This window comes from Mesoplodon mirus, assembly GCF_964341445.2.
Source record: "Mesoplodon mirus genome assembly, chromosome: 14".
Lineage (NCBI taxonomy): Eukaryota > Metazoa > Chordata > Mammalia > Artiodactyla > Ziphiidae > Mesoplodon > Mesoplodon mirus.
The window spans coordinates 19,131,914-19,276,092 of NC_138990.1; the positions used below are offsets into that span (position 1 = coordinate 19,131,914).

Sequence of the window (144,179 nt, forward strand, 5' to 3'; positions counted from 1 at the left end):
GAGAAGCAGCTCAGGGCTCCGGAGCAGGAGAGAGGGCTGCAAGGAGGGAGGTGAGGTTGGAGGTGCCTGAATATCCAAATGCACAGTTTCCAAGTTGGGCCAGATCTGGAGGTGACCTGCTCAGGACCTGGGGCGTGAGGTGGAGTGAAGGTAGGGTGACCATTCCATCTCGATTGGCCCTGGATTTTCTGACTTTACCACTGAAAGTCCTGTGTCCCGGGGACCCTCAGTCCTGGGTCATTTGGGCCGCTTGGTCTCTCTCTGCCTTGTCTCTAAGATAAGACCATCTCTGAGAAGCCGGAGTGTTGGTGGGGGGGGGGGTCTATGGAAGCTGCAGTATTGATCACTCTTGTGGGCATGCGTCATCATCTGCCACAGTCTTAAGTGTGACCCCGTGGCATGTTTTCTTATTAGCAAAAGGAGCTTTTTTGTAGACCTGAATTGGAAGAATAACAACTATGCTAAAAATGGCAAATACTTCCAAGAGTGGGAACACCAAAGTGTGGTTAACTCAGTATTTTCCAGTCTGCAAATTAAGTGCATTGTACTCAGAGCCTTAAAAAATCATATCAACAAGTCACCCAGCTAGTTCTTTTCTGTCTATTGGAAATGTAACTGCTGATTTATTGTAATAGCATTTATTTTCGTAGAAATCTAATAATGTCAATTTGTCATATTACATGAAAGGACTGTGTAGAAATATTATAAATTTATTTAATCAAGCATGGAAATCATAGCAGGAGTGAAGAAATAGTCTTTGGTCAGATAGACATATCTAGTTTGGAAAACAGATTTTACACTCCACATGCATTACATAGCACAAACCACAGCTTCATTACAATTCAAATTTTATAACAATTGACTTGTTATAAGCAATCAAATAAGCATCAATAAATTATCCTAGAGAAGGTTTATTTTCAGAACAGCATTTGATGGTTAAATTAAGACTCTCTGGAAAAACTGTAGAAATACATTTCAATCAAAAACCACTCTTTTATAATGAGTTAATATATACAAGGCATATTGAAACAAGTCACATCAGAATTACACTCTCTGTGTCAACACTATGGATGTGTACAATCATCGTAAATAAAAATGTGGAGGTCAGGATATGGCTTATTCATAGATACAAAAGAAGAATTCTTTCCCAGAATATTTACAGGAGGATTACTGGAAATACTGTTCTTTGCTATGAACATCAGTGGAGAATCACTATGCACAGACTTGGATACCTATATACTCCTGTAGCTTAACATATTTATTCCAGAAACTGAAAGACAGCCTCCTCTTCTAAGTGTCCCACATAAAATCTATACAGGTTTGTTGAATTCCTGTTAATTTGTATTCAGTATTAAATTGAATACATTTTGAAAACTTTCAAAGAAACTTTTTCTCTCTTCCAAAAACGCATATATACCTGGGCCTCTCACTGCTGTGGCCTCTCCCATTGTGGAGCACAGGCTCCCGACACGCAGGCTCAGCGACCATGGCTCACGGGCCCAGCCGCTCCGCGGCATGTGGGATCTTCCCGGACTGGGGCACGAACCCGTGTCCCCTGAATCGGCAGGCGGACTCTCAACCACTGCGCCACCAGGGAAGCCCCCAAAACGCATATATTAATGGTTAAAGAAAACAAATGTCCATTCTGCTAGGTTTTGGTACGTAGCTCAGTTCTTCATTTCATTAGGGACCAACGAGAGGGCATAAATACCTTATTTAAGCTAAGCCTTAAATTTTGTTTGTATTAAACTTTTTACTCTGAGATAATTGTATAATAGATTCTGAGAGAATTGCTGATAATTGTAGATTCACATGCGGTTGTAGGAAGTAATACGGAGATTCTGTGTGCCTTTTACCCATTTCCCCCCAATGGTAACATCTTGCAAAATGATACAATATCATAACCAGGATTTTGACATTGATACAGACAAGCTAGGGAACATTTCCATCACAATAAAGGATCCCTTTTACAGACACACCCACCTCTCTCCTTCTCCACCCTCCTCCCTGGTGATCCTTAATCTGTTCTCCATTTCTAGAATTTTGCATTTCAAAATGTTATATAAATGGAATTATACAGGACATAACCTTTGGGGATGGGTTTTTTCACTCAGCATAATTCTCTGAAGACTCATCCAAGTTGTTGCTTGTATTGGAAATTATTTTTATTGCTGAGTAGTATTCCATGGCATGGATGTATCACAATTCGTTTCACCAGTCACCCGTTAAAGGACATCTACAACACTGTAAAGCAACTATACTCCAATAAAAATTAATTTAAAAAATAAAGGGCATCTGGTTGTTTACAGATTGGGAATATTATGAATAAAGCTGCTATGAACGTTTATGTGCAAGTTTTTGTGTGAACATAAGTTTTCATCTCCTTGGGATAGATGCCCCGGAGTGCAATTGCTGAGTCTTATGCCAGTTGCTTGTTTAGTTTTATAAGAAACTGTCAGTTGGTTCTCCAGAGTGGCTGTTCCATTTTACTTTCCCACCAGCTATAGGTTGATCCCATTGCTCTGCATTCTTGCCAATATTTGGTGTTGTTACTGTGTTTCAGCAATTTTGGTAGGTGCCTCGTGGCATCTATTGGGGTTTTAATTTGCAGTTCCCTAATGACTGATGACGTTGAGTATCTTTTCACGTGCTAATCTGCCATATCCTCTTCAGAGAAACATTTGTTCATGTTCTCCATTGTCTAATTGGATTTCTTTAAAAAACTGTTGAGCTGTAAGAGTTCTTCATCTATTCTAGATGGTAGTCCTTTGTTGGATATGCTGTTGGCAGGTATTTCCTCCCAGTATGTAGCCTGTCTTTTCATCCTCTTAACATGGTCTTTTGCAGAATAAAAGTTTAAAATTTTGATGAAGTCCAATTTATCAAACTTTCCTTTTACGGACTTTAGGTTTTTGGTGTCAAGTCTAAGAAGTCTTTGCTTAGTTTAGCCCTAGGTCCCAAAGATCTTCTATTTTTTAAAAAAAGTTTTATGGTTTTGCATTTTATGTTTAGCGTTATGATCTATTTTGAGTTAATTTTTATATAAGGTATGGGATTTAGCTTGAGGTTCTTTTTATTTGCCCATGGATAACTGATTGCTCAGCACATTTATTGAAAAGACTATCCTCCCTCCAGTGAATTACTTTTGTACTTAAAAAAAATCAATTGAGCATATTTGTATGGGTCTATTTCTAGATTCTCTGTTCTGTTCCATTGATCTTTTGTGTCTATGCCTCCACCAATACCACACTGTCTTGATTAATGTAGCTACATAATAAGTCTTTATAGTAGAGTGGTTTCTCCTACTTATTCTTCTTTTACAAGATAGTTTTAGATATTCCAAGGCCTGTGCCTTAGAACTTTTAGAATAAGCTTGAATATGTCTAAAAAACCTTGCTGGGATTTTGATAGAAACTGCATTAAACATACAGATGAATCTGGGGAGAACTGACATTTTTACTATTTTGTGTCCTCTAATCCATGAACATGGTATGTCTCCTCATTTATTTAGGTCTTTGATTTCTTTCATTGGCATCTTTTAATTTTCAGCATATAGATCCTATACACATTTTTGTTAAACTTACACCTAAGTGTTTTTTTTTTTTCCTTTTGGAGTGATTGTAAATGGTATTGTGTTTAAAATTTTGGTTTCCACTTTATTGTTAATATATAAAAATGTGATTAAATTTTGTGTGCTGATCTTGTATCCTAAGACCTTGCTGAAATCAGTTGTTTTACTTTTTTTTTGAATAGATTTTTTGGAATTTTCTATGTAGACAGTTACATCATCTGTAAATAGGGATACTTTTATTACTTTTCAATCATATGCATTTTATTTCTTTTTATTGCCTTATTGCCATGTCCAGAACTTCCAATACAGCCTTTAAAATTTTAATCAATGTAAATTTCTAGAGATTTGCTAAAACTTACTGGCCTGAATGGGGTCCATCATTCTCAAACAGATGCCTTTTCTTTTTTTTTTTTTTGCTTTGTTTTGTTTTGTTTGAATTTTTATTTTTTATACAGCAGGTTCGTATTAGTTATCTATTTTATAGATATCTATTTTAAATTAAATTCTTTTAAATTAGTTATCTATTTTATACATATTAGTGTATATATGTCAATCCCAATCTCCCAATTCATCACACACACACACCCACTACTTTCCTCCCTTGGTGTCCATACGTTTGTTCTGTACATCTGTGTCTCTATTTCTGCCCTGCAAACCGGTTCATCTGTATCATTTTTCTAGGTTCCACACATATGTGCTAATATATGACATTTGTTTTTCTCTTTCTGACTTGCTTCACTCTGTATGACAGTCTCTAGATCCATCCATGTCTCTACAAATGACCCAATTTCGTTTCTTTTTATGGCTGAGTAATATTCCATTGTATATATGTACCACATCTTCTTTATCCATTCGTCTGTCGATGGGCATTTAGGTTTCTTCCATGACCTGGCTACTGGAAATAGTGCTGCAATGAACATTGGGGTGCATGTGTCTTTTTGAATTATGGTTTTCTCTGGGTATATGCCCAGTAGTGGGATTGCTGGGTCATATGGTAATTCTATTTTTAGTTTTTTAAGGAACCTCCGTACTGTTCTCCATAGTGGCTGTATTAATTTACATTCCCACCAACAGTGCAAGAGGGTTCCCTTTCAAGCAGATGCCTTTTCAACACTCTTCTTATCATCCAATCTGTTCAGATTCCATTCCCTGTAATTTGGATAAATAACTGATAACCGTCATCAGTGGTTAAGCTGCAAAGCTCCTTGAGGCAGCTGAGTGAGCTTTAACGAGCTAAGTGAAACTTGATTGTAAAAGCAAAACTAGCGTTAAGAAAATTATCTTTCAGACGGGACTTGGACACAGAGACGTTCAGAGAATTACAATTTGAGGTTGACTTATGGAGTATGTGGTTTCTTCTTCCAGTTTTCCCCTCTTACCTCCAAATTGGGGTAGAAACAATTTTAAACTCTGAAAATATGAAATACCCTCAAAGTTACCTTATTCTTATATATTAGAAATTGCTATTGTTAAGGAACACTTTCGTGATTTAACTTTTGATAAATAAAGAATTCTGTGCATCTTACTATGCTTTTAGTAACAGGCACTTAAAAATATTTGGACAACTCAAACTCTCTTCGTGTCTTAATTTTTTAAACAAAAGTGTAACCATTAATAACACTATTATTTATTTTTTAAATGTATATTTCCTATATTTTGTGTGTTGTATTTTTATATTTATACAATACACCTAACTGACCAAAGAGGGTTTAGAGCCATATAAAAAGGCAGAAAACTGGGTAGTGCTAGATCCTTTATAAATTTCAATATAAGAGGTCTTGGAAGTATACACATAGGTCCTTGTAGGCCTTAGGTATGTACACAGGTACAATGCAGGTGCTCCTGCATATAATTTGTAGAAAGTTTAAAATCTGTAATAGGAATCAAATTTCAGAGACTTGTTTTCCTTTTTGGTAGAAAACAGTGGCCAATCTACAGGCAGGTTAGTGATTGCTTTACTGATTTTACTGAGTCAATGACTACCAGTAACTCTTTTGTCTTGTTCTTAGAATTGGAAATTGTCTAGGTACCACTCTCGCCTTTGTGGGCAGTGAGTGGTGGAATCAGACCCTGGGATGTTGACTTAGCCCCTCTGAGCCTCAGTGTTCTTGTAAGTGGCAATGATGATTCATCTCATTGGCTGTAAGGCTTCAGTGAGATGACCCCGTCAAGGGCCTGGCCCATGGCTGGGTAGGGAGCGTGCCTCCAGTTACTGACTTCTTTCCTTCCTTTCCAGCCTCTCCCTGTCCCCCTCCTCTCTCTATACCACAGACTGAGTACCACTCCCCATGCCTAAGAGAAGGGGACCCTCTATCCCAGCACTAGCAGAGGGGATCTGGGGAGCCTGTTGCCGAAGCTGCCCCTCCCTTAATGTACCACCATGACCTGATTACCTAGAATAGGGCTGTGCACCAAACTCAGGGGGTTCTCACATGGTTTGTCATGTTGCAGTGGAAAAAAAGCTTCATGAGTGACCAGTATATTCTAGCAAATGGGGCTCAATAATGCATTTGCCATTCTGTAGCAGGATGGTAACCCATAGACAAAGAGTCCTGCACCCTCACCCTAAACACAAGACGGCAGCTGTGTGATGCGTATTTAGTTCTTCTGCGGTTGCAATGAGCTTAGAACCAGGACACTGCTTTGGGTACAACAAGCAACAAACATACTCTCACGATACAAAGCGATCACATTGTACATACAGGCATAGGTTTCTTTTCTTTTCTTTTTTTTTAAAGAATGGAACAGCAACTGTCTCAACATGTCACTTTGATAACCAACAGTGTTCCCACATAGGTGAGTCTGGACTGAACACATGTAAACAGACTCTCTATGTGAAGTCCCTGTGTAATTTGGCCATTTGCAAATGGCCACTTCAATCTCCAGCTAGCACAGGGGTCCCTGGTGACCCACTCTTCACTCTGCTGTAAGACTGACAGGGCTGCAATGAACCCTTTCACAAAGAGATAGCAGTCAATTGCTGTCTGGCAGCATCGCTCAAAAGGTTTTCATTTTACGCAAACATCAAGGACTTTCTTCTCACTCCATCAGGCCTTTCTTGGAACTGCTTTGAAATATTCCTCCCTGGAAATGTCAGCTACTCCTCCATACCATTTCTGAAGCCAGATATGTTCTATCTTCATCTTCATAAAGAACCATTCATACTGACGAGGCCACTTCCTCATAACTGGGTGTCTGCAGAAATAAAGACGTCACATTAAAGCTGTTCTCATCAGAGGGTGGGCTCTCCAGAGCACAGTGCCAGATGTATCCTTGGTCAGGTCATAGGGCCCTCCAGACTCCAGGCTTTGTTTAGGCTGAGACCCGCTCAAACCAGCTAGAGGCAGAAGCCAGGGAGCCAGGGTCAAGGTCTGGGGCAGCCTTAGGAGGGCAGGAAACTGTTGTCACCACAGAGTGGCAGACAGCTCAAGTCTTGAGCCAGGCAACTTTGTTCGAACTCCAGTTCAGCTGCTGGGATGCCTCATGGGCCCTTTGCTCTCTTAAGCCTGCCCGGTCTCCTTCCCAGTCACATGGGGGGAGAGGGATGGTGCTCAGATCACACGGCTGCGTGGGCAGCAAATGACGAGACACATAAAGCACCTGCATAGAGGAAGTGCCCAGGGGACGGGGGCCAATGTTACCAGGAAGCATCACAAAAGGCTCTAAGCATCTCTATGTGAAATTGCTGAATTTTAAGTCCGGGAAACATCTGTTCACGGGAAGATTTCCATTCCTGTAGAGGCCTACAACCGTTGCATCAAGCTGAGAACCAGCCAGCGTGGACAGGGACCAGCTCTCACATTCTGCCCTCTGTTTCTGACTTGCCTTCTCCCTCAGGCGTAGGCCTAAAAACATGCATCATCCTTGAGGGCAGGGTCTGGCGCTCACTTTTTTAAAACTTCATAAAAATAGAAGTTTTATTTATATCTAAACATGTTATAAACAAAGTTCAAAGACCAAGTGTAAACTGGGAAAAACATCTGCAACAATGCCAGTGCAGTGATAGGGTTGATGGCTTTTTTAAAAAATATATATTTTTTGGAATCATTGCAAATTGACAGAGAGGTTGAAAGTACGGTATAAAGAACTATTTTTTTTTTCCTAAACCATTTGAAAGTAAGTTGCTGATCTGAGGCCCCAATGCTCCAAACACTCATGCAGCTGAGATGATAACATGATCGTTGTTATTTTAAGCCAACTAGTTTTGTATTTATAACCGGAACAAATTTTGGCCTCTGAAAGGGGAACGTAGGTACAGCAAATTCTAGTCTGTGAGGCCCTGGCTTGGGATCCAGGCAGTAGGATGCTGGAAGGACCTTAGGAGACTGACCATGAGCGTTTAAAGAAGGTAAAGATAAGGTGGTTGGATGTGCGTGGTAAAGGGACCCACATTATCCAGTAGCGGAAATTTTAGAAACACTGTTACCTGCGGTGACGTGGAAAATAGGAAATGAATTTAATGAACGCAAATGTCTCCTGAGGCTTTGGCTTCATCTCACTGCCCATCGTAACATGGAAGAGGAGAAATCAGAACTAAAGAGTGACCGCTGAGATGGAAAATAAAGCGCACAAGCACACAGACACACGCATCTACATTTATCTCTCCGTCTGTATATTGAAAACCACAAGTCCGTGTGGATGAGTCCAATCCCGATCCAATTCCAGACTGATCTAGTGTCCTCCTGTGCTAACTCTCTTCCATGGCGGTGAGAAACCAGGCTTCCTCTCTCCGTGTTTACTTATTACTACACTAAGTCCCCTACGTACGAATCTTCAAGTTGTGTACTTTCAAAGATGTGAACAATTGAATCCAGCAGGGAACCAGAACCTGTGCCATCAACGTCAGGTGTGAGTGAAATGGCAGCTTGCCCTCCGTCTCCTGTTGCTGACAACCCTTCAGCTGTGCCATGTCCCACCTCCTCCCCCTCCTCCAGGCAGTAACTCTTCTTGCCTGTTCACTCGGTGCCAGCCCCTGGATGCCCGCTGCTGTACTGGACTACTGGACTTTTCAAGGCACTGTACTGTCAGTTTAAAAATGTTTTATTTTTGTGTGTGTTTGTTTTTCATGTATTATTTGTGTGAAAAGTATTATAAACCTATTACAGTACAGTACTGTAGAGCCAATTGTATTAGTTGGGTACCTGGGCTGTGTTGGACTTAACAAACAAATTGGACTTAGGATCACACTCTCAGAGGGAACTCATTCGTATGTAGGGGACTTGCTGTATGTTTACTTATTTCATGATCCCCCTGTATGTACAATCATCCCACCTCCATAGGGATGCAGATGGCTTGTCTAATTTACCACCTGCTTTCATGTTACTCTCCCACTAACTTAGACAAGTACTAATCCGCCAGCTTTTGTTGCCCACACCCCATGTGGATACCCGCCCCTCCTCACTCCAGCTCTGACCTTCCACCTCAGGCCTCCCCTTGCACAGACCCTCTCCTCACCCACGGAGACAGACTCCAGCACCCCTGCAGGACCACCCTTCTCACTTTTTGCAAACGCTGATCTCCTCCCCCGCTTCCCGGGGCTCCTCTGTCACTCATTTTGACCCTAGCAGCATGCATGCCAATTTCCTGGGATGTCCTTTTAAAATTTTGATTGAGTGTAACCTCCAGAGCATCCAATTCGGGAAGCAGGTGGTGGGGGGCAGTTAGAAAGCTGCATCCTAAGTGGTTCGGCTATAAAAGGGGTGAGGGGCCCCCATGAAGGAACACTGCCGTCACTTCTGGCACCAAGCTCTGCTTAGAGTGGACATTGGAAATGTCTGCTGTATTGACTGGACTACAAAGCCCCCTTGATCTCCATTTCAAGGCAGGGCCATTGTGAAAGCCTGGAAGTATGCAGGGAACAGTACCTGCAACCCTCAGCATAGGGCGCTCTCCAAAGGCACGGACAGCCCACTGAAAGGTCACATGCGTGGCCTCGGCTGCCACCTCAGGCGACCAAGGCTTTCAGCGTCAGATGGCAATGTTGCCACCAAAGGACAGCTCAGACCATTAATGTCATCACGTCAGAGGCATCAAATGGCACAGCCCGACCTCTGCTTCTTACACTGTATGTTTCTGGGCAAACCAATCTTAAAGCAGATACCAACCTTGAAAACATGGCTTGCTTGGCAAATTCCACTTCTTCTGGAGATACTGCGACCATCTGGCCAGTGAGCGTTAACCGGGCACAGCGGGGATCTTCTGGGTCGACGATATTTTTTCTGCATTTGAAGGACATTTTTCAGATATTAAAATGATGATAGAATGACAGCTGGACATACTAAGGATTTTATTAAAAATAAAGGGAGTTCCCTGGAGAGCCAGTTGTTAGGACTCCGCGCTTTCACTGCCGAGGGCCCAGGTTTGATCCCTGGTCAGGGAACTGAGATCCCACAAGTTGCGCACCGTGACAAAAAAAAAAAAAAAAAAAAGAAAGAAAATAGTGATCATGTTGCTGGTTATATTGTTCAAGTTTTTACATTTTATGGAATTACTTGAAAATACTTTAGCATATATGATCCTGCAATCTCACTCCTGGGCATGTATCCAGACAAAACTCTAATTCATAAAGAGACATGAACCCCTATGTTCATAGCAGTACTATTCACAACAGCCAGGACATGGAAGCAACCTAAATGTCCATCGACAGATGAATGGATAAAGAAGATGTGGTACATATATAGAGTGGAATATTACTCAGCCATAAAAAAAGAATGAAATAATGCCGTTTGCAGCAACGTGGATGCAGCTAGAGATGATCATACTAAGTGAAGTAAGTCAGAAAGAGAAAGACAAATACCATGTGATATCCCTTATATGTGGAATCTAAAATATGACAGAAATGAACTTATCTACGAAATAGAAACAGACTCACAGGCATAGAGAACAGACTTGTGGTTGCCAAGGGGGAGGGCAGGTGGGGAAGGATGGATTGGGAGTTTGGGAGTAGCAGGTGGAAACTATTATATATGGGATGGATAAACAACAAGGTCCTACTGTAGAGCACAGGGGACTAAATTCAGTATCCTGTGGTAAACCATAATGGAAAAGTATATGAAAAAGAATGTATACCTATGTGTATTTGAATCACTTTACTGTACAGCAGAAATTAACACAATATTCTAAATCAACTATACTTCAGTAAACTAAAAAAAAAGTAAGATACTTTGGTACAGGCAGTGTGGCAGGTGTGTCTGTGTAGGCTGGATGTCAGTGTGCATCCTCGCGGGTGGCAGACAGCCCTGGAAGTACCCTAGTCGAGAGTGCACAGGCCAGGGCAAGGCTCTGCAACACCCCCATAGGGAGCCACTGTCCAGAGTCAGGTGGCTGCTCTGCGTGACTCTAGGGAGTGCCACCCCCTCGAGATACTATGAATAGCGCCCCTGGAGTAACGCAGTGCACCTGCCTGGATCCAGCAGTGGTCAAGGTAAAGGCTTTCAGGCATCACCGTCGTCAGACACAGAGGTCCCTTACTGAACATAAGGGATGTTAGAAATAACATTGTATGACAAGCGTTTCCATGGTGGCAGGATTCTTCTATAAACATGTGCTTTCCTTGTAAGAGTCACCTGGCCGTGAAAGTGTGGGAGGGCAACGGAGAGCTCCCACCCACCTCTCATCATGAGAGGCTGCCTATTTCTGGAAGAAGCATAAATGGGAGAATCTGAATCTTCATGTTTCAGATCGTGGCTTCATCTTAAGCCAGGAGAGAAACCTCCCCCAGGTGACAGCTGGTGCCTTACGCATTTCACAATCCCTCCATATGTGCTTGGGAAGGTGGTTCCAGGATGGGGCAACAAGATGTGTCTGTACATCGCCTCGTTTTGTGTGTGGCTGTACATCACCTCATTTTGTTTCATCTTCATGACGACCCCAGGAGGTAGGTGGGATGACTGACCTTGTTTTAGAGATGAGGAGAATGCGATTCAGGTAGGCTAAGTGACTTGTCCTGGGCCATGGAGCTTGCAGGGCCTGTCGGAGCCCAGGTCCTCTGGCCTCAAGCAGGAAGGCAGCCACCTAGCAGCCTAGCACTTGTATCTGGGTGTATCCCAGACTGACCATCTCCTGGATTCTATGAGTCCTCAATATTTATGGATTCTCTCTCTTATTATCTGATTGTGGACTCTTAGATATCATGTTTAATAACATTTTAATTTTTGGTGAATGCTTTCTCAAAAGCTCAGCTTAGGGGGAAGAAAAAAGTTCACCTTAGGGGTAAAAAAAAAAAAAGTATCACATGACAAAAAAAGAGTGTGTGCAGAGATATCTGTTACAGCATCATTTATGATGGCAAAAATGGGAAGTAACCAGGCTTCCCTGGTGGCGCAGCAGTTAAGAATCTGCCTGCCAATGCAGGGGACATGGGTTCGAGCCCTGGTCCAGGAAGATCTCACATGCTGCGGAGCAACTAAGCCTGTGCACCACAACTACTGAGCCTGTGCTCTACAGCCTGCAAGCCGCAACTACTGAGCCCATGTTCCACAATTACCGAAGCCCGTATGCCTAGAGCCCATTCTCCACAACAAGAGAAGCCATCGCAATGAGAAGCCCGCGCACCGCAATGAAGAGTAGCCCTTGCTCGCCACAACTAGGGAAAGCCCGCGTGCAGCAACGAAGACCCAATGCAGCCAAAAATAAATAAATAAAATAAATAAAAATTAATAAAAAAGAAAACGACAAAAAATGGGAAGTAGCCAAAATGCTCAGCAGTGGGAGAACATAAATAAATAGTTTTATCAACAGTATGAAATACAACCTTTAAAAAGAATAAGATAGAGCTATAGGTGGCCATGAGAAAGATATAAGTAAAAAGTTAGCTGAAGAACAATACATGCAGTAGGACCCCGTTAAAAAAAGTAATCCTAAAACTATATGTGTGTGTGTGTGTGTGTGTGTATATATATATATATATATATATATATATGCTTAGAAAATGTTCTTGGAAGGATATATTCTAAGATATAACTTTGGTTATTTCAAGAAGGGGATTTGAGGGGCTCGAGGTGTAGGGGGAGAAGCCCCTTTTTATTTTATATACTTCCATATTCTTTGAATATTACATATGTAATGCAGAAAAGTAATTTCCAGCAGGGGCTGGGGGGCAGATAGGGAGAGTTTGGTGAAAAGGTACAAACTTGCAGCTATAAGATGAAAAAGTCTGAGAATCTAATGCGTAACATGGTGACTCTTGTTAATAACACTGTATTGTATAGTTGAAATTTTCTAAGAGGAGAGAACTTAAATGTTCTCACACAAAAGGCAAACGGCGATTAACTAGATGGTGGGAATCTTTTCATCATGTACGCGTATATCAAATTATCGTGGTGTGTGCTTTAAATATCTTATCATTTTATTTGCCAATTATACCCCAATAAAGCTAAAAAAAGACAAAAAAGTAATGGTCACATAACACTATCTCCTGGTGGGCAGTCAAGGGGTAACTCAGCAGACTGGGGCTGTCCAAACCCTGCGCATTCCAAAGAAAGGCCTGTCTTCAGGAGGACTGGCCCTTGGCTGGCTCCTAGAAGATACCTCTGAGCCCTTGAAATTTCCTGCTTCACCAGAGTGTTTTTGTGCCTGAGACCCTGGGCCATGCTGGGTCAGCTTAACCTCTTGGGCCCTGAGTCTGAGTAGCTAAGATCAATCATGCAGATGCTATAATTGCCATGTGACTGGATTCCAGTAAAAACCCTGGATACCAAGGCTCAGGTGAGTTTCTCTGGTTGGCAATACCTTGCACCTGTTGTCACACATCATTTCTGGGAGCACTAAGTGTGTCCCTGTATGATTCCAGTGGGAAGGGTCTCCTTCCTAGAGCTTGGGCCTGGATTTTCCTGGACTGCGCCCCATGTGCATTTTGCCCTTGATGACCTTGATCTGTATCCTTTCACTGGAAAAGACCATGAGCTCTTGAGTCCTGTGAGTCCTTCCAGCGAATCACTGAGCCTGGGGGTGGTCTTGGGACTCCCACACAGTTGACCAAGCAGACTCTGCACATGCTCTTTTCACAGATGGTGTGTATCACAAAACGGCTGCTTCCAGGAGGCATGACTCATCAGAACTCATTCCCGTCCATTATAACATTAAAGAAAGGTACATTTGTTAAGCAAAACATATGTTTTGCTTATACTTAAGGGACTTGTTTTCACCTGCCTACAAGTTTTTCTTTATTGTACACTCTGCTGAGTCATAATAAGAGAAAGAGTGGACATGCCCACATATTCAGGTGAAATGCTCCACGTCAGAACACCGTGTACCATTTGAAAGTGTTACAGGTTGCTGAGGTTTTGACACTGCAAAAATGTAGTTGCTGAATTGTGAATTTTTCAAAGATGAAAGAATGACGGGAGGCACTCTACACAACTGTAAACACTGAATCAACACTGAATTTTGTAAAAAACCTGAGATGGATTGGAGAAAATAAGTAAAAATAGTAAATGGGAACTAAACATACAGATAACCAGATGAGACTGTCATCAGTTGTACCCAATTTATTTGTTTGCTATTAAAGCCAATTTTTTTTCACAAAATGGCTCCATCATGAAAGCAATGAAATTAGGATTCATAAGTAAGTCATAATAGAAGAACACATTACATTTAAGAAGGGGGCACTTTGCTTCTCCAGTGGTGGAGATTACAAAGACTAGAAAGAAGATTATGTATTTAAATAGGTAAACAGAAAGCTTTATCCTTTTTGAGAATAACAGCCCCTCAAAGATGTCCACATACTAACCTCTGGAACTTGTGACTGTGTTACCTTTCACGGCCAAGGGGAATTAAGGTTGCCAATCAGCTGGCCTGGATTACGCACCTGGGCTCAATGCGATCATAAAGGTCCTTAAAAGTGGAAGAGGGGGCTTCCCTGGTGGCGCAGTGGTTGAGTCCACCTGCTGATGCAGGGGACACGGGTTCGTGCCCTGGTCCAGGAAGATCCCACATGCGGCTGGGCCTGTGAGCCATGGCCGCTGAGCCTGTGCGTCTGGAGCCTGTGCTCCGCAACGGGAGAGGCCACAACAGTGAGAGGCCCGCGTACCACACACACAAAAAAAAGTGGAAGAGGGAGGCAAAAGAGAGTGTTGGGGTGATATGATGGGAAAAAGACTCTCCTGGCCATAGCTGGCTTTGAATATGGGAGGGGGCCAGAGCCCAGGAGTGCAGGCAGCCTCTAGAAGCTGGAAAAGGCAAGAGAATGGATTTTCCCCTAGAGCCTCCACAAAGGACACCTTGGTTTTAGCCCAGGAAGACCTGTTTGGACTTCTGCCCTCCGAAACTATGACGTAATACATTTGTGTTGTTTTGGGCCACGAAGCTGTGGTGGTTTGGTACAGCAGCATTAGAAAACTAATACACCGGGGCTTCCCTGGTGGCGCACTGGGTAAGAATCCACCTGCCAATGCAGAGGATGCGGGTTCGAGCCCTGGTCCAGGAAGATCCCACATGCCGCGGAGCGACTAGGCCCGTGTGCCACTGCGCGTCTGGAGCCTGTGCTCCGCAACAAGAGAAGCCACTGCAATGAGCAGCCTGTGCACCGCAACGAAGAGTAGCCCCTGCTCGCCACAACTAGAGAAAGCCTGCATGCAGCAACGAAGACACAACTCAGCCAAAAAATAAATAAATAAATAAGTTAAAAAAAAACCAAAACCAAAAACAAACAAACAAAAAAACTAATACACCATCAGAGGGAAGTTGGACTCCAATCCTATCCTGAGCCACGTTGAGTGCAACACACCTGAGGTTACCACACCTGCTGCTCCCAAATGGCCAGCCAGTGCACAGCAACCAGGTAGAAGGATGCTGTGTACCCCAGGACCCTGATCCACGGCTCTTGATTTATGAGAGCGTGCTTTGATGAACAGCTGCTGTAGAAGACATTCCCCAATATCCTGTAATAAGCTATAATGAAAAAAAATGAAAAAAAAGAATATAGATATATACATATATATGTATAACTGAATCACTTTGCTGTACACCTGGAACTAACATAATATTGTAAATCAACTATACGTAAAGTAAAAAAAACAAAAACAAAAACATCCCCCCTCCTCTTGGCAATGCACGTGGAATATTGTTTAGGCATCCACTTCCTCCTCACACGGCTTCAGGAAACCCTATTCCATCCCTAGATCCTGAGAGCTGGGATTGCCCAAGCCAACCAGCCAATTCCATCCTCTGGCCATAGTGACGGACTCAGGGATGGGCACAAGAGCAAGTTTGCTCATTAAAGCTCAAGGAGCTACTTGCTGGGGACTTCTGGAATGGCAACCCCTCCCTCTCCTTTGGAGTCTAACTGGAGAGATGCTCGCTGTTGCTGGACATAAACGGAGCACGTGTACCCGGAAGTGGCTGGCAGCCACAGGGGATCACAGGTGGGGGACGGGCAGGGGTGGGAGGGTGCGGCCCTTAAAATGCAGCAGACACTGGAGAAGGCAGCGAGGAGGGATGGGAAAATCTCATTTGGGCTGACCTTGCAGAGCTCCTAAGAAAAGCCTACCTCTGGACTTTTCAAATATGTCAACTAATCAGCTTCCTTAATTCTCCAAGCACATCTGAGCTTATTTTTCTATTTCTTGCAACTGAGAGGTTCCTCGCTATAGAAGGGCTTCAAGTTTCAGGACCTCTGTCTCTGTTCTTGGACTGGATCATATGGTTGAGGCATGTCCAGCTAACGTTGGATGCTATTAGTAACAATCCATGAGAAGCAAAGACGGCCTGTTTTGTTTTTTTTTTAATTTTTTTGCCGAGCCACAGGTGGGATCTTAGTTCCCTGACCAGGATCAAACCTGCGCCCACTGCATTGGAAGCCTGGAGTCTTAACCGCTGGACTGCTAGGGAAGTCCTGGCCTGTATTTTTTAAAAATTACTTACTTACTTACTTACTCAATTTATTTATTTATGGCTGCATTGGGTCTTCGTTGCTGCGCGTAGGCTTTCTCTAGTTGTGGCGAGCGGGGGCTACTCTTCGTTGCAGTGTGCGGGCTTCTCATAGCTGTGGCTTCTTTTGTTGTGGAGCACGGGCTCTAGGTGCGTGGGCTTCAGCAGTTGTGGCTCATGGGCTTAGTTGCTCTGCGGCATATGGGATCTTCCCAGACCAGGGCTCAAACCTGTGTCCCCTGCATTGGCAGGTGGATTCCTAACCACTGCACCACCAGGAAAGTCCCTGGCCTGTATTTTTAAAATATTTGCACATTTATATATTTCCTTGAGATAAGGCTGTATCTACCATGTATTAGGAAGCAGTTTTCCATGGTCTCTCATGTTTCTGAACGTCTTGTAAGCATAGGACTAGCTCCCTTGGCTCTGAACTATGTTTTCACAAAGATGTTTACAGAGCCAACAGCTTTGGAAGACAGAGCATCTCCCCATGGGGTGGCGGCCTGTCCAGAGGGGTGCAGAATGGGCTCCCTCTGGGGGCAGCAGGCTTGCCTCCACTGTACAGACTTTGGTTCTCTAGGCTCAGGGTTCCTCTCCTGTAATGCAAGCCACCGTGTGTGCAGATGACCCCTGGCCCTCTTCACATCCCCCTGGGGGAACTAGGGCTCGGGGGAAATCCCACTATAAACTGCTGATGCTCTGGCTGCTGCCATTGCTGGGGTAACAAAGTCCTTTGCCTCTGACCCAGGAGGCTTGTGTCTTCTGCCCCCATCCGTGAACCACGGCAGGCTGACTCGTTACTTAGAATGAACCAGGTGAGCTTGCTGGCAAATAGGGTAAAACCTTAGAGTCTTCACAGTCTTTGACCCATGTAAAAATATTCAGTTTCTCTGTTTTTGGTTGGAACTGAATCACTTTGGAAACAGCGAGGGAAAAATAATTATAACATGCTGATCAGAAGCTCTGATTTGCATATGTATATCTTTGAGTAATAAAGATGGTGAGGGACTTCCCTGGTGGCACAGTGGTTAAGAATCCGCCTGCCAATGCAGGGGACATGGGTTCGAGCCCTGGTCCAGGAAGACCCCACATGCCACGGAGCAACTAAGCCCGTGCGCCACAACTACTGAGCTTGCGCTCTAGAACCTGTGAGCTACAACCGCTGAGCCTGCGCTCTAGAACTCGCGAGCCACAACTACTGAGCCCGTGTGCCATAACTACTGAGCCTGCGTGCCTAGAGCCCATGCTCCACAACAAGTGAAGCCACTGCAATGAGAAGCCTGTGCACCGCAACAAAGAGTAGCCCTTGCTCGCCACAACTAGAGAAAGCCCGCACGCAGCAACGAAGACCCAACGCAGCCAAAAATAAATAAATACATAAATTTATTTAAAAATAAAAAAATAAAGATGGTGAAATAAATTATTTTAAAACGTTATCTGTTCTTTAGACAAAAGTGTTTCACATTACATGGATTATAGAGCAAGGTAACGAAAGAGCTCTTGCTGGTGCAAAGTCTGGAACCCTTGTGTGGCCTTGCTCTTCCTGGACTAGCCCAGGGCCTTCAGGGGCCCATCCCCAGCCTGGGGATGTGAGAAGCCCTGGCACAAAGGAAGTCCTGCCCCGTCTCCTTGAACCTCCTGAGTCTGTCTGTATTCTTCTTGTTTCCTGTTTAGCATGTGCACAGTCCCCCTAGTCTGAGACACCATCTGCTATTTCCTGGCCTCTGATTCTAGCTGAACTCCATTCCTTGACTTCTAATGGGGCAAGACAAAAATCACTCTTCAGGAAACAGCGACAGCAGCTGATTTTGTATTTGTGCATCTCCGTGTGATTGGGGTTGAGGTGGTGATGGTAACGGAGGGAAGCAAATTCATCTCAGGACGGGCTGCTCTTTGGTTTAGGAAAGCCTATTAGTGGGCATATCGAGGCAAGGCCAGGCCCCCCTCCTCAGGGCACCCAGGCCAGTGTTTGCAGGGAGAGAAAGGGAGCTGAGTGTGTGAGATGCCTCCCCGAGGTTACTGCGTTTTGAATTCTGGTACAGGCAGAAGACACAGAAGGTTTTGTCTTGCTGTATGTGTTTGGGGAGGTCGCTGAGACTCAGAGAAGAGAAGAAAGGCAGTGGGAGGAGGCCTGGACTTTGGAGGGGATACCCAGCCATGTGGCAGGGGTGTCCTCCATCCTTGTGATGAGGGGTGGCCAGTGATGGTGCAGGGATGCCCCGCGATGTGGCTGCTGTCCAGTGCTGTACCTGGAGTTGTCAGACGTAGGAGGTATCAATACAGATGCCCAGTTACCTTTGAATTTTAGATAAACAACACATTTTTTTTTTCAGTATAAGATGTCCCAGACAGTATTTGGGACATGCTTATACTAAAAGTGTATTTGTTTATCTGAAATTCACATTTGACTGGGAATCCTGTCTTTCACCCGACAACCCTAGGCACCCCTCCCACTATTCCCCCAGACCCTAGTGACAGTCTGTTATACCCAGTGTCCCTGCATGGCAAAGGAGAGAAGCCACCAGGTGTGGTGGTAAGACATCCAGATGTGGCTGAGGAGGGGGAAGGGAGAACGGCGGGGGTGGGGTGGGGCGGTGATGGTCCCCACCTGCGTCATCAGCACCTCTCTGGGTTCCTTGGAAATGTCCGGGCGGGCTTTCTGCCTTCCGCAGTTGGTGAGAATTTGGTTATTTTACCTGTGTGCTGCTGGAAGGGCTGCCCCTCGGGGCTGAGGGCCTTCGGCGGCACTGTTTCCATGTCTCTTTCAGGTTAGGGGATGTTCTTTTGGGCATGGCTCTCCTTCCCACTTGTCCTCAGAGCCTGCCACATGCACTCTGCCAGATGGGCAGCTAGTGACCCAAAAGGACTTCTGTCTCAAGGGCAGGACCAGAAAAGCCTGGTCTGCTCAGGTGGTCACCTGGAGAACCCAGAGGATGACTTACCAGCTTGAGGACCCTCTAGAAAGTGGCGGAAGCTGTCTAGGAACTGCCCTTTGCCTGCCCTGGTCCCTGGCTGTGTTCATTACATCGTGCTGCTGCTCTGTGTGGCCTCTGCTAGGGGGAATGCTTGCACACCCCAGCCTGGAACTTATTTTTAACCTTTTCATTTTAATTTTTCCTCCAACAGAATCATTTTTTTCGTTATCATTAATTTATTATTCATATATTGATGGCATGGTTTCCTTTACATTATTGCTAGAGTCATCTTTCTAAAATAAAAAATTGTCACCTTCTAATTTCATGTACTTTTAATACCCCTCTACTTATACAAGCACAACCAAAATCTGAAAATATGGTACAAAATGTTCCTAATGGTCAGGTATTTGTCTTTTTTCCTGGCCTTATCCTTTGCAGCCCTCTGGACATAAACAATTACTTTTACACCAAGATTCAAACCTCCCAGCCTTTCTCACACCATTCTATCTTCCTAGAATGATGAACCCTCCACATGCATGAACACGCATATGCATGTTCCCGTGTGTGTGCACGCACACACTCACCTATCACTGGTTGCCTAATAAACATATTAAAACTTAGCTCATTCCAAGTAATTTTGCTCCACCACTCATATAAACTTGTGCCCTATATATATTTCTATCATAACACATGGAATACTTGTAAAATATTCCACATTTTACAACAATGCCAATGACTCCCCAGGAACAGTGCAATATAATGACCCTTAGGACTTAATTTCACACACTTATTTATTTGTCTACCTCTGCCTGACGGGTGGAATGTAATGGTAGAACATGTGCTTCATTCACCTTTGTGGTCCCGAAAACTTAGCCCCATGGATAGCACATTTTTTGTCCTGAATAAATATTCATTGAATGGGGGCTTCCCTGGTGGCGCAGTGGTTGGGAGTCTGCCTGCTAATGCGGGGGACGCGGGTTCGAGCCCTGGTCTGGGAGGATCCCACATGCCGCAGAGCGACTAGGCCCGTGAGCCACAACTACTGAGCCTGCACATCTGGAGCCTGTGCTCTGCAACAAGAGAGGCCGCAATAGTGAGAGGCCCGCGCACCATGATGAAGAGTGGCCCCCACTTGCCACAACTAGAGAAAGCCCTCGCACAGAAAGGAAGACCCAACACAGCCATAAAAACAAACAAACAAACAAATAAATAAGCAAGCCAAGCATTAAAAAATATATATATATTCATTGAATGAATGGACAGCTGATGATTTCCTTCTTCCTGAAATTTTAGATCTTTGGTTATAACCTTCATATACCTCCTATGATGGGCCCTTGAACACCAAGGAAAAAACAACTATGACTCAGAAAAGCTTATGAGAACACCACCAATTCATTCTGACCATTCATCCACACCAGTCTTCATGTATGCCATACCTGATCTTGGGTAATATACTATAGCAGTACTTTTTTTGCATGAAAGTAAAAATAGTGTGAAAATATCTTTAAACCCTTAAGTCTGTCTTAAAAAAATACATTTTAAATTCACTTGAAATATTCATCCTCATTCTTTTGGCAAGTATTGCTATACCCCTCCTGAGTTCTGAAAGTGACTGTTTTGTGAAGGACCTGTTAAACTACTAAGTAAATAACACGGCTTTTGAAATTATCATAATTACACTTATTTACATAACAGACCATGATCTCTTCAAGAAATTGTTACCTTAATTACATAAAATCTCACATATAGGGTTTCTATTTTCTTTATTCATGAGCTAGTTTTAATCTTCATAGTCTATATTCAGTATAAAATAAATAATGATCTACTATCTCTCCATGGAATTCTGAAAGGAAGTAAATTATTATCATGAATAAAATAACACTTTGAATCATCCTAGAACAAAATGTGCTTTCAACTAGCTAATCTAAGGGATATTGATTTTATAACTTTTGTTGGCCTTCAATTCTATGTCATGGCCTTATTTTTCTCTGGGTAACCAAACTGATCTGGTTGTAACCGTACGAGATTAGGATTTTATTTGCAAGTGTATGAAGAGATGGGGCCACTTTCTTTCTTTTTTTTTTTTAATATTTATTTATTTAGGCTGTGCTGCGTCTTAGTTGCAGCACAAGGGATCTAGTTCCCTGACCAGGATCGAACCTGGGCCCCCTGCATTGGGAGCGTGGAGTCTTAGCCACTGGACCACCAGGGGGAAGTCCCTCCTCCAACAGAATCTAATATAGAATTTGATAGTTTAAGCCAGGGGACTAAGGGACCAAAAGATAAAAAGAGTCTGTTCTTTTACAGGGAGAGGACTTCACGCCCACAGGCAGAGACCCAAAAGGCAATACTGTGTCAAAGCATGGGCCCATCCATACCCAGGTTCCAGAATGCTGTTAAATAGAAAGAACAGTCAGCTCTAGCACCTTGTGGGTAAAAAAGTGGATTAGATGACCCAGGGGCTATAAAGGAAACAATGAGACAGTGGTTGAGGGCTTAAACGACTTCCAATTACATGAGAAGATTGCTTTCTTTGAGCAATCCTTTAAGATAAGTAATCCTCCTTTTGCTACAGTTTTTTTTATACTCACTTTTTTTTTTTTTTGCATTATGTGGGCTTCTCACTGCTGTGGCCTCTCCCGTTGCAGAGCACAGGCTCCGGACATGCAGGCCCAGCAGCCATGGCTCACGGGCCCAACCGCTCCGCGGCATGTGGGATCCTCCCAGACCGGGGCACGAACCCGCGTCCCCTGCATCGGCAGGCGGACTCTCAACCACTGCGCCACCAGGGAAGCCCCCTATACTCACATTTTTATGAGCTACAATTTTCTAAGAGCTTCACAAGGGATGCATTTTTCTAATAAATTGACATTCAACCTTCCCAAACACTTTATGTCTTGTTGGTTAGTACGATACATTTAAAGGCCTGTCTTATTTTGATGTATTTGTGTTCAGTGGTAAAGAAAAATGTTAGAGAAAAGCAGACAGTATGTTCTTTTTGGATTTAGGAAGTTAAGCCAATACACATAGACATACTGGGTGAATGACATTAAAATATTCAACTTTGTTTCGATTCTTTAAAATAGAGGAAAAAAATTTGTTTCATGCAGTCCCCCAGTGACAGGGATACAATGTCAATCACCATCCGATCCAGGTACAGTGGTTCTCAGCCAGGAAGTGTTTCTTCTCGTAAGGGAAACTGGGAAATCTGTGGAGCACCTTTGTCCCAGTGACTGGGCTGGGGGCTCTACTTGCATTTAGCGGGCAGGGACCGGGAATCTGAAGAAATGTCCCGTGATGCATGGGGCTTTCTTGCACAATGAACTGTGCCACCCAAAACACAGCGGAACCCACATGCAAGCAGCTCTGCCCGAAAGAGCTCTTTGCAGGAGGCCCTTTTATCTCGAAACTAACCTCAAACCAGGCGCCCCCACGCTCTACTCATCTCCAGCCCTAGCACACCTTTCAAACGTTTTGATCACACAACGCCTCGCCTAATCTGTTAGCTCTTTCCGTAGGTCAAAGCAGTGGAAATGAAGAAGTCATTAACAGAGGACCAGATCTCTTCGCCAGCTTCCCCTTCAGTAATCTCACAAACAAACTATGTGAACAAGTTAGCATCTAAAGAAAGAGCACAGGAAGTCGACAAGCCTGCACACAGTGGGGCGTGGCACCACTCTGATGCCCTATCTCAATGATTAACTGAGATTACTTCCCTTTTTTCCCTTTAAAAACTTTCATGGGGGCTTCCCTGGTGGTGCAGTGGTTGAGAATCTGCCTGCCAATGCAGGGGACACGGGTTCGAGCCCTGGTCTGGGAAGATCCCACATGCCGCGGAGCAGCTAGCCCCGTGAGCCACAATTACTGAGCCTGCGCGTCCGGAGCCTGTGCTCCTCAACAAGAGAGGCCGCGATAATGAGAGGCCCGCGCACCGTGATGAGGAGTGGCCCCCACTTGCCGCAACTAGAGGAAGCCCTCACACAGAAACGAAGACCCAACACAGCCATAAATAAATAAATAAATTAAAAAAAAATTGTTTAAAAAAAAAAAAAAAAAAACTTTCATGGCCGAGCAGTCTTCGGAGATGGTTTTTGGGGGACACGGAGTCCACCATCTCCCCAGATTGCTGGCATCCTGCTGAAAAGCAACTTTCCTTTCTACCAACATTTGTCTCTCTCTCGAGTATTGATTTCTGAGCGGCGAGCAGCCGGACCTGACTTGGGAACACACAGTGATGTGCTGCTTTGGTCTTAGTAAGTGAAGGACAGCTGGTGTAGAGCAGTTTCTCACTTCGGTGCTATTGCCACTTGAGGCTGGGCAGTTCATCGTGCTGGGGGCGTCCTGTGTGTTGTAGAATATTTAGGAGCGTCTCTGGGCTCCACCCACGGGATTGCAGTAGCACCCTCCTTCCCCAAGTTGTAACAACCAAAATCATCTCCAGACATTGCCATATGTCCCTGGGGAGGGGTCCCCCCACTTCTGTTTGAGACCCACTGGCACAGACACAGGTACATTTACAGACTAGTGGAGGGAGGGGAGAGAGGCTCAGAGGCTTCTGCATTTTGTCAAAGAAATGTGGGTGCCACCTGCAACCCAGAGAGACTGGAGGGGATGAGAAGATTTGGTCTGAAAAGCAGGGAGTAGGCGTGAATCTGAGGGTGGGAAAGGAGCCTTGGTGGGAGATGGAGGATCTTCCAGTGATGTTGGAATGCATGGGAAGATTTTGTTCATGAATTTAAAGTGGGAGAGTCAGCCTGGCCGTGTGATTTGTTCCTGTAACTCGGAGCCTCCTGGGTGCAGGAGGAGGAGCGATCAGGGTTGAACGGGGTTGGATGTAGCCAGGGGTGCTTCAGAGGGAGAGGGGCAGAGAACTTGCAGGTGGTCTTGGGGGTGGGTCATACAGACAGACCCTGGAGTCTGAGCTGGGCGAAGGGGGAGGGGAGCCGGGAGGCGCCGACCGTGGTGAGATGAGACGGTGACGGGGCAGAGGATGCTGGGCTCCATGTGGTCCAGGCACGCTGCAGAGGGGTGACTCAGGCGAGAAGGGCCTGGGGTAGGCTGCTCAGAATGGAGATTCAGAGGTGGGGCGTGTGCTACCGGAGCTGGGTGAGGCCGAGGAAGTGAAAACCTGGCTGGAGAAGCGAGGGTGTAGGATGGACCGTCTGCACGATGCTGAAGGTAAGAAGAGGGTGGCAGTGGAGAGGAAACCGTGAGGCCTCTGTGGCTTCCACCCACCTGTTCTGCTTCCACCTCCAGGGCGACATCAGAACAAAGAGAGCTGCCATTTTCTGGCCTGGCCTTTCAGACATGTGCAGAAAGCACTTAGCTATTTCTCAAGACTTGTTTCAGTCTGGCTGCTTTCAGACTTGCTAGCTTGTCAATATTCTTGTTAAACTTTAGTATCCAGGATGGACCTCATTGCTCGAGCAGGAGGTTCACAAAGTAGAGGAGTGGGTCACGTCCGCCGCTCCCTACTCCGTCCTGCCGGGGAAGCGCATATATGTTGTGTTGTGTTGTGTTGTGTTATGTTATGTTACTTCATCTAAATGGTTATATTAAATTTGATTTGATTCTAATTTTATTTTATGGCGTACCAGTATAATGCCTCACACTGTCCCAGTTAATTCCCCTCCCCAGTTTTCTCTTTCCTTCTTGGCACCATTTTCCTGGCTGTGGCTCTGGCTTCTCTTGACAATTTTTCTGTGTCTCTCAAACAGGATTCAGTGTCTCAAGCTCCCAGTTGGTTCAACCCAGGACCCTTCCACTGGCATCCTTTCACTGGCATCTCAGGTTCCCACCACTTTCCAGGGGCTGTAAATGGCCAAGGAACCAGAAATATCCTCCTCAGCACTCAGATTAAACCCCTTCCTATTTTTTTTTTTGCGGTACGCGGGCCTCTCACTGTTGTGGCCTCTCCTGTTGCGGAGCACAGGCTCTGGACGCGCAGGCCCAGCGGCCATGGCTCACGGGCCCAGCCGCTCTGCGGCATGTGGGATCTTCCCGGACCGGGGCACGAACCCGTGTCTCCTGCATCGGCAGGCGGACTCTCAACCACTGCGCCACCAGGGAAACCCCCCCTCCTATTAATCAACACCTTCAGGGCTCCAGCCAGTCACCCATCCGTCCACAGTTTCACATCTTTGTGAAATGAGGTGTAAGAGAAACAAATGTATTACACGTGAAAGAAAGAAGCCTACCCAGCACTACGATCACGTTCATATTATTGTACCTTGTCGATAGAACATCACTCAGGCTTCCTGCCAAGGGCCTCAGGGAAATCCACATGCAGTGAGGAGACAACCGTCTTCCTGACTTATCACCTAGTAATAAAACAATCGAAGAAATGGATGGCCTTTTCATCGTGCCAGCCTCCCCAACTACTATTGCCTGTTGGTGGTTGCTTCTTCTCATTTTGGGGCTCACAACCATTTAAAAAAATGGTCTGTTCTGGACTAACTACGAAAGTTATTTGGGGTTCATCTGCAGACCCTCCCAGCCTCTGTTTTTTGAGACTCTGAACAAATTGGTTCATGTTCATGCTGTGTTGATGCCTTTTCCACTCTTCGGTTCAATGCTCTTATCCATGGCTTCTCTGAGTTTCTTGGAATGAAGTTTGCGTCATTTGGAAGCCTCGGCCATATGTCTTTACAGGACAGAGTGCTACATTTCTGCACGCATCTTGGGCTAGGATTTTCTCTTATGCAGCATCAAATCTTAGGATTCAATAAACCCCAGGCAGTCATACACAAAGGGACAAGACAGGCAAAAGGGGGAACTAGGTCCACTTCCAGGCAGGAGAGGAGCAGGGATGCTAAGAACAGTTCACTCTGACAGGTCACGATTAAGCAGACTGCTCAACTTATAACCCTCTTCTCTGCAGTTTTCACCTTTCTCTACCATTTTGCCATGCTAAGAATATATTAAAATTAACATTCGTTGATGGACTATCACACGTGTTTGAGTCATTTTACTATCTACATTTGAAAAACATGTATATTATAAATAAGAACAATCACGGCTCCCCCAAAACACCAACGAGTGCCTTAGCATACATTAGAATAAATTACCATGTCTCTACCTACACTTGCAAATGCACTGAGACTGGTACATCCATCTGCAGTGGGTAGAATAAGGTCTCCCAACAAAGATGTCCACGTCCTAGTGCCCAGAACGTGTGACTGTTACCTTATATGGCAACATGGACTTTACAGATATGATTAAGTGAAGGAACTTGATATGGGAAGATTATCCTGGATTATCTGATGGGCCCAATGAAATCACAAGGGTCCTTAGACAGGGAGGTGGAAAATCAGAGCCGTAGGATCCAGGAAACGGGATCGACAGGTTAGATGATGCAAGGAAGGGGCCAGATGCCAAGAGATGTGGGTGGCCTCTAGGAGGTGAAAACGGCAAGGAAACAGATTCTCCTCTCAGAGCCTCCAGGGGGAACCATCCCTGCCAACACCTTGACTGTAGCTCCATAAGACTCATTTCAGATTTCTGATCTCCAGGACTGTAAGAGAATAAATCTGTGTGGTTTTGAACCACAAATTTGAGGCAGTTTATCACAGCAGCAACAGAAAACTATATACCATCCCTCAAGGCCTAACTCAAATATTCCGTATATTCACTCAGTAAACATTAGTAGAACACAGCCTCATTATGTTCAAGGCTCTGGGGCTGGTGGAAAGGCAAAAAGACACAGTCCTGGCCCTCACGGGGCTTACATTCTAGCAGGAGGGGCAGATGTTAGACAGCCTGTTCTACAATTCATGATTTATTCACTTGCTACTATATCATGGAAACTTGCCTGTGTTTCCTGACCCTCAAAACATAGGCAGGGGCTTCCCTGGTGGCGCAGTGGTTGAGAATCCGCCTGCCAATGCAGGACACACGGGTTCGAGACCTGGTCTGGGAAGATCCCACATGCCAGGGAGCAGCTGGCCCCGTGAGCCACAATTACTGAGCCTGCGTGTCTGGAGCCTGTGCTCCGCAACAAGAGAGGCCGTGACAGTGAGAGGCCCGCGCACCGCGATGAGGAGTGGCCCCCACTTGCCACAACTAGAGAAAGCCCTCGCACAGAAACTGAAGACCCAACACAGCCATAAATAAATAAATAAATAAATAAATAAATAAATAAATAAATAAAGAGCATGGTTCCCTTTAAAAAAAAAAAAAAAAAAAAAACATAGGCAGGCTTCCATGTTATAACATCAACCCAGAAACCTAGGAAATGAGTGGGAATTAGTTAGGTAAAGGCAGGGAAATCAGCGTAGATAGAAGGAAGAGCAAGGGCAAAGGTCCCCAGGCAGAAAAGAGCCGAAAGACCACTGGGGCCAGCACAAAGACAAAGGGGAAGGGTGATGCCACAGACACCGGCACTGCCAGGGGTGGACCGCAGAGGCCTCAGAAGCCATGTTAAGATGTTAAAATTTCATCCTAAGAGCAATGGGAAAACACTGAAGAATTTTAAGCAGGGTAATGGAATGATGAGATGTGCTTTTTGAAAAGATATCTCCAGTTTTAGGATGGAAAGTGGGTTGGAAAGGGGCCAACAGGCATCCAGGGACACTGGTCAGGAGTATTTAAAGAGTCCAGGTGAGCAATAGTAGAGTCTTGGGCCAGGGGGTGGGGAGAAGCAAGCTGGAGAGAAGTAGTCAACTGGCGGAGAGGTCTGGGAGGTAGACCAGTTGGACCGAGCTGACTGGTTGTGTAAGGAGAAGAAGCAAATGGTGGTACCCAAGGGTCTGCTCTGAACAGCCAAGTGGATGAGGAGCCCAGGACGAGGAGCCCTCTGGGGAAGGAGGAAGAGGCTGAGCTCGAGGGGTCCTTGAGATGTCCAAGTGGAGATGTCCAGGAAGCAGCTGGATTTGGGGTCTGGAAGTCAGATGAGAGGTCTCAGCTGGGATTATAAGCTTGGGAGTCCCTGGCATGTAAGTGTAGTGTTTGGGAGTGGATGGGGTACAGGAGGGAGAGCAGAGAGAGTGAAGATGCCAAGCCTCCTTCATGAGAGACTCTCCCCATCAACCATTTCTAGGCCAACGTCTCCTGGAGGATCTACCACGCTCAGCTTGTTCTAGAAGGATTTCCACGTGTGTCTTACAACCTTTTCCTCCTCTCAAAGGTTGGGGGGGGCTACTATTGCCTTTTATCTCTGTGCCTAACACTGCTTAGCACAGTTCACTACACAGTAGATGCTGAAATGGATGTTTTATTGCAACAGACTGCCAGCCTGCACCTGTATGAATTTAAAACAGATTTCATGTCTTGCTTCTATCTCAGTGCACCTCACACGATGGAAGTTATATTTGAACAACTTAAAACAGACAACGTTTCTGTATTTTTGCAGATTTTGCAGCTTCTGACTCAGTTCCCTCTGAGAGGTAGGTGGGGAGGCTCCCTGCTTTCAGGCGGCAGCTGCTGTGAGGGGCAGGGGGTACGGCGGAGCAGCAGGGCTGAGCAGCCCAGGTGTCTGGGATTGAATCTCAGCCCCCAATTAGAACTTGGACTGTGGGCCCTTGTACAAGTTCCTCATTCTCTCTGTGCCTCAGTTTCCTCATCTGTAAAAAGGGGCTAACAATAGTACCTCTCTCATGAGCATCTTGAAAGGGTCACATGGGTTATATGTCTCTGTTGCTTAGAACACTGCTTGGCACAGAAAAAGTGCCAGCTACACGATCGCTCTTATGCTTCTGAGGGATGCAGTGTAGATAGAGCACGGGCAATTTTCTCCTCCTCTGCCCATCTCTGTCACCCCAACTCCTGCACAGAGCAAACAGCTGTTCATGACAATAGCTACCACTTATTAGTACCGACCACACGCTGGAAACTTTACACTCACTGAAACATTTCATTCCCACAGCACACGAGAGTACTGTTATTCCCACTTTAGGGTTAAGGAAATTGAGGCCTAGATAAGTTAAGTGAGTTGTTCAGGCCAGTCAGGTATTTTTATTTATTTATTTATTTATTTATTCATTCATTCATTCATTTATTTGGGTGCGCTGGGTCTTAGTTGCGGCACGCGGGATCTTCGTTGCCGCCTGCAGGATCTTTAATTGCGGCATGTGGGATCTATAACAGTCCCCTGACCAGGGATCGAACCTGGGCCCCCTGCATTAGGAGCACAGGCTCTTAACGGCATGGCACCACCAGGGAAGTCCCCAGGTAGGTATTAATTGGTGGGTTTAGGAGTCAAATTGATGAAACTCAAATCAGAAGCTTTCTTCTAATATTGTAGTTATCAAACTTAAGTTATGTGTTAAGAATTCCTGAGTGGTTCCTTGAAGATGCAGATTCTAAGCCCCCTTCATCAGAGACAGCTGGATCCCAGGAGTCTGCATTTTACAAGCAAACCTGGTGTCTCTCCTGGTCTCAGGCTGCTCCCCAAGCATGGCTTAGTTACTCTGCAGCCTGCCAGGCAGTTCCAAATTCAAACCTGGTCCTGTTCCCAGGCCAGAGGGTTCCACAATCAAACCTCAGTCATGTTCCCAGTCTAGAGGGTTCCAGAATCAAACCTCAGTCATGTTCCCAGTCTAGAGGGTTCCAGAATCAAACCTCAGTCATGTTCCTAGGCCAGAGGGTTCCAGAATCAAACCTGGTCCTGTTCCCAGGCCAGAGGGTTCTAGAATCAAACCTCAGTCATGTTCCCAGGCCAGAGGGTTCCACAATCAAACCTCAGTCATGTTCCTAGGCCAGAGGGTTCCAGAATCAAACCTCAGTCATGTTCCTAGGCCAGAGGGTTCCAGAATCAAACCTGGTCCTGTTCCCAGGCCAGAGGGTTCCACAATCAAACCTCAGTCATGTTCCCAGGCCAGAGGGTTCTAGAATCAAACCTCCGTCATGTTCCCAGTCCAGAGGGTTCCACAATCAAACCTCGGTCATGTTCCCAGGCCAGAGGGTTCCACAATCAAACCTGGTCATGTTCCCAGGCCAGAGGGTTCCACAATCAAACCTCAGTTTGTTCCCAGGCCCTGAGCTAGCAGCCAGATTGGGACCATGGGGTCATGGAGTCACTGTGCGGATCCTTTGACCCCTCATCCCCACCACCTGATGATCTTCTAGGGTGCAGGCTGGGGGGCCCTGGCAGCTCCGCCCCGGCACTGCTGGCCTCTTGACCGGATGCTGCCCTGCAGTCACTTCTATGATCCAGCCAGCTCTCCCTCTGCCATCTGCCAGCTCAGCTGAGACCCTGCCCTGGGCCGGCAGGGCGCAGTGCTCAGCTCTGGCAACCTGAGAATCTTAATTCCACCGTGGTCCCCCTGGCCTCAGCCTGGATGATGCTGAAATAGGACAGCAGGGAATTCCCTGGTGGTTCACTGGTTAAGACTCTGCACTTCCACTGCAGGGGACATGGGTTTGATCCCTGATCCAGGAACTAAGATCCCGCATGCCGTGAGGCACAGCCCAAAAAAAAAAAAAAAAAAAGAAAGAAATAGGACAGCAGCTGCCCACAGAGTCATGCACAGACCACAGGAACCCTCAGAGTGCGCTCTGCTTTTTTCCTTATCCCGCATCACGGCGCATCCAGGGGCTGTCTCTCTAGTCTAACCTGTAACACACACATTACCTAGCATCCCCATCCCTGCACTGAAGGTTCAGTTGTTCTTTTCCAAAATCCTATTGTCTACCTTGCTGAGAGGTGTGCAGCAAACGATGAACTAGAAGAGGGGAAGCTGCCTGGTGCTGGACCACTTCATTCACTTGAAAGGAAAGAAGGGGTCGACAGGGAGAGCGGAAGCCGGGTGGCAGGGGGTGCTGGGCCAGGAGGAGCGCCAGCTGCAGAGACGGTGCGGTGGAGACAGGGGATGTTATGGAAACTGAATACCGTATTATCCATTTGTCTGTCTTCCAGCTTTCAGGCCCTCAGTTTCCTAACCTGGAAAATGAAAGGCAGGAGTGGATGGACAGGGCTCTGCCTGGCTTAAAGTACTTCTATGTACACTGGAGTCTTGTCCCATTTTACAGGGAAAGCTTTGCTGCTGCATGAGTCACATTTGCCTGCAGCTCAGTCAACCAGGAGAAAAAGGCAGAAAGGAAGTGAGTGAACCAGGATCAGCAAGGGGCGGGGTGCGTGTGCAAACACCCCCTGTCCTGGAAGACTAAGGGGGCCGAGTGGTCTTCTCGGAGGGAGGGGTCTGGGTCTGGGCCCAAGGGCTGAGACCCAGGCAGTCCTCACGAGTGAAAAGAAAGAAAGTCAGACAGAAAATGAAATGCATCCTGGGGAACAATTACTGGGACTAGAAAATTGGAACACAGGCTTAAGATGGGAATAGAGCAGTAAAGAATGGAAGGAACTTTCAGGAGGTTAGTATCTTACATTTGAAGGCCGAGTCAGGTTGAGTTGGTTGAGATGGAAAGGATGGAGAGGTAGATGGATAGACAGGAAGCAAAGATGCTGAGCTGGTGGACATCACAGTTTCAACGTGGAATTCTACTCCTCCCCTGTTGTGGAAGGGCATTGTTTTAACAAAGGGGGGCCCTTTATATATGTGGTCACATGTTAGATCTCACTCTCTGGATTCAAATGACGGATGACAAATAAGCAGGGAGGCGCCTGTGTCTCCTAAGTCTTACCTATGCATGCCTGGCATTAGTGAAGTGCTCAATGAATATCATTTGAAGGACAAATTCTCATTCTCAATGCCATATTTAGTACGTTCCTTTGTACAAAGGATGCCTAATTCAATTAATGTTTAATTGAATTCATTATCAGTATCTCCTACTTTGTCTTTACATTATTACAGTACCAGCTTTCCTTCTCAAATCCCTTCGTAAGCCGATTAAAATCTTTTTTTTCCTTGGTCAGACATTTTCTTAGTATTTCTACACACTAGATAATTCAGGTACACTTCTGTATTATCTCAGGAAAGTGACTTCAATTGTGTGTTTTTCTCATGGGGAAAGCCCAGCTTATAGAAGCAAAAGATACTTCAATTTTAAAAAATCGTTTTAAAAAAAAACAAAAAAAGCCCAAATTTAAAAGTTAGGGAAAGAAAAAAAAAAAAGGAAGAAGCAAATGGACATTGACAAAGAATACGTACAATTGGGATGTCATATTGAATCTTTAGTTTTTCTGTTTCTTCCAATGACAGAAGAAGAGAAAATTAGATTAAAATGCATTAGGAAAATACTTGCAGATTATATGTCTGATAAGGGTCATATCCAGAATGTATAAAGAACTCTTACAATCTAATATAAAAAGACAAAAACCCAATTTAAAAATAGGTAGAGGCTTCCCTGGTGGCGCAGTGGTTGAGAATCTGCCAGCTAATGCAGGGGACACGGGTTCGAGCCCTGGTCTGGGAAGATCCCACATGCCGCGGAGCAACTAGGCCCGTGAGCCACAACTACTGAGCCTGCGCGTCTGGAGCCTGTGCTCCTCAACAAGAGAGGCCGTGACAGTGAGAGGCCCGCGCACTGCGATGAAGAGTGGCCCCTGCTCGCCGCAACTAGAGAGAGCCCTCGCACAGAAACGAAGACCCAACACAGCCAAAAATAAATAAAATAAATAAATTTTAAAAAATAAAAATAAAAAAAATAAAAATAGGTAAAGGCTTTGAATAGACAATTCTCCAAAGATTTACAAATAGCCAATAAACACATAAGAAGATGCTCAGCACCATTAGTCATTAGGGAAATGCATATCAAAACCACAATGTGACACCACTTTGCACCCATTAGGATGGCTAAAATAAAAAAGGCAGACAATAACAAGTGTTGGCGAGAATGTGGATGAACTGGAGCCCTCATACATTGCTGGTGGGAATATAAAATGGTGCAGCCATTGAGGAAAACAGTTCTGCAAAAAGTTAAACATATAGTTACCATGTGATCCAGCAATTCCACACCTAGATATATACCAAAGAGAATGGAAAGCATATGTCCATACAAAACTTACACACAAATACTCACAGCAGCATTCTAATAGCCAAAATGTGGAAACAAATTTCCATCAACTGATGGCTGGATAAATAAAATGTGGCATATTCATACAATGGAATAGTATTTGTCTATAAAAAGGAATGAAGTACTGATACATGTTACAACATAATGAACCCAGAAAACATTGTGCTAAGTGAAAGAAAGTAGTCACAAAAGCCGCATGATACACACCAATGTCCATAGCAGCACTATTTACAATAGCCAAGACATGGAAGTAACGTGTGTCCATCAACAGATAAGTGGATAAAGAAGATGTGGTACATATATACAATGAACCATCACTCAGTCATAAAAAAAGGAATGAAATATTGCCATTTGCAGCAACATGGACGGATCTAGAGATTATCATACTAAGTGAAGTCAGACAGAGAAAGACAAATATTATATGACATCACTTACATGTGGAATCCAAAAAAATAATACAACTTATTTACAAAACAGAAACAGACTCACAGACGGAGAAAACAAACTTACGGTTACCAAAAAGGAAAGGGAAGGGGAGGGATAAATTAGGAGTATGGGATTAACAGATGCACACCACTACATATAAAACAGGTAAACAACAAGGATTTACTGTACAGCACAGGGAACTATATTCAGTATCTTATAATAACCTATAAGGGAAAAGAACCTGAAGATGTACACCTGCAACTAACACAATATTGTAAATCAATTATAATTAAGTTTAAAAAGCCACATATTATATAATTCCATTTATATGAAATGTCCAGAATAGGCAAATCCACAGAGACAGAAGATAACTTGGTGACTGCCAGAGGCTAGGGGCCTTGTAATAAAATGCTTACATCTATCTTAACAACTCTAAAAGCTTTCTGGTGGGTGTATATTTATGGGACTTACAACCTCATTGTCAATTCATGTCATTTCAGCTCACAGTGGAATCATGTCTAACAGGTAAGTAGAACATTTGTGAACTGCATGGCAAGAAGTAGCTGGAAGATGTAGGAAAATGGTAACATAAGGACAGAGAAACTGCAATCATCAGTGGCTTCATGAAATGGATCCCCTGGGAACCATGGGGACAAAAATTCATGGAGCTGAAACAAAATAAGGGAGAGAGAAGTGGTTGCAGGTTGCTAGGCGAGCTGGCCAGAGAAATGAGTAGAAGAAGGAAGAGAATACTCAAACATCTGCTCACTAAGCTTTCTCTGTGCGGGGTTCTCTGACTATTCCCAGACAGCTCTTTTATTTTATTTTAAATTTTATCTATTTATTTTTGGCTGCGTTGGGTCTTCGTTGCTGCACCTGGGCTTTCTCTAGTTGTGGCGAGCAGGGGCTACTCTTCGTTGCAGTGCACGGGCTTCTCATCATAGTGGCTTCTCTTGTTCCGGAGCGTGGGCTCTAGGTGCATGGGCTTCAGTAGTTGTGGCACGTGGGCTCAGTATTTGTGGCACGCAGGCTCCGTAGTTGTGGCTCGCAGGCTCTAGAGTGCAGGCTCAGTAGTTGTGGCACACGGGCTTAGTTGCTCCGGGGCATGTGGGATCTTCCCGGACCAGGGCTCGAACACGCACCACCAGAGAAGTCCCCAGACAGCTCTTTTAAAAGCTACTTGAGGGCTTTCCTGGTGGCATCGTGGTTAAGAATCCACCTGCCAATGCAGGGGACATGGGTTCGAGCCCTGGTCCGGGAAGATCCCACATGCCCCGGAGCAACTAAGCCCACATGCCACAACTACTGAAGCCCGAGTGTCTAGATCCCATGCTCCACAACAGGAGAAGCCACTGCAATGAGAAGCCTGCGCACCGCAACAAAGAGTAGCCCCCGCTCGCCGCAACTAGAGAAAACCCGCGTGCAGCAACGAAAACCCAACACAGTCAGAAATAAATAAATTAAATTAATAAATTTAAATAAATAAAAGTTACTTGAGTTAATGTTAACTTTCTGATTACAGGAATGTGTGGGCATAGGAGAAGAGGTGACATGAACCTGGACAAAGAGCAAATTATTTAGATTTATATGTTGCCTTCAAGGGGAATGAACAAAATTCAGAGAAGAGAAATTGAACTCAGTGTCTTTATCTGATTAGGGCTGGGCCCTGTACTTTGAAATGCTCATCATGTCCCAGGTGGGCGTGAGATACATCTTGGCTATTAGAAGGCAAGCTGCTGCAAGCACAGGCTTATTCTGTATGTTCATTTGACGGGGCTCATCTAAAAAATGATGGAAGGGTGCCCTCCACGCAGTTCTAGGCAGCAACTCACAGAGCCTGCGTTTGGAATTAGGCTGGGCTGAGGCTTTCAGCTATCATTCAACAATATCTTTTCTTCTGACAAAAACAGTTAAAAACATAGAGATGGCTAACGGGCATTTAGATTTCTGGAATTGCTTTTTATTTTCAGCACAGAAAAAAAGGATTAAACTCAGTGCATACAATTTGGTTGTTTGTGCTAAGTGTTCATCCGGTGCCCACGGCACATAACGGCACATAAAGGCAGGCCCACCCTCCCACCAACAGCCTCCTCTTATTTATCCTGTTTCACCAAAGCAGTTTCTTCTCCTGTCAACATGCCTATAAAATGCAGGGCCTGCTCATAGGCTAGGGCAGGAATCTATGCTCAAGCACATTGCCTGAAACTGTATGTGAGCAACACCTTTTGATGTGTGATTCTTCAGCGCTGAATTGCCTCTGTAATAGGCACCCCTTATGGGTCATCATTCTGAAAGGCTCCCATTCTTGGTCCTATACGCCCACAGGGCTTCAATCTAGTCATGGTCTGGCACCTCCCTTCAGAAACTAGATACCTTTTTTTTTTATTTTTGCGGTACGCGGGCCTCTCACTGTTGTGGCCTCTCCCGTTGCGGAGCACAGGCTCCGGACGCGCAGGCTCAGTGGCCATGGCTCACGGGCCCAGCCGCTCCGCGGCATGTGGGATCCTCCCGGACCGGGGCACAAACCCGTGTCCCCTGCGTCGGCAGGCAGACTCTCAACCACTGCGCCACCAGGGAAGCCCAGAAACTAGATACCTTTAAAAACTAGAATCTTAGCATCTCCTCTGATGCCAAATCACAGAGGCCTGGTCAGTTAGAGCTCTGACCACTGTTTGGGCAGGGATGCTTTCGGCCTGGGATAGGAAAGGGGCTGTGACCCATGGCAACGGCCACGACCACCTGTTGTTAAAAGCCTTTTGGGGCATAGGAAAAAAGCGTCTTCAGATCTTCCTTTCTTGATAATCAACTCTGTCTTTCTAGATACCTAGCATTTGTCCAAACTATCAAATGAAAACATTTTTTCATTTTAGGAAAAGCCTCTGGATTCCATTTATTTCTAGATCTTCAACACGAAAGATGAGCCTATGCCAGGAGAATGTGGTTCATTCTGGTCCTGAGGGCTTGCTTTGTTTTGGCGAAGAAGATGCAAAACCTAAACCCACGGCATTCAGGCCTGCGTGCTCGGTAAGGAAAGACGTTTCAATGGAAGAGAAATTTCTCAAGTGGGCTTTCTTTGTCAAGTCAGTTTTTAGTGAATCTCCATACAACTGGTCCCCCGGTCTGAGCATAAATTCACTGAGTCCCAGGAGCATCTGTACATGCTGATGTGCTGAAGGGAGAGGAAATGGGAAAGAAGAGGTTGCTGATTGCTGGTGAATCTCGCAAACTGGAATCTTCTTCTCAACTCGTCACCTTCACCTGAGCTAGGAAACAGATTCACATCCCTAATTCATATAATGAATTAAATGAAGAAATCACAGCACAAAGGGGTACACAGAATAAGTGAATAAAACAAACTGTAAACAAACAAGAGTTAGGCAACACATGTTTGTAGGTTCTGGTTTGGATGGATGTAATGAATGATGAGGTGGAAAAGCCACCTCCCTTCCTACCATGCTCAGACTGTAATCTTGACTTTGTTTTATAAATGATGTGAGTCGATAGTCCACAGAGCAAAGCCAGTGGCACCATTTGGCCAGGGAACCTGGAGGGCAGGTCAGCTCACGTCAAGACCACAGACTAAAAGGCTTGCCAGGCTTGGAGGTTTCCCTTGCTTCACCAGGCTGAAGAGATAATTTATAGCCCCACCCACTGCTGAGTGTAGCTCCTGGCCCTTATCAATCAGAAAGACTAATTGGGAACGCCTGAGAGGTTGTTTTTAACTGGTCTTCCAGTCCTGGCTTCACCAGAAAACTGTTAGATCTAATAAACAAATTCAGTAAAGCTGCAAATACAAAATTAACATCCGAAAATCAGTAGTGTTTCTATGCAATACCAATGAATTATCTTAAAAAGAAATAAAGAAAATAATCCCATTTATAATAGAATAAGAACAACAAAATGCTGACAATTAAATTTAACCAAGGAGGTGAAAGATTTCTTTACTGAAAACTACAAGACGCTGACGAAATAAATGGAAAGAGACACAAATAAAAGGAACAGTATCCTGTGTTCATGAATTAGAAGAATTTATATTGTTAAGATATCCATACTACCCAAAGCCTCTATAGGTTTGATGCAATCCCTGTAGAGATTCCAAGGGCAATTTTTACAAAAAACAGCCGGTTTCTGAATGCTAATGCAAACACCACCCACACAACCTCAGCAGGCAGAATAAAATCCCCACTGGTCAGGGTTCAGGATGCATATGCTTCTTCAAATTTGACACAGTGATCGTGAAAACTCAACTCTGACAGGATTGGCATGTGAGGAAAATTGATGAGGGCAGAACATCTAAGAAACAGAAGCATCCAGGATGGGCAGGGTAATGCTTCAAGGAGGTGCCAGAAATCAGCCAGAAGCATTGAAACATCTCTATAAGTAATGACAGAACCAATCTCATGCTGCCGTCAAGGTGAAATAGCTCAACTGGAAACAAGAAGCCAAGGCTGGTGCTGCAATTCAAAGTATGATCTTCCAAGGAGAAATACCGGATATGGACCAAAAGACACCATTGCCTGTATAACAGTGTTGCCAAAAAGTATCATTTATCAGCCAGACTTTAATGACAGTACATTTCTTTATCATTGGCAAAGACAACCAATCAGAAATCAGACAGAGACCTCTCCTAGGGAATTCAGGTTTTCATATGGCATTTTTTACTATTTTCATTCTGCTCCTAGACTTAGGATAAAAAGGAACCTGGCTATTACTGAAGTTGGTGAGAAAAATGAAATGATTGGGATAACAGACACCAAAAATCATAGTGAAGGGCTCCTGGCTATAAAATACATAAGAAAATGGCTGCGTATCAGAGATATAAGAAACAGTCACACGTTAATAAACACAGGAACTAGTTAAACTGAGTAGCAACAAATCCCGGAGTACTTAGCCTCTTGATAAAATGAAATTTCTCTGGAAAATTTGCCAAAAGCTTTAAGTTTGCCTCATACAAAACTGCTTTCCGGAAACAGAGATCTCAAAGGACAACTTCACCTGTCATTTTCTGAAATCAGATTTTTCCCTTTCTGGCCATGCATTAGTGCCGATGACAGCAGTAGAATCTAACCACAGCACATTCTCGTATCTGTGTAAATATGTCATGAGTCCATGTGTCATTATTATCTCTCCCAAGCATATCCATCGCATTTTAAATTATTCAATAGCAACAGATTTTGAACTAATGTAATTACAGTCTCAAAGTCAAGATGCAGGTGACATCAGGGTAAATTCTATAAAGATTCTCTGCAGGCCATTCAAAAGAAACGGATTTTCCTCAATTCATCATCCTTTTTTGAAGGAAGCAACCAAACAGAAGGAAGCGTTATTAATTATTAACCAGACAGTAATTTCTATCTTACACCATTTCATGTAATAGAAGAAACAAGGATTTGGGAACAAAACAGAGATCTGGGTACACATACAGCCTCTTCCATTATGCACAGACTGCCATTAACTTCTTTGGCGCTTGCTATCATTTATCCTAACACATAGTTTGCTTATTTATTTTGTTTTTTATTCTCCTCCAGTTAAAGGTAAGCTCCATAAGAACAAATATTTTTGAATGTTTATGTACCACTATATCTGTCTTGCATATAGTAGCTACTTACTATATATTTATTGAATCATTGAGAGAACCACTCCCCAGAGGATTTCCAGCTTGTCTCACCCCTTGTAGAGAGTAGTAGGAGCATTATGTGTGGAGGAGTAGAAATATGCACCCAGATGATAATGATTATACTGTCTCTGACCAACAGGATCAAACACAGTCCCTGAATTTATAGAGATTATATGATAAATACTTTTACAAATCAATGTAAACTTTCAAGTATGTATTAACACTTTATGTAGGCCTGTAAATTTTACATCTTCAAGAAAATACCTCATGACCTATGGATAATTTGAAAATAAACTAAATAACACCTCATGTTCACCAAATATTTTACCAATTAATCAAGAAGGTTTTTTTTTAAAAAATCTACTCTCTGGTTGAAGATATAGGCTTTAATATTTAAATTATAATTTATTTAATAAATTGTATGAAACTTTGCACACTGGTGCTCAGTAAATTAATATCACCTCAAATCAACTGACAATCTGAGAATCTTCTTCATCTCATTATATTATTCAACAAATGTTTATAGGGTCTCGCATATGTTCCCAGTATGAGTCTAAGAAATTAAAAAAATAGTCCTGAACAACAGAGGAAAAATTCCTGCTCCCATAAAATTTCTCCTCTCAAAAAGTTTATTTTTTGACTCTAGGGAGATGGAGTTAAAAAATATATAAACATAGGTATAAAAAGTAAATGTATAGTAGACTAGTAGATTACTAATTGCTGGAAGAAATAATTCAAGGCCAATTATATGAATAATAAAGTAAATATTCTGTTGGATTGGGTGGTTAAAAAAGGTCTCTCAGAGGAGGAGATATTCATAAAAACACCTGAGTGAAAAGAGAAAGGAATCATGAGAGAACCTGAGGAAAGAGCTTTCTGGTCAGAAAAAAAAAAAAAAAAAATGATGTGAATTCATCCGGGGGCTGGACCGCGGTTCTCAGCAGCCTTCACTGGAAACCCAGGAAACGCGTATCAGACCCACTCCACGTCCTAACTAACCTGAAGCAGTGTCAGAACTCACCTCGGAGCTCCTTCAAACTATGAAGCCTTGTCCCCCAAGTGGTTCTCCTCTTTGGGCTGGGGGAGGGGCAAGGCTGTCCAGATCATTATGGTTTGTCACCCTCACTCTGTCTCCATGGAATTGAAAGTCACTCCACTACTCTAAGTTGTGAGAGTTTGCTCTTTATAGCCTCCCTGTAGCAATCTAGACGCTGTTCTCACTTATTCTGTCTTTTCCACTCTCGGACTATCTTGACTCCAGCTAACCGTGAAGCCAGAAGGCCCGCAGATTTCCCCTTCCCTCTCCAGCACAAAGCGAGGTGCTGAATAGGTAAGACACTCCAGAAACTTTCCTTGGTTATCCTGTCCTTTTTCAGTACTGTAAGTCATTCTCTACTTATCATCCTGTCTGATTTATTTTCCAAGTTTTCTTCTCCAGGAAGAAGGACGGGGTAATAGCACCTAATTCCATAGGCCCTGAGATGGGAGTCAAGACGACTGTGCCCCCCAAAATGGACAAGTAGATCAACGGAACAGAATCGAGAGCCCAGAAATAAACCCACACACCTGTGGTCAATTAACCTTCAACAAAGAAAGCAAGAATAACAATGGAGGACAGTCTCTTCAACAAATGGTGTTGGGAAAGCTGGACAGCTACACATAAATCAATGGAGTTAGAACACCCGCACACACCATACACAAAAGTAAACTCAAAATGGTTTAAAGACCTAAATATAAGACATGACACCATAAGGGAGATAGATATTGGGAAGCAGCCGTATAGCACAGGGAGATCAGCTCGGTGCTTTGTGACCGCCTGGAGGGGTGGGATAGGGAGGGTGGGAGGGAGGGAGATGCAAGAGGGAAGGGATGTGGGAAGAGATGTATATGTATAACTGATTCACTTTGTTATAAAGCAGAAACTAATTAAAAAAAAAGACATGACACCATAAACTCCTAGAAGAGAACATAGGTAAAGCATTCTCAGACATAAATCATAGGAATATTTTCTTAGGTCAGTCTCCAAAGGCAAAAGAAATAAAAGCAAACATAAACAAATGGGATGTAATCAAACTTAAAAGCTTTTGTACAGCAAAGGAAACAATCAACAAAACAAAAAGACAACCTATGCACTGGGAGAAAATATTTGCAAATGATGCGACCGACAAGGGGTTAATATCCAAAATATACAAACAGCTCATACAACTCAATATCAAAAGAATAAACAACCCAATCAAAAACTGGGCAGAAGACCTGAATAAACATTTCTCCAAAGAAGCCATACAGATGGCCAACAGGTACATGAAAAGATGCTCAACACCACTAATTACTAGAGAAATGCAAATCAAAAGTACAATGAGGTATTGCCTCACTCTGGTCAGAATGGCCATCATCAAAACGTCTATAAGTAATAAATGCTGGAGAGGGTGTGGAGAAAAGGGAACCTTCCTACACTGTTGGTGGGAATGTAAATTGGTGTAGCCACTATGGAGAACAGTATGGATGTTCCTTAAAAAACTAAAAATAGAGCTACCATATGATCCAGCAATCCCACTCCGGGCATATATCCAGAAAAGATGAAAACTCTAATTCAAAAAGATACATGCACCCCAATGTTCATAGCAGCACTATTTACAATAGCCTAGATGTGGAAACAACCTAAATGTCCATCAACAGATGAATGGATAAAGATGATGTGGTACCTATATATACCACTGAATACTACTCAGCCATAAGAAAGGGTGAAATAATGCCATTTGCAATGATATGGATGGACTCTGAGGGCATTATGCTGAGATAAATCGGACAAAGACAAATACTGCATGATATCCCTTATATGTGGAATCTAAAAAAGCCAAACTCATAGAAACAGAGATTTAATTGTGGTTACCAGGGCCTGGGGGTTCAGGAACTGGGGAGATGTTGGTCAAAATGCACAAACTCGCAGTTAGAAGACGAGTAAGTCCTAGAGATCTAATGCACAGCACAGTGATTACATTCAACAGTACTGTGTTACAGGGACTTCCCTAGTGGTCCAGTGGTAAAGAATCCACCTTCCAATGCAGAGGACGTGGGTTGGATCCCTGATCAAGGAACTAAGATCCCACATGCTGCTGGGCAACTAAGCCCGAGTGCCACAGCTATTGAGCTCACGTGCCTCAACTAGAGAAGAGAAAATCTGCACACCACAACTAAAGAGAAGCCCGAGCACAGAAGCTAAGATCCCATGTGCCACAACTAAGACCCAACGCAGCCAAAAAAAATAAAATTTAAATAAAATTTTTAAAAAACAGCAAAAAAAAAACCCAACAAAAAAGCCCCCAATACTGTATTATAAACTTCAAAGTTGCTAAAAGACTAGATCTTAAATGTTCTCACCCCAAAAAAGAAATGATAATTATGTGACGTGACAGAGATGTTGGCTAAGACTTCAGGGATAACCATACTGCAATACATACATGTATCAAATTAACACCATGCACAATGTTATACATCAATTATATCTCAAGTTTTTAAAAAAGCATTTCTTAGCTGTATGCCAGACACATACATCAGTTTAGATTACAAGTTTTCAGGTTAAACCTCTCTACTTAATAAAACTAGGGTATAAATAAATCACATACTAAGTCAATCAGCAAAGGATTAGTCACTATTATTTATTCTGAGAGGGAGGCAGGTGTCCTCCAGGCAGGGCCTCCTAGGCCATATTCAGGATTTTGCTATTTTTCCTAATGAAAGAGTTTAAGCAGGGGAATCCCAGGGTCTTATATGGGTTTTGAAATATTACTTCAGATATTGGATTGAGGATGAAGTCAAGGTGAGAGAGAGTGAACTGGGGAGACCAGTTGGGGGCAACTGTAGTGTATGTTCTCAGAATAGATAACAGTTGAATATGTGAAACCACACACACACATCTATCTATCTATCTATCTATCTATCATCCCTCTCTCTCTCTCTGTCTTGTCCACCCATCTGCTTATTAAACACATACACATTATATACACAATTGTCCTGTACACCCAATGGAGCTCTAAAGTACAGAGGGCCAGCTCAGCCTGCCCTTGCAGTGGAATCAGACTTACATTCGCTCCTGTTTGTTGGACGGCTTCCTTCTCAAGCTATGTCCTGTCGGTGGAGGCCGAGCTCACCAGACTGCCCCAGTCCAGACTCTGCAGGAACCAGGGCTAACCCTGCTGGATGCAGAGGCAGGCCTGCAGCTGAGGTGCCCAGTGGACCCTGCAGGAAATGGCTGGGAAGGCACCTCTTTCCTCCTCTCAGAGCGTCAGTGGCCACGCTGCTTCCTCTCCGTCTGACCTTGGTTTATGGTTCAGGCTCTGAGGGCTCCTCAGACAAACATGGTCCCCCAGGCCTACAGGAGTCTCAGGATGCATCGTGTAGACAGGGCTGGTCCTGGCTTTGTCTTCCCGCTTAGGGAAAATCCACCTCCACCCCAATGCACAGACAGGCAGAGGGACATGAGCGCACAGAATGCACCAGATCTGATGGTAAAAATGCTGCTGCAAGTTTGCAGTTCACAAGAACACCTACTTCAGAGAATGGAGGTGATTCTCATGTTTTCCAAAGGTCAAAGGATCAGGTGTCCTTGATTTACTATCATCATCGTGAAAAGTGGGTGCTTTTCTGGATCTCCCTGCTCTGTGGGAATCTCTGCAGGCCGGGATCAGGCAGGAGGAGCAGCTTCCTGCAGCCTTGCAGGCGGCCCCTTGAACTTCATGCAGGTGCTTGTCAGGGAAGTTCTTAGCCACGGACGTTTCCACCTGATGCTTCTTGAGGCTCCCGTGGCCCGAGGAGCGTGGTTCAATTCAGGGCTCTGCTCTTTGCCCGCCTTTGACCTGTTAAGTCTCTGTGCTCAACATTACCAAGATTCTGGAGGCAAAACCTACAGGGTGATGCTGCACTTGGAATGTGAGCATCAGGCAGATGAATCACACCTGGGCTGAAGCAGGTCCTGGAAAGTAGTGGACCCTGCGGGGACAACAAGCCTCACTATCTGATAATCCCTGCTTCGAGGCGTGATGCTTACTAAGGCCACAGCTAATTTTGTAGATATTTATTTACATTATATTTTAAGACTTCAGAAGCTGCCACAGTGCGAGGGAGTTAGAGTTTCATATGAGGGCTTAGATAGAGGGGTACCAGTGGGTGGTGGCTCACCCCTCCTCCTCCAGGCCAGAGTTACAAGGGTCTGGGATACTGATGCCCTTGGCCCTGGGGGTTGGGGTGGGGCTGGGTGGTCCCCTCCGGCCGTGAGCTGCCTCATCCAGGTACCCTGGTGTGCTGCACGGAGATCTGCAACTCCAAGCGCGACCTGCTGTGAAGAGGGTCTGCACACATGGCCCCAAGCGTGCCCAGCCCCAGCCCCCGAGAGGGCCTCTCTAAGCTGGATTTCTCATGGCCCCAAGCTCCTGCTGATGGCTGCCTGGGACCTTCCAGGACACGATTCCCTCCACAACCTGAGTGCTGCGGTACATCCTCTGCTCTGTATTCTGTGCCCACCTCCAGGGACAGGTGTGCTCTGGGGTCGGCGATCAACATGCCCTGCACAATGGCTGCTTTTAGGCTACCTGAATGAGGAACACCTCAGATGTCTAGAAAGGTATCTGGGAATATACTTCTAGTAACAGCAAGCTTGACTGGCCAAGAACAAGGAGACTATTCCATGAAAAAAGGAGGCACTCCTTTTCCTGGCTTCCTGCCATCCCCGATAGGGCACTGGGTCAGCTGAACTGCCTCCACCTGGATGGATGGATCTCCCATCAGCTCCCAGGGGTAAGCGACAGGGTCCTATCCAGGCTGCATTTTATGGCGCATTGTTGCTTTGATTATTACCACTTCCCCTCCTCAAAGAACTGACATATTTGTTTGCTTAATATGTTTTTCATATGTTGCATAAAGAGTCATAGCATTTTGGAGCTGGGGGTATCTTATCCCAGTTCTTAAAGCATCACTACATTACAGGTGAAGGGACTTGCCCAAGGTCCCCCACTGCCTCTGCTACTCCTGCAGGGGTGCCCTCCCATGTGCGTCCCACCCCCCACCCTCCCCAAGCTCAGCGCAGAGACACAGTGGTGGCAGGATTGGACCTCAAGCTCCACATTTTGATTTCAGACAACGGTGTTGGATACAGTGTTCCATTTTTGCCCAACTGTCCTTTCTTTGAGAGAGTTTTTGAGAAAGTGACAAGGGACTCTGGGTCTTTATTGCACACACCTCACTGGGGCAGGTAGAAATGAATTTGAAAAACAATAAATAGATTCTATGCTGCATGTGCCTTGGAGACAAACCAATGGCTCTTCCTTCACTCCCCTCCCCTCCCCCACCTCCGCCTTTGCCGTAACAAAGAGAGCTACCATTTACCCACTCGGTGTTGTACAAGACGCTGCAAATCTTTCCAACTCTCCCCATCACCCTAGGAGGTAGAAACTGCTATTCCCATTTAACAGATGAGGAAACTGAGGCTCCCAAAGGTTCAATAACTTGCCCCAAATTGCACAGCTTGGTGAGTGATAGAATTCTATTGATCTGATTCCACAGCTATATATACTCTTTCCATGTGAAAATACATTTCTACAACATACATTGCCAATGTATCTGGAACACATTGGCTCTAGGCTTTTAATTGTTTGAAATGACTTGTATTCTAAACCAAGATCAGCTTCATATTTAAGTTTTGTATCTTCTGAAGATGCGTTTAGGAGCCTAAGATATAACTGTGAAAAACCATTTGGAAGCCACATAAGAAGTTAAGATCACTTTATCAGAATAAAGTTGTCATTTCAATAATTTTTTTCAAAGTAAAAAAGAACCTTCAAAACTACCTAGTCCACCACTTAGTTTCATAGATGAGGAAAGCATGTGGAGAACCCAGTGACTTAGCCACAGTCTCGGAGCTGGTGAGACCGAGAGCCAGGCCCAGAACCTGCCCCCTGGCCAAGTGGCAAAGACACTGCTTTGCATCTCAGGGCCCCGTTTAAGTCACAGCCTCCCTGCCATGTGCAGAGGACCTGGATGGGGGAGGCCGGGCCCTTGCCTACCTGCAGAACTCTCCTTCGGATTCCGGCAGCAGGAGGGAGGCCACGGGGTTCTTCATCAGATCAGCCACCAGGAGGTCCTTGGGTGTCACATAGAAGAAAGGAACCCCCGTGCTGTTGTTGAAGGGGCCGTCACTGACCGGCAGGCAGTTCCCAAACGGCAGTCCTGGGATCTAACAAACACCAAAAAAGGCCTTTTCAATGCAGGGTTGTGGATTGACTTGAGCTGGGAGCTTAGTCTGTGTCTCTGACCAGGAAATATAGCATTGGGGGTGCGAAGGCAGCATGGCATCACCGTGGTTTTGACAGGTCATGAATCAAAGCAAAGTGGTTACCAACCTGCCCACTTCACCCAGCGATGGCTCCAGAATTTCTATAGAGGAGCTTAGCAGTGGCATCTGTAGAGAAGGGATGGTTAGGGGATTATTCTTGAAGCGGCAGGTGCATAGCAAATACACTCTATTAAACTGAAAGTTATTTGGGGGAACGGCAATGAAAATCATGGGAGGGTGGAGAGTCACTAAAACCTTTCTCACAAGCTAGCCCTTGGGAGCCCCACTGCCTTCACCACCTCCCCCATATTTTTGGCAAGTTTGGGGATAGAATCTAAGTCTTAACCTAACATCTTACCTGGTCTTTGGACTCCAGGAACTTTCTGTTATTGTTTCCTTTAGGGTCACACCACTTTCTCACTTATTAGTCACATTTTAAAATTGTAATCAATAATATTTTAATAGTATAACTCAGCAACTTATGGGAATTTGGTTTCTTATCCTTCTAGCTTCAAGGAAGACACATTAACATGCTAAATCAATTTTTTGCTCACGATCACCCAGGAGAGCAGATGAAATTCTCAGACATGTACACAAATACTTCTTAGGTTTTTCCCAAGCCCTGCTGGGTCCAGCATCATGACCTTTACCCTTCACAGAGCGTTGCTCATTGTTACTTAGCTCAGAACTCAGGGCTGTCTTTGTCTTTGAAGTGTCGCATGACAACAGTGTGTAGAATTGTGATAAGGGGGTGGTTTTAATCTTTAAGAAAACCCAATGTTAAGAAATCCTACAAAATGCAAATATGTCATTCCCAGATCCTGTTTTTCAGCTGGTCACTCACAAAGACTCATGCTTTGCACACATGCCAGGCACGTGGTAAATGTTCTCTGCATTTATTGCATTTGGAGTATACACCAATACTGGAAAAGGGAACTACTAATAAAGCTAAGAAAAGGGATGTTGAAAGTCATAATACCTTGAATACACTGGCACTAGAGTTTTAATTGCTTGAAGTGATCTGTGTTTTAAACCAAGATCAGCTTCATATTTAAGCTTCATAGCTTCTGAAGGTATGCCTTAGGAGCATAAGATATAGCTGTGAAGAACTATTTGGAAGCTGTGAAAGACCTTAGGATCATTTCTCATCAAAATAAAGTTGTCATTTAGATTTTTTTTTTCAAAGCAAAAAAGGACCTTCAAAACTACCTAGTCCACCACTTAATTTCATAGAAGAGGAAAGCAAAGTGGAGAACCCATTGACTTGGCCACAGTCTCAGAGCTGGTGAGACCCAGAGCCAGGCCCAGAACCTTCCCCCTGGCCAATGACTTACACACTCCATAAAACAGTATTTTTTTTTTTCATGAAGTAAATAGGAGTTCAAATTACTGCCCTGTAATAAAACCCTTACATCCATCTTAACAGCCCTAAAAGCTTTCTGGAGGGTGTACACGTATGGATGTTACATCCTCATCATGTATCCACGGCATTTCCACTTCAGGTGGAATCATGTCTAACAGGTGAGTAAAACATCTGTGAAACAATGAAAGCTGCAGCTGACGACAGCGCTGTCACTCCAACATTTACACGCTTCGCTGCACACAATAAATCTCCTTTCCAGAACAGTTCTCTGGATTCCATTTTTTAAAATGCAAATTTCCACCAAAGCCCCGGTCCCCACTTGGGTTCGGGTAAGTGATGGGGCAGCTCTGGTCTATGGGCGGGCAGGGGCTGGACGCGCTACTCGGTGATGCCAAAGGCGCCTCTGGCTTCTTTTGTCCAGGTCTCTGGTCGGGCGCTGGTTATTTGCACACCTCTTTGGCCATTTCAAGACTGCGCTTCTCGACTGCGCTTCGGTCCCCGACCACCTGGCAGGAAGCCTGCTTGTCGTCCCCTCCCCCAGCACCCCCCCACCCCTCCTGCCTTTGCCAGGGTGCCAGGGTAACCGAAGCACAATCTGGCTGCATTAATTACACGCTGTTCACGCCGATCCAGCCCCCAGCGCACGTCTGCTAGACCTGGATCCGAGAGCGGGAGTGGCCCCAGGCTCTCCCTGTCCCCTGCACGCCGCTCCCCGCCGGGTGGCTTACCTTCTCGTGGGCGGACACGGTGGCCAGACAACCCCAGGCGCTGGCGTGGGCCAGGAAGCGGGCGGTGCCCGGGCGCAGCCTCGCGCTGCCCTCGCGCCGGTAGGAGAACATCCCGGGCGGCGCGGGGGGCGGCCTGGCGCGGGCGGTGCCCTCCGGGGGCGGCAGGTGAGCGTCCTCCTCGTGCGCCGAGGCCGGGAAGCTCCGCTGCCAGATGCTGCCCGAGTCTTCCAGCAGCGCGGGTAGCGCCTCCTCGGTGGAGGCGCTGTCTAGCTCCTCGTCCACCTCGTTGGTGACGGCCCAGGACACGGAGCTCACGATCACGTAGCCCGCGGCCGGGGACAGCAGGGCGCTGCAGCACAGTAGCCAGGACAGGCGGGGCCCGGGCTGCCGGCCGCGGCGCCCGGACATCTTGCGGGGCGCGCCCGGCCCCGGGGACCGCGGGCAGCGGCCCCCGACGGCGGACCGGGAGAGGGACCCGCTGCCCCCACCGCAGGCGCCCGGGGGCGGGGCCCCGGGGCCGCCCTCGCAGCCGTGCGCCGCGTGGGGAGGTGGGGCTCCGCACGCACGGCAGAGCCGGTGCGCAGTCCTCTCTGCGCGCCGGGCCCGGGGAGGCGCTTCTTTCCCGCTGGATGGCAAGGCTTCTGCAACCAGACAGGGGGGCGTTCAAATTTCGGCTCAGCGCACTCCTCCACTCACCAGCTGTGTGGCCCTGCCGAGTCACGTAAGCTCTCTGTGCCCGGTTCCTTCATTAGGAAACGCAGAAAACAGTACTTACATCATGGGAGTGAGGGATGGGAGGATGGAACGGGTTAATACTTGCAGAGGCTTAGAACAGTGCGTGGTGCGGAGTAAGCGTTATGTGCTGTGAAATAGACACAGGGTAGGGATGGTTATCATTTTATGGAAGAGGAAGGCAAGCGAACGATGAAGATTAGCGCCAAGTCCGTCTGAGGCCAAAGCCCATCCTCTTGCTCTGTAAGGACCGTGACCATCTTACACTTCGCTGTGACAAGAGGGCATTGCTTCCAGTTCATCTAAAAGCAGAATCAAATTGCTTACTACACATACACTAAAATAAAGTGGAGTCAGCAGTTCCCAGGGAGAACGTGGCCAGGCCGGCGTGGCAGAGGATTGTATGAATGCACCACCCTTAAACACATTCTCGTATTGATGGGAAGTTGGCTTGTTTCCAGTAATAAAGTTTTATGAACAGTCTTGTGTTCTGATGTGTTGGTATCTTTTATGTTCTGTCTCACTTCTCTGGGCGCCTCTGTTTTCTCCTGTTGTTGCTGTGGGAACCAACGAATGGTGGTACAGACGGCAGCAGGTTACCTCACCAACCTGCACGTCCCTTGCTTTCTGCCTCAGGGCCTCTGTGCCAACTGCCACGTGGGACACAGGTAGGGTTCCACTGAGCAATGTGAAAACCCACGAGTGCAGATCATTAACCCCCCCCCTTGCCACGACCTTGGGCGAATGGGTACAAAAGCCAGAGGATAAATACTCCCCACTCCCAAGTCACACGTGGATGATTCTGAAGGCCACTCTGCACAATTCCTCGGAGGGTCTCCAGCAGGATTGAGCCCCGGTTCTCACAATGGTAACCAACCCAGTGACGCACCCTTAGAATGGCTTTCCGTCCTCCGTGTGCCAGTCATTCTAGTCAGTCCCCCCACTTTGGTTCTGTAGGACTGCACCCCAGAATGACTAGCTAGGTGCAGATCCTCTTCTCAGACCCAGTTCTCGAGAGGATGCCAAGCTCAGGCACAGGTGCGCACACGCAAGCGCTCTCTCGAGTATGGACCTTGTAGTGGAGTTGTGGGTTCTGGGGCACGAGTCTGTTTCATTTTATTATATAACATCACACTGACTTCCTCAATGATGGGACCAATTTATTGCCACCATCAGTACGTGGAGGTTCCCGTTGCTCCACTTTCTCATCAACACAGATTATTGCGAGGTTGTCTGCCCCCCATCCCAGCAATCTGGTGGACGAGTAGTGATAATTCATTTTTATTTTAATGGCTCATGTGGTTGATCACCCTTTCATACAAGTAATTGGCCAGCTGGATACCCTCTTTTGTGAAACGCCTGTTAATGTCTTTGGTCCATTTGTATTGGGTTGTCTGTACTTTTTTGTATTGATTTATTAGAATTAATTTTATTTCCTGTGTTCCAGGCTTTGGGTGTTCAAATATGTCACAAATTGTCTTTGGCTTGTTTGAATGGTTAATTTCATGTGTTAACTTGACTGGGCTATGGGATGCCCAGATAGCTGGTAAAACCTTATTTCTGGGCGTGTCTGTGTTTCTGGGAGAGATTAGCATTTGAATCAGATTGAGTAAAGATCACCCTCACCAGTGCAGTGGGCGTCATCCGATCCAGTGAAGGCATGAATAGGACAGAAAGGCAGAGGAAGGACCAATTTGCCCTCTGCCTAAGCGGGGCATCCTAGTGCTGCTGCCCTTGGACATCGACACTCCTGGTTCTGGAGCCTTTGGACTCAGGCTGGGACTCACTGCATTGGTCCCCCTGGTTCTCAGGCCTTCGAGATGTCCGGTTTGAGAGCCCTCACCAGAAACTGGATCAGCTGGAACCTTGATCCTGGACTCCCCAGCCTCTAGAACTATGAGAAAATAAATTGCTGCTGTTTAAGCCACCAGATCTGTAGTTTACTGTTATGGCAGCCCAAGCAGATGAATACAATAAACATACTGAAATTAGCTTATCCATTAGCCTAATAAGGGTTATTAGTATTGTTTTCAGGTGTTATCTGTTAGGAATGAAATTGCTATAAATATCCTTCTACAAGTCTTTTTGTGAATGTATGTTTTCTTTCCTTTGGGTAAATACCTAGGAATAAAATCACTGGGTCATAGCGTAGGTATATGTTTAATTTTATGCAGAACTTTCTGTTATGGACTGAATGTTTGTGCCCCCCAAATTCATGTTGAACTTCTAACCCCGAATGTGACAGTATTTGGAGATGGGGCTTTTGGAAGGTAAGTAAGGTTAGATTAGGTCATGAGGGGATTAATGGCCTTATGAGAAAAGGGAGAGTCCCCGCGCCCCCCTCCCCACTGTGTTTCTGCTCCAAGGAAAGCCATGTCAGGACACAGCAAGAAGGCCGATGTCTGCAAGCAGGAGGACAGCTCTCACCAGGAACCCATCACCTGGCACCTTGATCTTGGAATTCTAGCCTCCAGAACCGTGGGGAATAAATGCCTGTTTTTTGTTTTTTGGGTTTTTTTTTTTTTGCGGTACGCGGGCCTCTCACTGTTGTGGCCTCTCCCGTTGCGGAGCACAGGCTCCGGACGCGCAGGCTCAGCAGCCATGGCTCACTTACCGAAGGCCCACATACCGCAAAAAAAAACAAAAAACCCCCCACAACTCTCAACTTTCAGGCTGTGCATTTTCTTCAGTCGACAGCACTAACTACAGAGCTGGCTCTCCTCCTGTGGCTGCACGTGAACTCTGCCCTGATCTTCATCTGTGGGGACAGCCTCTTGACGAATGGGGGTCACATATATGGCTGTGTACAGCCACAACCCTCCAAAGAGCCCCAGTGTTTGCAGAACGGTCTAGAACAGGGCTTGTCTGCTCTTCCTCTTGTCTGTTCTGTGTACCCGCTGCAAGGGCATCTGGCAGCCCTGGGGCAGGGATTCCTTGCCCTGATAGGTGTGTGAGTTTGTGGGCTGGAGGCTCTGTCTGTCTGTCTGTCCACGGCTGTCTGTCCAGTGCCCAGGAAGGTGCCTGGGACTTTGCAGGGACGCACGACATCTGCTGAAACGAGTGATCCCCTCCGTGGGGCTGGGGGGCTCAGTGGTGACTGTCCCTCCCCGCGACTCCTGTGCTGTGTCTGTACCACAGCTGTGACAGATGGGACCCCCTGGGCCCAGAAAGACCCTCTACCGGACCAGAAAGTTGGCAAAACAGACACTGCTTTACTCTTTCCACCATCTGCACGTAGTGGGGACTTTATCAACTCTTATTCCTGAAGGTTAAATCCGGGTGCCCCCAAAGAACCCATTTTTTGGTCCATCTCAGTTGGGAGATGGAGAAAAAGAGGACGCTTGCTGCTTTTCTCACGATGTCTGAAAGCGCACAATTCCAAAGCCAGGGAGGTTTCCTGCGCGTCCGACAACGATGGCAGGGGAGTGACAAAAGACATGTCCACATATGGAGATACAGGGAAGTCATTCTGGCTTATACATGAGTGAACTTGAATTTGATGCTAACTAAAATAGCCTGTGTGTGGCCTATCAAACCTACACTGTACCTCTGCTTTAATTATTAGGGAAAAGGACACACTGACCAGAAGTAAAGAATGTCCATGTTAAAAATAAAGATTAAATGCCTCCCTTCCTGGGACACCGATACTGGTTACTCCTTTGATGGTTAAGTCCCCCTTCCCAGGTGACAAGGCCATACTGACTCGCTGGGTACGTGCTGGCCTGTTCTTTTTTTAAAATAACCTTGAAGAAATGAAACCCTGACTTGTTTAATGTTCTTTGTTTTGACAAGATATAAAAGTGTGTTGCTCTCCGGAGCAGTTTCTCAGAGTCATCTGGGAAGCTGGCTTCCAGGCTAGTCCTCAGTTTGGCTCAGATAAAACCCTTTTCTATTCTTATTTTAGATTGTTTATTGATTATTTTCATTGACAGGTGAGGCGTGGTCCAGCTGTTTGATGAACTACCATATTGCCATAATAATCAGATTAATATGGTTTTGTGTGTGTGTGTGGTTCTCTGTGTGTTGTATTTTACATAAAAAGGTGAGAAAAAGACGAGTGGATTCCACATAGCAATGTGGAAAACGCTTAGGCCGTAATAACATCTGTAAAAGGTAGAATCCAAAATGCTGTGCGTTCTCCGACTTACCGAAGCTGTCTCTGTGCCAGAGGGTCACAGCTTTGCTCACGGCCGTGAGGAGGAAATTCCATCTCAGCTGGAAGCGGGCGGCCAATCTGATAAACTCCTCTTTGCTTCTGCTTGGCTGTGACATTTTAGAGAGAAACAAATGCTGGGGTTTTTGATAAAGATCAAGGCGAGCGTGTTGTCAAATGCGCCCACGGATGGTGCACAGACAGTCTCACGAGGCCAAAGCGGGGCAGGAAGAAGGAAAGCCGAGGTGAGAGGAGGCCCAGGCCTGGGCCCGGTCTTGCACCATCTCCTGTGGGGATGGTCCCAGGCAGAACTCTTTGAAGTGGGTGGGGAGCAGGCAGGAGGTGGGAGAGCAGCTTGCTTCTTTTTTTTAATCCCACACAGTTTTTTTAGAAAAAGGTCACTTGTGGGGAGCCACAGGGGAGGGGGGCCTGCGGGGCGGCCTTGCTGCAGCCCCCTTGGCAGCTGCCTCCGAGAGGGTCGGGGGCTAATCTACACTTGGCGAGTCTGATACCGTGAAGAAGGTGCCTGGAGTCCCCCAGTGGCAGAGGGAAGGGTGCCAACTTTGCAACACAGAAAGCAGGCCGCTGCGCCGGGTGAATTTTCTGAGGCCCGGAGGCCCACCTGTGTGTCCGGCGGAGCCGAGGTCATCGGATGGCCTGAGTGGCACTAAACCAGGTACCGGGGAGATACCTCCACGTACAGCCTAAGGAACTCCCCACGAGACTGACAGTAGCCTCGGGCCACACTTCAGGTGAGTTACAAACCGGCAGAGTCGTATGTAATTTCCAGCACAGGCTGGAGTGAACCCGAGTCTCTCCTGACTGTCCTGCATGAGGACCACCCAGACACTCAACCGCAAGTCTCCGAAGAAGAATGGCAGCGACTGGCCAGGAATAAGGAGATGCCCTTTCCTCTCGGTTTCTGTTCAGCCCCCGCTGAGAGCCCCCAAAGGCCCACCCTGGGCTCTGGGTGGGTGTGGACCTGTAACCAAGCGGGACCCCATGGGGCCCTCCCAGGACAGACCCCCCCCACAATATCCTCTGCTGTAGCTCTTCTCTGAAGGACCCAGATAATAGTATCTCGTGCATATTTCCTGAGAGTTTCAGATGCTAAACCCCCCCACCACCAAATGGAAGAAATTAACTACCTGATGATCATGAGACCTGCTGGGGCCTAAGGACTGATCACCATCAACCAATCAGAGAATTGTGCACGAGCTGATCACACACCCTGGGACCCGGCCCCTCCCCTCCCCTGGCCTTTCAAATTGCTTTGTTGAAACCCTTCCGGGAGTTCCGGGGTATTCTGAGCACAAGCCAACCGTCTCCTTCCTCATCTCCTTGCTGGGCCCTGCAACAAACCTTTCTCTGCTCCAAACTCCAGCCTTTCAGTTTGTGTGGCCTCACTGTGCATCGGGCACGTGAACTTGGGTTTGGGAACAGGCTCCCCTCGGCAGCGGCATCCTCCCCCAACGACTTGGGACCACCTGGAACGGGGCTCTCGGGGGGAGCCCTGCTGGTGTACAACACACACAAGGATGCTTCCTAAAACCATCCAGAGAAGGAGCTGTGGGCGATCTCCGCACAAACATTCACAAGTGAACAGACATTACCCAGCTTTCCTCCTCTTGCCGGCAGCGTGATACCTCGGGTTCCTACATTTAGAAAGGACTCCTGGGCCCAAACTGCACGAGAACCAGGGGAACGAAATGAAGCACGACAGAGCTGAGCATTCCTCTCCTCTGGCTCTGCCAGATGCTAACAACCTGAGGCCATTAGTCATCTTGGACAAGCCCGAGGCTTCACATTTTAACAGTCTGAGTATCTCATTGACAATAGTCTGTGGTTTTTTTTTTTTTTTTTTTTTTATCATCCAGGTTGTTTTACAAAAACAAGCCCTTCGAAGGCAGGCAGTTACAAAACCACCAGTTTTCGAAGACGCTTCCCTCGTGATGCTGCAGGGGTGAGGACAGTAACACTGTGTTACACGGTCTTGCGTGCAGGACCGGTACCAACGGTCTCAGTGGGCTCAGCGGGGTTGAAGTGGAGGCTGCGTGAGTGTCTGAAACGAGGACCAGAGGATGGAGAGCTTCATCCTGTCGAATGAATCGCTGTCTCTGCAGCTATGCACCCGTGCACGTTACCACTGGTACAAGTGAGCTTTGCCGAGGACCAAGGAGGGGGAATCAAAACCACACAGAATCTGGAAAGACTATATCCAAGGAGCAAAGAATGGAAACAGACACCTGCCAAGGCTTGGAACCAGCTTGAAGCTCCTTCCTGGGTTTTCCGGGGGAGATGGAGGGGGCCGGAAGACATGTGGCTGGAGGCTTAAGGAGAAAACCCGAGTCACGTTCTGGTCCCAGGCCCTCCAGGTCCTTGCTCTCTGCTGCAGAGATGTCCCCCTCTTCCCTAGACCGGTCCCCCGCTTTCCCTACGCCCACTCTGCTCCTGCCGTCCTGTCTCCCTTTCTCAGCTTATTCTAATCCTATCTGCCCTTCACCTCCCAGTGGAACCCAACTCCCTCGTCAAGGTCTTTACCTGCTACTTCGGCCTTCAGAGGATGATGCCTCGAGGGGCGGGAGGCCCCGTGTTTCGGGTCCACTGGGGCCAGGGTGCTGGGGCTTCCCCTGACAGCATCCTCCGCTCTTACAGGGTGACTGAAAGCAGCTTTGGGCGGAAGAGAGCACTTTGCAGGAGGTCCCTTCATCTTGTCACTAACCTCAAACCAGGCGCTCCCATGCTCTACTCATCCCTGGCCCTAGCACACCTTTCAAATCTTTTGATCACACGATACTTTGCCTAACTTGTTGGTTCTTTCCATAGATCAAAGAAATAGAAATGAAGAAGTCAGTAACAGATGACCGATCTCTTCCCCAGCTTCCCCTTCAGAAATCTCAAGAACAAACTGTGTGAACACAATAGCGTCTAAAGAAAGAGCACAGGAAGTCGACAAGCCTGCACACAGTGGGGCGTGGTGACCACTCTGACCCCCCATCTCAGTGGTTACCTGAGATGACTTCCCTTTTCCGCTTTAAAAACTTTCTTGGCTGAGGAGAATCTTCGGAGATAGTTATGGAGGACACCGAGTCCACCGTCTCCCCGGACTGCCAGTATTCCGCTCAAAGGCAGTTTCCCTTTCTGCCAACATTTGCCTCTCTTGAGTACTGATTTTTATTTTTTTATTTTATTTTATTTATTTTTTTGCAGTACGTGGGCCTCTCACTGTTGTGGCCTCTCCCGATGCGGAGCACAGGCTCCGGACGCACAGGCTCAGCGGCCATGGCTCATGGGCCCAGCCGCTCCGCGGCATGTGGGATCCTCCCGGACCGGCACACGAACCCGTGTCCCCTGCATCGGCAGGCGGACTCTCAACCACTGCGCCACCAGGGAAGCCCTTGAGTATTGATTTTTAAGCTGCAAGCAGCTGGACCTGATTTGGTAATATGGCTGCTGATGAGGGTGATGATGACAGTCAAGCCAATGGGCCTACTGAGAAGTAAGTCCAAGTGACATGTCCAGCAGAAGGACCAAATCCGCCCCAAACGTCCAAAACCAATTCATCTTGGCTTTTGTGAGCCCAAGCCTGACACCTTACTGGGACTGTCTGCAAAACCCTCAGATGAGCACCATTCTCCCCAAACAGACAAACCCATCCCCCTCCTAGACACTCCTGCTTGGTGCACACATACTCACCTGCACACTAACACTTACCTGCCCACACCCACTCACATGCCCTCCCACGCACAGACATGCTCACATATGCACACGTGCTCACTTGCAAGCAAACACACACACACAGAGTTGCATGATGTGCCAGCCTCTGAGACATCACTTCCCCAACCTGAACCCCCGTCCCAGCCTTGACACATTTCTGTCCAGAGTGCCAGAGAAAATCTTTTCCTTTGCACCAGGTCCTGGGCACTCAGTGCTATAATGTAGCTAGAATGACCCACACCCACTTCTTCTCTTTAAAAAAAAAAAAAAAAATCGTGGTTTTGTACCTGGAAGACAAACGTTTGGAGGTTTGAAGACAGACAATTCACGAATACACTGAGGTCTGTTGACGTCCCCAGCAAAGAAATTAAACTGCTCAAACCTATCAACAGACAAAACCAACCCAAGATTGTGAGCGGCAGAGCAGAATTTCCCGGTAGGTATTTGTATCCCCGGTGACCTAGGGGATAACATCCGCACTGCAGTTCAAAGGAATTCCCCGCGGCCTCGCCCTCATTTTGAACACACAGGCTGCCTCGGGCTGATCTGTCACCCCAGCTCGTCTGGTTCAGAGCTCTGTGGTCTTGCCTTCTAGCAATCCCCTCGGCTACTTGTTGAAATGGGAAGAAACCGTTTGAAATCGTAACTACACCTTGTAATCGCACAGAACCCGGCTCCAAGTGAGCGCACTGCAGGATACAGACGTGACCTCACCCACCCCTGCCACTTTTATAAAGGGGGTAGTTTGTTCAAGTCCTTTAACTGATGGTGGGCATCAAAGCCGCTGAGGGATGTTAGGTGAGTTGCCCAGGGCTACAGACCCTGTCAGTACAGGCCCGAGGGCTGCAGCCCAAGTGTGCGACACTGGGACTTGGGTCCCGCACCCGCGCAGGCAGCGCTGAGAGTGGGAGGACAGTGGAAGCGCATCTGTCTGAGTGCCCCCATGTGCCAAGGAGATTTAGATAACCCAGTGGGCTGCCGTGGCCCTGGTGCACATTTGGTCAGGCTCCGTCTGGAAGATCTTCCAGGCACATCTCAGGCATTCGTCTGCCAGGGGTCATGCTGTCTCCCTGCCGGCTCCGTGCCCGCTGGAAAGGACATGCAAGGATGCCAACAGGAGCCCAGGAGCCACTGGCAGGCTGGCGGGCACCTGGGGGAGAGGCCTCATGCCTCGTGGGTCTCCCTGGGCTTGGGCTGGGGGTGAGAGCAAGGTTTGGGCGGCCAGCTGGGATTGCTGGGGAAGCCAGTGGCCTGGGAGGGGGGCTTCCATGGCCCTGAAGCCTGCTGGGTTAGGTGTTCACCTTTCAGCTGCTGGTCTGGTTGGAGGGGAGTCTCCCAGGGGAGGATCTGGGATTTGGGACAGTCAGGCAGTAGGGACAGGGGAGATAATCAAGGGACAGGCAAGCAGTGGGGGGAGGGAGCTACTTAGCAACAAGTAAGGACCCATTTCATTATTTTAATAACTGGTACAATCCTACCAAGTCAGCCCCCCCTCAAGGTCAAAGGAAGAGGACGGGATACTTTGCGGTGCTTTTAATGCATCGCTGAATCCAAGTAGCCATCTGGTCGTGAAATGCTGAGGTGCCCCCGTGTGCCAGCCCCGTGTTGGGCGGGCCGTGAGGAAGCCCACAGCCCACACCTTGAGGGGGCTTCAGGCACTGGGGGGCAGCTTTATGCATGGCTGACCCCTCCCGGCAGCCCTCAGACCAAAGCCTGGCGACTGGGGGAGGAGGTGGTAACTGGTCTGCAGCGCCCCCTGAAGCAGCTCCCGGCTCCCCCCAAGTGGGGAGCCTCCTGCTGTGGTGACTGTGCCCTCGCAGTGATGTAACCACGCGTAAGCCAGCTCTTCGTGGAACTGTAACTGAGGCAGAACCCTACGGGGCCTTCCCAGGAAAGACCTCCACCCGTGTCTTCCGCCTGCCTTTTGTCTGTAGAAAATCTTTAGCCAAAGAAGAAATTTAATCAGAGGAGTGAGAAAATGCAGAAAGAAAGGAAAACAGTCAAGCAAGACAAAATAATAATACTTTAGCCATTAAACACAGTCAAGGACCTTTAGTTCCTACTCAAGGACTCTAGAGAATATTCTGAGCCCTGTCCCTTGAGCTGTTTTGCAGATACTGACACCCCCTCCAGGTGGGAGAAGTTAACTGTCTGCTGCCCACGAGCACGGAGACCCCAGACCGGCTGGAACCAGAAGGTTGATGAGGCCGACTCCCGATGACCTCACCACTAGCCAATCAGAAGAGTGTCCACGAGCTGACCACGCCCTGCTCCTTGAACGCTATAAGACTCCTCACGACCCCTTCCAGGGCGGGACACACAGTCTTGAGGGCATGAGCCTGCTGTGGCCCCCTTTGCCTGGCAAAGCAATAAAGCTATTTCTTTCTACTTCAGCCACAACTCTGAGATTTAATCTGGCACCAGTGTACAGAGGCCAGATTTGGGCATCAGAATGGAGATTTTCTTCCTTAAGATTAACTACAATTGTCAGACAGTGTTGGGACCCAGAGTACGCGGCTCCAAAATGTGCCTCAGTGGCATACTGGTTAATTTGATTGAAAAGTTACTTAAGAAACGGCCAACACAGTAAGGACACTGACTCTCCCCCTTGGTCTCCCTGAAAACAGGAAATAAATCTCCAGTGTGAAAGGTGCCCTTCCGGCACCAGGATGTAAAGAGACACCCTTATCCCCAGAGACAGGGAATTCAGGCTGAGAACAAACCATGTATAAACAAACCATGTTACTTTTTTTTTTTTGGCTGCGCCGCCAAACTTATAGGATCTTAGTTCCCCGAGCAGGGATTGAACCCAGGCCCTCGGCCATGAAAGCACGGAGTCCTAACCACTGGACAGACAGGGAAGTCCCAAACCATGTTAGTTCTTTAATTTACTACCCAAGCCCCAATTCTGTTTAGCTTCTTCGCTAATTGGGCACCCCAAAACCTAAGTTTCTTTGTCTACTTCTTAGGTCCCATTTCTATAAGACCTCTGTGCACATGAATTAAAATTTGTGTCTTTTTCTCCTGTGAACCCGTCTTGTGCCAGGTTGATTATTAGTCCAGCCAGGAGAACTCAAGACGGGTAGAGGGGGAAATTCCCCCTTCTCCGGACAATAGCAAAGGGCAAAAATATTCATGGGGTTATATAGCACTTGTTTGTAAAGTAGTGAAATAAGGTCAAATCACCGTTAAACTTCGCATTGTTTAAAATAACACCTGGTGCAGGAATTCCCTGGCGGTTCAGCGGTTAGGGCTCTGTACTCTCACTGCCGTGGGCCTGGGTTCAAACCCTAGTCGGGGAACTAAAATCCCACAGGCTGCGAGGGTGCATGAACAAACAAACAAACAAAACTACAGTTAGAGCAGAAACTGGCAAGGCAGAGAGCTAGGTCAATCCCACTCAGGCCCGAAGAGGCGACCTGTGCATCTACAAGAGGGATGCAGGAGGGTTTTCCAAAGGAGACAAGAAAGATTGTCAGTCAGCAACCACACTCACTCGGTAAATATGTCCTGGCACCATGGACCCCAGGGTTCTCGGGGCACTCCTCACCTTCTGCAGGAAGAGGTGTGTGAGCAGATAAATTATAACGTCAAAGAGGAACATTCCAATCTATTAGGAAATCTATAAATCAGTGATGGCCATACCAGCCCTGATTATATACCAAACACTGCAACCAAGCAGCTGAGGAAGGAGGATTACATTTCACCTCTGTGTTCTCCTCCAGGTCGTCAGTGCCGCTCGGGTTACTCGTCAGGGCTTTCTCGGAAATATCCAAAGCACCCTGATGCATGATGGCGTGTAGATCCAACTTCAGGATGCTGACTCTCCCGCTGTTTTTCAGCACCATTCTCATGGTCTAAAGACAAACGGCAAACGCTACAGTTAATGAAATCTTGTCATCTTACTTTGGCCTAATGCCCCCTCTCCAAATGACCAAAATTTTCTTGCTGTCGAAGAGAAAGAAAAGTGGATTTGGGTATTTTTGCCCGTTAAAACTGAGTCCTAGGGCTTCCCTGGTGGCGCAGTGGTTGAGAGTCCGCCTGCCAATGCAGGGGACACGGGTTCGTGCCCCGGTCCGGGAAGATCCCACATGCCGCGGAGTGGCTGGGCCTGTGAGCCGTGGCCGCTGAGCCTGCGCGTCCGGAGCCTGTGCTCCGCAACGGGAGAGGCTACAACAGTGAGAGGCCCGCATACCAAAACAAAAAAAACTGAATCCTAAATGACAATCAAAATGCTCAAATTGCACATATTCTAGAACTGCCTTTCTGACAGTTGGCATTTAGAACGCTTCTGCTCACGGGCAGACGTCTCAGGGCCCTGCAGCTCCTCCTCCCAGTTCCCTATTCTCTGCACCCCGAGCAAGGGGCCTAAATTCTCTAGAGAGGGAAACGGTGGGTAACTGGGCTCTGCCAGGCAAGTGCAGTTCTGGAGAAGCAACAGGGCGGGCGGCCTTTACAGGATGGCTGTGGGGACTCAGCTCTCCTGTCCTTCCTCTGGGGAGCCTGGGTCAGTGAATTGGGCCTCCGCTGTCCAATGGGACAAACCTCTCCCTTACGTGTTCGGGGTCTGCAGGACAAGCGGTGAGTCCTCCTCACACCAGCCCCAAGAGCAGGCACTACAGCCATGTCTGTTTTACGGAGAGGAAAGGGGCCCGTGGGTATTCAGCAAACTCTCCTGGAACCCTGAGTGTAAAGGTCCGGCTCCCAGCAGGCCAGGCTCTGGACCCTGAGCTGGCCGCTCCAGTGGGTAGGGATGGAGGTCGTGTTGCAAGGTCGTTGCCATCGCCCCAGTCGGGAAGGTGAAAGTGCCAAGAACCGGATGGGCCTCCAGCTCAGAAGGAGAAACAACCCTTCTGGTGGAGGATGGAGATGGTCAAAGGGCGGGCCTGGCTGGGCGCTCCCCCGGCCAGGGCTGATTTGGGGCAGGAGGCCGGTCCCAGGCTCTGTCCCCATCTGCCGCCGTGAACTTTTCCAAGTGGTCAGAAAGGGATCAACACAGCCCGGGGTGCTGGGGATGCCAGGCGTGGGTGAAGAGTAGACGTGGCCTGTTCTGCGGGCCCTCGGGGGAGAGAGCGCACAGGGTGCAAGCGTGGCAGACCTGCAGAGGGGAAGGGAAGGAAGTGGTGAGGGCTTGGCGGGCGGGGAGAGCTAGAGGCAGCGACGGAGAACCTCACAAAGGCAGGAGGGAGAAAACCGGGAATTTCCAGGACCGTAAAACACGCGACCCACACAGTGGGTGTGTGCTGGCGTTCACTAGGGCCACGGAGCTGGAGGGATACCAAGGGGTCAGAAGCAGGGAGGCCCGGGACAGCCAGCAGAACAGCTTGGGCTCCCAAGAGGAAGCCGTCGCAGGCTGGAGCGGACGAACAGCCTTCTGCGACAGCAGAAGTGTTCAGACACTGTGCCCTGGCAGCCGGATGGAGGGGAAAGTCACCAGGGTGACTGGGACCACGTGGGTGTGAATGCCTGGCAGCCTGGAGTTGAGCAAGTCAGGCTACGGGCGGAATTTCTAAGGAGGGCGAGATAATCTCTGAGCCTCGCGGGAGCCCACCCAGAGCACAGAGAGGCGGAAGGATGCTGGGGTCGGAACCCTTGCCGGCCCTGCTTGGGTGGGCAGTGAGCTGAGGACTGCAGCTGCCGCCGGGAGCTGGCTCAAGAGAGGGGAGGCACGGCCCGTCTCCCCCTTGCCCTTTCCTATCTCCCTGTTCCCTTGGCCCCGCTGCGATTCACGAGGGGGAAATGGTAAGAGGGTGTTGATGTATCAGCACAAGCATCCCTTGTGGGCACTAAAGGAAAAGCCGGGAGAGCCGAAGCGGCCAAGCCTTGTGGACTGCAGTTTAGTGCCTGAGGACAGAGTTAACACAAGAGCGGAGGAGGCCTGCCCCACGTGGAAAGTTCATCTACTCTCACAGCATTTATGTTGTCCCTCAAAACCTACCTCTGAGCTTGGAGATCTGTAAGAGGGCTGGAAAACCTTCCAAAGCAGTGAGGAACCACAGCTTAGACTTCTTACTAAACAACTGGACAGATTTCAGATGCTGAATAGAAACATCTTCCAAAAAGTCATGAAGGAGAATGTCCTCAATTCCCGACAACAGAAGTGTCAAGCCAGGGACTTCCCTGGTGTTCCAGTGGTAAAGAATCCGCCTTCTAATTCAGGGGACTCGGGTTCGAAGCCTGGGGACCCTGGTCCGGGAACTAAGATCCCACACGCCACGGGGCAATTAAGCCCACGGGCTGCAAGTAAGACACGATGCAGCCTAAAAGAAGTGTCAAGACATGTGACTGCCGGCCGGTGTGGACGGCCTCTGGTTACGAGTGGCTGCAGGTCACGTGAGCCACAGACAGAGAGGCCAGGTCTCCACCTGCCGAGGGTTCGGCCACCTCGCAGCCCTGGCCACTGCCCATTGGGCAGGACATCAGGCTGGAGAAGCTGGAATTGGAATTCTTCCTAAGATTTCCAAGTACTGATAACTGATTCAAAAATTTAAACACCCCAAATGCTGGCCAGTACGGGGTGGGGGGCAGGAGGGGAGGTCAAAGCAAAATATTTAAGGGCTGGACCCAGCCTCCAGTTTTCAACCTTTGTGGTAAAAATTTAGAAGCCCTGGATTTTTTGTTTCCTAAGAAAATAATAAAATAAAAGGTAAAAGTTCATGACTAGCTTAAGAATTTAAGCTAGAGAATTTAAGCTTTAAGAATTTAATAATGACTAGCTTAATTTCTACTAGCTGTAGAAATTATATATAATTGACCCCCAAACTAAAATAATCACTCCAGAGCTTGAAAAACAAACACACAAGCCCTGGCCGTTATATATAATGCAAAGCAACTACTCCAATTACTCCTTTTAAAAAGCTCTCTTTTGCTGAAATATCAGAGGAAGAACTCTGACTCAGTTCAGGGTTCACGGGTCACCGGAGCCACAGGTCACCACGTGTACTGGCTTTTTCTCTACATGAGGTAACTCAGATTCTCAGTGAATTCAGAAAGAAAAGCTGAGTCTTAGGGAAAGATCCAAGGCTCACGGTCCATGGGCCCCAAGACTGATTCCTCAGAAGGTCTGAGGTCCACAGACACCACCGAGAGTGAGGGCTGCGGGTCTAACCCCAGCATCTGGTAGCGATTTCTGGGAAGGATACAAACCAGCACCTTGAAGGAACTTCCTCCCACCTTGTACAGCTGTCCGTCGCAGCACTTAAGAAGCTGGCACATGTCAGGCAATGACATGAGCATGACTGTGCCCTGCTGCAGAGATTTCCAGAAGGACGTGAGTGAGTCCTCCACCTGATGTAAAGAACAGAACGTATCTCTGAACGCTCGTTTTGTGCCTGGTGAGGCCAATCCAGCCCACCTGCCCCCCACTCTTCGTCAGCCCCAAATGGTAACAGAATGAATTTCATTCCAACCCACATAAAGCTCTGCCTATTGGCTTTTCCAAGCTGTATCTCAGAAGTGATTTTACACCCATCAGAGACCAGCTGCCAGTTGGGTGGGAGAACGTGGACCACCTTTTCCTGAGGCAGTTTTCGGGAAGGAAAGCTGTTTCTGACCACAAGGGGGCTCCTACTGATTACAATAGGATGAGGACCAGGCCCCAGGGCTACAAACCAGAGTTTAGAGTAAATTTTCATTGACTGATTGACCCCCTCAATTATTTTTCAGCTCAGGAAGAGGTGTAACTGTATGGAATCAAAGATACCTCGGGACTTCCCTGGTGGTTGGGTAAGACTCCACCTTCCTAACGCACGGGGCCCGGGTTTGATCCCTGGTCAGGGAACTAGATCCTGCATGCGTGCTGCAACTAAGAGCTCGCATGCCACAACTAAGACCCAGTGCAGCCAAAATAAGTAAAAAAAAAAAAAAAAAAGACACTTCCTCCTTGACATCATGTCAGAATTCACCTAAGGATGGTGTAGACTAAAGGGAACTGGTGCGATTCTATTGCACAAAGGAGCCTTCTTTAAAGACTTCTGTGGACAACGTTTGCTTTGTTTTCCCCCATGTTGACTTTTCAGATTCCATCTTTGGACCAGGTGGCCAACCTGAGCTGTCAGCTCATGAGAACTCCTGCTTTTGGGGATTCCCGCAGCTCAGATATTCTGAGACATCACAATAGTGACCCCAGGGCCCTCCAGGGACCCCAGGCAAGAGGCTGTTCCTTCTGTGCAGGCTCTCAAGGGAGTGAGGCCTGACCCTGGAGTTACCTGATTTTAAACTCTCTTCTAGAGAAGACGTCTCCCAAGAGACTCATAGATATTTAATGAAAAAGACAAGAGTGGGATGAGCAGGATATATTAATCCTTCGACTGCCAGGCTGGACGCTTTCGGGGCTCGCGGGTCTGGGTGAGAGAGCACCATCTCCGCTCACTCCCCCAGCACCCATGTCCCAAATAATCCCGATGTGTCTGCTTCAGAAATCTTTCTGATTGGTCCCTCTTTCTCTCTGATGTCACTGTCACTGGATCTCCTGATCCAACCCTCCTTCCTTCTCACCTTGACTGCGACAAAACCTCCTCCGCTCCCTCTGCTCCCATATGGCCCTTGGATGTCACTGCCAACCCGTCTCCTCAGTAAGTCAGGGTCTTCCAGAGGCCCTTCCTAGCACCGGCCGATTCCCACCTCCCCTCTGGCTTCTCTCCTTTCGAGATAAATCTGGCCACAGTGACCTTCTTGTCCTGTGATGCCGGTGACCATCCTGCTGCCTTTGCCTGCACCACTGATTCCGCCTGGAATCCCTTTTCTACCCCATTTCGAGTCTGTTGAACTTCTGCTTTTCTAAGAGAGTTGCCAGCAACGTGGCCTCCCCCGGGGAGCCCGCTCCAGCTGTCTCTGTTCCTCTTCCCTTGGCCACCCAGAACAGTCCATCACACTGTGTTCTAGAACTTTCCATACGGTATCATATTCACTGGCTTACATCCTTCCTTTCAGTACCAGACTATAAGCTTCTCCAGCCTCCTGGGGAATACCTTCCTAGTTCCAGAAACGGTGCGGGTCACAGGGTAAGAATTCAGTTAGTACTTGATGAAGCAATGAAGGCAAGAAGGAATAGATTTTTTTTTTAAATTTTTTGGCCACGCCATACGGCATGTGGGATCTTAGTTCCCCGACCAGGGATCAAACCCACGTCCCCTGCATTGGAAGGGTGGAGTCTTAACCACTGGACCACCAGGGAAGTTCCAAGAAGGAATGGATTAGCTATCCAACATGCATGGATGTTTATAACACGGCATTAGTAGGCCAGGGGCCACTCTGAAGGCAGCGTGGTCCCTCCCTCACTCCAATGCTTTACACAGAGTACAAAATGCGTTCATGCTGAGTGAATATTATCTCCCAAAGCTGAAGTGCTTAGAACATGGAGGCCTCAGAAAACTTTTCATTTAAATGTGCACTTGCTTCCCTGGATTTTCATTTTATACAGCAAAAGACAGAATTCAGAATGGTTAAGAGATTTACTCGTGTCTTCCACAGTCAATTCTAGAATAAAATCCAATCACCATGATACCCATGTCAGAGCACCCTGCTCTGAACTGCTTCTTGTTCAGTTAGCATGTATCAATAACGGCTCTGAAGCATCACTGAGAATTCCAGGGTAAATCACATTACCAATACTGTATTCCAAATCAGCTGGAATTAGGATCTAAAAATAGCTGAGTTTTTATTTAAAGCGTAAAGTGATCCATATGAGCACCTTGGAACATTTCCAGATGATTAAACTGAATAAAAAGAGCACCTTCAAGAGCTCACTGACTATAAAATAGCTTCATTCTAAGCACTTCAGTCAATGAATTCCCACTAGATATCCCTCGAGGGGTCTTTTCAAGTAGAAAGGTTAAGAACAAGTCATAAATGCTGGTATTTTGCAGATAAAACCTACTCTCTCGAGTTCTTGGTTCCTCACGTTCTGTAAAATGTCTTGACAATAGCTGCAGTATTCATCAGCAAGAAAGGCCATCTAGGAAGGATATGGAGAACTATTTTAGTGTGCAGCCCACTTCCAGAATGAACTGCTCCTCAAAGACCTTTCTGAGGCCCTAAGATGCTGCTTCTGTTGCTATTTGGCTACGACAGCAGCCGAGCTCTTTCCGGGGGCCACGTGTTTTTTAGCTACGTGCAGTAATGCATATCTTATTGGCCTGAAATTGATGTAGTTCCATTTTTGATGCCATAACTCATACATTTCCAGGATCTGCACCACCCACTCTAAAGGCCACCGATCTTTGACAACTGTCTCTCCTAACCCCAATTTCTCCCTCCACATCCCCCAGCCCAGGTTCTGGGAAATGCACATATGTGTTCCCTGCTCTGTCATGGGGAGGCCCTCATTCTAAAAGATGACAACGTGGTCCCACGTGGAGCCTTTCTATAGGACGTGAAGAGAAGCCCTGAATTTCCTGACCACCATCAAGCCCAGGAGGGAATGCTGGGTCTCCCTGGTCTGGGAGAAGGCAAACATTACTCCATCTGGTACGACTACGATCACAGGCAAACTAAGAAGCCATTTACTGTCCCCAGGCAGCCAAGGCGTGAACGTTCATCTCCCCGATGCACGCAAGCCTACTATTTTGTAGGAATAACTTCTTTGCCAGTTCCTGCTCCCAGAATGGACTTCTCCTGAATTCAGACAAAGGCGATCCAACTGGGTCTGTCTTATTCGGCGAATGACTGTCACCCTTAAAACCATTTACACATGGATTATTTCTTTAAGCCAGGTGATAATTACACTGCTGCTGTGGAGTAATCTTTTATCCACACCTCTGGACACACTATTGATCCCAGCAATTTTCCCTTTTATTTCATTGCAAAAAAATACTAACCTTCCTCTGTAAGTCTATGCACTACAGTCATCAGGGAGGAATTAGGATTTAATATATTGCACTCTTACTGCCATATATTACAAATGCTGGATAGCGACGTACAATAAAAATATGACCTATGAATAATTTGATGCCATAAATACATTCTACAACTCTTGTCTATCTCATTGTCCCTCCTTGAACTAAAACCATATCCTGTCTGGGTCACCATGCCTGGATTATACTAATGGTGAGTCATATAAAAAATCTAAGGGCCTAACGGACAAGGAAAATGAGGGGCACAGACTTTCCTTTAGAAGAACAGATTACAGAGTGTAAAACCTTTCCATCAGGATGGAAAAAGGCAACATGGTGGAAAGCGAATTCAATATTCCTGCCTTTTGTCATCCCCGCTGTTCTCCCCGCCTCCCTCCCACCCCCTCCTCCCCAAGAGCAAGGGGAGGCATGGTTGCTCCTGGTTTGAATGAAGGACATCAACTGTACTTGAAATTATTTCTTCAGGATTTTCCCAGACGCCTTTTGAATACCTTCCATTTTAATAGAGTAGGTGAAAGCATCCCTGGGGGTTGGAAGTTAAGCAGCTAAGCCTGCTGGACTGCAGTTGGTGGGGGGTTGGCTGGCTCCCCTTCATTTTCTCCAACCTAACGGCCCGCTGTGTGGCAGCACAGGTCCAAGGTCAGCAGTTCCTCCTTTGCTCTCTTCCTTCTTATGCGCTCAGAGCCTTACCGAGCTACTCGCTTGTATCTCGCTTAGTAGATCGTTTATGTGGGTTTGCAGTAGGCTCTTGTCTACAAGCCACTGGAGGCCAGAGCGGCCTTCTGAACCGCCAGCCCCTATCCTTAGGGCTAGGAGTGCCCCCAGCTGCGCGCTGCACCCACAGAGAACAGCCACCGCCAGCTTTCCCCTGAGCTGATGCTTCCTTGTTATCAGCCAACATCACGTTGAAGTCTGGGGGTGTTTAGGGTTACACTCAACAGTCTTCTTAGTTTTTTTTTTTTTTTTTTTTTTTGCGGTACATGGGCCTCTCACTGCTGTGGCCTCTCCCGTTGCGGGGCACAGGCTCCGGACGCGCAGGCTCAGCGGCCATGGCTCACGGGCCCAGCTGCTCCGCGGCACGTGGGATCCTCCCGGACCGGGGCACGAACCCACGTCCCCTGCATCGGCACGGGGACTCTCAACCACTGCGCCACCAGGGCAGCCCCTCTCAACAGTCTTCTTAAGGACTTAAAATCTGTTACTTCTCAACTCTTTTGTGGTCCTGAACCCCTTTGAGCATGTGATGAAAACAAATGACCTTCTCCCCAGAAAAATGCACATTATGCACTACATATTGTGAAGATGCCAAGTTAAACTCCCGTTGTTAATATTTTTGGAAGAAAGTAGGGGTGTAGATGTCTAAATAAATAAAGCAGTAGCACAGAAAGGTGAGAGATCAAGAGGCATCATTCCATGGGGTGCTGTTTGGTCTCCACTGGGGGCTGTTCCACCCTCATTCCTACCATAAACACTGGCGACATTCAGAGTCCTCTGATGGGTACGCTTCCAGGATGTAGGTTGGGGGGATGATGCTCGGGCTGGTCATCAGGAAGGATGGGGCTGTTGCATGGACTTCACTGGCCTGGCCACCAGTGCTTCTACTGGAGAAGAATTGAGGGATCCTCCTTTCTAACCCTGGGCTACTCTTTCCTCTCACACTGCACGATCCTAACCACATCCACCTTCTCCGCAGCACACATGACCTCCCGGGCTCATCAATACTCTCCTGACACTGATTCTGCCAGTATCCAAGCCCGTGTTTCTCCAGGGTGGCCCTGAAACCAGCTACATCAGGATTCCTGGGGTGCCTGAAGTTCATACCGCTAGGGCCCTCGTGAATCACATGAAGCCAGAAATCTCTCGCTTTAACCAGCTCCCCAAGTGAGCCTTATGCATCTCAAGCTGAGACTGCAGCTCCGGGAAGGCTGTGTTGTCCAACTCTGCAGAAATCCCTACATTAAACATGGCGACTTCTAATTAGAATTCAAAATTCTAATTTCCGATACTTCACAGTTTCACCTGTGCAGAAGAAGTCATCTGAAAACATAGTACTATCAGAATGGAAAGGGAAGCTACGACCAAAAATAATAATAAGTAAATTCATTGCGTTCCTGAAGTCAATTCCTTTTGGGCTCTTCCTGTGAAAAGAACTGATCTTTCAGAAAAAAAATAAAAAAAAATAAAAAATTTTAATCTTTTCTTCATAATATAAACAATCAGAAATCTAAAGGGAGCGAGTGTCTGGTGCAGAACTACTAAAGTCCCAATCTCTGCGGGACAAGGCATTCAGGAAAGAATCAGGGGGATTCCTGTTCTGGAGAAATAATTCAGCAAAATGACAAAGAAAAAAGTGAGAAATTCTATTTAGATTTTTTTAGGTGTATTAAATACCGCTTGGGATCTTCAGGAGATCCAAGAAAAGTCATTGGGGTTATTATCATTTATTCCACCCACCTTTAGTGAGCAGGTACTAAGCGTCAGCCCCTGGAGAAACGCTGGAGGACCTCCCTGTCATCACCTGCCACCCCTGAGTTACTCTATCGATTCTCTTGATGCCTTTTGCCTTTCCTGCATTCTTGAAGACACTGCTCCCAGAATGATCACCCCCAAAGCAAATGTATCCTGTCATTCTCCTTCTGAAGATGCCTCAGTGGTTTTCCCACAGTCTCTTGGGTGACACCCAAATTCCCCAGCCTGGCATTGACAAGCTGTCCACCATCTGGACCTCATGTTGAGTCTACTTCTCCCCGACATCCTCACTTCTGGTTCTCACTGCCCGCACACCCCCCAGCATGAATGCAAGCTACATATACCCTCAAGATCAACACCTCCTAAAAAGATCTCAGCAACTCCGTCCAGGACCAGCTCAAGGGCAGCAAGATAGGTGGAATAACAGCCCCTCAAAAACGCCCACATCCTAGTCCCTGGAACCTTACGTGGCAAAGGGGCTTTGCAGATGTGGTTACGGTTAGGGACCCTGAGATGGGGAGATGATCCTGGATCCTCCAGGTGGCCCCCATGTAATCACGAGGGTCCTTAAAAGCAGAGAGCCTTTCCCAGCTGCAGAGCCAGAGAGATGGTGTCATGAGAAGGACTCAGCCTGCCTCTGCTGGCTGAGGAAGTGGCCACAAGCCAAGGAATGTGGGCAGCCTCTAGAAGCTGGAAAAGGCCGGGAATAGATTCTCCCCTCCAGGTCCCCCAGAAGGAATGTAGCGCTGTCAACCCCTTGCTCTTAGCCTGGTGAGAACTCGTCCGACTCATAACTTCTAGAAATTTTAGATAATAAGCTTGTGTTAAGTCATGAAATGTGTGCTAGCATGTTACAGCCGCAACAGGAAACAAACACAGGCCACCTCTTCCATGAAGCCTTCCCTAACTACTCCTGGCCCACATCCTTCCTCCCTCCCTCTCTGTGGAGTTCCCAATCCCCCTGTAGTGGGCACGGGCCCCTCACAGCACACCCATAGTTTTATGTCTGTCTTAGCTCCCCAGCTACGAAACTGTATTCTATTCAAGTATAGGGAACATGCTTTTTGTTTGTTTGTTTTTACTTTGCTTTCACACCCCATTCGGCCCTCAAGAGGGCTGGTCACAAAACAGGCTTTTCAAAGGGTGTCTACTCAATGCCACTTGTCGTATCAAAGTGCTACCCTGTCATCTTGGGTAACCAAAGAAAAGTTCACCTCGTGATGTCACAGATTAGCTATTCATAGTTCTGGTGTCCTAATTCAAAGAGTTATAAACGTAACTGGAGACACTTTCACACAGATTTATTGCTAATAACCTATGCTTTCTTTTCTAAGTATAGCAGAAGAAACACTGTCAAACAGCTGATGAGTAGCTAGGTAGTTTGTTCCCGAGGACACATCGTGTCTACACAGTGGACACGTGACAGTCCTGGCTGGAGGGGTGAGTGGTTGAGGGCTGCCCATAATAAGAATGTTACACACAGGAAAACAGTTGCATCTAATTCAGCAATTTCTGAATATTCCAGGGTCTATCGTACAAATCTATTTTATTCAACACTCACTGCTCCTTCTTCTTGGAGAATGCTGTTATCATTAGTAGATTTTTCAAAGGTAATGACGTCTCCACTGTGACATAACAGATAACAAAGAAATAATTTCAGTTAGACACCCGTTTCTGAGCAAAAGCATAGTTTCTTTTGCAGTGAGGTTATTGGTTGGGGGGTAACTTTGATTTCAAAACCCTCCTCCAAGTTTCTTTCCACAGCTGCTGATTATCACCTGCTTAGTTTTTTTTTTTTAAATCCATTTCTGTAACTGGGATAACCATGTATTTATTTTTATAGGTTTATTCCCTTCAGAAGCAAAAATATGATGTTATCATGGGTAGGACTTGCTCCAGTGAGAAAAGAAAAATTATCATGGAAATGAAGTCTTCTATTTTCTGATTTGGGGCTCTGAAAATGATCTGCTCAGAAACGATAACATCCTCTGAGTTGATGGATGACGCAGGACAGCTTCACAGAACAAGGAAACTGAGCATGAATAATAAGATGTAAGTTCCATGTCACCATGCCTCTTGGGTTCATGTATCGTACTGGAGACATTTATTTATATGTCGCAGAGAACAGATTCAGTTCTATCCCTGTGGTGTGGGGCACTTCCCCGTTAATTGTGGGCATCGAGAAACTGGGAGCCCAGGGCCCCCCACTTTGCACAGGAAATGTGCATCCTCCAGATGCCGGAGGTGGTGGCTTCTCCACGCCCTGCCCAGAGCTGTGGCTGCGCCTTCCACTCCCACACACGTCCTCACGCCTGACTGTTTGAATTCTATGTAAATATGCAAAGAGGAAGGTAGCAAGCGAATGCTCTGCTTCTGGAAGCAAGACCATGGCCTTCAAGGCAGGGGTGGCCTGGGGCGGGGTGGGAGTCGGAGGGGAGTGGAGGAAAATGGCTTTCATCTCACACAGGAAGATCCTACAGCCCCTCCCAGCCTCTCCACAGCCCTGGGAGCTCTCTTCTGAAGGTTTGGGTCAGTCCATTCTCCATGGAAATCTGGACAGAACACTTGATACCCATGTGGTCAATGTTTCTGCACGATATTCTATTTCCAAACAGGGCAGACAGATTCAGGGTCTGGCTACATGCCCACGAGAAAGCCACCCTCTTCGCTGTTCAGTAAGAGTTGTTATCACAGCAGGAAGTGAAGTGTACCGTGGACGGCTCACTGGCAAAAGGGTGTCAGGACGTGGAATCTGATCGACCTGGAGGAGACCCAGGATGACGGATTGATGGAGAATCTGAAATGGCTCGGGAGTTCCATCTGTCATGTCTCAATGACATCTTGGGTAGGTGCGGACAATGATGGAGTTTCTCCAGGTAAAATCTATGAACAGCCCACGGCCCCACAAAGATTCTGAGACATTACAGCAACAAACACAACAAGCCACAATCGCCACCTGAAGCATAAAACCTAGAATGAAAGGAGACAAGACGATGTCGGAAACAAAAGCTCATTGAATAACGGGCTAATAGAAAAGGAAGCTAAGTAGAAAAATAGGATCATCGGCCTTTAAGAGATGCGTAAGGGTCACCTGTGAGGCTTCCCTCAGCTGGACTGGAGGGAGAGCATTTTCTCTACGATCCACGTCTGTTCTCCTGCTGCTCCTAATACGCCTTCTTTGGAAAATGAATGCAAGACCGTGAATGTATTCCGCTTCGTCCATCCATTTCTCAATCATGTGTCCATTATTTACTGCATGCCTACTATATGCGGGCATCACGCTAGGCCCTGGGGGAGACAGCTGTGGTCGTGATGGACAGGGTCTGCCCTCTGAGAGGTTACAGCCCGTGGAGGAGAAAAGCTGTTAACACGAATAATTGCAAAGTCATTGTTCTGACAGCTGAAGTACAGGCTGTCAGGGGAATCTACGTCAGAGGGCCCATCCTCTTCTTAGTTCAACAGTTTACAGGCCTATAAACGGGCAGCTTGATCAGCTCAGGGGAGCTTCCCTTGTGATTGGTCAGTGTGCTTTGGCTGGTACTTATCACAACCCTGTACTTGGAGAGCACTTACTAAAGTCTTTGGATGGTAACAGCCATCTTCCTGGGACATTCCTTTGGATACTCAGGAACCTGGAAGCTAGAAGGTCTGGTTTCTGACTTAAAGGAAGGACAAGGGGAACCCTCCACCTTATGGCTCACCCCTCCCCCAACCCCGACTCAGGCAGCTTTGGAGGCTAAGCCACTGAGAGTGATACTCAGTAATTCTGGATTTGTAAGTGAAACTCCCAAGTTTCTGCCATCGGTTCAATGTAGAGTATGAGTTTAACTCAACAGCCATTGAAAGGAGGGTAGTGTTACAGGAAGACTGAAAGGGGACTCCATGCCATGCAGAGGCCTGTGTGAGGCCGACAAGGGGACGCAAGGCTGCTATCCTCACTGGGGAGATATGCAAGTTTTGTAGCATTTAATTGGGGGATTTTATGCCCTGAGACAACAATAATGGGACACAGAAATCTGTCAACCTCACGGAGAGATTCGGTCATCTGTTAGGAAGTCCTCATCTCCACGCAGCCAGACAATGGTAGCTCTCTTGTTCAAAGGAATGGAGAGGTTGTCTCTTCCCACCTTTGGAAGGTCCTCATTCAATAAATGGCTCATCACATGGGTCAACATGTAGGTTCAGTAAGATCTTAATTGTCTATTTAAAAAATTACCTAGTTTCAGAGGTCCCATGCAAGCCAAGAGGCATGAAAATCTGCATGAGACAGAGGGCGGCAATATTAGAGCCAGGCTACAAAGCAGCTGAGCAGAGAACAGCTGCCGGAGACCAGCCCTACTACAAGAGAAGGTCCGTGGAGGTCCAGGTCAAGGGCGTCGGTGCCCAGAGCATCTGGCCGAGTGAACACTGCAGGCGTTGACTGTGCTCTGATCTTGCAGGTCAGGCTGGGCTAGGCTAGAAGGGGGGACTGTGGCAGACAGGTGCCCCACCGAGGGGTCTTCCACCCGAGAGCAGGGGCGCTCAGGGTGAGGGGCTGAAGCAGCACTGGAGGTTTTAGCTCTCAGGGTCCAGCCAGGATGGCCTCGTGTTCTGGTGGGGGGGCGGTCACTGTCCCTGTGTCACTTCCCGTGTGTGGTTCCGATTCAGTCCTTGGGGACATTTATTAGGTTGTGATCAAAAGCACAGTCATTGTGAAAATAGGGCTCTAAGAAAACCATACCAAACATCCAGAGCTGACCTTGCTGGGAAGAAAGTGCTTCCAGCTCAAAAGGAGGTCTTCTTCCATCATCCTCTGAGGCCTGAGATGCTTTATTTTTTAAACTTTTTAAATTATTTTTTTTGGCCGCACAGCTTGTGGGATCTTAGTTCCCCAACCAGGGATCGAATCCCGGCCCTGGCAGTGAATTGCCCAGTTCCTAACCACTGGACAACCAGGGAATTCCCCCCTACCTTTTTTTTTCTTGAGATGCTTTAAAGGCGTAGACACATAAAAACCACATTTTACTTTAATTAGTTTTTACGATCAATTTGGCTAAGAAGGGTCCAACGTAAAGAGGGCTGAGACATGATTATATGCCACATGACTCATCCTTTTTTTTCCCCGGAAAACCTTTCAAATGTCTTGTTAGCTTAATATGCCTTCTGGCATTTAACTTTCTTTTAGTTCTAACTGCAATTTGCATCCACATTCTCAGGTTTTGACATCAGTTGTCATTAATCCAGACCTTCATTTACATCATTTGGTCATTGTCATTTGCCCTTGCAAATCATTCTAACAGCAGTGAAACAAGTAAAGCAATTACAAAGGTAAGAGGATAAAAATGTAATAAAACTGAATTCACATCCCATACTTGTTCAGTGTCAGATTTCAGAGGGAAGGTGCTTTATCTTCTGATCAATAAAGGAGTTAATTTCAATTTTTACTCAGAGCACATGAATTAGTTATTTTGGTTTTGATTAGAAGATACCCTCAACTTGATATTTTCATATCTAAAGTTAAACAGTCAATATTTGTATTCATATCAGGATGGATGTTATGATTGCAAAAGCTTTATTTAATATAATTTTGATTATACTAATGATGCTAATCACCAAAATATACTGAGCATTTACCCATTGCTAAGCGTCTTATATGCATCACCTTAGTCCTCACAACAATCCGTTAGGTGGTGGATAATAATTCATTATTATTCCCATTTTACGTATGGGAAACGAGAAACAATTCAGAGCCAGAAACCCAGCTCTAACTTCACATTTCACCTCTAACTTCACATCTTCACCTCTATTACCTCTTCCACTATTCCGTCTTGTAAGACACACGTGTGTATGATAACAAATAACATACACAAGGAGGGCAAAGGAAGACACGAGAGTTTTGAAACTTAAAGTGGACAAGAACAACCTTCTTTCTTTAAATTTTATTTTATTTTATATTGGACTATAGTTGATTAACAATGTTGTGTTAGTTTCAGGTGCACAGCAAAGTGATTCAGTTATACATATACATGTATCTATTCTTTTTCATTCATTTCCCATTTAGGAAGAACAACCTTCTTTTTAAACTGGGTTAGGTGAGCGTCATGGCTTTGTCATTTTCTGCGTTGGGGGCTGTTGCTTTTACACTGCTTAACCCTATTCCCATTAGATTTTATGAGCAATAATGGCAAAATGATGACCTGGCGGGACACCTTTAAAAGTGCTGAAAGTCTAACTTGTTCACATTCACCTTCCAGAGACAGAACTCAGCAACCGATGCCAGTCTTCCTCAGCAGATAGCACGTTGCCTTGTCTCGGCGTCTCAGCTGGAGATGAGCACGTGAGGGACACTCTCAACAGGTGAGATAGTTTGGGAACTTCAGAGCATTACCGGCTTTTAAAACCTTCCCCGGGGGGTTCCCTGGTGGCGCAGTGGTTAAGAATCCGCCTGCCAACGCAGAGGACACAGGTTCGAGCCCTGGTCCAGGAATGATCCCATGTGCTGCAGAGCAACTAGGCCCGCGAGCCACAATTACTGAGCCTGCGCGTCTGGAGCCTGTGCTCCGCAACAAGAGAGGCCGCGATAGTGAGAGGCCCCCGATGAAGAGTGGCCCTCGCTTGCCGCAACTGGAGAAAGCCCTTGCACAGAAACGAAGACCCAACACAGCCAAAAAAAAAAAAAAAAAAAAACACCACACCTTCCCTGAGCAAAGGTGCGCAGTCTAGGGCAGGCTCCCCTACACCTATGTTTTCTGAGCTGCTAGACAACGATCAGGTAACGCCTACTTTTTTTTAACCTTAACAAGTTCTAACCAGCCTTGCAAAGCATAGGGCGGACAAAGCCCAAATGTGGGTTGCAACTTGGACCCCTGATTATACCTGAGAGGGAGGCCGCACGGGGCTCGATAGAGTCCTGGCCCCGGGAGGGTTCAGCTCCTGCAGGTACCAGGGCTGCACGGACAGAAAGAAAAGCTCCGAGGCAGCTGCTGATGTTCTGACATCCTTGGGTCCTCGGTGCCCACGATCGCCCGGCTGACGGCTCCCTGTCAACTCACCCTCCTGGGGTGGTGAGTCTGAAAGATGAACCCTGAGCCTGTCTGCTTTGTCAGCACAATTAGCCAGCTGTGGACCCACAGCCCTGGGTTCTGCGGGCGCAGGGCCGCCGGGCAGCCCCCTGGGCTCATGAGCTGGCAGGAGAACAAAGGCGCAGACTGGGGAAAGCCCAATTCTAGAAGCTTTCTACAGGCCTTTAATATGCTGTGCTGGAAACGCTGAGAGAGAGACAGAGAGGGAGGGAGGGAGGGAGAGAGAGCAAGGGGGAGGGGGAAGGGGGAGGGAGAGGGAGAGAGGTGGGGGGAGAGAGAGAAAGAGACAGAGAGAGAGACAGAGAGAGAGACAGAGAGAGAGTGAGAGAGAGAGAGCGAGTGAGCGAGCGAGAGAGAGAGAGAGAGAGAGAGGGAGAGAGAGAGAGAGGGGGAGAGAGAGAGAGAGAGGGAGAGAGAGAGAGAGAGAGGGAGAGAGAGAGAGAGAGAGAGAGGGGGAGAGAGAGAGAGGGAGAGAGAGAGACAGAGAGAGAGAGAGAGACAGAGAGACAGAGGGAGAGGGGGAGAGAGAGAGAGAGTGTGTGTGGGGGTGTGTGTGGGGGTGTGTGTGCTGGGGAAGGAAGGAGGGCACCGGGTAGTCTCCACACATCCTGAGAGAAAGGCGAGCCTCTATCCCTCTGATGTCAGAAGTCACATGAGACAGAATGGGGAGTCACCTGTCAAAGTTTTCCTTGTAACATATGAGCCAGGGATCTGGCCTACGAGACAGAGAATAAACCTGAGTTAAGCAGAGCTGTTTCTCTAGATGTGACGACACACACGCACACAAACACACACTCTCTCTCTCCATTCCCCTCCCCCTCCCCTGATGATAATAGAGCATTTTATACTTTGGCCTCAATTCTCCAGTAGGTTCTAGGTCAGCACTTAGACTCAGGTCCAGGACTCAGCCTGGATGCCAGCTAAACAAGACTGGGATCTGGGGAGGCCTGTTTCCTGTAAAATTATGTTACCCTGGAGCAGGGTGGGAAACGTCCTGGATTTTGGGAAGGGGTCCTTTTCATCTGGCACACACTGCATATATATATATTTTAATTTATTTATTTTTGGTTGCGTTGGGTCTTCGTTGCTGCGCACAGGCCTTCTCTAGTTGCGTCGAGCAGGGGCTACTCTTCATTGCAGTGCGTGGGCTTCTCATTGCGGTGGCTTCTCTTGTTGCGGAGCACGGGCTCTAGGCATGCGGACTTCAGCAGTTGTGGCACGCGGGCTCAGTAGTTGTGGCTCACGGGCTCTAGAGTGCAGGCTCAGTCGTTGTGGCTCACGGGCTTAGTTGCTCCGTGGCATGAGGGATCTTCCCGGACCAGGGCTTGAACCCGTGTCCCCTGCATTGACAGGCGGATTCTTAACCACTGCGCCACCAGGGAAGCCCCACACTGCATATTTATAGTCATTTTCCTCAAAAAAAAAAAAAATAGACTCAAGCTTCTCATTGGTTTTGAAAATCAAGCCTTGGTCTCTCCTGAGTTCAGGGCAGGCACTGCCTCAGCAGTTTTCAGTGGAATCCACCACAACCTGCCCCCCTCGCCCCCCCAGGGAAAACAAATGCTGCTGATACCAGGACTCCCAGTCTGCTTGCTCCTGGGCCACCTGTCAGATGTCCAACAAAGGGGGTCCCTGGCTGGGGATCACGTCTTCCTGCTGCTTCTGCTGGCATGGGGGAGGGGGAGGGGAGGGGTGGATGGTAGCAGAGAGCTGAGCATCAGAATTTCTCCACTGATGGGGCTCAGAGGGGCAACATGGGGGCGACAGGGGCTTACCTCAAGACTAAACTGATTTTAATTAGATTACATGTTTTTTTGCCGCACCTGGCGGTGGCCGTGATGAGAAAGCAGACCCCAGAGTCCCTTAAAGCCACCAGCCCTGGCTCCTGGCCAAATCTCTATGCTGATGCCCTCATGAGTGGCTCCATTTCTTTCCTTAACACGCGGTCGAGGAAAAAAAAAGAGCAGACAAGATGCCCTTGAAAAATTCAGATGCCTACTCCTCCCTTAGGCAAACATTATCAGGAAAGTAAAACAGACTTCAGTGGCTGCACCCGTGGAGAAATGCCTGCCTCACTGGGGCCATCACTCTGGGGAACAAGGGAAATGCTCATCTGGGGTCCAAACACTGGTGAGCTCGCGCTCTCAGAAGCTGGCCCTGAGCATGTGCCCTGGGTGGACACAGCTGCCTGCCCGTGGGGCTGCCTGCTCCCAGGTGTGCAGCAGGGCGGGCCCTGGTTAGCTACGTGAACAGCTGTGCTGCCTGTCCCACCCCTACACAGGCCAGAGTGAGGAGGGCACTCTGGGACACAGGAATGAGCCTGACTCTGCGGGAAGGGGGCTTGGGCGCGAGCAGAAGACAGGGGCAGGGGAAGACCAGCTACTTCAGGGGACCCGCCATCCCGTGTCTTCCTGGACTGCAGGGGCAGGCTTGATGCATTCTTTGTAATCGAGGGAGCAGCAGGGAGAAATGACTCAGAGAGCTCCCTTTCACCCTCCGGCCCATCTCCCCAGATGGCAACATTTTGCCCATCTACAGTACAGTGTCACAGTCTGGCTTCTGACACTGATACAGATTCACCGATCTTACTCGAATTTCCCAAGTTTCACTTAAACTCCTTTTTGCATATGTTCAACACAACGTTATCACCTATGGAGATTCGTGCACTCAATACGACAGATGAGACACAGAACATCCGTGTCATCACAAGAGTCCCTGGTGCTGCCCCTGTGTAACCACACCCATCTCTTGCTCCCTCACCCCCAGGTCCCTAACTCCTGGAAACCAGGAAACGGTCCTTCATTTCAAAAACGTGGTCATTTCACAAATACCATATATCACGTATGACACAAATGAACCTATCTAAGAAAGAGAAACAGACTCACAGACATAGAGAACAGACTTGTGGTTGCCCAGGGGGAAGGGGGCAAGGAAGGGCTGGATTGGGAGTGTGGGTTTAGCAGATGCAAACTAGTACATATAGGATGGGTAAACAACAAGGTCCTACTGTAGAGCACAGGGGACTGTATTCAGTAACCTGTGATAAACCACAATGGGAAAGAATATGATACATATATATACATACATGTATAACGGAATCACTTTGCTATACACCTGAAACTAACACAACATTGTAAATCAACTATACTTCAATTAAAAAAAAAGAAAAAAATTTTGTCATTTCAAAATGTTTTATAAATGGAATCATACAGTATGGAACCTTTTGAGATAGTTTTTTCACTCAGTGTAATTCCCTGGGGATTCATCCAAGTGGTTTTATCAATAGTTTGCTCCCTTTCACTGTTGCACAGTACTCCATGGCATGGCCGCACCATCCTTTGTTTAAAGTCCCCCAGTGAAGGACATCAGGGCTGATTCCAGTTTTTGCTTATTATGAAGAAAGCTGCTATGAACATCTGTGTACAGGTTTTTGTGTGGATAGAAGTTTTCCTTTCTCCGGGATCAATGTCCAAGAGTGAAATTGCTGGTGTGAATGGTAATTGTATGTTTAGTTTTAGAAGAGTCTGCCAAACTGTTTTCCAGAGTGGCTGGACTATTTTGCACTCCCATCAGCAACGTATGATGTCTCTGCATCATCACCATCATTTCGTGTTGTCATTATTATTATTATTTTTTTGCGGTACGCGGGCCTCTCACTGCTGTAGCCTCTCCCGTTGCGGAGCACAGGCTCCAGATGCGCAGGCTCAGTGGCCACAGCTCACGGGCCCAGCCGCTCCGCGGCATGTGGGATCCTCCCGGACCGGGGCACAAACCCGTGTCCCCTGCATCGGCAGGCGGACTCTCAACCACTGCGCCACCAGGGAAGCCCTGTCATTATTTTTTATTTTAATCAACCTGATAGGTGTGTGTTCATTCTGGTGTTAATTTGCATTTCCATAATGATGAATGATGCTCAACATCCTTTCATGTGCTTATTTGCCATCTGTAGATCCTCTTCAGGGAGATATATGGGTATGTCTTTTGCCCATTTTCTAATTGGACTTTTTTTTTACTGTTTAGTTTTGAAAGCTCTTTATATATTCCAGGTACTAGTCCTTGGTCGGATGTGTGGCTTGTAGATATTTTCTTCCAGGGTGGAACTTATCTTTCCCTCCTCTTCACAAGGTCACACACAGAAGTTTTTATTCTGATGAGGTCCAACTCATTAGTTTTTCCTTTTATGGATCATGGTTTTGGTGTCAAGCCTCAGAACTTTTTGCCTAACCCTAGGGTACACCCCGAAGATTTTCTCCTTTTTAAATTTAATATTTTTATGCTTTAAATGTAAGTGTATGATCCATCCTGAGTTAATTTTTGTATCAGTTGTGAAGTTCACTTTTTTGCACATGGACGTCTACTTGTTCCTGCACCGTTTGTTGAAAAGCTAGTCTTCTTCCACTGAATGACTCTTGCACCATTGTGAAAAATCATGTGAGCATATTTGAGTGGGTCTATTTCTGGTTCTCTACTCTGTCCCTGTTCTGTGTCTATGCCTCCACCAAACCACACTGTCTTGATTACTATAGCTGCATAGTGAGCCTTAATATCAGGTAGTGTTTTCTCCCACTTGATTCTTCTTTGTCAAGGTTGTTTGAACTATTTTAGGGCCTTGCCTTTCCATATAACTTTTAGAACAAGCCGTCTATGTCTACAAAAAAACCTTGCTGGGATTTTTTTTAAAGAACAACCTCATGGAGAGATAATTCACACATCATGCAATTCACCCTTTTAAAGAGTGCAATTTGCAGCAAAGGAAACCGTAAACAATGAAAAAGATGACCTATGGAATGGGAGAAAATATTTGCAAATGATGCAACCAACAAGGGCTTAATCTCCAAAATATACAAACAACTCATACAGCTCAACAACAAAAAAACAAACAACCCAATCGAAAAATGGGTGAAGACCTAAATAGACATTTCTCCAGGGAAGACATACACATGGCCAACGGGCACATGAAAAGCTGCTTCACATTGCTAACTATCAGAGAAATGCAAATCAAAACTGCAATGAGGTATCACCTTACACCGGTCAGAACGACCATCATCAAAAAGTCTACAAATAACAAATGCTGGAGAGGGTGTGGAGAAAAGGGACCCCTCCCACACTGTTGGTGGGAATGTAAGTTAGTGCAGCCCCTATGGAAAATAGTATGGAGGTTCCTCAAAAAGCTAAAAATAGAGTTGCCATCTGATTCAGCAATCCCACTCTTGGGCATATACCCAGACAAAACTCTAATTCAAAAAGATACATGCATCCCTATGTTTATAGCAGCACTGTTCACAATAGCCAAGACAGGGAAACAACCTAAATGTCCACTGACAGATGAATGGATAAAGAAGATATGGTATATATGCATAATGGAATACTACTCAGCCATAAAAAAGAATGAAATAATGCCATTTGCAGCAACATGAATGGACCTAGAGATTATCATATTAAATGAAGTAAGTCAGAGACAGAAAGACAAATACCATACGATATTACTTATATGTGGAATCTAAAATATAACACAAATGAACTTATCTATGAAACAGAAACAGACTCACAGACATAGAGAACAGACTTGTGGTTGCCAAGGTGGGTGGGGTAGGGGAGGGATGGACTGGGAGTTTGGGCTTAGCAGATGCAAACCAGTATACATAGGATGGATAAACAACACGGTCCTACTGCATAGCACAGGGGGACTCTTCAATATCCTGTGATAAACCACAATGGAAAAGAATATATATAAAAAAAGAACATATATATATGTATGTATAACTGAATCACTCTGCTGTACAGCAGAAATGAACACAACATTGTAAATCAACTATACTTCAATAAAAATAAAGAGCGCAATTTGGTGTTTTCTTAGCTTATTCACGAGGTCACGCACTTGTGCAGAGAAGACAGAACACGGCAGGCCTGAGACTGCTATCCTTAGAGAGGCCTGCTTGCCAGACTGGCCCTCGGCTGGCGTCTGAGAAGTGGGCTCTCTGAGTGTTTCCAGTCCACAAGCAACAAGTAAGAGGGGTTCACTGTGCCTGGACTGTTTCTGCACACAATGTACTTGATGCTCAGTAAACTTTCTTGGTGGTTTTGGCACATGCTAGGAAGAAGGTGCTTATGGGACCAACCCTTAGTAAAGCCTTTTTTTTTTTTTTTTGCGGTACGCGGGCCTCTCACTGTTGTGGCCTCTCCCGTTGCGGAGCACAGGCTCCAGATGCGCAGGCTCAGCGACCATGGCTCACGGGCCCAGCCGCTCCGCGGCATGTGGGATCCTCCCGGACCGGGGCACGAACCCGTGTCCCCTGCATCGGCAGGCGGACTCTCAACCACTGCGCCACCAGGGAAGCCCAGTAAAGCCTATGAGTGTACAGTCTCCAATGGGCTTCCCTGAGCTGAAACATCACACGCGTGTTGCTGTGTTTTTCCTGCACAGAGGGCTGTGCTCTGTGTGAGCCCTCGGGGGAGGGCGAGAGCAGGAGAAAGGCTGCACGTGGATCCCTGCAGACAGTGCCTCTCTTTCGCTTCTGATCTGTGTATCCTCACTGCATCTCTGTAGTCAATCTTAGCCGGGGCTGAGTCCCTGTTGGTGTGGCCTGAGGGGCTGGAGAGCTTTTCTCAGGCAGGGCAGGGATTTCCCTCTGTAGTCAGCTGGACTCCTCGGCTGCTTCTTGGGTGGCCTGGGGGACAAAGAGGCTTCCTGGACCAGGCTGCTTGCTGTAGCTGGGCCTCCCTGACAGGTGGGCTCGCATTCCCAGTATCTCCTGGTGGAAAAGGGATGTCTCGGACCCAGCGAGGAAGGAGAGTGTTTCCTCTGGCTGTTTATATTTGGTGGGAATCTCTCTAGCGCTTCCCCTTGCCCGGTATTGTGAGAAGAATGAGTCTGTCTGGGATGCTTTTTCTTGCTCGGTTGGCGGGGGTGGGGGTGGGGGGAAACACTGGGTCTAGGGTCGGGGGTTGCGGGATACCCCGCCTCTGTGCTGTGTGTAGCCCTGGGGTTCCCAACCTGCTCACTTTCTTCTTGCCACCTTTCAGAGTTTTCCTCTGGTTGCTTCTTGCATTATTTCCAGGCTTTACAGTTGTGCTGAGCAGGAGAAGCAGGAAGAAATGTGTCTACACCATTCTGTCCCCATCCAAGGGCTCCATCATCTTTTAAAAAAAGTTTTATTGGAGTATAGTTGATTTACAGTGCTGTGTTACAGTGTCTCATTCTTTTTTTTTTAACATCTTTATTGGAGTATAATTGCTTTACAATGGTGTGTTAGTTTCTGCTTTATAACAAAGTGAATCAGCTATACATATACATATGTTCCCATATCTCTTCCCTCTTGCGTCTCCCTCCCACCCTCCCTATCCCGTCCCTCTAGATGGTCACAAAGCACCAAGCTGATCTCCCTGTGCTATGCGGCTGCTTCACTAGTTATCTATTTTACATTTGGTAGTGTATATATGTCCATGCCTCTCTCTCACTTCGTCCCAGGTTACCCTTCCCTCTCCCCATGTCAAGTCCATTCTCTGGTAGGTCTGTGTCTTTATTCCTGTCCTGTCCCTAGGTTCTTCATGACCTTTTTTTTTTTTTTTTTTAGATTTCATATATATTATATGTGTTAGCACACAGTATTTGTTTTTCTCTTTCTGACTTACTTCACTCTGTATGACAGACTCTAGGTCCATCCACCTCACTACAAATAACTCAATTTTGTTTCTTTTTATGGCTGAGTAATATTCCATTGTATATATGTGCCACATCTTCTTTATCCATTCGTCTGTCGATGGACACTTAGGTTGCTTCCATGTCCTGGCTATTGTAAATAGTGCTGCAATGAACCAGTGTCTCCTTCTTAAAGTGGATCTCTGGACTATAGATTTCTACTTCATACTTTATTTTTTAATTTTTTTTTTTTGGCCACTCGGCATGTGGGATCTTAATTCCCTGAGCCACGATCAAACCCTCGCCCCCTGCATTGGCAGCACAGAGTCTTAACCACTGGACCGCCAGGCAAGTCCCCTATCATCATATTTTAATTTATGAGGAACAAACATATAAGTAAGCATTTCATTCACCATTGATATTTATAAAGTATATATGGTCTTTTTTCAAAAAGTTTGTGGAGTAGCTTGAATCATGTCCAGGGAACAGGCTGTAGATTCACTTTTCCTGGCTCCTGCCCTCAAGTCCAAACCAATACCCTGGAGATGATTCAATCGCCCATGAGAAAAGGGCTCTGAAAGCTGGAAAGAAGACGGTGGACTGCCTGGGAGTACAGGACTGGAGAAGCAACCATGTGATGAGTTCGCTGTTTTGTTCTGATCGCCCATGTGTATCTGGACTGCACAAAGGAGGGACCTGGAACCCAGAACTGTCACCAGGCACAGACCTGAATCCCAAGAGGACCAGGAGAGGGAAGCCTGACAGAGACAGCAGGAGCTGGCCACCCCAAATGCCCACAGCGGCAGCTCTAAAGTGCTGGTGGGCTGACCACCCCCAGGACACTGATGTAGGGACAGTATTGAAGCCCCTCGCCAGTTCAACGCCCAGTCCACACTTGGAGCTCATCAGGGCAGGCGGTCTACCCACAGGGGTAATACCAGCAGAGACTGGTGTCTCCCTGCCCTACACCAGGTGGCATAAGGGGATGAAGGCCCAGCACTCTGGCTCTCCTAGCTCCCCAGAGAAGGTGGCCCATGGAGGTGGGTTCAGCCCCTGCAGGTGGCCCAGTAGGTAACTGATCACAAGCCCCAGCAGTGCCAGAAGAGTGAAACAGATCAGAAGAGCATGATCAGAAAACTAAACTGTCACTGGAACTACAGCCCACAAAAGTAGGCCAGATCCTATATGCTAAGCCTAAATCAGGTGACTGCCTGCTAAAGGACAAGATTTAAACAGGGTCAAGTCTCCTAACATAACCCAAATGCCCAGGATACGATAGAAAATCACTCCTAAAATACAAAGATCAGTGGAACAGAATAGAGAGCCCAGAAATAAACCCACACATATATGGTCAATTAACTTACAACAAAGGAGCTAAGAATATACAATGGGGAAAGGACAGTCTCTTCAATAAATGGCGCCGGGAAGACTGGACAGACAGATGCAGAAGAATGAATCTAGACCACTCTCTTACACCATATACAAAATTAACTCAAAATGAATTAAAGAGCTGAACGTAAGACCTGAGCCTAGAAGAACTTCTAGAAGCAAACACAGGTGGTAAGCTCCTTGACATAGATCCTGGTGACGATTTTTTTTGAAATCTGACCCCAAAAGTAAAAGCAACAAAAGCAAAAACAAAGAAGTGGGATTACATCAAACCTAAAACCTTGTGCACAGTAAAGGAAACCATCAACAAAGTGAAAAGTCAACCTATGGAATTGGAGAAAATATTTGCAAATCATATCTCTGATAAGGCATTAATATCCAAAATATAAAGAACTCATACAACTCAATAGCAAACAACAAACAATCCAATTAAAAATGGGCAGAATATCTGAACAGACATTTTTGCAACGAAGACATGCAGATGGCCGACAAGTACATGAAAAGATGCTCAACAGGGCTTCCCTGGTGGCACAGGGGTTGAGAGTCCGCCTGCCGATGCAGGGGACACAGGTTCGTGCCTGGGTCCGGGAAGATCCAACATGCCGCGGAGCGGATGGGCCCGTGAGCCATGACCGCTGAGCCTGCACGTCCGGAGCCTGTGCTCCGCAGCGGGAGAGGCCACAACAGTGAGAGGCCCGCGTACCGCAAAAAAAAAAAAAAAAAAAAAAAGATGCTCAACATCACTAATCATCAGGGAAATGCAGATCAAAACCACAGTGAGATCTCACCTCACACCTGCTAGAATGGCTGTCATCAAGAAGACAGGAGAGACCAAGTGCTGGAGAGGGTGTGGAGAAAAGGGAGCCCTCGTGCACTGCTGGTGGGAATGTAAAAACACCGTATGATCCACCAATCCCACTCCTGGGGATTTATCTGAAGAAAACAAAAGCACTAACTTGCGTTATGTATACACGTACCTCCATGATCACTGCAGCATTATTTACACCAGCCGAGATATGAAAACGACCTACATGTCCACTGACAGGTGAGCGAATAAAGCAATTATGGTATATATACACAGTGGAATAATATTCAGCCATAAAAAAGAATGAAATCTTGCCATTTGGCACAACACGGATGGACCTTGAGGGCAGTATGCTAAGTGAAATAAGCCAGACAGAAAAAGACAACTGTTGTATGATCTCACTTACACGTGGAATCTAAAAAGAAAAAGAAAAGCAAAAACCAAGCTCATAGATACAGTGCCTGCCAGGGATGGAGGGGTTGGTGGTGCTGGAGGGTGGGCAAAAGGGGTGAAGGGAGACAAAAGGTACAAACTTCCAGGTATAAAATAAGTCAGTCCTGGGAACGTTATGTATAGCAGGATGATTCCAGTTACTAATACTGTGTCATATATTTGAAATTTGCCAACAGAGTAGATCTTAAAAGTTACCATGACCAGGAAAAATTCTGTAACTATGTATATGGTGACAGATGATAACTAGACTTACTGTGATGACCATTTTGCAATATACACAAATATCCAATTATTATGTTGTACACCTGAAGCTAATATTATGTTGTATATCAATTATACCTCAATAAAAAATGAAAGAAAGGAAGGAAGGAAGGAAGGAGGGAAGGGAGGGAGGGAGGAAGGAAACCACCCATAATACTGAGAGTTAGGTAAATCACAATTCCATCAGAAAAGACAATCCACTGACGCTAACACTGAGATGAACCAGATGTTGGAATTATGTGACAAAGATTTTCACACAGTCGTTATAAAAGTGTTCCAAGTAATTATGGATTCTTTGGAAACAGATTAAAAAAACAGAAAACCTCTGCAAAGAAACAGAAGTTATACAACAGAACCAAATGGGAAGGACAGAACCGAAAAACACAAGAGCCAAAATAAAAATAATATACATAACACTATGAAAAAATCATGCAGATATATTAAAATAAATACATCAAAGCCAAGGGCAATATGCTGAAGAGTCTTATTAAATGTTTACCATGTGCCAGGTACTGTTTTAAGCATTTTCCTTGTATTAATTCATTTAATCTTCACAACAGCCCTGTGACGTAGATATTAGTATCCTTGTTAATGGGTTAGGAATCTGAGACACAGAGAGGTTGAGTCACTTGTCTAAGATCACACAGCTGACTAGAGGTGGAGTTGGGAAGTCTGTCCTAGAGTCTCTGCTCCTGTCCACGTGTAGTGTTGCTTGGTATTATGCTGCCTCTTTCAGAGAATGAAATGAATTCCAGTGAGAAGTCTCAGTGGGTATCTTTGCCAGGGCTGCTGCTAAGCCTCCTCATGGGCCCCTCCCCCTCCTCTTCCACCTCCTCCTACAGCCCAGAATTAGCACAGCTGCCAGAGGATCTCCACTTGACATGCCAATCAGCCTGCTTCACTCTGCAGCCTGAGTCTCCCCAGCAGCTCACATCACACTCGGAATAACATCCTGCCTCCTTCCCAAGACCTGTGGGCCCTGCCTGTGTTTTCAGATCCCCCTCCGCCCACTCTCCTTTCCATGCCAACCTCCACCCTCAGACTTCCTTGCTCTTCTTTGCACTCATCCCTGTCCCAGGCCCTTTGCACTTGCCCTTTCCCCTCCCGGAATGCTTGTCCCCCAGATCTTCACTTGGCCACTTGCTTTTTTCACATTTCTGCTCCAAAGGCATCTTCCCAGGGAGGCCTCCCATGACTGCATTTTATTGTCTTCAGATCAATCTCACTATCGTTCCTTTTTGACTGTCTTTCTCCCCAACTAAAACTGACCAGAGGGGGAATTCCCTGGCAGTCCAGTGGTTAGGACTACACATTTCCACTGCAGGGGGCATGGGTTTGATCCCTCGTTGGGGAACTAAGATCTTGCATGCCACATGGCATGGCCAAAAAAAAAAAAAAGCTGGGGCAAAAAAAATAATAATTAAAAAAATAAATAAACCTGACCAGCGGGAAGGCCTTGTTTATCTTGCTTACTGCTTCATCACCAGTGGCTAGAACAGGGCCTGACTTAGTGTAGGAACTTAAATATTTGTTGAATGAACAGATAAATGAATGTATGAGAGATATAGTTTTCATTACCTGAAAAGCAGAGAGATGAAGTTTTTATTTTCAGACCTAATTTTTAAAAGGTCACACAGGTCCTAATGTAAAAGATGTCATATAATAAAATAGAAGACAGTTTCACCAGCATAGTTCATAGATTAACTACAGTATTAACATTTATTATATTCTACCTTCAAAATATACATGTTGTATTTCTTAAAACATGGCGTTGGTAAGAAACTTACCCTTAAACCTTAATGCTTTTTAAGCTACAGTAATCAAGACAATATGGTACTGGCACGAAAACAGAAATATAGATCAATGGAACAGGATAGAAAGCCCAGAGATAAACCCACGCACCTACGGTCAACTCATCTATGACAAAGGAGGCAAGGATATACAATGGAGAAAAGCCAGTCTCTTTAATAAGTGGTGCTGGGAAAACTGGACAGCTACATGTAAAAGAATGAAATTAGAACACTCCCTAACACCATACACAAAAATAAACTCAAAATGGATTAGAGACCTAAATGTAAGACCGGACACTATAAAACTCTAGAGGAAAACATAGGAAGAACACTCTTTGACATAAATCACAGCAAGATCTTTTTTGACCCACTCCCTAGAGTAATGGAAATGAAAACAAAAACAAACAAATGGGATCTAATGAAACTTAAAAGCTTTTGCAAAGCAAAGGAAGCTACAAACAAGACGAAAAGACAACCCTCAGAATGGGAGAAAATGTTTGCAAATGAATCAATGGACAAAGGATTAATCTCCAAAATATATAAACAGCTCATGCAGCTCAATATTAAAAAAACAAACAACCCAATCCAAAAATGGGCAGAAGACCTAAACAGACATTTCTCCAAAGAAGACATACAGATGGCCAAGAAGCACATGAAAAGCTGCTCAACATCACTAATTATTAGAGAAATGCAAATCAAAACTACAATGAGGTATCACCTCACACCAGTTAGAATGGGCACCATCAGAAAATCTACAGACAACAAATGCTGGAGAGGGTGTGGAGAAAAGGGAACCCTCTTGCACTGTTGGTGGGAATGTAAATTGATATAGTCACTATGGAGAATAGCATGGAGGTTCCTTAAAAAACTAAAAAGAGAATTACCATATGACCCAGCAATCCCACTACTGGGCATAAATCCCGAGAAAACCATAATTGTAAAAGACACATGCACCCCAGTGTTCATTGCAGCACTATTTACAATAGCCAGGTCATGGAAGCAACCTAAATGCCCATGGACAGACGAATGGATAAAGAAGACGTGGTACATATATACAATGGAATATTACTCAGCCATAAAAAGGAACGAAATTGGGTCATTTGTAGAGACGTGGATGGATCTAGAGACTCATACAGAGTGAAGTAAGTCAGAAAGAGAAAAACAAATATTGTATATTAATGCATATATGTGGAACCTAGAAAAATGGTACAGATGAACTGGTTTGCAGGGCAGAAATTGAGACACAGATATAGAGAACAAACGTATGGACACCAAGGAAAGTGGCGGGGTGGTGGTGGTGGGATGAATTGGGAGATTGGGATTGACATGTATACACTGATATGTATAAAACTGATGACTAATAAGGACCTGCTGTATAAAAAAATAAATAAAATAAAATTCAAAAAAACCCCCAAAACCTTAAGGCTTTTTAAAAAAAATCTCTTAATTGGCCAAGACTTTAGAGTTTATCTATTATCAGACATGTGTGGAGCACAGGATATTAAAAGCACCTGCTGCTGGGCTGATCTCCAGAATAAGCCAATGTCATCCTTGTCCTGACCTTTGTCCCCTGAAGCCCTCCTCTTCCTCGATGAGGGTAAAGCCTATTTTTCCCCCACAAAGACCAGTTCCAGCCCCTTTCTCTGTGACATCAATGCAGAAGCCTCAGGACACTAATGGCCTCTCACCCCTGCACAGTTCTTGCCCTGTTGGTTGTTTTCCTTGTGTGTGGGGGTGGGGGGCACATGCAGGGCTCTCCACACCGCCTGCTGGGTGCTCTGGGCAAACAAAGACACACACACATCAGCAAGTGAGAGATCCCCTTTGCGCAAGGAAAGGTCCGACTGTGACTGAAACAAATCTCTCATCCTTCCGACTCCCTTCCCTGACTTCTCTATTTTTGCTGCTCTCATTTTTCCATCTCTGTGACTAAGGGCTGAATAAGAGATGTAAGAGGAGGAGCTGGTGGGAAGCAGGTAATAAGGACTCGACTTGAGGTTGAGTTCGAGGTTTCGGTGGGACGGGCTGGCCTGAGTCATCCCTGCCGCCGTCTGTGGACACAGGCCCAACCATCCGAAGGCCCTGCCTTCGAAGGGTCCTGCAGCTGTGCCTCCTTTTTGGTCCAGGCGCTCATCACAACGACTGAGGACCATTTCCTGGCCGCTGTCACTCTCTCCTTCCAGTCTAGTCTCTTTAAACCTTAATTCCAAGCTTTTCATTCTTCAACAGCTTTTTCAGGGCCGACACTGTGTCTCCAAGCAACGTTGGGGATAAAACAAGCTCCACGGTTCCTGGCCTTGCAGAGGTTCCCAGGATGACACCATCCTGTTTCCCAGAGGACGACTCCAAAGGCTTACAGACACGCCGCCCCCAGCATTGAATTCAAGTCCCTTCCCCAGGCTGGTGCTCCACCCCATGTCCACATCCTGCACGGCAGGGAGCCTCTGCCATCACACCTCTGTGTGTGCTCACCTCCCTCCCTGAGCCTGGACATCCTCTCCCTCCCGCCTCCCTCTCCACCCGTCAAGGCTCTGTCCTTCACAGCTTCGTTCAAAGCGCGCCTCTCTCCCAGGCCCCTCTGATCCCCTGGCCCAGGACGTGCGCTCTCCACCTCTGAGTTCTCACGGGACCTTGTGTACACTTCCGACACCCATCACGTTATACTTGCTATCAAGCGGAATGTACATTTAGTTCCTCTATGAAGCCATCAGAGAGAAGGGTCCACGTCTTACCCATACTGGTGGTTCCCCATGGCTCTCCCTCGGCCGCTGCCTTACAACACAGGGCACCTTATACAAAAGGTGATCATATAATTCGTTATAGTTTCTTGTCCACACTAGAACCCTTTGGAGAGTGAAAGGGGCCCTCTTAGTCATTATGCTGGGCTAGAAGTAAAGGTAAAAGTGACCCTGGCTACTTGGATATGTGGTCCCCTATCTAGGCCACATGAAGGCTCCATGAACAATGTATTAATTAAGAGGAAACGCTGGCTGGGTCGACAGCCAGTGAGCGGTGTGGGGCAGTGGAGGAGGGGGTCCTCCCTAGAGCTGGGGCTGCTGAGGACGGTTCCCTGGAGCAGGTGGTCCCTGAGGTATGTCCCAGGGAAGGGATAGGATTCAGGAAGGTCCAATCAGACAGAGAGAAGAAGGAATGACATCACGCAAGGACAGGATGATAGGAGCAAAGACAGAACCGCATTTGACATTTTCAGAGAAAAGTGAGTATGGCTGAAACCGGCAGTTTATGTGGGGAGAAACTGGCAACAGGGTCGGAAAGTGCAGTAGGAAGGATCTGGGGGGCGGACACCAGTCTGGGAAAGGGGGGTGCGTAGGCTTCATGCAGGAGGTAAGAGCAAGCTCCTGAGTGTTTCTGAGCAAGAAAGAGACAAAGAAAATGCAGAATTGTGGGGAGGTTAGTCTCACAGTTGTGTTTATTTATTTATTTACTTATTTTGAAATTTAGGGGTTTGTATTTATATTAATGAGTAGTGTTACAAAAACAGTTTTCATAGAATTCCTTAAGGTATTACGGCTTCTTGATATGTTTCGGAATTCATATTTATTTTTTATTTTTTTTATTTTTTTTATTTATTTTTTTACTTTATTGGAGTATAATTGCTTCACAATGGTGTTAGTTTCTGCTTTATAACAAAGTGAATCAGTTATACATATACATATATCCCCATATCCCCTCCCTCTTGCGTCTCCCTCCCTCCCACTCTCCCTATCCTACCCATCCAGGTGGTCACATATTTCTCTTTTTTAAATATCTCTTTTTGGTTTTGGTCCTGCTGGGTTCTCAGCCTTCATACGAATTAAAGTGAATATTTTGCTACTGAGTATTATATTTGTTAACTTATATCTATTATAAGAATGTGGCCCATAGATACATGGAATTTCCCTTTAATTATTTAAGATAAAGAAGTTTTAAGTTTTGCCAAATCAAGATTATCAATTATTTTCTTACTCCTTCCATTTATTTATTTATAATTATACTTTTAATTTAATTTTTTAAATTAATTTTTACCAGAGTGTAGTTGCTTTACTCACGGCTGTGTTTACAGAGAGGTGAGGCTGAGGAGAGGGAGGTCACGTGGGATCCACGGAAATAATCTTGATTATTATGAGATGACCAGGGCTTCAAGGAAACATCAGTAACCATAAAGAGTGGTCAGGACACCCGAAAGGGAAGAATTAACAGGACCTGTGACCCGGGGGACTCAGGGATGGCTTTCGGGTGACGCTCTACATGGCTTATATCTATTGGGATCACAGATGGAAATAGGGCCGTCAAGAGGCAGAGGTGATCGGAGGGAGAGGATGAAGTTCAATTTCTGCATCCTCAGTGTGAGGTACCAGTGAGTCTTCTGGATGGAAATGTCCAGTAGACAGCCAGACAGAAAGGCCTAGGAGGTGGGAGAGATGAGGAGAAGCAGAAGTGATTTAGAAGGAGTCATCCACGGACGGAGAGGCAGGCAGAAGACAGAAAGGGATGAGGTGTCTTGGGGCCAAAGTATGGGAAGAGCATCATGGACGATGAAGGGTTGGATCTCAGGGAGATGCATGCCCTTGGGGGGGGGCGTGGAGAGGTAAGGAGACCAAGAAGGGCTCATTTTGGGGAAGGAACTGGATGACGCAGAGTCCTGAGGGCTAGAGGAAGTTTCGAGCAGGAAGTGGTTAATTCCGTCAAATTTGACAGAGGGATCAAGAAGGACAAAGACTTTGTGCAAAACGGCTTTGGCAACTGAGATGAGGATGAAAATGAACAGTGTCCGAGGAAGTGAATGCGATATGCATTTCTCTGGCCAACGATGTGGCCCGTGTCAGAGGCATGGTGATGTGATGTGTGTGCTTCCATTCTTAAGGAGGATGAACGGCACAACAGCCAAAAAGCCAGTTAGGTTCAACCAAAGTACGAACGGTCCTCATACTGATCAGGCTGTGACCTATGACCAAAATACCTAAATGACAGGTACTAACCTGTGACATCTTTTTTCACCCAGAAGGCAGCAGTACTGGGCATAGAAGAAAGAACTTTTCTTGATATGGATCCCGTCGTAATGATACCTGAAAAATAAAGGTTGTCTTCAAGATGATGTCAAACCACTGGCGTGCTTTAGAGAAGACACAGAACGGACTAGCCAAGGAAGACAGAGTTCTCCTCTGGGTTTCATCATTGACTCCATTTATTAGGAAAAGCTAATCAGTCATGCGGCCTGACCAAGCTCTGTTAGGCGGACAATTTCGTACTATTTCACATGCATCAACTTTGAAACGGGCTTGCAGATGTTCTCCTCTGCTTTCCTGACTTATGACACTCGAATCTTAAAGAGATGCCACGGGGAAAGCCTCTGGTTGCCTCCGCCATTGATTTTCTCAAAGGGAGGCGGACCGATGCCAGTGTCCCCTCTGCTGAATGGACTCAGGTTCTCAGACCCCCAGTAGGAAGGTTGGTTCCTCCTCTGCTGAGGCAGGGAAAGGCAGCAGCTCGTATGGGCTCCTAGCAGCCCAACAAAATTTTTTCAAATTAACTGTTGCCCAGTGTTTAGCTTGGCAAACTCTTCCATGCCTTCCACTCCAAGGGTGGCAGGCTCCTTCCCTAGTCTGGCTTCCATCTCTTCTTACTGATTTCCTGATCTCACCGATTTCTCCTGATTTTTCTTGACTTAAAACAAACAACAAATAACAATGATAACTGAGTGACATTTATAACAGGATGCACCCGATAACACTGGAATTTCCTTTCAAGTTAAAAATATCACCCGGGTACCTTCTGTCTCGTGAATAGAATCCAAATATGCGAATTAGATGAATGCTTAGAAATTTTAGTTCACGAGTAATTAAAACAGTTTTACTGTTCTAGGGATATAGTTACTTAACTATTTCAACAATTAGACATTTACATGTCTGAACGTTGGAAGTGTCAGAAACAGAAAAATACACTGTGACTTCTGTATTTTAACAAAATCTCTCAAGAAGATAGAGACTCATATTTGGTCCTGGCATCACCTGAATTGTATCAGACACTGGGAATTTCATATAAGTATAGGAACTCTTTGGTAAGAGTTGATATTTATCGTTTGTTTAGTTTCGCATTTCTTTGGTCACCCATTTTGTGATTTTTCAAAATGTGTGTTTTTAACATTTAAAATAAAATAAACAAACTGCTTGTGATTATGGATGACTTTGTGTTTTGCTTCTTTTGTTTTTTGGTTTCCTATTATGCACTTGTTAACTTTTAAGAATAAGTGCTATTTAAAAAAATAATAAAACAAAAATGATCAACCTACCTGGCACTTCCTCTTGTGCCCCGCCTCCGGGTGCCAAGATCAGGGAAAACCAAGTGCACGAGCTAAAAGGATAAGCCAGATTTAAAGTTGCAGTTTGAAAATTTAGAAATAGAACTTCCAGCTTCGTCTCTTACCACGTTTAAACTGTATTCCCTCTTTTCTGATCATTAAGAAAATATAAGTAACTGAAATTTGGAAAAGTCAGACAAGTATAAAGAAGGAAACACACCACTCAGACGGATACTGCCATGTAAACCTCAATGTGGTTCATTCCCATCTTTTTCCAAAGCCTCACTGTGTACATGGATTCCGTGGGTCTACATAGGAAATATCAGCATCGCACAATTAGCGTGTCAGCAGCTCTGCTTTCCACTTTCTTCCCTCCAACTTATACCATAAGTACTTCCCCCTATCATTAAAAATCCTCTGAAAACAGGGAAGTATCAATACTAACACTGCAAAATAGTCCAGCATGCGAGGGTGCCATGATTTTACTAGTTTCTTTTTTCCAATGTGATTGGCATTTTCACTTTTTTTTATTATTCATTTTTTTACCTAACTTTCTCATTTTAAAGGTTTTGTTAGCAAATGCTGTTAAATATTGAATAACAGAGCTACTTCTGACTCAATGTTTCATCTCTCCATTATCTTATCTTTTTTTTTTGGCCATGCCATGCGGCATGCAGGATCTTAGTTCCCCGACCAGGGATCGAACCCGTGCCCCCTCCATTGGGAGCGTGGAGTCTTAACCACTGGACCGCCAGGGAAGTCCCAAACCCCACCATCTTTCTGATGTACGTTTTGTTAGACAGCACTGATATGATGTCTATGACCAATTACATTTTAAAAAACCGGAAGTCTTTTTTTTTTACAGGTTTACAGGTCGTTCACAGGTCCATGACAAGCATGGTATCCAAGTGGATGTCTATTGAAAAGGGAAATCCTGGATTGTGGTAAAATTACAAAAATACAAAGCAGGAAAGTAGGATGTTCCAAGCTGTCATGTAATGATTTCTGTGATTTTCTACAATTTGCTCTGTAGTCACTCAGCCTCCGCTTCTGCCTTCCTCCTTTTTTTGTTCTTAGCTTCCAAAAGCAGCAGGATTTGACAGTGTCTTGAAGCGTTTCTCTCGGCTGGCACCAGGCCCCACCTCTTCCTCCAGGAAGCCGTCCAAGCCCAGGTGGGAAGGCACAGGTTAGGGACGGAGAGGCAGGTCTTGGCACATCGAGGTCACGAGGCCAAATCGAGGCTCCTTCAGGGAAGGAGAATCAGAACGTATGACGAAAATAAATGACAACAGGAGTTAAAAGAAAACGTCAGCCACGTCTAAAGGCAGAATTTGGAGCCAGAAGTTCCTACTTTCAACCACAGATTGACCATTTCATCTTCTCTTGAGAAAATCACTTAAAACCTTCCCTCTAGGTCTAGTTGTAAAATAATAGCTACCGAAAAGAATTATCCTCAAGCATGCAGCAGGCTTAGATTCAAGGCCCTGGCATATCATCTGGTGTTTTGGAAGCAGAAACAAATTCCTAGTTGCCTGGCAGGACAGTAATCCACACGTCTTATTTTACTGAGTATTTCCAACCCCAGACTATTCCGTGATTTCATTTTATAATCGGGAACACCACAGTTAAAATTTAAAAAGCAACTGAGACGATTATTTCCAAAAGATGTAATAAGTAAATAAACTTATCTACCTAGTATATAGAGCTCACATAAATCAACAGGAAAAACACTAATACCCCAATAGAAAGTGATCGGATAATAATGTACATCCATGAAGGATACACATAACCAAAACACATGCCAAAGGACTCACCCTCCCTAACCATACAATAAATGCAAGTTGAAACAGCTAAATGTAGTTCTTACCCAACAAATTCCCTAGGTCAAGGATATTATGGATTTGGGTAAGACTATCAAGAACTATCACGTGGGCTTACAACTGTCTAGAATCTCTCTGAGGGAAATTACCAGATACAGATGGAGACTTATGTTACTCAGAATAGAGAAAAATTATAAACATCATAAATTTCCAATAAGAAAAATGGTTAAATGAATTCTAGAACAACCAAAAAAATATTTCACAGCCATTCTACACCATGCATTTAGAAATATTTTAATGTGAAAATGTTTATGACATTGTAAGTGAAAATATGTATGTACATAATTATGAAAGTTAACGGCCCTTGGTTGCTTCCTATGTGCCAGCGCTGTCCAATTCTCTCTACGTGTGTTTTTCTCATTAATTTCTTAAAAGCCTCTCATGAAGGAGTTACTATTATTAACATTATGAAGATTCTCATTTTACACATGACGAAGTTGAGGCACAAAAAAGTTAAATAACTGGCCCAGGATTATAAACTAGTTAGTCTGATTCTAGGCTTAGGGCTACCTGTCTGTCTGTCCATCCACCTGTTTGACCATCCACATGTCCATCCATCCATCCACACATTGATCTTTCAATCCATCCATCCTTGTGGTGTCTACACAAGAGGCTGGGGCGTGAAGACAGAGGCAGACAGCGAGGTGAAGTGTGAGACACCCACTGCCAGGGAACTCGCACTTTCAGGCTTTCCGCTAAAATTTGGTTATAAAATTCTAAAAAGTCCTCGACTCAAATCACCCACCGTGAGACACAGAGAGGAGGACACGGAGGATGTGTAAGGGGGTTTCTTGCAGCAAGACCACTCCCTGACCTATGAGGGTGTGCAGGGCGGGATGGCCCAGTCACCTGGGGCCCAGGGGAAGGGGGTTCACAGATTGGCCTGAAGGGCTGCTCGTGAGGCCCTCGCAGTCAGTGTCTGGCTTGGGCAGAGGACTCTGGATGGAAGAGAGACGGCTGGCCAGCCAGTGGCCTTGGGGGGAAGGCAGAGGGGCACGGCTGCTGCCCTGGCTCAGCACACCCACAGCCTGTTCAGGCCAAGAGTGGCTGAGAAGTTTCGATGGCCAGACACTGGTCACCTGTGATAAAGAGTTGACAGGTGGGAGAGCCCGGACTCTGCCCAGCAAGGCCCCCCAGGATGGGCAGTCAGGCTTCAGAGTCATTCACCAAGGCCAGGGATGCATTCTAGGACACTCCCAAGGGCTGCCCTGCAGAAGCCAACAAAGGCACCAGGAGACAAGGGTCTGCCTGGCCTCCCAAAGCGTGAAGCTGTGCAGTAGAAACTTTGCAGCCACTCTTACCTTCCCCTCCCACGGGTCCAACCAGCACCCAGCAAGGCGGTAGAAGAATGGGAGGGAGGAAGAGAAGACCCCCACAGCTAGTTCTCTGCTGGTGAGAAACCTCGCTGGAGGACTGCGGAAGCGATTCCACGCTAAACCCAGCTCAGAGTTTGGACATTATGTGGGGCTGGACATTCGAAGCGTCAGACAGATACTGTGTGGTAAACTAGAAGGACAATGGGGCTTTGTGTCACCCAAGGAGTTCTAGAGACATCAGGCTGCCTGCTCAGATGCTCCTTCAGGAGGGAGGAAGCACCACCGCGTGGGCAGGACTGAAGGGACGTGGGAAACAGAGAGGCCTCTGTGATCACTGCCCGCTCCTGCTGGCACGTGTATGTGAGTGTGTCGGGGGCCTGCAAATAAACCACACATGTGCTTGCATCTCTGGACAGTGAGGTCGTAGCCGGCATTTCTCTTCTTCTTCTTTTATACCCTTCTCTCAAATTCCCACATTTTCTATGAAGTGAATGTGTTCCTTCATAATCAGAAAAACATCAGGAAATGTTACTTTAAAAAAAGGAAGTCAGCCTTTGGGAAATTTCCTCATCCATATACGCCATCACTTGCACTGGGAGTGAGATGACCTGTCATATACCCGGGACTGCCGAGCAGAGCAAGAAACACCCCAACATCTGCACAGGAACTTGGTGTGGAGTCTGGAATCAACCCCAGTCCCAGGGGGGGAGGCAGGAAATGAGAAGTGGGTATTTTGCTGTTTCTCTTGTAAACAAGCTTTGGGATCACATCCTTTTCCCCTTCCTCTCCCTTCTCCACTGAGTCACAGATTCAGCAGCTCAGGGTCCCTTTCCAAGACCAGCACCACTGAACTGACTCATTCTTCGGGCAAATTCCCAACGAGAATTGAAAGCTAGGACCTCAGTGTCTTGGGGGATGGATTCGAAGGGAAGTAGGAAGATCAAAAATGCTAGACAAATGCCCACGGTCACACACCGGACGCTCTTTTTAACTCTTTTTTTCAGAACACTCTGCAGTAGGACTGCCCTTGAGGGGAAACCACTTAGAAGAAAATCTGAGAGAGGTTTTGAAAAGGAGCCTTTGATTTCTTAAAAAAGGAAGTAGAGATCATCCAGAACCAAGACGTGTCAAGCTCAAGTCACCCCACTCCCATCTGATGAGGGTGCCAGATAAGGAAACGGCTTAGTGCCAGGATACCCAGACTAGCAAAGCCCTTGAGGAAGTGCCCCAATGTGCCTAGTGAAGAAAGGACAAAATGTGGGCTGAGTGATAAGACACCCGGGGGGAATTCCTGGCTGGTTGGAAAACCTTCCAGAGACACCCAGCGAGCTCCAGAGCCTAACACCTTGCACGTGTCCACATTGCTTTTGATTTATTGAAGGAGGGATAAGAGAGGTGCTATTCCCACGTGTGAGCTTCAGCAGGCTGAGACAACTGGATGACTATGAGTCTAGAAGATACGGCAGGTCAGCACTAAGAAGCTGCAACTCGGAATAAGGGAACAGCCACTCTTGGGTTCCCACAGTCACGGGCATAATGACCAAGGTCTGATAACAAGGACAACATATTGTATCTACATGGAGGGCTTTGCAGTTTATAAAGCAGCTTTGGGAGGGCTATAGCTTACTTCTAATTCGTGTGAAAAAAATACTGAAGGGTTTTTTTTCCTTTTTTGGATCTCAAGCTTAAAATGAAACCAGCAGAGTGGCATGGAAGCATGAAAGCCAATAGTAGCCCAAAAAGTTAAAAAAGAAAAACAAAACCCCCGTCCTCTGAGCTCTCCTGAGACACTGGGTTGTACCCTTGGGGAACCTACCTTTGAAAAGAAACACCAATAAATTGAAGTCAAAATGAAACAAGTAGTCAGGGAAGTAAAAATTTGGGACCGAAGAGTATTCAAGAAGAAGGGAAGACACGAAGGTTTAAACAATTGTTTCCAATATTTGAGCAGCTGCCGTATTAGAAGATTCCACTCCTTATTTTATGATTATCCAAAGTGCAGAGCTTCCACCAATGACTGTGTTTCAGGGATGATGACTGTGGCTAGAGAAATGGGTCTAAAAATGTCAGTGGTTTGGAAACATCACTGGAATCTACAGAATTGCCGGTGGGAGGGCAACGGAAGCCATCATTTCAGAAAACGATCCGGTCCCATCCCCAGACGTCATAGTCACACAGCCCGTCAGCCTTCAAGTTCACCCCTGGACACACACGCCCAAGAGAACATCTCCACGTGCAGAGCAGGAGATACACACGGGAATGTTCAAGACAGCAAAATTGGGAAACAACCCAAATGCTCATCAAAGGGAGAGAAGATAGGTAAACTGAACTACTACACAACAGTCAAATCAATGTAGAGGAATCTTGATATAATAATAAGTGGAACAAGTCCCAAAAGGTGACATACAACATGACCCTCCTTTTTAAAAAGTTAAGCCACAAAAATAAAAAATGGGCTTTTAAAAGAAATACATTATATAAAATAAGTCAGACAGTGGAAGCCAAAGATGGTATGATCTTGCTTATATATGCAATGTAAAAAACAACAGTAAAACAAAAACAAGAACACCAATCTCACTGAAACAGAGAACAGATTGATTGTTGCCAGAGGTCGGGGACGGGGGTGGTCAAAATGGGTGAAGGGGGTCAAAGGTCAAAAAAAAAGAAAACAAAAACAGAAAGACACACAAATGCACTAAAACTCTTTTTAAAAAGGGAAGATACCGATGAAGGGGTTGCTGGTTCCCACCAGCGGGGAAGGCAGGGAGACGGGATCCAGGGATCTGGCCATATGGTTCATACAGGGCAGTGGGTTCACAGGTGCTTATAACATTGTTAAAAAGAACGAAAGAACCAGAGGCAATCAGGCTGTGAGTGGATCAAAGGTAAGAGCGTGTCATGAACCAATTCCATTCTGTCCACTGAGGACCACCGAGAAAGAGGGAGCAAGAAGGAAGGGAGGAAAGATGAGAGGGAGAGGTTGAACTGGCATCTCTGCGGCCGTGAGCAGGCTTGTCCCCCAGGTCATTTCAGCACCGGCCAGGTGGCCCCTGCAGGGGTCTGATCCTGCAGGCCGTGAGCTGTCCCCAGGCCTGCAAGGAGTCGGGTGCCTTTCCATCCGCCTGTGTTCTGCTTGCCAAGCATGGATCCTGGGGATGGACCATGTCTGCCCAGAGGAAGAGCAGCTTCCTCGTTGCAGAAATGCGTTGCCCCCTCCCAGCTCCGAGCCCCCATGGCTGCCTCTGCCCGGAGAGGGCGTTTTGTTCTCATAAAAGCTCCCAGCCAGAGGTGCTTTTGAAGGGTTCTTGCATTGGATGTGGAGTTGGACCAGTGATCTCCAAGTTCTCTTGGAAGTCCAGGATATTTTTGAGGGAATAGCAGGTGGAAACAGGACTGATCCATAAAGAAAGAGACCAGATTTGCTGCCCAAGCACTGTAACCGGCTGCGGGACCCTCCACCGTAATCACTCCTGGTTTGTTCCTTGACTTCTAATGCTACCAGCCTCTGCTGATGGCTGTGACACAAGACAAAGCCTCAAAGATGCCAACTGTTTCCTCCCACCCACCTGTCCTTCCTGTGGGCCTCTCTCGCCTAAAGACCATTACAGTGTGGGACCCTGGGGCAGGTGGTCACGGACAGCATCACGGGAAGCACAGGACAAGCAGCCACCTTGGGAAGTCGTGAAGTGGTGGCAGAAGCTGGCTTCTGGGAAGGGGCCTGGAGCAGCCCAGTGTGGAGAAGCAGTGTCCCAGTGGTTTACATACGGATATACCAGAGGGAGAGAGAGGAGATGCCTGGTGACGTAGAATCTAGTCATGGGCTGCCTCAGAGGGGACCCACCAGCCACATGTGGCCACTGAGCACTTGAAATGTGGCTGGTCCGAATTGAGATGGGCTGTACATGTAAAATGACGTGTCGGATTTTTGAGATCTAGCACGAAGAAGAGAATGCAAAAAACCACGCATTCATTTTTAAATACTGATTCCACGTTGAACGATAGTATTTTGAATATTTTGGATTGAATTTAAAGGTTATAAAAAATTAATTTCACCTTAAAAAAACTTTTAAAATGAGCATCTAGAATATTTAAAATTGTATCTATGGATCCTATTACATTTTTATTGGGTAGTACTGGACTAAATTCTATGAGGTCCAGTCAAACTTCTTGCAGTTGGATTAAATGAGATATCCCTTTTAAAAAATTCTCCTTTTGGGCTTCCCTGGTGGCGCAGTCGTTGAGAGTCCGCCTGCCGATGCAGGGGACACGGGTTCGTGCCCCGGTCCGGGAAGATCCCACATACCGTGGAGCGGCTGGGCCCGTGAGCCATGGCCACTGGGCCTGCGCATCCGGAGCCTGTGCTCCACAACGGGAGAGGCCACAGCAGTGAGAGGCCCGCGTACCGCAAAAAAAAAAAAAATTCTCCTTTTAACTTGTTTTGAGTGGATGTCTGTCTATTCCTGAAAACCAGATTGAAAATAAATGCGATGCAATATACGACTGAAAGTTATTATTGTTAATTTAATAACAATTAAGCCCCGTTCTATTAATTCTTTAATTAATTCTATTAATTAAATTCTATTAATAATTCTATTAATAATTTCTATTATTTATTTAATTATTAAAATTAATAATTTATTAAATTAAATTAATTGTTTTATTTTAAATTTATTTTCACTTTTAAATTTTATTAAATTAATTATTAGTTATTGAATTATTAAATAATTATTATTTAATTAATTCTATTAATTCTTTCCATCAACAAATCCTATTGGCTCTGTCTTCCAAATACACCCAGATTTTGACCCCTTCTCACGACATCCACTGCTGCATCCCTGTCCACTCCCTGCACACCTGGACTCCTCCCACCTCCCTGAGTTGTCTCTCCCTGGTCTCTGCCCTCCAGCCACTGCAGCCTCCTTGCTACTTGAGCCGCCTCCTGCCTCAGGGCCTTTGCGCTCTGTCTGCACTGCTCTTTGCTCATATAGCCCCATACTCACTGCCTCATCTTTTGGAAATCTGGACTCAAATATTACTTCCCAGGGAGGCCTTCCCCGTTTGCCTTCCCTCAAATTACAAGTCCTCCCCTAAAACACACACACAGTCACACACAGTCCTTTCCTCCTTCTGCTCCATTTAGCATTTATACCACCTAAGAGACTATATACTTTATCTTCTTTATCTCCCTCAACTATAATATAATAAATGTAGTAAAGGCAGGAATTTTTCTCTGTTCTGTTCACTGTTGTACACTCAGCACCTAAAACAGTGCTGGCACATAGCAGCTGCTCAATAAATATCTGTTAGATGTGGAAGGTCTCAGATAGGCCATCCTTGTGCTAACGTTTGCTGTGTATTGCGTGGTCTAAACAAACCCCTGACAGTTCTTAACCTCCAGAGGAAACCTTTGAGTGCCCGTGAGTTCTCTAGGAACAACCCAATTGTAGGAAGCATAAGCTGTCTGACACCACAAAGTGGCTCTTTGAGCTTGTGGGGTCCTGAGCTGTGGCATTTCTATGCAGGGAATAATGGCCCAGCAAGCCTGGCTGAGAATTGGGGGTATCTGAGGCTGCCATAGCTGCATTCTCTTGGGTGAATGCCACCCCATCCTTGAACTTTCCTGGCCCCTCACTATGAAGTATGGACAAAGGACGGAATGGCTTTCAGATGGAGCTGAGGATGTATGTTAGCCCTCAGGCTGGTTCCCAGGGTGAAGCCAGTTATATCCACTGAGAAGCCATCAGACCCAAATAAATCCCAGCATTTCCTCATCATTAACTTGCGTGCTTTTTTTACTCAGTGGACATGTATTTTTATCTTCACAACCTACCTTCCCAAACGTGGCGGGGTTGACTTGGTTCTGAGCATTTTGCCCGCAGGTCTCCACATAAATCTCATACATGAGGCAGCGAGGCACACTGTACCCTTCGCAGATGCAGAAGGTGTCAACCAACCTGGGGGCAGGGAGGAAGAAGAGCAGGAGGAGAAGGTTGGCATCAGTTTTTCTAGAGTGGGACACTTTGATAAGGGGCAGACACAAGCAAGGGACCCAACAAAATGAAATACGCTTACTTTATCGAATGCAAAGTCTCACCCATCGGCATCTGTAATGTGCTCAGGCCAGATTTAAGAATATTGATTTAGACCATGGTGAGGTTTTGTTGTTGTTTTTAAATCTTTCTGGCGTACAGGCTTATTAAAAAGAAGCCCAAATTACTGGGCTCAGCAGATGCTGCTTCATGTAACTTTGTAAAGGTGGCAGCCAAGGTCTCTCACTGTGACGTAGAGATTTACTCACTAAAACACAAAACAATGCCCCCCCCACCCCTTGTAGAGTCGATCACCCCTGCAGGTGACAGCTGGAGCCCCTGTGGCTTCCTAGGACCCAGGACAGGCGTGCACAGCTCCTCCCCCCTCCCCACACCCCCGAAGCAGTCATTTGCAGAACTGTTAAACCCGAGTGATTTAGGGCGGGGCCACTACATTTTGATTCTTTAAATTGTACTGAGATGGAAGATGGAAGACACCAAGGGACAGAGAGGCAGGCCACCCTCCCTGCCCTTTACTTCCCGTTGGGTGCAGAGCTCGGTAGTGTTCAGATGTGATCTGCAGCCCCCAGGCCCCTGCTCGGGGTTCCTGGGGCCCGGGGCAGGTGGGGTCCCCTGGCAACGAGGGGCTGAGCCCGTGGCTGACAGCCCAGAGTCCAGCCCCGAGGGGACAGCCAGGTGCCTGTTCCAGCAGCAGGATGGGAGTGAGCGGGCAGGGAGTGCAGGTGACGGGGCTCAGAAGGTGTGGTCCACACTGACACCCAATCACAGCCTTCCCTTTGCTGGCTGGGGACAGACTGGCAGGTTTCTCCTCATTCTTTTAAAGAAATACATAAAGCAAGCCAGCATAGTTTTTAAACACCGAAGAATTCTTTAGCAGGGAATTTACCAACAATGCATCTCCTCCTTTCTTACTGATGACCTACAACTTACTTTCTGGGCTGAGGCAGGCTGAGGCCTACATTTACTTTCCTTGAGAGCAAGAGACCACAGCTGTTAACCACACCTGCTTCCTGCAAGGAGGAAAAGTCAACATATGGTGGACGGCACGGTGAGGGGAAGCTGTGGCCCTGTACTGGTTTCCTCGGGTAACCAATTACTATAGGCCAGGTGGCTTAAAGCAACAGAAATATATTCTGTCACAGTTCTGGAAGCTGAAAGTCCAAACCAAGGTGTCAGCCAGGTTGGTTCCTTCCAGAGGCGCTGAGGAAGCGTGTGCGCCACGCTTTCCTCCTGGCTGCTGGTGGCTGCCAGAAACCCTTGGCTTTCCTTGGCTTGTAGACACATCACTCTAGTGCCCTCGCCTTCACCTGGCTGTCTCCTCACCTCTTCTTTTTTTTTTTTTTTTTTTTTTTTGGCTGCGTTGGGCTTTCGTTGCTGCGCGCGGGCTTTCTCTAGTTGCAGCGAGCGGGGGCTTCTCTTCGTTGCGGTGCGCGGGCTTCTCATTGCGGTGGCTTCTCTTGTTGCGGAGCACGGGCTCTAGGCGCGTGGGCTTCAGTAGCTGTGGCACATGGGCTCAGTAGTTGTGGCTTCCGGGCTCTAGAGCGCAGGCTCAGTAGTTGTGGCACATGGGCTTAGTTGCTCCACAGCATGTGGGATCTTCCCGGACCAGGGCTTGAACCCGTGTCCCCTGCATTGGCAGGCGGATTCTGAACACTGAGCCACCAGGGAGGTCCCTCCTCATCTCTTCTTATAAGGACACCCATCACTGGATTTAGGGCCCACCCTAATCCAGTGGGTCCTCCTCTTAACTGGTTATATCTGCAAAGACCCTATTTCCAAACAAAGTCACGTTCTGATATTCCATACAGACATGCATTTGGGGGGGGACACCCTTCAATCCAGTCCAAGGCCAAGGAGGGGATTTTCTGAGACTCTCCCATAGCATCAGGGTGGGAACCTGACACTTTGGACACCTCACAATGCATTAATTACAGCTGCTGGGGCACCAATTATTTGCTTCCTGGTTGAACACGGGGTAATGTCACTGGTGGTGTGTGGGGCAGTGGCAAATTCACAGATCCACGAGATATGGATATTTATTTTGTTAAGACATTTGCTGACATATAAAAAACCGACATGTGAAGCGTCACAGGAAAACACTGGCTAAGTTTGGGGAGGGGCAGCAAAACGTGACCAACATTAAGTGCAAGCTCGCTTTTGTTTATTCATAGCTACTTCCGATGTAGTCATGGAACGGCCTCCTTGAAAAAGAAATGTGCAGGGCTTCTCTGGTGGCGCGGTGGTTGAGAGTCCGCCTGCCGATGCAGGGGACGTGGGTTCGTGCCCCAGTCCGGGAAGATCCCACATGCCGCGGAGCGTCTGGGCCCATGAGCCATGGCCGCTGAGCCTGCGCATCCGGAACCTGTGCTCCGCAACGGGAGAGGCCACGACAGTGAGAGGCCCGTGTACCGCAAAAAAAAAAAAAAAAAAAAAGGAATGTGCAAAATACTCTCCAAAATGAGCTTCAGTATAAACTTTTGCCAGTTGTTCTTCCTTGTCACTGAAATTTATGTGCTCTGGGCCTCTTGTCCTCCTATTTCAAAATGACACTGCTGAGTCTGACTGCCATCTGAGTGGACAATTAAGACCAAATTATACCATCAGTGATATCCCACCAAGGTCCAGGACCAGAGTCTTCTCTCCGCCCACACTCAGAGAAAGGGCTGCCTCCTGGTTGCGAGCCCAGCGCCAACGCTTGGTACTTTTGCTGCTCCAGGAGATTCAGCCCAGGGCCTTTCATCTTCTCCCCAAAGTTCACAGCCAGATCTCACGGATGGCCCGTGGGAGGAGGCAGCACACACTAAGTGGACAAGTGGAAGGTCCTGTAAGAGCATCTATGTTCAGATGGTGCCTTTACTTCAGCTTAAGGAGTACGTGCTTTCGCGTTTAGTCTCCATGCCCAGAGGAGCTTACGACCATGACTCTGACCCAGGGCTTCAAAGCTCACAGACCCAGGTGCAGGTTCTGACTCTGAGACGTCTCTTGGAGTTTTTGTGATGAGAAGTCCAGGCATGGGATGTGGCTGGTACACTGGCTGGCACACGGCAGCTCTTACTGTTATCATTTTTACATCCACCTCCAAAATCCTGAATGGAAGCGAGAAAGGCGCCCACGTTGGCAGACCGGCAGCACAGAAGCCCCTACTGCAGGTGAGCCTGACTTTGAACTACACGTGGGTCCAGTGGCGGGCAGGATGAGGATATGCAGGCAGTAGGGCTGGCCAGGACTCCTGGCAGGTGAGACGGGCCAAGGCTTGCTTTCACACGGAGCCACCAATAAGGTTTTTGGCGATACATGATTATAAAGCCTGTCTAAGGCTGGAGTCGATCAGATCACTCAGTTCCTTGCTTGGATGCATAATCACCTTCCCCGGGTCTCACCATCAGACGAAACTGATGGCTAAGATCTTGAGAACCTCACGATGCCCTCCTCGTTTTGAGTGATGGACAATCTGATCATTGCCAACTTCAGAGCACCCACACCGGGTCCTGCAGCTCTCACATTTCTGAGGGCTCCTTTTCCTCATAAAGAAAAATGTTAACACTGGGAGTGTCTGTACCCTTTGATTCAGCCTGATCAAAGGCTATTACAAATTCTGTACCTTTCAAAGTAAATTTCCACCTTATGAACCACAAGAGTCTGCAGAAATCTGAAAGCCGTATTTATATGCAGGAGACAGTTATTTGGTCTATAGCCAGGCTCTGCGTGCGTAGGGTTTAGGTGACATTTAGATTTTTCGCCTGAGGTCTGAGCCAGGGGTCCCACCTGTCCGACCTGCCGGATCTGTACCCTCAGCAGAGGAAATCAGGTCACTTCATCCTTCTGTGCTCCTCAGAGGTCTGACCACTTCTCTCCCCATTTCTACAATCCTTCCTGTCCGTGAAACAGAAAACTTCTAGTACTTCAGTTTCCAGAGGCGGGACCTTTCTTGCTCCTTGCGGGACCTTTCTTTGTCCTTGGAGAACTTATCACAAGTTGGTGGCAGAGGCACTGAAGTCTCTAAGGAACACTGGAAGCCCAACCAGGACTGACTGGGAGATGAAACAACGACCATACTAAAAACGGAGCATTTCTTTCGCGCGACAACAATCAGCCCCTCCCTGGGCTTTCACTCGGAAGCCTAAGCTGTTTCTGGGCATCTGGATACCTCACGCGCTGGTACCCACCGCCACTCTTCCAGGAAGCTGGTCTCCTTGGCCATCTTCTAACACCTTCCAGGACGCCAAGCTCTGTTACAAACCGAGGGGCTCTGCTGTGTTTGGTTTTCAAAAAATTGTTCATGTTTTAATTCTGGCAAAATATACGTAACATACAATGCACCATTTGTAAATGCGGAGTTCAGTGGCATTAAGTACCTTCTCACTGTTGTGCAGTTGCTGGTGCATCACCATCCATCCAAAGAATCCTGGTTGTCTCGCAAAACGGAAACTCTGTACCGGCCAGAAACGCTACTCCCCGTTCCCTCTCCCCCAGCCCCTGGCAACCACCACTCTCCTTTCTGTCTCTATGAAGCTGACTTCTCTTGGTGCCTCGTTTAAGTGAAATCACATACTATTTGTCCTTTTGTGACTGGCTCATTTCATTTCGCATAATGTCTTCAAGGTTCGTCCATGTTGCAGTCTGTATCAGAATTTCCTTCCGTTTTATATCTGAATCATAGTGCACTGTATGTATAGACCACATTTTGTTTATCCATTCGTCTGCTGATGGACACTTGGGTTACTTCCATCTTTGGCGATTGTGCATAACGCTGCTCTGAACATGGGGATGCGAATATCTGTTCCAGTCCTTGCTTTCAAGTCTTTGGGGCATATGCCCAGAGAGGGAATTGCTGGATCACATGGTGGTTCCATTTTCAATTGTTTGAGGAACCACTATCCTATTTTCCACAGTGGCTACACCAATTTACGTTCCCACCAAGAGTGCACAAGGATTCTAATTTCTTCACATCCTCACAAACACTCGTTATCTTCTATTTTTGTTTGTTTGGTTGCAGTTGCGTTTTTAATGCCAGTGTTCAAACCACCAGCACCAATTGAGACAGGCTGGGACCTGGGACACTTTACCAGAGTGCTTGCCCCAGACAAACGTCTCCCAGAGCATCAGAATACAAAGAAACTTTTTTTTTTTTTTTTTTTTTTTTTGCGGTACGCGGGCCTCTCACTGTTGCGGCCTCTTCCGTTGCGGAGCACAGGCTCCGGACACGCAGGCTCAGCGGCCATGGCTCACGGGCCCAGCCGCTCCGCAGCATGTGGGATCCTCCCGGACCGGGGCACGAACCCGTGTCCCCTGCATCGGCAGGCAGACTCCCAACCACTGCGCCACCAGGGAAGCCCCAAAGAAGCTACTGACATAAGGGACTACACGTAACTGCATGCACATGCAGCTGGGGCAAATTATGAAAAAGAAGATTCAAAAACGCCAAAACCCAACTGCCACTTCTGAGGAGCTGGGAGCAAAAGCAGGGTCTTGCACATGATCCCTGCGCACGGCACCACCAACGGGGTGGGCAGACCACCTAAGCCCCACCCCCTGGCCCGACAGCCCGCCCTTCTCGGAGAGCAAGCAAGGGGACCCGTTACTTGTTTTCGCTCCCTTTTGCTGTAGCGCGAGTCCCAATAAAGCCTTGCCTGAATTCCTCCTCTGGAGTCTTATCAACTTCTATTGATTAAAGAGTCCAAGGACCCAGGTGGGTTGCACAATGACCTCTCAAGCATCGCACCTCATAGATGGGATGCTTAAAGAGCAGTCTTCCAAGGGAAACTCTGCCCCTCCTCACCTCCATGGCCCCGCCTCCCCCCACCTGAAGAGCATAACCTGGCCCCCTGGGTTTGAGGCCTGCAGGGACAGGAGTTTGTGACACAGGACTTGAATACCATCCTAAGTGATTTAGGGCATCTGCTTTGTGGGCAGCCTGCACCGTCAGTTCACCAATGACCTGAGGAGAACATCTAGGTATTTTCTGAAACCCTAATCATTCTTTCGAGTCTCTGGACTTATTCAAGTCCTAGAAACTCTAATTTACTAAATGGTGACCTGAAACTTGAAGGTGCAGATATGCTGAGAGGTCTAAGTGTGACAGAAATAGAGTACTGCTGTGCAACACTCTAAAAACACTGTGTATGCTGTGGTTTTTTGTTTTTTAAAATATTTTTAGAATTATTTTAAAATATTTATTCTTTTGATTTTTTTCTCTTATGCAAGGGAAAATATATCAAAAATTTTCTTTTGGAGGAAAGGGGTGACCATTTAGGCGTTTTTGGCTTCTAATCACAAACATTCCCCTTCATTTTTCTATTTCACTCATTGAACTTTTTCAGAAAGTATTTCTTTCTTGAGAAATACTCCTTAAAACTTAAAAAACGAAGTAATCAGCTATCTACTAGTTATTCACCTTCTAAAACGAATGTTTTAGGACTGGTTTCAATTATTTTCCTATTTATGAAGTGCTACAAACCCATGAGTTCATCAGTCCCAAGGGCTGATGATATTTTTCTTTCCAGCTTTTTCTTCCTCTATTTAAATAGCCAGAAGTGAATTTCTCAAATGTGGAATGCATTGTTAGAGCTAAAAACTGCTTTGCTTTAAGTTAGGAAACATCCCATTCTAGATCGCACACTGAGAGAAAACATTTCCTCTCCTGGCCTAGCCCTCGTGCTTTCAGATGTATATGTAAACCCAGGCCCACCAGCAAGCCCCCCGGTGGAGGGCAGGCTGGATTGCTTCCCACGGGAAGTGTGACCAAGAGGGGAGGCCCCAGGTGGGAAACCCACACTGCCCCACCGTGTGTGCGTGTGTGTGCGTGTGTGTGCGTGTGTGTGCGTTTGTGTGCGTGTGGGTGCGTGTCCAGTCCCATCCCAGCCAGCATGAAGAAGCGCTGGTCCTGCGTGTGAACGGCTGTCCTTGTGAGCCTTTTACCAGGACCCCGGGGGCGCAGGCGGTCGCCCCTGGCACTTGGTCCGAGGTCCTGGGGACAGCAGCCGAGGGAGCGACGCTCCCCTTCCTCGCCCCTCCCATCCGCCGGGGCGGTCCCGGTCCCGCCGCGGTCCCGCTCACCACTGGATGATGCCGCCGTGCAGGCACCGGCCGCCCGCGCCACCCGATGCGAGGCCGGCACGCCCTCGGCCATGGCTGGACCCGTCTACGGCACCGAGGCTGCGAGCGGGCGGAGGCGCCGCACCGTCCCGCCGCCGCCGATCCTGGGTGTTCACTTTAGAGCTGGGCGCGCGGTCGCCTAGGGGGGCGCACGGGGGCGCATGGGGGCGTGAGGGACCGGCGGGGAACGCGAGCGGGGCGGGGCGGGGCCACGTGGCGGCGTGGGGCTCGGGGTCGAAGGAGGGCGAGAGAGCTCGTTTGGGGGCGGAGCTAGGGCGCGTGCGGGGCAGCCTGGGGCGCACGCGGGCATCAGGATGGCGTCGGGCCACGCCCTGCACCTGCTGTGAGGGTTTGGGAGGCGGCGTCCTCTCTCCCAGGATCAAAAGCTCATAGGACAGAAGCACAAGTGCCGCTCTCCCCACCTCCTTACAAGCAATCCAACAGGGAAACAACAAACAAAAACCAATGGACGCACACATTTAAGTCAGGTAACGGTGTTTGGTGAGCGGTGGTCGTCAACCTGACTGCACTTTGGAATCACTTGGGCACCTTTCAGAAACATCACTGCCCCAGCGCCACCCCTAGAGGGTCTGAGGTCTGAGGGGTTTGGCCTATACAAACCTGATTTTTTTTTAAAAATTATTTATTTGGCTGCACTGGGTCTTAGTTGCGGCATGCGGGATTTAGTTCCCTGAACAGGGATCCGACCCGGGCCTCCTAAATTGGGAGCACGGAGGCCTAACCACTGAACCACCAGGGAAGTCCCAAACCCCTTGTTATAAGCTCCCCTGGAGTTTAGTGATGCTAACGTGCGCCCGGTGGTGAGACCCACTGGTCTTGGGAGTTTCAGCGTGGCTGGGTCAGGACTTCTGAGAGGCTGAGCTGGGGTGAGAGCTCCTGCCCTAGATGAGTCCCCCGGTCTGCAGCCCGGCCTTGGTGGTCCTTGCCTTCAAGAGCTATTTAGTTAATACGTTGCTGTGAGACTGAGCTGCTTATTCTCTCCTAACCTCCCTTCTCTGGCGGGGTATGTGTGATTGTTCTAAGTATTAAGCAGCTAGTAAACATAGGGCGAGTGGCATGAGCACGAGCTCAGTCAGCCACTGTTACTTGGACTGCTGACTGGTTGAGAGGCTCTGGTAAGGATTTCTTCATCTAGATTAAAAACATGGGTGGGAGGGAGGGAGACGCAAGAGGGAGGGGATATGGGGATATATGTATATGTATAACTGATTCACTTTGTTATAAAGCAGAAACTAACACACCATTGTAAAGCAATTATACTCCAATAAAGATGTTAAAAAAAACCCCAACACATTCGACAACTGAACAACAACAGCCCACTTAAAATTTGGGCAAGGGACTTGAATGAATGTGTTCGCCTGAAGAAGACATACAACTGGCCAATAAGCACATGAAAAGATGCTCAATGTCATTAGTCATTAGGGAAATGCAGATCAAAACCGCAATGAGATACCATTCCACATTCACTGAGGTTGCTATTTTTTTTTTAAAGAGTAATGATAAAGAAGATGTCTATATACAGTGGAATATTACTCTGCTATGAAAATTAAATCTTGCTTGCGACAACGTGGATGGACCTAGAGGGTGTTATGCTAAGTGACATAAGTCAGACAAAGAGAAATACTGTATGGTTTTGCTTGTATATGGAATCTAAAAAAGAAAACAAATGAACAAACACAACTAAACAGAAACAGTCATAGATACAGAGAACAAATGGGTGCTTACCAGAGGGAAGGGCACTGGGGGGAGGAGAGAAATAAGCGAGGGAGATTAAGAGGTACAAAGTTCCAGTTACAAAATAACTGGAACTTTATGCGTATGAAATGTAGTGTGGGGAATATGGTCGATAGTTATGTAATATCTTTGTATGCTGACAGATGATAGTTGGGCTTATCATGGTGATCATTTTGAAATGTATAGAAATATCGAATCACTATGTTTTGTACCAGGAGCTAACATAGTGCTGTTACGTTATACTTAACATAACAATTGTATTATACTTCAAAGTCAATTATACTTCAAAAACGAACAAACAAACTCATAGATCAGAGTTGTGGTTACCAGAGGCTGGCAGTGGAGGGGTGGGGACTGGATGAAGGTGGTCAAAAAGTACAAGTTTCCAGTTATAAGACAAATAAGTACTAGGGATGTAATGTACAACATGATTAATATAATTAACACTGCTCTTCATTATATATGAAAGTTAAGACAGCAAATCCAAAGAGTTCTCATCACAAGGAAGAAGTTTTTTTTTCCATATCTTTAATTTTGTATCTGTATAAGATGATGGATACTCACTAAATTTGTGGTCATCATTTCATAATGTACATAAGTCAAGTCATTATGCTGGACACAAACTTATACAGTGCTGTATGTTAATTATGGGTCAATAAAATTGGAAGAAAAAGAAAAACAAAAAAGTGAGTGTTGATGAGGATGTGAAGAAATTGGAATGGTGTTCATTGCTGGTGGGAATGTAAAATGGTGCAGCTGCTATAAAAACAGGCAGTTTCTAAAAAAATTTGAAATAGAATTACCATATGATCCACCAGTTCCACTTCTGGGTATGTACCCTAAAGAATTGAAAGCCGGGACTTGAATAGATACTTGTAATTTGTACCCACATGTTCATAGCAGCATTAGTCACAATAACCAAAAGATGAAAGCAACCCACTTGTCCATCAACCAATGTCTGGATAAACAAAATGTGGTAGATATGCACAATGGGTTATTATTCACTCTTAGAAAGGAAGGAAATTCTGATAATCTGATACAGACTGCAACATGCAACCTCAAAGACATTATGCTAAGTGCAGCAAGCCAGATACAAAAGGATGACTCCGTTATATGCGGTACCCAGGATTGTCAAACTCATAGAGGCAGAAGGAATGGTGGTTACCAGGGGTGGGGGGAGGAGAGAATGGAGAGTTGTTTAATGGGTACAGAGTTTCAGTCCGGGATGATGAAAAAGTTCTGGAGATTAATAGGGGCAATAGTTGCATCACGATGTAAAAGTACTTGATGCCACTGAATTGTACACTTAAAAATGGTTAAAATCTCAAATTTTATGTTCTATGTGTATTTTACCAAAATTTAAAAAAATCTCAGAACAAAACAAAAATCCAGCCACCACCAATAACATCACATGCACATTTGACAACCACTTCTGGAAGCAGGGCAGAGAGTCAGTCCACAAATAGTGATGACTGCCTTCCACGTGACAGCACTGGGATGTAGTTGTCAGGGCGGACCCCAGAGGTCTCCCTTCAGTGGGGACCCCATCATCAGGGCATCAGGGGTAAGGCTCCAAGGGCAGTTCCAGAGGAGATATCACAGGACGTTCACTGCAGAGCCTGAGGCTTGAGCTTTGACAGGCCACTGGAGCCAACCCTAGATGGCACCTGGCTCTCCTTTGGGGAGCTGTGCCAGGGATCACCCTGGTCCTGAAATGGGGAGGTTTTTTTGGGGGGTGGGTAGTGGTGGGATGGGCGGATACTTGGGAAGGACTTGTAATTAACAAGTGATGGCGGCTGCTGTCTGCCCTATTTCTCTTCTCAGCTGAATGTCCTATGTTTTAGGGCTGGCTGCTTTAAAAAGCCATCCAGTAGGCTGACCCCACGTCAGCCCCTCTCAAGCCAGGAACTGAGGGTAACGATGTCTGGAGAGACTCCTTCATACCCGGCAAGGATGGGACGCCAACTGCATGGGTAAGAAACAGGTTAGCAGCAGCCAGTTTCAGGCAGTGCCAGGAGACTCTGCTGGGGAAAGCAGAAAGGCCACAGTGATGGAGGACCCGCAGTGATGGAGAAAGGAAGCCACAAGGTAAAATGATACGGCAGGTCCTCCAAGGCAGCTCTCTTGAGACCAGCCCTTCTCTGGCTGTTTCTAGAAGAGGTGGCAGGATCCTCAGGGCCTTGGGCAGAAGCCTTGGGTGAGCCCCCTTCATGGGCTTTGCTTTGGCCTGAGTGCTCACTCCCAGCAGTGGGCGTCCTTCTCAGTAGCCTGTGGAAGCCAAAAGCATGGCTCCTTCCCTCCCCCTTGCTGGTCCTGCAGCAACTCCCTGCCACCCAAGAAACTCCCCAAGATGCCCACCCATTTCCACAGAGATTGGAGATAAACAAGAGAAGAGCTTACCGTTATTGAAGGCCAACTTGTGGTCCTGTTACGTCACTGCTGATTAGGTAAAATTTGCATATTTACTGAGCCCCAGTCAGCACCAGGCACTGGGACAGACCCTGGAAATACAATGGGACACCAGGACCCTCTGGTTGACCACTGGTCTCTCTGCTGTTTACTGCATCCAATATAAGATGCTATGAAACGCAAACATTACCTCACCTTGCTCCAGAGCTGTTGAGGTCTGGTGGTTAGAGGACTATAAAAATGAGGCCACTGGGTCAATTCCACACCCTCCATCCGAAGGACTGGTTAATTTCATCCATAGCAGGTAACAGCTGGTGCCCCTAGTTTAACCAGCCCTCTTACAGATGCAGCCTCTGAGTAGGTACGTAGTAGCACAATAACACTCTTAGATTTATTCACAGCTTCTGCCTTCCTAACGTGCTGGATGTGCAAAGGACGTTTACCTCTGCACGTGAGTCTTTTACTAGCAGCATAATTAAGGCTTCATTTGGGTTGAACATATAACCACATAGACTACTAAGCAGAATTAGGTATAAAATCCATTTTCTTTTCAAAGAATGTTTCATTGCAACTGACATAACAAGAAGTTTCATGAGACAGCCAGACACAGGTATATGCTCTTTTGTACCCGAAAACTCCAGCCTCCCTCTAATTCACGTTCAGCATCTTCACTCAAAAAGTCCTATATCATTACAAGGGAAAATAAATCTTGAAGTTTATATCAAAAGATTTCCAATTCCTGATGTCACATTTTGTGCACACAAAGCTTTTTCTCCCTCTTCCAGAGAATATATCTCTTAGCTGAACATCAATTTCTTTTGCCTACTTCAGTCTACTTGGTTTCTAGATTATCCAATTAGCCTCATTTCACCTTTTAATAGGGCACCAGCTGTGCCTTATCCTCACCCAAAACCATCTCTGATCCGGGGTGCTTAATTTCATTCAATCCTTGCAATTACTCACTTTCTGTGGATGTACCAGGTGGCTCCGGGCAATAGATGTATTTTTTAAAATACAGCTAATGAGCCTAATGCATCTAGTCAAGAATGTAGAATGTAGTTAGCATCTGTATGGACAGAGAATTATAGAGAACAGACAACTGTATGTTCCACTTTCGCTTGGAAGAGACCTTTTAAGATCACTGGGCTCTAAACTAATAAGCCATGGAGGCTTTCAAACTATGCCGGAGCAAAACAATCTCACTGGAGAGATTCCAAATCACTATCATATGTTAAAATTTTCCTTGGTCTAGATTCGCCTTATGAGTGTCTGGTTCACGTTCTAGTTGAAATTGATGGGGACACGACATTTACAGGCATGTCAGTGATGGGCAAATCCAACTTCCCATCAAACACATCTCTGCCATTTGCTGATCTGAAATCCATGATTTGGAGCATTGCAGGGATGTACCACTTCTGCACAGCTTGTTTTCCACCGATCCATGGTTTTCCTTCCTCCCATTTCGCAGAGGTCACGTGAAAGGCGGGCCACATGCTATGTGACAGTATTATCTACTGGGAACTCTGAGAATGTGTGGAATGAGAAAAAACAGGCTTCATTCATCACCGAATGCTTGTAGAGTAACACGTTGGAACTCTTTTGTTACATTAAAAATGGGATTTTTTTTTTTTCTGGAAGTCTGATAGAAAACCAAGCGAAAACAAAAATAGAAAGTGGTTTCCTTGTTTGCAAAGGAACAGTAGGAATTTAGTAAATCCTCTTTTTAAGGCTTTCACATAACCTCAAAAGGCACTTGTCCAAATCATGACTGTGTGCAAAATCATAAATCATACCCTGATTCATGTAATAATTTTCCAAGAGAATGGGCAAAGGCACATTAAGTAATTACTTTGGGCTTCTGGAAATACTATTTTAAAGGTTTTCACGAGCATGGAGGAATTAATTTTTTAAGGCAGTTTAAAAATGGTAGCATGAACTGACTTTCTGGCGTGACGAACCTTCATCTTTCCTAACAGTTTATATTATTCTTTGGTAAAAACATACTCTGACAGCTGCTTGGTCCCCACTGTTCTGCATGGAATTATCTCATGATATCCTCACCATGAAACGAATTTCACTAAAGCATCCCCAAACAAAGTCGATGTTTGACTTATCTTTCTGAAAGCTGCTAAAGGATAGTAGATGCCTTTCAATTGGCTGTGTGACCCCCTCCTGCTAATTCACAATTGGAATTCCCCAGCAGGGAGAGGCAAGAAGCGTGCTTTATAAAGAACATCTGCCTGGATGCTTTGTTACCGAACAAAGGTAAACATCCCAATAGGTGCCAAAAGATTGTTAAAGTCTGTTTGATGAAAAGAAGCATGTCTTCACCTGGGTTAAAAAACCACTAACATTAAGACCCCAAAGAGCCAGTCCAAGACCTAAACAGTTTGTCAAGATCATCATTCTCAAATATAATTTTCATGGGTCATCGCTGTTCCAGAAGCTTAGAAGCTTGCCCAGTGCCTCTCAGCCTCGTCTACGTGCAGTTGAGCCTTCCAGGGAGATCCATCGCCCACCTGCCTCTGATAATTCCCACCCCCCACAACCCCACCCTCGCCCAGACCACTCAGCTGGGCAACACTTCTTAGAACCTTGACCAGGAAGTAGATGAGGTGAGGGAAGCTGAGGTGAGAGGCCATGGACGCAGGTGGGGAGAGCTGGAGAGGGCAGGTGTGTGAGAACCTTCTAGTCCCCAGGTGGCTCAGCTGTCCCTCCTGAAGTTGAGTTCTGCAGGATTCCTCTGTGTTCTCCAACAAACTGCCTTTACACTTGAGCTACTTTGAGCAGATTTCCTTATGTCAAATGGATGCATTTCTAATACTTGTCATGTATTTTATCTTCTCAGGGAGGATTCTGGGAGGAGCAGGTAGATCACACACCAACCTGGAGGTGACCATTTCAAAGTGTATCACGGCTCAGCAGAGGGACGGCTAGGTTTGAGCCATCACTCAACGAATATTTATGAAGCACCTACATGAGATGTGCGTGCTTGGGGTTGTGGAGACCTCAGGAAGGGCACATTGCGATGGTACCGTCCCTGGTGGTACCCACAGCAATCACTGCCCCTAACAAAGCCACAGGAATGAAAACAGAACTACCCCCAAATATTCTGTATAAGAGAACACATTAGACAGTGGTTGAACGTCTAGCTAGGGACCTTGTCAGAGCGGGCATGTAGCTCAGGGTCACAGGGTGGGCTCTTGGCAGGGAGCATTGGGGAGATACAGCCAGACCTCCGGGGCCCTCACTAGGGAGAGGGAGCAAGTCCCCAAAGAGGGTGACTGAGGTCCAACCATGCCCAGCCACAGACATCGGCCTTGCTGCCACCAGAGGACAAGGCCATGGCCTCTGAGTCCCAGCGGCCAGGGAGGAGGGCAAGGCCTGACAGGGGATCCATGTAGGTGGGTTTGCCTGGAACACCGCCAGCTTACGCCTGCAGCCCTTGTGCAACTGTTTCTAGCTCTCTGCCATTCTCAAGAGTGGCCTGGCCTAACCTGTAAGTGATGTGATCCTCCCACACACAAGCCACCTCCCTCCCCATGTGGCTGAGGGCCATCCTGGGGAAAGGCAGGGGAAGGAAATGAACCTGAGAGATAAATCCTGTTTACCTAAGGAGACCAGGCGTGATCTCAGAGGGCTGAATGAATCATTACATGGGCTAACTGTAGAAGATCACACTAAAATTTAGATTTCTCCCCCGGTACCCTGCACATGCAGCGGAACACAGCACCCTTAGGGTCTTATACATGAGGCTGTAAGTCCACTCGAGTTGAATTTTCTTGTTTGCCTCATTTTACAGGGAGGAAAAGAAGGCTCATAGAAACCATATCCAAAGTCACACGGTGGATAAGTGGCCGCACGCACAGGGCCACGGGCTTAACCACTCTTGGGGGAGGTCTAAGTGGCAGTTTCCTCATTTGTGAAATGGGCCACTATAGTAGCTACCACCGAGTGTAGCTGTGAGGCCAAAAGAAAGTGGATAAAGCTTTTAGCATGGCGCGTGGCACATAGTAAGTGCTCAATAAACTTGTGACTATTGCCTATGTCCAGCTGCCCTTGAAAAGAAATTGTTAAAATGATTTCAGGGACTTCCCTGGTGGTCCAGTGGTTAACAATACACCTGCCAATGCAGGGGACACAGGTGCAAGCCCTGGTCCAGGAAGATCCCACATGCCACGGAGCAACTAAGCCCGTGCGCCACAACTACTGAGCCAACACTCTAGAGCCTGCGAGCCACGACTACTGAAGCCCACGCGTCTAGAGCCTGTGCTCCGCAACAAGAGAAGCCACTGCAATGAGAAGCCCACGCACCGCAATGAAGAGTAGCCCCCGCTCACCGCAACTAGACAAAGCCCATGTGCAGCAACAAAGACCCAAAGCAGCCAAAAATAAAAAATAAATAAGTAAAAAAAATAAATTAATAAAATGATTTCAGTTATTTCATATAATATATATATATATATATATATATATATATAAAATCAGTATTCTGGGGGATCATGCATGAAAGACATTTATACATGCACACGACTTTCAGATCTGCCTAAAAACTCTCTTCAACATGTCAGATACCCAATATGATACATTATTAACAGTATAATGAGCAGTAGTGTTTTATCAATATGGCATTATGAGGACTCTGGTTTAATGTTCTGCAGGAAAAAAAAAAAAGGTTCTTTTTTTGAAACTCCCAAATACTATCTCTGTCTTGGTGATTCCCGGGTATATTATCATATTAAAGGATCTGAGAGGTCCTGTGGGAAATAAGTCTGTTTCACTCCATCCCTTTGACTTAGTGTTTCCAAGTTTAATTGTCTACAGAATCCCACCCCTCCCCCATTTTTTGGCTTACTTGTCTGTTTTTGCATGACACTGATACCATGGAGGAACCTCTTAAAGGATACTGGGGTTCCACGGAACCGAGTGTGGGAAACACCCGTATGAACTGCGGTGCAGAATAAGTCAGATCTTACGGGCTGTCCCAGGAGCGTAGATTGGTTTAAACGAATGGTCGTTGTCTCCTGCTTCCTGTGTCCACCTCTCTGCTCCCATCTCTCCTTCCCCAGGACCCACCCCACACCCAGAGATAGGGGGGCACCGCTTGAGCTCATCGCACCGACCCCTTCCACAGCAGCAGCGTGAACCAGAAGCGCTAGAGACATTTCCTCTCCTTGGGGATTGGGGTGAAGGCCTGTCTCCCACCCTGCCCTCCACGATCGCACATGGCTCAGTCTGCTTCTGTGGCAGGATTTAAGTCAGCCGTTGGCTCTATCCCAGGAGAGGTAACCTGTGGAATTGAAAACACATATGGAGTCATGTTTTATACATTCTGTGTTCTGCTATGATACAAACAGACTTTCTCCTATTTTCCTCTAGTCAGTGCTTGAACTCACGTGTTGGCTGTGTCCTGGAAGGCCCCGTGGAACCTGAATAGACCCATCGGTTTAGGATTTCCTTGCTCTGGAAGTTTTATTTAAAAACAGATAAAAAGGGTGCAGTCATACCTGCTCAAGAAAAATGCTGAGAGTCACAGAATGTTGATTCACAGCCTCATTTTTTAATTTATCTGCCTGCCTCACAATGAGCCACTTCACTTTCTGCAGCCCAGCCAAACGCCACAGCCACAGCCTTCCTCCTGGCCCTCCATGCTGGCTTCCCTCTGCCGGCACCCCCGGGGCATCTGGGGTCTGGAGTCCCCCCACCTCCCCTCCTTCCCCCCTTCACTTTATCTTCTCTCTGCTTCTTCCTTTCCATCACTCATCATGCTGGGAAGTTAGTTATTAAACTTGCCAGGATGATGATTATGGTAGTCGTATGATAATTATGAAGATTGTGCTCGTAATAACACGGATGGTAAACCCAGTGACCCTTAATGCAATCACTGTTACCATTATATCACATTTGCTCACAAAACAGTTTCATGTCCATCCATCTGTGGAATCCATATGTTTATTGTTTTGTAGGTAAATCAACGGAGGCCTTAGAGAAGTGGAGCATTTAGCTCAAGATCATACAGTTTCAATTTTTATTGCAACTCAATCTGTGCCCTGGTTGTTCACATTTCTGTCATACTCTGGATCCTCAGTTTACCAAAAATGATGACAAGTCCATGACCACACACCTGAGGATTTCTTTTCTTCTCCACAGAGAGAAGCCTATAGTTCCAAATATTCTTATAGAAATTACTCAGATTTGAACAACTGCTGCTCTAGCCTCATCTCACCCACCTCCCCGAAGCACAGAACTTGCAGTTCCGTGAGGAGCTGCACAGTTGTATGGCTCAGGGCCTTTGCACAAGCTGCTCTCACTGCCTGGAATCTCAGGACTTCTTCTCATCTTTCTCCCGGCTAACTGGTGTCCAGACTAATCTCCCCTTGTCCTGGAAGGCTTCCCAGACCTCTTCTTCTTCAACAGGCTTAAGTGGGTGTTCCCAGTGCCCTCCCATACCCATCCAGCATTGCTCGTGCTGGGCAGTCCCTCCTCTATAAAGTGAGGTCCTTAAGGCAGGGCGTACCTAGCACAGTGGTGGAGAGATACTGGCAATGTTTGTTGAATGACTAATGAGAAATGTCCTCTAAGAAGAGATGAGTTTTGTGTTTCTTAAAAGGACCATTCCTTGCATCTTTTGCTCCAGCATAATATTTTCTATCTTGTTAGATGGGGGTGGTGTTTTTTTGTTTGGGCCCATCCTAGGAGACATCATTTGAACTTCCGGAGTTGGTTGCCTTTGCCGCCTCAGATACCGTCCACCATAAAGAGTTCTGCTGCATTTGATTTCCTCTGCAAGGAAACAAAACAAAACAAAACAAAAGTCTCAATTTATCACAAAATGCAGCACAGGAAAGCTTAAACAATGGCCCCCAAACTCAGCTCTCCTGTAGCTGAAAAAACTATTTGTCTTTTATAAGGAAGAGAGTTCCTCAAACCCAAGAAAGGCAACTCTTCTTCCTGGATAAAGCAGCTTTGCCAGGAATGAGAGGAATATTCATAATACAGGTTGATGGTCAAGTGACTTTGCAAACCCACAGGCTGGTCAAGGGAGGAGGGGCTGTCAGGGCCCCACTGGAGAATGGATTCATGTAGTTTTAAGGATGGGATGGACAGCAAATATGAGTTATAGCATCTTTGGACAATACACATGTTTAAACACACACCATGAAATCATCAAATGTTTTAGAGGAAGCTAGGGGCAGTTGAGTCCCCCACATGCTTGTGTAGATGGTGAAAGAGAGATTCTGTCCGTGATCTTATCTTATGCCTCCCTCCGATAATTGCTGAGAAAGAATGCCTGCTTTCATTTCATTTAGTAGTGACCTCCTATCATGATGTCTGTGTTACTAGTTTCATTATCTGTTGAGCATCATCTATCATGATAAATTTAAAAATCATTTTCTCTCCTTTCTTGGATTTACTATTTTCATCACTCCATATTTTATTCTTTAGTAGTTTGGAAGTAATATCTTCTTTTTTTTTTTAATGCTTACCCTGGAAATTACAACATAAATATTTAACTTCTCAAAGTCGAAATCAGTCAATTTGTTTAGCCTAAAGAAACTTTAAAATGCTTAATTCCTTTTACCTTTCTACTTATATATAGATGTCATTTATTTGAATTCTATCTTTTTACCACTTCCCAGTGTTAATATTTTTTATACAGGCAATTTTGCTTGGTTTACCAATATATTCTCCATTTTCTTTTGTTGTTTGTTTTGTTCCTTCTTTCATCACACTACTCCCATCTGGCAGCATTTCCCTTCTACCTAAAGATTGTCTTTTAGAATTATCTTTATTGAAGATTTGCTCTTGGAAAACTCTCTCAGATTTTTTTTTTAATATCTTCATTTTGCTCACTTTCTTGAAAGATGTTTACACCGGTTTTAGAATTCTCGATAGGTGTTTACTGCCTTAAACATGTTGAAGATATTCCACCACCTTCTAGCTTCCCCTGTTGACAGCGAATAATCAGTTGGAAGCCTGTTCTTTCTTTGAAGGAAGTTTGTCTTTTTTCTCTGTCTTCCTTTAAGTTCTCTTTGATTTTAGTGTTCTTCAGCTTCACTGTAATGGGCTTAGATGTGAATTTCTTATATTTTACCCTTCTAGGGAATTTGTGGTGCTTCTGGAATCTATGGATCAGTGTCTTCCATCAGTTGTGAAAACTTTTCAGCCATTATCTCCTCAAACATTTCTTCCATCCGATTCTCTCTCTTCTCTCCTTCTGGAACTCTGATTAAATGGATGTTAGACTCTCTCAGTCTATTTCCTAAGCCTTTAAATTTCTCTTTATGGATTTTTTTCTTCTTTTGTTTAATTCATTTACTGAGTTTCTACTTCAATTATTGTATTTTTCATTTCTAGAAGTTCTGCTTGGTTATTATTAATATCTGCTATATCACATTTATTATTTCTTGCAAACATAACTTTATAGATTTTTATGAGCTTTTCTTTTTAAAAAGATACCAAGTATTTGCTATATATTCTATCTGACAATTGATTATCTGAAATCTTGGCAGTTCAGTTTCTCTAATCTACTACTGTACTAGTTCTTGCTCAAGGTGTCTGGTTACTCTGCATGCTTGTTTGCTTTGGCTATGTGTTGGCCACTGTTCTTGAAAAATTATCTTTGGAGTTTTATCTGCCCTAGGCTGAAGGTGCTTTCTTCTAGAGAGAATTTTTGCTTATTTTTGTCAGCAGTCTTGGACACTACTAGTCCAGGATATGTTTAAACTAACCTCAAGGCTTGAGTATTATTGGACCAACAGGTGATATGGTCATGGACTGCAAATCCACACAAGGGCTGGCTTGTGGTTATGACTCTAAGGAAATTTTTATTTCCTAGACTCTGCTCAGTATCGATTATCTTTTCCTTACAGGGCTTCCCTGGTGGCGCAGTGGTTGAGAGTCCACCTGCCGATGCAGGGGACACAGGTTCGTGCCCCGGTCCGGGAAGATCCCACATGCCACGGAGCGGCTAGGCCCGTGAGCCATGGCCGCTGAGCCTGCGCGTCCGGAGCCTGTGCTCTGCAACGGGAGAGGCCACAACAGTGAGAGGCCTGCGTACCGCAAAAAAAAAAAAAAAAAATTTTTTCCTTACAATCTGTTCTCTTATGGGATGTTTACTGAAGTAATAGCCTTTTGTTGGTCCCACCTTTATGGAAGGAGGGTCTCCCCTAAGACCAACTCCACCCTGATCATGCCCTAGGTGTTGATTTTTCTGCCATTGTCCTATGAAGCCAAGAAAATCCAAGCTCAGTTTTGACCAGATTGGCAGAGGCTTCCAGGGCAGAAGGAACAACAGAGCTACACTTGACTGTCTAGGTTTCCATGTAGATGTTTGTCTTGGTAATTCCTTATTATCTTGTCAGTTCTTTGGTACTTTTAATACATCTAAAAATATTTCATATATTATTTTTCATTGATTTATAGCAGGAGTATTATTCTGAGTAACCTAGCCCATTGTATTTCCAGAAATTAGAAGTTCCTCTGTCATTTTCCTAAGACTGATGCTTATTCACCCATCAAGACACATTCAGGCATCAACTCCCCAGAGTACTTCCTTACACTCCTAGCTCTTCTCATGAGACTCCAAGCCCTGCCCATGTGACCCCAAAGCCTGTCCACATGAGTATACTGCCATCATTGTACTTATCACACTGCATTCTTATTTAATCTTTTTTTTTTTTTTTGGTGAGACATACTGCACCTACAAAAAGTACATTAAATATAAAATACAGCTTAACAAATTAGTATGAAACAAGAGTTGGCAAATGTTTTTTGTAAAGGACAAGACAGTAAATACTTTAGGCTTTGTGGTCATACGGCGGTCTCTGTCACAACTACTGAACTCTGCCACTATAGTGTAAAAACAGCCATATGTTTATAATATGTAAACAAATGAGTGAGGCTGTATTCCAACAAAACTTTATTTACAAGAACATGTGGCAGGCAGGATTTAGCCCACAGGCCATAGTTTACTGACTCTATAGTAATTTATACTAATATGTAAACATTCCTGTAACCATCAACCAAGTTAAGAAACAAAATATTGCCTTTCTTGGCCCTTCTCAATCATAATTCCTCCCACAAACAAAATCACTGTATTTACTTTTATTATAATCCCGTCTTTGCCTTTTTAAACAGCCTTACCACCTTAGTAATATGCATCCTTAAACAACATAGTTTTACCTGTTTTGAATATTATATATGAAATCACTTAATTTTTTGCATCAGGACATTTTTAACTTATGTTTTTAGGATTCATCCATGTGGCTGCATCTAGTTGTAGTTAATTCATTGTCTTTGCTGTATAGCATTCCACATGGTTGTATGACTATACTACCATTTACTTATCCTTTCTACTCTTCATGGATATTTGGGTTGCTTCCAGTTTGGGACTATCTTGAATAATGTTCCTATGAAACATCTTTAGGTACACATGTGCAAGCATTTCTGTTCTCCCAGAAATGCCTAGCAGTAGGACTGCTGGGTCACAAGGTATGTATTTCTTCGCTTTTATTCAGCTTACTAAATTATTTTCAAAGGGGTTGTAACAGTGCTCACTGCCAGCGCAGCTTAGGAGGGTTCCTGCTGCTCCACGTGGTTAAAGATAAAAGATTCTAGCCTGAGTGGACACTTCCCCCACTCTCTCGGGCAGGAAATTCAATCCAGCAGAGAATGTAAAGTGTAAAATTCAATGGCTTTTAGTATAGTATACACAGAGTTCTGTACCCATCACCACAATTAACTTGAGAACATTTTTATCACTCCCAAAAGAAAACCTGCACCCCTTAGTAGTCACCCCCACCTCCTCCATCCTCTCCAACCCTAGGCAACCACTAATCTACTGTCTGTCTCTACGGATTTACCCAGTCTGGATATTTCAAATATGAATGGAATCATGGTTCTTTGTATCTGGCTTCTTTCACTTAGCTCAGTGTTTTCAAGGATCATCCATGTTGTTGCATGTATCAGTACTTCTTTCCTTTTTATTGCTGAATACCATTCCATTGTATGGATACATCATGTTTTATTTATCCGTTCATTACTTGATGGACATTTGGGTTGTTTCTACCTTTGGGATATTATGAATAATGCTGCTATGGACATTCTTGTGCAAGTTTTTGTATGGACATATTTTTTTATTGGGGTATAGTTGTTTTACAATGTTGTGTTAGTTTCTACTGTACAGTGAAGTGGAGTTCCCTGTGCTATACAGCAGGTTCTTATTAGTTATGTATTTTATACATATTAGTGTATATATGTCAATCCCAGTCTTCCAACGTATGGACATGTTTTTTATTTCTTTTGGGTATTTACCTGGAAGTTGGAATTGCTGGATCATATGCTATGTGCTGACTTTCTATCCAGCAATACTGCTAAACTTGATTTAAAATTCTAAGCTCTCCTCATAGATTATTTTGTATTTTCTATGATAAAATTATATTAAGGATAATGACAGTTTTTGTTTCTTCCTTTACTGCCTTTATATGTTAATTTCCTGCCTTACATCACTGTTACCTCAATGCCATATTGAATAAAACAGATGATAGCAAGTATCCTTGTCTTGTTCCCATCTCAAAGGGAAAGATTTCAATGCTTTAGCTATTAAATATAATTATTGTGGTTTTAAAATAGATAATACTTATCAGATTACACAAGTTTCTTTCTTTACCTAACTTACTAAGATAATTTTTTTTTGTTTTATCATGGACTGATGTATTTTATCAAACACTTTTTCTGCATTATTGAGATGATCATATGATGTCTCTCCTTTAAATTGGTTAATGTAGCGAATTATGATTGTTATTCTTGGAATAAACTCAACTTGGTCGTGATATATTATCCTTTTCATATGGTAGTTTGTAATATTGCTGAACTTGAATTGCTAATACTTTGTTTAGGATTTTTTTTCTTCTATGTTCTTCACTGGGAATACCCTATGTTTTTCCTTTCTTGTATTATACTTGCTGGATTGGGATATGAAGTTATGCTTGTCATACACTGAGTTGGGGAATATTGCCTTATTTTGTATTCTCCTAAACATTTGTGCAATACTGGCTTTAGCTTGATAGAACTCACTCTAGAAGTCATTTGAACCTGGACTTTTTTTTTTTAAGTTTTAATTATAGATCCAACTTTAAAATACTTATAGGTTTATTTAGTTTTTCTTTTCCCTTGGGCCAATTTGGTAAATTGAATTTCCCTAGTAATTTTTAAATTTTAAGGTGCTTCAAAATATTCTCTTATCATTTTAATATTTATAAGATCTATTAATAATCTATAACTATGAGAACTATATCATTCCTGATAGTAGTTACTTGTGCCTTTTCATTTTTCTCTTAATAACTCTTGCCAGATGTTTATTAGTTTTATTTCTCTTTCAAAGAACCAACTTTTAGCTTTGTTGATCTTCTCTAATTGTATTTTTCTATTTTTCATCTTTTATTTTCTACTTAAAAATAATTTTCTTTTTTGTACTTTTTAAGAGGGTTATCTTTATCTTCCTGACACTGACCCTTAGCTCCCTAAATTCAGGCTTTCTTATATTTGAATTCAAGACTAGAAATTTCCATCTAATTACTGCTTTAGTTGCATTCAGCAAATTTTATTATTTTTGTAGTATTTTTTATCATATAGCTCAAATAATTTTCTACCATACGTTATGATGTGTATTTTGATTTATGAGAAATATGTTTCTTATTCCAAACACATGGGGACTGTGTTTTTGTGATTTATTTCAAGTATAATTGCACTGTGTCAGAGAATACACTATGAATCATTTCAATCCTTTGAAATTTGATGAGACTTACTTGATAGCATAGTAAATCATGTGTGCTTGTAAAGAACATGAATTCTGCAGGTTATTCCTATTTCCTTCTTTATAAAATCTCACACTACCACTGTGTACTTATTTATTTCTCCCTGTACTTTTTCAATTGTTTCTTATATATTTTGATACCATGGTGTTAGGTGTAGAAATCTTAAAGTCTTTTATCTTCCTGGTAAATCAATCAATACAGAAAATGGGTGGATAAAAAAAGATGTGCTAGGTAAATTACAACTCACTTTCTACCTGCCTGCATCTTTATATTTTACTTGTGCTTCCTGCAAAGAGTATATGCTTAGGGTATTTTAAAGAAATTCAATGTTTATTTTTTAACTGTAACATTTGGTTAAAATGTTAAATTTTTACATTTAATTTAAAATTTAATTTTAAAAAGTTAAAATTTACATTTAGTGTAATTACTAATATAATTTAGTTGAAATCTACTCTCTTAGTACTTGCTTTACCTTTCCTCCCTTTCTCTTTTCTCTTTCATTGCTTACTTTTGATTTATTATTTTATTATTACATACTTCCTAGTGTTAGTTTGAAAGATATTCAAATTTTGGCCATTCTTGCAGTAGTTACTCCAGAAATTATGACATGCAGCCATGATTATCAGAGTCTAATGATAACTGGTACGTTTATCCTCCTGAAGAATAAAATTTAACCTTGAAAATTTAACCTCATCTGTCCTCCTCCCAACTTGAACACCCTAGATGTCATACATAATTATTCTATGTGTTTTTTAATTTACATTGCTTTTTGAGTTGATATTCATTTAACTTGCCCTATGTATTTATCATTTGCATTGTACTTCATTCCCTCTGCATCTTTACCATCCATATGCCATTATTTTCCTTTTGTCTAATGAGTATGTTCAAATTTTCTGTAGTGTAATTCTGCTGCTGGTAGACTCTCAGTTTTCATTTGGAAATGTTCCTATTTCTTGAAGATGCTTATAGGATGCTAAGTTGGCAGATATGCTCTTTCACATTGAAAACATACCCTCTGGTCCATACTTCTGCACTTCTGAGAAGTCAGCTGTCTAACTTTTGAAGGTAATCTATTTTTAATTCTCTGGCTGCTTTTAAGGTTTTCTCATTGTCTTTAGGGTTAAATTTTACTATGAGGTGTCTAGGGATAGATTTCTTTTCATTTACCTTATTTGGAATTTATGAGATTTTGAATTTGGGAATTAATATCTTTCATCAGTATTAGAAAATTATTAGCTATTATCTTAATCTCTTTAGATGTTGATTTTTGCCCCATTTTCTTTCTCCTTTCCTTCTAGGATACCAATTGCATGTACGTAACATCTTCTCACTCTATTCTTTTTTTTGTTTTGGCTGTATCAGGTCTTCATTCCTGCAAGCGGCCTTTCTCTAGTTGCAGCGAGCTGGAGCTAGTCTTCATTGTGGTGCACGGACTTCTCATTGTGGTGGCTTCTTTTGTTGTGGAGCATGGACTCTAGGCGTGTAGGCTTCAGTAGTTGTGGCATGCAGGCTCAATAGTTGTGGTGCACGGGCTTAGTTGCTCTGTGGCTTGTGGGATCTTCCTGGACCAGGGATCGAACCCATGTCCCCTGCATTGGCAGGCAGATTCTTAACCACTGAACTACCAGGGAAGTCCCTCACTCTATTCTTTATGCCACTAATCCTCTTCTTTTGTATTTTTCATCCTTTTCACATTCTGTGCTTCATTCTCGATAGCTTTTTTTTCTGACCTATCTTCCAGTTCATTCAGTTTTCACTCCATCTGTTTCTAATTAGCTGTTAAACCCATCTGTGGAATTATTTTTGTTAGTAATTTTCATTTCCAAAATTTCTGTTTGGTTTTTAAAATATTGGTGATTCTCCCTTTTTTTTAAATAATAGACTTCATTTTTTAGAATAGTTTCAGGTCTACAGAAAAATTAATCCAATAGTATAGACATTATACCATATACCTCCTCCCTCCCCACCCCCCTATTATTAACATCTTGCATCAGTGTGGTACATTTATTACAATTAATGAACCAATATTGATACATTATTATTAACTAAAGTCCCATGTTTACTGTAAGGCTCACTGTGCTGTACAGTTCAATGGTTTTTGACAAATGCATGACGTCATGTACCCATCACTACAGTATCATACAGAATAATTTCACTGTCCTAAAAATCCCAGTGCTTCATCTTTTTATTCCTCCACTCCCTTTCCCTGAATGCCTAACAAACACTTGATTCTGTTTGTTTACACCTTCTGATTCCCTGCCAAAATTTTCAAGCTTTTATTTCTTTGAGCATAGTGAGCATGGTTGTTTTATAATCTGGCAATTCCCATGTCTGGAGTCCTTGTTTCTACTGTTTGTTTGTTTTTTTCTGACAGCTTTTTGCACTTTAATGTGTAATACTCGAGGCACAAGAAAACTGCATCTAACATTGTCATAACTAAAAGAAATCAGATCAGTCATCAAGGGCTCCAGAGTGAACAGCATCTTCATAACCTCCATGCCTTTCATCTTTGCTTTCTTTCTGGGTGTAATTTAATAAGATCATCAATTCTTGTTGTTCTTGGAAATTCTTATTAATATTATCTGTCTCTTGGATGCCTGGTAATTTTTTTGTTTGTTTCAAATATTTTCTCAATGTTTTTTATTGTGGTGAAATACACCTAACATAAAATTTACCATGTTAACAATTTTTAAGTGTACAATTCAGTGCTAATAAGTACATTCATATTGTGCAACCTTCATCACCACCCATTTCCAGAACACTTTTTATCTTGCAAAATGGAAACTATACACTCATTAAATGATAACTCTCCCATTTCTCCTTCCCTCTAGCCCTTTGAAACCACCATTTTACTTTCCATGTCTCTATGAATTTGACTCCTCTAGGTACCTCACGTAACTGGAACCATTTAGTATTTGTATTTTTGCTACTGGCTTATTTCACTCAGCATCATGACCTCAAGTTTCACCCACGCTATAGCGTATGTCAGAATTTCCTTCCTTTTTAAGGCTGAATATTATTCCACTGTGTGTATAGACCACAGTTTGCTTATCCATTCATCCACTGATGAACACTTAGGTTGTTTCTACATTTTAGCTGTTGTGAATAATGCTGCTATGAAAACGGGTATAGAAATATCTCTTTGAGGTGCTACTTTCAACTTTGGGCTATATACCCAGAAGTGGAATTGCTAGATCACATGGAGATTCTACATTTAATTTTTTGAGCAAACAGCACAATGTTTTCCACAGCGGCTATACCATTTTACATTCACATCAACAGTGCACAAGGGTTCCAATTTATCCTGTCCTCATCAATACTTGGTATTTTCTGTTTTCTGATCACCATCCTAGTGGGTGTGAGGTGGTGCCTGTTTATTTTTTATTATGTGCTTGACATTATGTTTGAGAAATGATATGTAGAAATAATTTGAAGTTTAGAATAATCTTGTCTTCTCTTACAAAAGGTTTTCATTTCTGTCTGTCAGATGTGTGGGTACTCTAGCAATAGGGTATGACCTTAAACTATCTTCAGTAGTAGAGATTTTCTGTCACCAAAAGGACTCAAAATCTGGTTTGTATTCCATGCTAGGGCCGATTTACTTTCGACTTACCCTTATTTCTCAAAATCAGACCTTTGTGGTCCCTTCTTGAGGTAGGGAATTAATTTAGCAAGGTACCCACCCTTAGCAGGCTCTGGACTCTGACTTTTGTCCCTACACGTTCAGGAGGCTCTAAAAATGCAGCTGAACCTCTGAGCCACTTATTCCAGCTCAAAAATACCCCCACACCAAGGCAACTCCAAGTGCATCGCTCATGCCTCTGGATTTTTTACCTTTCCTGGATCTTGGCCTGGTAGCATTTCACTGTCACATTATCAGCTCCTTGATGCTCTTCAGTTTTCTTTAAAAAATGTTTTTTTCACCTTTTAAAGTTGTCTTTAACAGGTGGGTTGGTCTGAATGATCTAGTTGCTATCCGCTGTATTGCAAGCGTTCACTTCTCTTTCCTACCAATCTAAGGTGTATTAAGGTCAGGGGCTACCTTGTTTTTGTTTTTTGTATCCTCAGAACCTGGCACTTACTGTTAGTGCCTGACATATTTTTTAGGAGCTTACTAAATATTTGTTGATTGAATGCATTCTTGGAGTGGGTTCATTCTCCTGATCCAGAGGAAGATATCAGAAGAACCCTTGTGTAATGTCAAAATCAAATTTGTACAATACAGCAAAGGTGGACTTTAGGGACATGACCAGAGTCAGATAATAAAACAACTATGCAAAAAATACCAAAGTAGGACAAATGAAAAAAATCAAACCATGGGCAAAACAGACAGGAAGAAGGCATAAGCTGTAAGGTACTGAGGTAGGGATGCATTGGTTATCCTTCAAATGTTGATGAACAGGTTTTTGTTGATTATGATTATTTTCTTTTAAAAATGCTATGTATCATTGTTACACTATTGCTGATGAGCTAAAACATTTAAGAAAAGTGCTCATTGGTTCCAGGTCAAGCCTAATTCACTTGATGACTCACATTGGAATTATTGGTGCCCATGTGTCCTAAAAGAGGATGAATTAGGGGAATTGGATTAGACCAGAGTTCAGAATTTAGTGCCCAGCTTGGCCACTATGTGATTGGGAGTGAGGTTCCTAACTCCGTGATCTTTATTCACTCACCTGTAAAGGGGAGGAGACTAGCTCCTCTTCAGGGTTGGTTGTGAAGACAATGACCACCAGGTGCCTGAAGTGGACAGTGTTTACTCTTGTGATACTAGCCCTGAGCTCAGCGGCAGTTCCAGCAGGTACACCCCTGGCCCCGACAGTGGACGGCACAGCACTTTCCAGAAAGCAGGCCCTTAAAATATTTACTGCTTTTTCCTCTTGGGGATGAAAGAAAATAAGTGTGGTAGTTTCTCCGTTTCCTGTCCCAGGGCATACTCACTCAGGGCCAGGGTCCCCAGCCTCCAAACTGACTTCTACTTCCCTGTGCCCTCCCCAACCCAGCAGGCCTCTACATTAGTGCTCGCTAATTTTGCTAAATTTATAATTACAATTGAAACGTAATTTTTCTTATTTATTTTTATGTGAATCATTAATTTTAAGTGAATTATGTAATTACATAGTTGTTTAATAACTAATTATTCCAGACACCCTGATACCATTTTCCACCCTGGGCTAAGGGCTTCCTCATGGCCTCCAAGTCCCGTGAATAAGCTAATACATGTTTTCCTAATTGAAAATTAACTGAGTATCTTTCCAAATAGAAACAACTACCTCCCATTGCATTGTGAGGAATCAGGCCTGTTCCCTGTCTTTGGTAAATGGCCCCAATTTAATCCACCCTCGAGATGTGGCCTAGCTGTTTTTGTAATATAAATAGAGGGTGTCTTGCTGTGAATAAAGTGTCAGATTCTGATGGGTGAGATTGAAGATAAGGTCCCAGATGAATGGCAAAAGGGCTCTCTTAGACTGTATGTCTGCTAACATCACTGAAATGGGGCTGATACAGAATCTCCAATGTCATGCTCCCCGCAGAGCAGCCTCCCCTCCCCCGTGACGGGCCAGACGCACTGTTCCCTAACAGCTTTCTTAAGCCTGAAAAGCCTCAGTTTCCCTCACCTGCTTGTCCTCTGTAAAAAGCCTTTCAGGGCTTGGACCTTTCAGTGGCCAAAATCCTTCAGCAACCTTTGACCTAAGATAACACAAAGAAGGAAGGAGAACTATCTGGATGAACTGGAAAAAGGCTGGCACAGGGCATTCTAACCGAAGTCCCTGTGGGATGCTAAAAATAAAAAACAAAAAATAAAAACTGATGAAAATACTGGCTCACAACATACTGGTTGATATGTTATCAGATATCAAAAGAATTAACAATAGGACATTTGGAAATGAGTACTCAGTTGGAATAAATGTCCAGTAGGAGAATAGGGAGGTAATTTCATTGCTTTATGTCAAAGTATAATGTTCAAAAGGTTAAAAACATGAATTTCATACAAATATAGAAGGTTTATTTAACACACTAGTGAGAGGTTCAGCAAAACGTTAAAACTGCTTCAGAGAATTCAAGAATTTATTTATTCAGTTCGGAAAGGCATGCTGAAATGATTTTGCTAAGTGTATTAGTTTACTAAGGCTACCATAACCAAGTACCACAGACTGGGGACCTAAACAAAAGAAATTTAGTTATTCATGATCCTGGAAGCTAGAGGTCAGAGATCAAGGTGTCGGCCGTGTAGGTTTCTTCTATGCCCTCTCTGGTTGGCTGATAGACGGCCGTCTGCTCCCTGTGTCCTCACGAGGCTACTCTATGTGTGTGTCTGTGTCCTAATCTCCTCTTCCCCTAAGGATACCAGTACTGTTGAATTAGGGTCCACCCCAATGACCTCATTTTAACTTAATTACCTCTTTAAAACTCTATCTCCAAGTACATTCTGAGGTACTGAGCGTTACGACTTCAACATATGAATTTGGGGGAGCGGTACAAAGTTCAGCCCCTAAGACTCAGTGTCAGAGACAAAACTAGTTACTATCCTAATAGGGCAAGAAAACTGTAACCTTTGGTGTAACTTTCTTCATCAGACAGAAATCTTTGCAAATCTACTGGACACAAACCTGTAATTAAGAATCTGGGCCATAGTTAGTAGTAATTAATAACTCAAACAAAGGTATGTTCCCTAGAGAATCAAATAATGTTTGAGCAGGCCCGTCCAACAATGTCCCAAAATAATACTGAAAGGAAATGCAGTCACCCTTTTATCGTAATCCCAATTTGGCATAGCTTATTTTATTTTCCCCACACGTTTAACAAATACAACAAAAGTATAAAAACAGACAAGAGACAATGCAAGAGGTTAGGAAAATAAGTAATATACAGTATGTATTGGGAAAATTGTCAGTCTGGAATTATACTCAATGGAATTTCTCCAAGATTAGGTTATTGGCAAAATCCACTTAATAATAACACTGAAACTCTTATTGCTTCTTTCAATTTATATATAGATTGAAAAGTCACAAAAAACTCATAATAAATTTGTAAGTATTCATTCATTAATTTAGTCACTGGTTTAAATCAAACCATTGTATTGTGGGAAAAATGGATTTAAGAAACTAAAATTAATTTTTTCCATAGATGCTTAAATTTACCTTATAAGAGCTATTTTCACATGAATAATTAATGTATCTATTACAAATGATTCTGTCATAAATGATGATAGATCCAACTGAGCTTTCTTAGCTATTAACATTATGCTGGTTTAAATTGACCTTTGCCTTATTTTAATGTTTGATAGACACTCCCCAGCACTCAGCCACCTCCAGGTTCCCCAAATTATGTCAAGTGAATGAGGAATTATTGCTGCTCTCCACAGTAAATATAATAAAGAATTCTCATTTTTGGAAAAACTTCAATCACTTACTTTACTTCCCCCTCAGGAATACTGGCTTCATTTTTGTTATTTAATAGGCAATATTTTTTGTCATTAAACAAATAGGAAATCTTATCCCCTCCCTCATTTTAAACAATAGAGCAATGAATAAAATTCTACAGAGCTCTCTCTACAAGTGGATGATTCTTTTCTTAGTATGTTTTCTTAGACATGGAATTGTTGGGTTAAGAAGCATGTTTAAATTTTTAATAGATACCATCAAATTGCTTTTTGGAAAAGTTGTCCCTACTTTTCCTGAAACACACAATGCTTCAGAATGCTTGCCCATGTCTTTGTATCCTGGTCAACATCAGATGTTTGTGGTTTGTCTTGGAAGCCAATTAAAAAAAAAAAAAAAAAAAAGTTGTTAATCTAATCAATGTTTTTTTCCTCATTTCTATTTTAATATTTATTTCTTTGATTATTACTAAAGTTGTTTTCCTTTTTCACAGTTCATACCTTTTGAATTTCTTTTGTGAAAAGAGTAATCATATTCTTTACGAGTTTTTCTATTAGGGTTTTTGGTTTTTTCTTATTGATTCGTAAAACCTCTTACATAGTAAGTATGTAATTTGGATGTTAATCATTTCCGTTGGATATTTTGCAAACATTTCCCTGTACCTTTCTTTTGCTTTGTTAAATATGTAATTAATGTATTGTTTGGGTGAATTTTTGCCATGTGCAAGTCTTATATTTTACATAGTTAACCTTTAAAAATATAATTTGTGATCCTAGTATCAAGATAAAATAATATATATACTTTTGCAGCTTAGAATTTCTTAGAAGGTAGAGATTGATTCGACATCCTTATTTATATTCTGGATGCTGTAGAAGTTGGGTAATTTCTAAGCATCAACAAATGTAGGTAGGCAAGGAAAAATTAATTGCATAGTCATAAACAAAGGCACACTAAGAAAGAGATGACTTTACTAGAAAAACAAGAGATTGAATAATTTCCAAGAATGGATTTAAAGGAGAAGTTTAAAAGTTCACATGTGGGTAATGGAAGCCACCATTAGTAATGTTTTGGAATTTTTTGCAAGTGTAATTGATCTTTAAAACGTTGAAGCCCTTGGAAAAAGAAATGAAAGACTCCGGGAAGTAGGATCATTTTGTTTAAAAATGCATGAAGCTCTTTGATAATACAGCGTGGCTGGGGAAATGTCAGGAATCAAGACTGAGCCACAAGAACAAAGCTCAAGTATTTTATGTCATGAAATGAAATAAAAAATTTTAAAGGATCATTTCAGCAACTTTACGGTTATTTTCCAGGAGATCACTTACAACCCCAGATCTGCAGCTGTGACCAGAGATTATCTGGGTTCCCCCGGCATGAGATGAGAAAACGAAAGAGAGCTCTGAGTTCACACACATCCAAGTGTACAGCCAAGAATAATTTAAGAACCTCGGCTATAAAAGATTAGCAGCCCGCCTTTTAAAAAGTACGAAATGGAGTGTGTTTGTAGTCTTTTTTTTTTTTTTTTTGCGGTATGCGGGCCTCTCACTGTTGTGGCCTCTCCCGTTGCGGAGCACAGGCTCCGGATGCGCAGGCCCAGCGGCCACGGCTCACGGGCCCAGCCGCTCCGCGGCATATGGGATCCTCCCAGACCGGGGCACGAACCCGTATCCCCTGCATCGGCAGGCGGACTCTCAACCACTGCGCCACCAGGGAGGCCCTGTAGTCTTAAAAAAAGAGAAAATATCAGTATATTGTTGCCTTAATTCCCCAAGAGCCACGTGAAAATCCTGCAGGCACCTCCAACGTCAGGTGTGCAGACTCAGCCCCCATGCCCTTCCAAGCCTACCCCCAAGGGCTTGGTTACTTAGCTTCACCTATCCTGATATCCAGGCGAGAAAGCTTCGAGATATTTTGGGTTCCTCCCTTCTTGTTTCCCTGCCTTAGATCCAAACGGTGGACAGAAGGGATTTCTTCCTAGGAATCTTCCCAACTCCTGGTGAAAATTAGTTATTCCCTCCACTGTATTTCTAGAAGGAAGGTATTTTTTCAGTGATGGAGCTTATCACAGCTGCTTGGTCTTTATGGCCCATGCACATCCCTGGCACATAATAGGTGCTCACAATTGTGCTCACCTGAGTTGAGGTTAAATCCAGGGTCAGCTATATGATGTGTTTTCTACAGCTGAAATTAGTCTGACTGCTATTTTATCGTTGCTGCTCCTTAATCCTTGCAGATTCCATTGCTGTAATTTTTATGATGATTCTTCTCCGTCCCAGAATTCACGGTGTATTTTTCTGCAGCTGTTAGTAACTGCCTACAAAATTCTAGACTGTATCCCCAGGCTTGAAGTATCTCTGTAAGTGAATAGGCTACTGTGATCACTTTTTTTTTTTTTTGCGGTACGCGGGCCTCTGACTGTTGTGGCCTCTCCCGTTGCGGAGCACAGGCTCCGGACGTGCAGGCTCAGCGGCCATGGCTCACGGGCCCAGACGCTCCGCGGCATGTGGGATCCTCCCGGACCGGGGCACGAACCCACGACCCCTGCATCGGCAGGCGGACTCTCAACCCACTGAGCCACCAGGGAAGCCCCAAGCTCATTCTGGAGGCAGAATTCCGTTCCTCGTTGTGGCAGGACTGAGGTTCCCACGTCCTTGCTGATGGTCAGCTGGGGGCTGCTCTCGGCCCCTCCATCCTCAGACCAGCCACAGTGAGTCCATCTTTCTCCTGCTTCAAATCTCTGGTTTCCTGGGTCTCTGACTCTACACCCAGGTTGAAAGGGCTCCTGTGATCAGGCCAAGTCCACCTCCATAATCTTCCTAAAAGGCCAGCTGATTGGAGACCTTCATTCCATCTGCAAAGTCCTTCATAGCAGTGCCTCAAGGAGTGTTTGACTAATGGGAGATGGTGCCTGGACACAGGGGCTGGAAATCTCGGGGCCATCTTGGAATTCTGCCCACCCCAATCCTGAATAAACTTTGTCCGCTACGGGAAAGTGAATCAGAAGGTTCCAGTTATGCCGTTGGCCCTGGATTAGCCTGGGCTCAGCTACACCCTTGTGTCCCTTTTGAGCGAGTTCATTCTGAGTTTATGTCTAATCCTCTGTGGAATGGCATATTTCTGCGTTTAAGCAGTAGGTTTGAAATAAAGTATGATAGCAGTACAGTCGTGGAGACGAAATGGAATATGACTTCTATTCTGGCGTTCTATATGATCACGTTATTTTTAAAATTTAAAACCATGAAGCTGTGCAAACTGCCAGGTATAATTGTTATGTGCAAATTTTTCCATACATGAAATACGTGATTAAATGTAAGTGATATTGGAAAATGTGACTATTTAAAATTCAAATTTATTTTTTGTATTTGCCTTCCTTTTTTATTCAATTGATCTGAAACTATAGTATTGTTCATTACCATGATGGACTAATTTTTAGGTATAACTTTTCCTCCTTTATAAAAAAAATACATTAATGTAATTAAAAAGCACTAATCCATTGCTTCTTTCCTTTGTTGTACTGGAAATTTATTTCCTTTGTTGTACAGGGTGTTTCTTTTGTATTTTACATTTTGCTGTCATCATTATCTAGAAAGTTCAGTAATAGGAAAACTTTACTGCATTTTTCTGGCTATTATTATTATTTATTCCATTTCTTAATTACTACTGAAATCTGTTTTGTTGTAAAAGAGGGAGGGGGATAAAATCTCTTCCCTCCACACCAGATGTCAAATACCCTGGGTGCCCACTGCAGGTGCTTGGACCCGCTTCCAGTGACATTAGCAGAAGCTGACATTTCCTGGCACTGGGGTAAGTGCTTTGTATATAGTATCTCATTTAAGCCTCACAAAAACTTCACTTTACAGATGACAAAACAGCCCAGAGAGTGGCCCTCCTGTAGGTGGAGAAGCTGAGACTTGAAGCCATGCAAAAGCCATTAGACACCTCACTAACTGGTAAAGCCTTGGTTTGCTGGAAGTAACAACTTTATGTTCTATTTGTCCTGCCTCAAGTTGGGCAATGACATGATTTCCTGACACAGCTTCTCTGCCATAGACAGTGGTGTGGGCTGAGCCCTCTCCACCAATGGCAGCTTCATTCCTGAGCACGGCTGACCCCACTGATGCTGGGTTTCCAGACTCGCTCCCCTAGGATGCCTTCCTCTGCCCATCCATACCCCCTGCGGTTCTGGGTAAGACTTGCTTCGGATAGTTTTGAATCTGCTTGCTGCATGTTAGTTCTTTCACAGCAGGGGCAATGTGTGGTCAGTAAGTGTAACCCCAGCACCTCCCAGAGTCCTTGGCACAGAAAATGGGCTTAAGCAATGTTGGAGGAACTTCCTTGGCTGGCTGCACGAAAACTGCTGGCTGAGAAGGTGTTTGGAAACTCTCTGGGACTATTGTTAATAATACGCCTCTTGATCTCCCATGAATGATGATCAGTTCCTTCCTCTGGCAGGAAGTAGCGGCCTGGTTTCCTCAGCCAGCGAGATTCATTCCCCTGCAACTATGGGTGGATTAAAACGGCAGACACAGGCAAAGCTGAGAGTCGGGCAGTATGGCCAATGTCAGCCTGGCTGACAAACAAGTCCAACCACACTGTCGGGAAAGGGAGAGTCTGGTAGTCAGTCTCCAAAGCTGTGCAGATGTTCCAGTTCTGCGGTCCTGCTGTACATGGCAGGACCGTACTGCACACCCATTGGGATGAGGCATGGCTGTGTGGCTTGTTTGGCCAATGAACTATGGCCGGAAGCTTAGGGAGCTTGTGTGTAATTTGCTATGTCGCCTTCCTCATCCCACTGTGATCATGGGATAGTGCGTGGGGAAGGAACCTCCATCAACCTGGGTCATTTAATGACCGTAGTGAGCAGAGCTCCTCCACCAAGCCAGAGTGGACATGTAGCATAAGCAAGCAATCAGCTCTTACTGTTGTGGGTCTCTAAGATTTTTAGAGGGGTTGTTTTCGTAGCAGCACCTAGTAACACAGAGAACCCGAGGATGCTGAGAAGGATGTCAAGGGGCTGAAGAGTTAAGGGAAAGAGACCGGAAATGTGGACCAAGAGGTCGGTGGCAAGGGGGTCTGGGGAGGCATGAATGCTGGGCTGTCCGCACTCTGTAGGGCGGGCTGGGGAAGGGAAACACAGGCCGTGGGGTGACACAACCCAGGAGGTATGCTAATGAGGATTTTGTGGCACACCCTGACTGGGTCACCGCTGCCTGGAGAAGTGGTGGCCGGGAAAGGGTCAGGGAGTGTGTGTCATGCACTGGACAAGTGGAGCCTGGAAAGTTCTAATTCTCCTCCAGGGTGAGTAAGCTGGGATACCCACAAAGGAGGCTAAATCCGACTTCCTGTGTGGGGAGTATGCCCAGCTCTGGGTGAGCTGTCACTTTGTCACTCGTGGCTGGTGACTGATGCACTTGGCTCTGTGGTCCCTTCTTGAATAGAGGACGTCTATGGTCATTACTCATATATTCCTTCTGCAAAGATCAGAGGTCCGAGACCCTGAGACCACCACTGAGGTAGACAGGCTGCACGGATATTATGGGCTGCATAGAGCCCAATAATTAACAGCAATTTACTGTGGATTCTTAAGACCTCTGACAGAGGTAAGTACAGGTTGTCCAGAGGAAGGGCACAGAAACTAGTCCAGGAGGTCTGCAAAGACCAAGGCTGCTGGTAACCGAATTGGGAGTTAGGTTCTCACTGCTGCAGAGGGAACGCCCTCCCGCCCCACTTACAGATAAACACAGTCCTTCCTTCCAAGGGCCAGCTGCAGCAGGAAAATACTGAGTTGCCTGTGGATTTGAATGCAATATAAAACGTTCTGTAAGTCAACGTTCTTGGAATAAAACATTCATGAGGTGAAGGCTTATGATTCATACTCTTAGGTTCACTTTGTGGTCAAACCAAGGAAGAAAAAAAAAAATCTGGGGAATTTGAAAAAAGCCAGGTATCTGGAATGAATTAACTAGTTCTTTTTCCTCTCTCTCTCTCTCTTTTTTTTTTTTAAATTTTAAGTACTATCAGAAACTCAAGGGACCTGAGACCATCAGAAAATTAGTATATCACAACGATAATGGGGTGGGTGCCCATCTGGAGTTAACTCTCCCCATTCCAAAGAGTCCCACCACCCCGTCCCTCTCCCATTTTCTTCCACTGACCAAACATTTTCATCCTTTAAGTCGCAGTTTAAAATCTCCTGGAGGGCTTCCCTGGTGGCGCAGTGGTTAAGGGTCCACCTGTCAATTCAGAGGACACGGGTTCGAGCCCTGGTCCGGGAAGATCCCACATGCCGCGGAGCAACTAAGCCCGTGTGCCACAACTACTGAGCCTGCGCTCTAGAGCCCGCGAGCCACAACTACTGAGACCGTGTGCTACAACTACTGAAGCCCACGTGCCTAGAGCCTGTGCTCCGCAACAAGAGAAACCACCACAACAAGAGAAGCCACCACAATGAGAAGCCTGTGCTTTGCAACGAAGAGTACACCCTACTTGCTGCAACTAGAGAAAACCTGCGTGCAACAAGGAAGACCCAGTGCAGAAAAAAATCTCCTGGAATTACACAAAGCAAACCCTAAACAGTGGTTGCCTGCTGAGAATGGAAGTACATGGGGAGTGAGAGGAACGTCCACTTTTGCTTTTTTCAGGTTTTATAAGTATGTATTATTTTGTTTAACTATAACCAAAAATAAACCCATGAGGAAAAACATTCCACCTCCCCGTGGAAGCTTCTTCTCTGATTCTCTATTGCAGGGGGACCTCACGCCCCTGACACCTCACAGCCTTCTCCCATTAGCTAACTTTCCATGGGGAAGTCTTTTCCTTTCCCTTAGATGGTAGGTCTCAGCTGGAGCCATCAACGTGCACGGCACTGCTCACACACCGGGAACTCAAATAATATTTGGTGAATGAATAAAAACTCACAACGCTGGCACCTCCATTTATGGGAATCGTGGTTGTGTGTGTGTGTTCGAAATTCATACCTTTAACCGAATCCCCAACTTTGAGCAGTCTAGTAGGCATAACAACTCTTTTTCGTTCCTTCTGGTTTCCACACACCCGCATCAGTCCTATCGCCTCCTCCAAGAAGTGAGAAATGATAGTCCGTGGGAGACTTCCAGCTCTCCCTCCTGCGAGGAAA

At 45.5% G+C, this 144,179-nt stretch overlaps 2 protein-coding genes across 2 annotated transcripts; both read right to left on the bottom strand.

Annotated features, from left to right (window-relative positions):
* Positions 1-694: 694 nt before the first annotated feature.
* On the bottom strand, positions 695-49,198 carry CREG2 (cellular repressor of E1A stimulated genes 2). The gene is made up of 4 exons (XM_082641959.1): positions 48,720-49,198; positions 46,360-46,529; positions 9,676-9,789; positions 695-6,766 (listed from the first exon to the last, which is right to left on the bottom strand). The coding sequence occupies exons 1-4, from the start codon at positions 49,125-49,127 to the stop codon at positions 6,619-6,621; spliced, it is 840 nt and encodes a 279-aa protein (XP_082498085.1). The 5' UTR covers positions 49,128-49,198; the 3' UTR covers positions 695-6,618.
* A 2,629-nt stretch (positions 49,199-51,827) lies between these two features.
* On the bottom strand, positions 51,828-112,876 carry RFX8 (regulatory factor X8; the record flags this gene model as incomplete). The annotated part of the gene is given in 16 exon segments (XM_082642369.1): positions 51,828-51,853; positions 53,600-53,714; positions 57,609-57,703; positions 61,022-61,178; positions 63,232-63,254; positions 63,257-63,410; positions 64,495-64,608; positions 67,199-67,276; positions 67,883-67,897; positions 67,899-67,994; positions 72,205-72,268; positions 95,021-95,107; positions 96,331-96,392; positions 105,366-105,489; positions 112,642-112,690; positions 112,693-112,876. Coding segments are annotated over 16 exon segments (1,281 nt in total). The 5' UTR covers positions 112,715-112,876.
* Positions 112,877-144,179: the final 31,303 nt, after the last annotated feature.

Bases quoted from the DNA above. Each gene is read 5' to 3' on its own strand.
- CREG2 (XM_082641959.1), bottom strand. From the start codon at position 49,127: ATGTCCGGGCGCCGCGGCCGGCAGCCCGGGCCCCGCCTGTCCTGGCTA. The intron at 46,530-48,719 runs GTAAGCCACCCG...GGTGTTTGTTAG, and splicing joins CCGTGTCCGCCCACGAGAAG to ATCCCAGGACTGCCGTTTGG. The intron at 9,790-46,359 runs GTAGGCAAGGGC...CTTCAAATGCAG, and splicing joins TCCGAAGGAGAGTTCTGCAG to AAAAAATATCGTCGACCCAG.